General features: G+C 44.3%; 4 protein-coding genes and 1 long non-coding RNA gene across 8 annotated transcripts; 4 read left to right on the forward strand and 1 right to left on the reverse strand.

The window, feature by feature from the left end:
* The first annotated feature begins 1301 nt into the window (after positions 1–1301).
* MYL5 (myosin light chain 5) lies at positions 1302–6637 on the forward strand. Its single transcript, XM_083420811.1, has 7 exons — positions 1302–1455; positions 2018–2125; positions 2834–2909; positions 3450–3554; positions 4106–4184; positions 5723–5771; positions 6459–6637. Exons 1-7 carry the CDS (start codon positions 1453–1455, stop codon positions 6555–6557), a joined length of 519 nt encoding a protein of 172 aa, XP_083276937.1. The 5' UTR covers positions 1302–1452; the 3' UTR covers positions 6558–6637.
* A 2006-nt stretch (positions 6638–8643) lies between these two features.
* Positions 8644–23480, reverse strand: TMEM175 (transmembrane protein 175). The gene is made up of 10 exons (XM_083420108.1): positions 22645–23480; positions 20658–20696; positions 19811–19908; positions 18092–18143; positions 16551–16586; positions 14792–14875; positions 13808–13972; positions 13404–13482; positions 11333–11462; positions 8644–9601 (listed from the first exon to the last, which is right to left on the reverse strand). Exons 1-10 carry the CDS (start codon positions 23023–23025, stop codon positions 8938–8940), a joined length of 1728 nt encoding a protein of 575 aa, XP_083276234.1. The 5' UTR covers positions 23026–23480; the 3' UTR covers positions 8644–8937.
* A 2033-nt stretch (positions 23481–25513) lies between these two features.
* LOC310667916 lies at positions 25514–29610 on the forward strand. 2 transcript variants are annotated; one of them, XR_014506409.1, is made up of 4 exons: positions 25514–25817; positions 28385–28872; positions 28987–29055; positions 29133–29610. It is a non-coding gene; the product is annotated as an uncharacterized lncRNA (long non-coding RNA). The 2 variants fall into 2 exon arrangements; XR_014506410.1 differs by having other exon boundaries at positions 25518–25817; positions 28987–29610.
* Positions 29611–32838: 3228 nt separating this feature from the next.
* Positions 32839–46229, forward strand: LOC310667633 (S-adenosylmethionine synthase-like). Its single transcript, XM_083420418.1, has 9 exons — positions 32839–33057; positions 33757–33834; positions 37281–37403; positions 38784–38896; positions 39859–40002; positions 41404–41622; positions 43474–43656; positions 44963–45096; positions 45848–46229. The coding sequence occupies exons 1-9, from the start codon at positions 32985–32987 to the stop codon at positions 45948–45950; spliced, it is 1170 nt and encodes a 389-aa protein (XP_083276544.1). The 5' UTR covers positions 32839–32984; the 3' UTR covers positions 45951–46229.
* Positions 46230–49397: 3168 nt separating this feature from the next.
* GAK (cyclin G associated kinase) lies at positions 49398–121157 on the forward strand. 3 transcript variants are annotated; one of them, XM_083419467.1, is made up of 28 exons: positions 49398–49758; positions 64507–64568; positions 68092–68151; positions 68637–68751; positions 71957–72099; positions 73113–73238; positions 75312–75401; positions 78261–78396; positions 78992–79104; positions 80319–80430; positions 80695–80818; positions 90142–90191; positions 90293–90441; positions 91657–91779; positions 92708–92841; positions 94264–94458; positions 95156–95273; positions 95793–95872; positions 97509–97702; positions 97884–98039; positions 99197–99688; positions 103494–103664; positions 111703–111840; positions 112710–112829; positions 113931–114170; positions 114899–115047; positions 116558–116734; positions 120403–121157. In XM_083419467.1, the coding sequence occupies exons 1-28, from the start codon at positions 49617–49619 to the stop codon at positions 120502–120504; spliced, it is 4011 nt and encodes a 1336-aa protein (XP_083275593.1). In that variant the 5' UTR covers positions 49398–49616; the 3' UTR covers positions 120505–121157. The 3 variants fall into 3 exon arrangements, with proteins under 3 accessions (XP_083275593.1, XP_083275594.1, XP_083275595.1); XM_083419468.1 differs by lacking the exon at positions 111703–111840; XM_083419469.1 differs by lacking the exon at positions 103494–103664.
* The last annotated feature ends 19703 nt before the right edge of the window (positions 121158–140860 follow it).

Here is a 140860-nt window from a genome sequence, read left to right on the forward strand (position 1 = left end):
ATAACACAGTATAATTAGTGAATATTATTAGCATGAGCAGCTGCAAGCAAAAGATATGAATAGCAAGAAGCAACTGTGCAAGAATGTTAAAAGGGTAGAGTTAATGGATATTTCCAACATGGCTCATCATTTTAATTATCCAATCTATGGTGCAGCCAAGTTCCTTTTGGTGTTAATGGATCATGGAAACTAACATTACCAGATTAATTCCTGCAATGAGGATATTGCTGTCATTGACATTCAAACTGACACACTATTGTAATGCCCTCAGTAAAATCTAATGTAAATGCCATGCAATATTGGGTTCAGTGTTTGTAGCTTATGTAAATTATAAATAAATAAATAAATAAATAAGAAAAAGAGAGAGAAAATTATACAGATATTGATTGCCTGCATGCTGTTTTTTTAAACAATCCTACTGTGTTCACACACACAAACCTATTTAAATATAATATCCCTAGAAGCTTTTATGAATCAGAATGGTGTTTTATGAATCCTAATGCTTTTTGCTTTACTTTGTCCTAAGTAATGGGTATGATCCACCCAATTACACTTCTCAGTCCCACTTATGCCTATGGGAAAGCCACAGCTACCACCCTGAATTTTTTATCCCCGTTTACTTTTGTGCATTGGCAAAGCCAGAGGGTTTGTCATGAAATCTTCCAGAATCCCTTCCCATTCCTAGTCATGCTTTTAAAATAAAAGGCAGCCCAAGAATGAGCAAGTCCTCCCCTCCCTTGCTAGAGAGGGAAATGTTGTTAAATTTTGCAAAATTTAACAACATTTTGCATCTTCTTTTTTTTTACAGTATAGCAGTAATGGTTGAGTAATGGAAGACCCAACATTATTGCCAGGGAACACAATGAAACACCCCCCCTCCCTTTTGCAGTCCTACTCCAGTCACTGATCTGTTCCTAAGGGACCTGCAATCCGATGTTATTCAAGTGGGACTCTGTGCAAGTGAGACTCCACAGCTGGATATTATCCTAAAATATATATGTTTTAATTGATTTTGGATGGTGCATTTAATATTTGAGGGGGTTGGAATTGCACTACCTAATTAAAAATAAAAAAACCTTTGTGTATTGTCTGCAGTATTAACGCTTCTGGCAAGCCGTCAAACAGATAACTGAATCCAAATGTGGCACACACATTACAACGATCTCAGAGTTTTTCACTGTATGTACTCTTAGTTCTCTTTCAGTTAAAGCAAATGACTTACTAGGCAAGTTCATGTCTAAGGAACAGTTGCCCGGCCACTGGGGAACAGAAGGTATCTCGCAGTCCTAGCCATGTATGGAATAGCTCTTGCGAGCTCAGGGTTCTTAAGACGTTTGAGATCTCCTTTGGGAGATCTGAGCTGTAAAGACAAGATCCTCCCCTTCATATAAGAGGCAATTCATAAAGAAAAATTTGCCAGAGAAAGGTGGGCAGAGTAGCTTTCCACAAAAGATGGTGAGTTTCGCCTGCGTGGCAATATAATCTGTTTTGTTAAAAACCTACAGCAGCAACAACAACATATTCTGATTTAGGCAGTTTTAAGAGTACCTAAATTAAAATGTGCCTTCTGTGACTCACTGCAAATTTTGATGGCTGTTAATTGGAAAAAAGTCCAGATATGTATGGGATAGCTCAGTCCGTAAAGGGCCTTCTTGGTAGTGGCACCCTCCCATCCTATCTCAGATAAACAAGATATCTGAAGGCAGCCCTGTTCAGGGAAGTTTTTAATGGTTGATATTTTATTGTGTTTTTAACATTTTGTTAGGGACCATCCAAAGTGGCTGGGGCAACTCAAATGGAGGGCATATTATCCTTATCATTGTTATTATTGTTGTGATTTTGAGTCCCATGTAGGGTAAAAAGTCCCTGCATTGCAGGGGGTAGGACTAGATGACCCTTTGGGTCCCTTCCAACACTACAATTCTATGATAATGGTTCATGGGTTGCCATTGCTGCTGCTGAATTGTCATGCGGGGTCTATGCTGCACCGGCTGAGTTCATTTCCTGCTCTTTTCAGGCCAGCAGAAAAACCAAGAAGAAGGAAGGGGGAGCCAAACGTGCTCAGAGGGCTTCCTCTAATGTTTTCTCCAACTTTGAACAGACACAGATTCAAGAATTTAAGGAAGTAAGAAAATTTCCTGTCTATGGCTGGGAGGCTCTAAATTACAAATAGGCTTGCTATTCTGTATTTTTCTCTTAATATGAATCAGGGATGTGCAGCTACCGGAATCTTGAGATGTATGGAAATGTGAAATGGAAATAGGAGTGCACCCAGTCAGATGGATGGGGTACAATTATTATTATTATTATTATTATTATTATTATTATTATTATTATGCAGACCACACCTGTGACAGAACTTTGTAAATATTTGTTTTAATGGTTTTTTTCAGGTTAGAAATGGGGGTTATCTAAGGAATGAAGTATGTTTATTCTACAGATGAGCTGGGTGAATGCTCAATCCGTCTCCTCAAAGAACCTCTGGGGTCTGTAGTTCTTCTTGCAGGGTGAGGGAGATTCTCTTAACAACACCAAACTAAAACCCTATGGAGCCTTTGTGGGAAGCCATCACACTTAAACCGGTACAAGTAAAAAAAATGAATAAATAAAGTCCTGAACTCTTAGTAGTTTGAGGTTATCCCATTTCTGAGGACTTAAGTGCAGAAAAAGTTCATTTGGAGACTAATATCCCGCATGTTGAAATCACTGGGCTTAAACACAAAATGTTAAATCAGTAATTTATTCTAATCACAAGAATGTTTTATATTCCAATTCTCTCTCTCTCTCTCTCTCTCTCTCTCTCTCTCTCTCTCTCAATAAAAACTTTTTATAGGCTTTCACGTTAATTGATCAGAACAGAGATGGCTTCATTGATAAAGAAGACTTGAAAGATACCTATGCTTCTTTAGGCAAGTATTGCGAAATGGTCACATCCTATTTTAATCTCCATTTTGTAGTAACAATTGTGTTTTTTCCCATATAATGTCATTTAAATCTGTTCCTTAGAAAGCATATGTAAAATCATTTCTAAATGCATCCTGTTAACTCAAAGGCAGGACTGGGGTCTGAAATTCAGATTCATATTTTGCTATTGCTACTAATTTGAGCTCTCTGAGTTTTATACTGTATAGACTTTTTTTTTTTAAGCCTGGGAGATTAAATGGGAAACTGTTCAATGTTAAAAAAAAACAAAAATTGCTGGCACTTAAACAAATGATGGTGGCAGTGTCTCTTTACCAGGCTTCCTCAAACTTTGGCTTACAACTCCCATGATCCCTAGCTAGCAGGACCAGTGGTCAGGGATGATGGGAATTGTAGTCTCAAAAATATCTGGAGTGCCAAGTTTGAGGAAGCCTGCTCTATACCATCAAGCATATAGAGTAGAAGTAATTCTGGTACATGCATGCTCTGTTGATGCAATGGATCATTTATTTTCCACTTGATTTTAGGTAAAACAAATGTCAAAGATGAAGAGTTAGAATCTATGCTTAAAGAAGCCACTGGACCGATTAATTTTACCATGTTTTTGAACCTGTTTGGGGAAAAGTTAAGTGGTAAGTTTAACACTCTCTTATTAAAACTACATCCTCCCAGAAATTTGCACGTGAGGCTAATCATGACATTTCAGATGAATTTTTTTCTCTATGGCAGTAAAAGCAGTATTTAGCATTGGACAAAAGTTAAAATGAAAACGAAAGGCTGAAAGTTTTAAAGTAGCCAAACTGATTGCATTTGAGGTTTTCATCTTCTTCCTGGGGTTTTTGGTAACCTTATGGTAATCCAGAAAGTTACACAAGACAGCTCCCAATAAAACCAAAGCAACCTTAAAGCAGTCTTACCTTGGGCTGCTTTGACTCTTCATTCCCTCTTTTTATAGGGTATCTGCACAATAACATCATCAAATCATTGTCCCCTGTGGTTCTTTCATCTTTTCTGCAGTCCCCCCCCTCCCATTTGAAAGGAAGAGTAGGAAAATCCCCACAGACAAGAGATTCCTGTTAATACTTTTCTTTCTGGGGTATCCAGTTTAAAACGGGGTTCTCGATTGCTCAGAAGCAATAGGATGACCAGCCTAGCTTCAACTGTACCCCCTTATTTTCTGCAGGTACGGACACTGAAGAGACCATATTGAACGCATTTAAAATGTTTGACCCAGAGGGTAAAGGAAACCTTAACAAGGATTAGTAAGTATTAGCTACCTAAGCAGAACCCCTGTTGGCCGGTGGACAGCTCATATTGCCTGCTAAGGACCAAGTTGCGGTGACAGCGGCGGACTCTTGGCTTTAAAAACGGCTCTGCTCCAATCACCTGTAGAGTGCACAAGCATGCAAAAGGAGTTATGGGTAGGAGGCGACAACCCCTTTCCCCTGCAGACCCCTTTCCCCTACGTCAGGCCGTCCCCCAAAGGCATTTCGGCCCCCACCCAGGCTTTGAGTTGGAAATGAACCCAGCTCGGAGTAAAACGTTGCAGGAAAGGGCTGTGGGAATATGTGGCAGGTGGGGTGAGGGTTCAGAATGCCTTGACCATTTTGCAATTTGGAACGGCACCCCGTTTTCACTTTGCACCCTCGGGAGCAGAGCCACAGTGAAATGCTTAGATCCATTGCTGTTGCATGTAGTTTGGCCCTACCTTTCTACTCCTTAAGCCTGCCAACATTACACCACATACATTGGCCTGACTTCCATGTTATGGTTAAGGCAAAATTACAGTGGTGCCTCGCAAGACGAAATTAATTCGTTCTGCAAGTTTTTTCGTAGAGCGGGTTTTTTCGTCTTGCAAAGCACCACGGCGGGGAGGGGTGGAGAGAAGCAGGGCAGCTGCCGCAGCCGGTCCTTGGACTCACCCGCGCCTTGTGGACACCGCGCGACGTGGCTGCTGGAGGGCGGCGGGGCTCAGGAGCGCGACTCCGGCTGCAACGCTGGCTGCTGGCGGCAACGGCTCCTGAGGGGAGCGCGCGAGGGCGGTGGGCAGCGGCGCGAGGCAGCCGGAAGGTCGGCCGGAAGGTGGGAGGGAGCCGGAGGAGTCGTCAGCAGGAAGGTGGGAGGGAGCCGGAGGAGCAGGGAAGTGAGTGTGCGACCGTCGCTATGACAGGAGAGGCAGGGCTGTTTCGTCTAGCGAAGCAAGCCCTTAGAAAAATCTGTCTTGCGAAGCACCTCAGAAAACGAAAACCCCTTTCGTCTAGCGGGTTTTTCGTCTTCCGAGGCATTCGTCTTGCGGGGTACTACTGTACTTCGTGACCATACAAATAGGCTGTCTTCCAGAGAGGAGTTTGTGTATTGTCTAAATCAGCGTTGTCCAACCGTGGTCGATTGCGGGTTCCCTTCCGATCGCTGGTTTAAGGAAGCATTGTGTTAAAAGTCTCTGCCCCCCCCCCCCGTCCTCGCTCTGTCCGACTGTTATGTGCAATGGGCAGTCATTAGTGGCAAGAAACTTGCCTGTTTTGCTGCACCCACTTCTTACTGTGTTTTAAGACCTCACCCTCCTAAAGAAAGCTCAACAACTTTGTCCCCCCCCCCCAATGACAATGGGTAGATCACTGTCAGTTGTTTTAGCCAGTTGGTCTAAATCCACGATAGTTAAGGTCTTTCCTCCTTAATCACAACTTGTAACCATAGGGAAAGCCTCGGCTGCAGTTTCTGGTTAAAAAAGTGAGATCTTAACAATGACTCTTATGCCAGCCTTTTCATAAACAAGGTAATTTTCTCTGTGTCTCTTCTACAGTATTAAACGCTTAATGATGTCCCAAGGTGACAGGTTCAATGCTGAAGAGGTTTGTATGTTCTATTTACCCAAAATCATTTATACTTGGCTTTTTTGTTGTTTGTTGTTTAGTCGTGTTCGACTCTTCGTGACCCCATGGACCAGAGCACACCAGGCACCCCTGTCTTCCACTGCCTCCCGCAGTTAGGTCAAACTCATGTTCATAGCTTCGAGAACACTGCCCAACCATCTCATCCTCTGTTGTCCTCTTCTCCTTGTGCCCTCAATCTTTCCCAACATCAGGGTCTTTTTCAGGGAGTCTTCTCTTCTCCTGAGGTGGCCAAAGTATTGGAGCCTCAGCTTCACGATCTGTCCTTCCAGTGAGCACTCGGGGCTGATTTCCTTCAGAATGGAGAGGTTTGATCTTCTTGCAGTCCATGGGACTCTCAAGAGTCTCCTCCAGCACCATAATTCAAAAGCATCAATTCTTCGGCGATCAGCCTTCTTTATGGTCCGCTCTCACTTCCATACATCACTACTGGGAAAACCATGGCTTTAAGGTCCGTATAGTTATAGCAAGAAGATCAAACCTATCCATTCTCAAGGAAATCAGCCCTGAGTGCTTTTAGGATGCCTGTTTTCCAAAATGCAACCAAACTTTTCAAGATGTGGCCAGGATCACATTAGGTAGACTGGTGGCAGGTGTCTCTGTTGTCCCCAGTTCTAACTATATGTATTTCTACCTGTTGATGTGCAGATGGATCAGATGTTCCAGAGTTCTCCTATTGACGCAGCAGGAAACCTGGATTACAAAGCTCTCTGCTATACCATCACTCACGGAGATGAAAAAGAATAGTCTGCCTACTTTTGGAAACTGTCTCAACACCTATGCCCATGCAATAAGAATAAAACAAAATAAATGCATTACTTTCTCTATGACTGCAAGCACCGTGTATTTTATTTGAATTATCAACCCTACAGGAAAATGTAGAGTTGGAATGTTTCATTCTTCAACAAGCTACTTTATAAAATTTTGCCACTTAAAATCAATATTTTCAGAAAGGTATCAGTCTGGGGAGACTGCAAGTGGCATTTGCTCAAGAGCAAACTAGATGGGATCTGTGACTGGGATCTCCTGTGTGGTTTTGTTTCCTCCTAGTTTGCAGTTTCACACGGCTGCTGTAAGGATTGGTAAAATGGTATTCTGGTATTCTAATGTGGAAGAGAGATGATGAAGTGGAATAAAACTCCTGCCAGTTTCAATTGTAAATGCAGCATTTTATTCAATAAAAAAATGTTCCAACACATTTTAAAATTAAGGAATGTATAAAATAAGGGACCAAAGAGAATCATTAAGAGGACATATCTTAGATTGTAGGTTGACTCTCAACATACAATATAGTGCATTTCTCCAAAGCAAGTATTATGATGATCAGTCAGTCAGTCAATCAATCAATCAATCAATCAATCATGTAAAGGTAATGGTGCATCATAAGCCACTCAAAATATAAATACTATTTTACGTTTATAATAAAGTGCAATCAAGGGAAAAGTACAGAAGCTATTATCTAGCCTACGTAGGTGCACTTCAAGAAAAGAGACTGCTGTTTTTTTTCTGAATGGCATAATGCTGAGCATTTCATTAAGAAGTTGCATCAAACATTAGGTATAGAAAGTTCTTCCTTCCAGTTAAAGGCAACATTCAAGATAAACCGTCAGCTTAGTGGATTAGCCAAAGCTCAGATGACTTTATACCGGAAGTGTATCGGCTCAGCAGAACAACACTGAAGGAAAGAGACATTAAGCAAGAGCTGGAAAAAGACTTAATATCCGTAGGTGCTACCCTCAACTTTTTGCAGAAACCAGGATGAGCCCTGGTACAATTTTCACATTCCTAGACTCCAGATCCCTGAGAAATCGGAGGTCTTTAGATTTTTCTACCAGAGATGAACCACCTTGTCTATTGTCCATGAAAGCCATTTGTTTTGGAGATTCCCGGGCAGTTGTCCGACACTCTACATAATAATTTTCACTCATATTCCAGGCCAAATACATCCTGTATGTATTCCAGGAAGCAGATGTTGATTTACTGCAACAGGCGTACCATACAATATGTAACAACTTAACATTCAAATAATGCCCCCTGATAACATGAACATGACATTGTCAGGGAACTGCCATCAGTGCCGGAGGGAGAGAGCAAGATCCAGAGGGATTCCAGAGAGCGTCCCGGGATTGGGAGAGGCAGCCCATCTTCTGGGGAAGAGAAGCGTGGCACCAGTGGAGAAGGGGGGCAGATGGGGGAAGCGGCGAGGCGGTCCCATGACTCCTTGCCGGGGACCAGCGGGGAGAGTAGAGGTCCTCCGCTGCCTACACCCTCCTTGTGCAGAAGGCTTTTGCGCAGAGAGAGTAGGAGGAGACTAGGCGTCAAAGAGCTTCTTTGCTGGAAGAAGTTTAAGAAACGCCCACTGACGGATTCTGCCAGCGATTGAGACAGCCACGGGTGAGTGGCTGTCGGGACAGAAAAGGTTCACTCAGGCAGCCCAGCCAGGTGTTTGCTTACACACGAGCAACCCCTAGAACCACTACAGACATGAATACGAATCTTACTACTTTTACTAATTATGACAACTGAAACTTGACTTTGGGAACTAGGGAAAGCTACCTAATTCCAAGACCATGGATTGATCTACCTCGTATTATTAACAGTGACTGAAAACAGCTCTCCGGTTTCAGATGGCCTCTCCCAGCTCTACCTGGCAATCCTATGAACTGAATCTGGGACATTTTGCATGCAAAGCATGTGATTTAACACCAAGCCACAGTCCCGTCTCCTTATTCAACACCTCAAAAACAGAACCAATGCTATAATTCTCCCTTAATCTTTCTGTGCTCCTTCTGTCACCATGCTGGGGGAAACCAAGCCAGATGGACGGCGTATAGATAATAAATTATTATTTTTATTATTATGCAAAAAACTGACTACATTGGTGGTTAGATGCATCATCATAGCACTGACAAAAACGTCCAACCTGCAGCCAAAAATATGGCCAGTGGACTTTGCACGACTCCATTTCTGGGTTTGCAGCTGATATCTCTCTAATCAAAGCGTTTTATGTTCCATGAAGCAAAGCATCTAAACAGGTAAAATGCTGAATATACCCAGTTGTGGCTTGGACCAGGCACGTTCAAGTAGAAGCAATTCCACAGGAATTCCAAGGAAAGCAGCGGTAAAGCTATGACAAGGTCTCGGAAGGAGACAAACAGGCTTCCTCTTCTTCTGATACATTTTTCCGTGGCCTGAACAGAGACACCAGGAACTTCAGCGCCACCAAACCAACCCTGACGAAGATGCGCAAGACGAGGAAGGCAAAGGGGACGATGATCTGCATGAGGTGGAAGATTTCTGTACTCAGCTCGCTTACAGCGCAGGTCAGGAAGAAAGCTGCGAGGCTCGCGCAGGGGTAGAGAGCCAGCTTGGCAAACATGAAGGCGTGCTCTTTGCCGCCGTATCGTGCAAAAGGATGCAGCGTTTCCCTTTCGTGGAAGAGGGCCGCGGTCCAGATGCCAAACTGAAAGATGCTGGCGAAGAAAATGGTGACGCAGCTCACCTGGATGGCTTCGATTTCGTTGTGAGACTTCTCCGCAAACTCGCTGGTCAGCTGGTAGGCCAGAGGCAGGCCTCCGATGAAAGCCAGCGAGAGGGTGTTGAGGAGGCCCATCAGGCGCGTCGCTTTTGTCACGTGAAGGAAGAGCGAATGGTGGACAAACCAGAGAAGCCCGATAGTTACAAAAGACCCAAAGTAGGCAAGGAAATTTGGACCGTATTCACTCAATGCATTGATAAGATTCCCGCCGTATTTCTCTCGCACCTCTTTAGCGTCAGGAACGTTATCTTCACTGTTGGGGTGGGAAATAATCTTTCAGTTATACATGCACCGGCATCCATTTATATGGTGATATTCTATCATTTTCTGCATGTTACTTTAACACTTAGAAATATATAAATCCTTTTTAGTAAATGCTTTTCATAGTTAAACAATGGTACAGTGGTACCTCGGGTTAAGTACTTAATTTGTTCAGGAGGTCCGTACTTAACCTGAAACTGTTCTTAACCTGAAGCACCACTTTAGCTATTGGGGCCTCCTGCTGCCACTGCGTGATTTCTGTTCTCATCCTGAAGCAAAGTTCTTAACCTGAGGTAATATTTCTGGGTTAGTAGAGTCTGTAACCTGAAGCGTATGTAACCCGAGGTACCACTGTACATATAACAGCTCTGTTTTCTGTAAAGGAGGAGGATTAAAATGAACTGGTGGTTTTTGGTCAGTTAGTGGGATAACAGGAGATTGCAGATCTAGGTGACTTTTCTATTTTGGAGGCAACCGCTATGGACAAGCGCTATGTGATAGGCAGCGCTCATGCTACCATCTATGAACTACCAACATGAAGCAAAGGTGGAGATTTCATCATTTCACTTCATTATGCGTAGGTATTTTCCACTAGGATGTGCAAGGACTAATACAATTGCACAAGACACTGGTGGAAGGCCCATGCTTAAGAGAGATTAAAGGGAGGTCCACACTGTAAACCCCACCCCCCAAACTCTATGTGGGGATTCCCTTGTGCTTGATGCAGAAGCTGCAGTTAGTGCAGAATGCTGCAGAGCAATTGCTGATAGGAGTGAGGCTTTGTCAGCATATAGCACTTGTGCTCAGAGACCTGCTCTGGTTGCCAATTTGCTACTGGGCCAAGTTCCAGGCGTTACTATTAGTATATAAGGCCCTTAACAACTTGGGACCAGTTTACCTACAAGATTGCCTTACCCCATGTGTGGCCATTCGACTGCTTCGATTGGCAGAAGTGCACACTATTACAGGTGCCACATAATACCCGTTCCACATTGGTAAGAATTCGGCCGTTTAGTGTGGCACTTTGTAACTCCCTGCCTACTGAGATCAAGCAGACCCCTGCACTGTACAGCGCAACCTCGGGTTGCGGACGTGATCCATGACGGAGGCACGTCCACAACCCGCAGCGTTCATAACCTGCAGTGCCGCGTCTGCGCACGTGCGTGACATGATTTAGTGCTTCTGTGCATGCGCGAGCGGCAAAACCCGGAAGTAACCCTTTCCTGTACTTCTGGGTTTCCCGCGGTCCGCAACCTGAAAACACGTAACCTGAAGCGTTTGTGACTTGAGGTACCACTGTACTTTTTTCAGAGCCTGCTAAAAACACTCTTGTTTAGACAAGGCTACCCAGAATCCTGGTTTTCTTATTTAATCTTTTTGTAAGCTGCTTTGAGTTGTTTTTTTTTTTTTTAACAGTCAAGCAGTGTATGAATTTTATGAAATAAAACTCTATACAGTGGTACCTTGGTTCTCGAACTTAATCTGTTCTGGGAGTCCGAGTTCCTGCACTCAAGCTGCATCGGATGTTTGTCTTCTGAAAAATGTTTGCAAACTGGAACACTGACCTCCAGGTTTGCAGTGTTCGGGAGCTGAATTGTTTGGGAGCCAAGCCGTTCAAGAACCAAGGTACCACTGTACACACTTTTCCCTCCAAGCACTGTATTCTCATATGAAAAACAGTCAAGGGCAATACTGGATAGAACTAAGATTTCTGAAGACCTACCATATATCCAGAATCAATAGGGTTGCTACGATTGCATAAACTCCATCGCTGAATGCTTCCACTCGTTCCTTACTAAGGGGTTCTGTAAGGTAAGAAGTAAAAGACTCCAGAGGGACTTCGTCTTCTTGACCTGGAAGGCACAATAATAAGCATGCTGAATGAAAGCGCTAAGCTTTTCTTTTATATAGTTGACAAGCCTTTATTCATTTTGTCTCATCCTCTTTTGGATTCCAGATGCAAAGTGATCCCCAATGCCAGCTGCTCGAAAACTGAGCACTCAGTAACCTGTGTCGCCAACTGAGTGGAAACCAGAGTTACTAGGCCCCCCCTCGGTTGTCCCCTTCCAAGCGGTTTAGAGGCTTCATAGGTGTGGTAACCGTCGAGAACTATGTTGCACTGTGCAAAATATGAGCAAGCCAGGGCTGAACTGATATTATCCTTGCTGGTATCTTTCCCGGGAAAATCAGAGGCTCACTATGTCAGGTTCCTATTGGAAGACTGGACAAACGCTAGAACATTAGAGGTGGCAAAGTTTTTATCGGTGGTTGCAAGAACCAATGATCCCTATATTTTGAACAAAATGTTTGTTTAACCTGGAGGTAGGCTGTATGAATTGTGTATTGCTTTGTAACAATTTGTTGGGTCTCTGGACCGTAATAAAGATTAATGATGATGAAATCTCATCCTCTAGAAATAAATAAAAATACCTCCACCATGTTATTCCTGCCTACCTCCTCCCATAGATATGTTACTTATCCAAGGCTTGATAGGAGAACCTTGCCTGTACAGATTATTGTTGTGTGACTTTTGATCATGTGTTTATCCTTAGACTCCCAACTGGCTGGCTGCCTATCCTATTTCAAATATAATATTATATTAATTGATCTGCATTCCTCTCTTCTACCAGAAGTGCCCAGAGTGGCATACAACACAATCGTAAAACCATATCATATAAGCAATAAACATGCGAAGGCACTTTCTAAAAGCAACAGAAAGCAGAACATACCTAAAGCAAAACAAGACACAAAACATAGCAGCAGCAAGGGTAAAACATATTGTACATTAAAACAAGAAACAATAACACTAGGTATTACTTTTTAAATTAAAAAGTACTCAGTCACCCAAGGAGGAGATAAAGCAATCCCATGCAGAAGAATTAAGGCAGCGGTCCTTCTGCCTAGCTGTGTCTGAGGGAGAGGACAGATTGCAAAACCCTCTCCATTGAGTTGGCTGGGACCAGCTGCCATTTTGCTGCCTCCTAGGCCATTTCAGCTAGTCACTATGGTATCAATTACCGTATTTTTCCGTGTATAAGACACCCCCATGTATAAGACAACCCCTATTTTTTGAGCCCTAAATTAAGAAATAAGCAATTGCAACACTGCATGTATAAGACAACCTCCAATTTTAAACTTAAAACATTTGGAGGGAAATATAGTCTTATACACAGAAAAATACAGTATGTAACTAGGGCTAATGAAGGACTCCTGAACTTGCTTACTTTCGGTTCAGTTCCTTTCTCTTTTTGTACAGTGTCTATTAGATTTCCAATTTGGTGGCAAGAGCAGCCTGGTATTTTGTTTTTGTCAGGGAACTGCCATCGGAGCTGGAGGCGGAGAGGAGGCTCCAGAGGGATGGCGGAGAGGGTCCCAGTAGGGAGAGAGGTAGCCCATCTGCTGGGGAAGGAAATCAGCGTAACACCAGTGGAGAAGGGGGGCAGATGGGGGAATCGGAGAGGTGGCTCCAGGACTCCTCACCAGAGACCAGCGGAGAGGGCACGAGTACTCCGCTGCCCACACCCACTTTGCGCAGAAGACTTCCGCGCAGGCAGAGTAGGAGGAGACTGGGCGTCAAACAGCTTCTATGATGGAAGAGGTTCAAGAAACGCCCACTGACGGATTCTGCCAGCGACTGAGGCAGCCACGGAACTTGAGGCTGTCCAGACAAGAAGGGTTCAACCAGGCAACCTAGCCAGGAGTAACGGCAACTTACGCACGAGCAACCCCTAGAACCAATACAGTTTTTTTTAAAAAAAATATCTTTAAATAAATAAACATAAAAGGATACTCACCAAGGACCTTGCTTTTAAACCATTTAGTTAGGTGGCTGATGTGTGGGAAAAAAATAACGAGCCCAAGAAACACATAAGCCTGGAAGGAAATAAGAGCTTGTTTATTGCATGGGAACATGCTCAGACGAGTTCCAGGGTTTGCAGGAATACAAAAAACTCTTTAGGGGGAATAAACCCCCAAACCTAAAAACCAACCCCTCCCCACAACAGCCTGATGAAGACTGGACATGCTCAGCAGACACAAAATATAGGCTGATGGTTGGAAGCAGTCGGGAGAATGAGGAAAAGGAGTACCCCAAGTAGGGCATGGTTGGCTGGCATGCTGAAAAGCCCCCATTGTAGAACACAATCCTGCTCTTGCACACAGTTTGGTAATCGCTGTTTGAATGTAAAGGAGGCCTTACCAATGGGATGAAGAAAAAGGAGACGATGGCAGCAAAAAAGCTAAGCGTCGGCCCTCTTAGTATAATCTTCAGGATATGATTTTTGTAAAATGCCTGGTTTTCGGACTCTTGTATTTGATGGCGGAGTAAATATGGATGGTGGAAGCCATATGCTACGATGATTGCCTGCAGAGTGAAGAAAACACTGCATGAGTACAGGAGACTAAGGCCAACCCCAGACATAATGCCAAACCATGGTTTGGTGTTACAAGAACAAGCCTCAAGCTTCCACTTATTTCTCCAGCTCCCTCTTAGCCTTGCACACCAAAGAGTTAGCCAATTTCCAATCCCAATTTGCATCAAACCTTTGTTTACTAGTTCACGAGTGATTGTGAACAATTGTTGTCCGCTGTGGTTTGTGCTTGCCTGCAAATCTGAATAGCACAAAGCAATGCAATAATAAACTGGCCCTGTAAGTGCTTGCAACTTTTGCCACCTCTACTAGCTGCTGCAAGAAGGGAATCTACTCTTTCCTTTAGGGACTAAACAATTATGTTCTCATATAAGGTAAAGCTAAAGGGACCCCTGACCATTAGGTCCAGTCGTGGCTGACTCTGGGGTTGCGGCGCTCATCTCGCTTTACTGGCAGAGGGAGCATGACTAAGCCGCTTCTGGCGAACCAGAGCAGCGCACGAAAACGCCTTTTACCTTCCCGCCAGAGCGGTACCTATTTATCTACTTGCACTTTGACGTGCTTTCAAACTGCTAGGTTGGCAGGAGCTGGGACCGAGCAACAGGAGCTCACCCCGTCGCAGGGATTCGAACCGCCAACCTTCTGATCGGCAAGTCCTAGGCTCTGTGTTTTAATCCACAGCGCCACCCGCGTCCCATGTTCTCATATAAGGAGGATAAAACGTGCATCATCACCTTTTTCTGATTATAACCTATGGAATCTTTCCTGCTAATAATCTCTAATTTTAAATACTGAAATGAAAGCAACAAGACCTGGATAGTGCCGATTACAACACTGCAGCTACTAAACATGAAAATGCCAAATGGTACATCTGGAAATGAGGCCATCAAGGAGAACTGCAAGACAAAACAGGAGATCAGTGATATGCTGCAAAATACACTCACGGAAAGTAAAACCCTATAAATATGTATATATATTTGCTTGGATCAGCTTTTTTTAAAAATATAAAGTTATATACAGTGGTGCCCCGCAAGACGAATGCCTCGCAAGACGGAAAACCCGCTAGATGAAAGGGTTTTCCGTTTTGGAGGTGCTTTGCAGGACGAATTTCTCTATGGGCTTGCTTCGCAAGACGAACTGTCTTGCGATTCCTGGGGTTTTTTTTCCGCTCCCCACCCCCTTTTTCTAAGGCACTAAGCTGCTAATAGCCTTTTAGCAGCTAATCCGCTAATCCCTTAAGCCTTTAATAGCCACTAATAGCCGCTAAACCGCTAATAGCGCTAATCCGCTAATGGGCTTGCTTCGCAAGATGAAAAAACCGCTAGACGAAGAGACTCGCGGAACGGATTCTTTTCGTCTTGCGAGGCACCACTGTGTATATATATGCTTGGATCAGCTTTTAAAAAAATATAAAGTTATATATTTGCAAGCTCTGCTTTTCATACCCTTGACACTCAGTTGAATCAATAAACAAACTTGTAAGATCTGCAAGTTATTCTGAGAGAGGCCAAGAGCATATCCAGGCATATTGTATTAACTTGAAGAGGAAAGCAGTAAGAAGTGCTGAATTTCTGAATTTCACTCTTTCAGTGAACAGGTGCTTGAGTACAGAATTCTAGGATGGACTGAGAAGCTTGCAACTTGGGTTTATGAACCAGCATATTATGCCGAAAAGCTACTGGAAGGCATCGGTGCAAGCGCGGTGAAATTTCTATGCTAACTGGCAGAGCCCAGTTTCAAGTCTGGGTGAGAAAATTCTGGGACTGTCTGAACAATTCAGACCATTTAGTTAAAATAATTTACCTTCAAAGAAGATTAGGTTTAGAGCTGCAAGCCTCACCGCAGTCGCAGAGAACAAAATTCACTGTGACAAATACATAATAAGCTCACTCTGCATTTCCCCTTTGTGGTCTCCTTAATCCTGATTCTTAATAAATTCGCTTAAAATCAGCTTCTGGGTTTTTGACATGCATTTGTGACTGAACGGATTAGCAGCCGGAATCACTTTGGTTTCATGCTAACCCTAGTCTGGAGGCAAGGAGATCACAAGGAAAGGAAAGAGGTTCTGGTCTTGTGGTGGGAGGGTAGCTTTTACTGCTCACTTATACTCAAAGCCTGGGGATTTGCTCCTATGCAACACCAGAGGCAAAGAGGAGCTGGGGAGATTTTAGAGAGCCATGGTCTGCTAAGGCACACTGACCACTTTGTTCAAATGGCTTTCTATGCCTGTACAAAGTGTTCCATAATGAGACGTGCTTCAGAATAGATAAGAGTACATACACTTTGTTTGCCTTTCACTTTAGGTGTTATTTACTTGTAATAAGTGAAGTTTTGTGATAACTGGTTAAGCGATTAACCTTCAGCTGACCAACTGATATACCATACATAAATTAAAGTGAAAACACAAGAGTTTATTAATGTTACGCTTAATCTTTTTAAGCAAATAAGAGTTGTACTCATTTCAGGAAGATGTCAACTCTATTCCAACAGGTAGAGTCTTTAAGTTTTAAAAGTAGTTTAATCAAACAGAGGGGAAATGTTAGGCAGGAAAGAAGCAGAATGCTTACTTACTGTGTATGGCAAAAAAGTAATGAGCATCATACATGCCTAGGAGAGAAAGAATTCAACATGTGAGAAGACATGGCTCCTCGGAATGTAAATGCAAGTCAGTGCCCCTTCTCACATTATCTTCATGGTATGGATGATGCTGCAGTTTGGCTCCTTTCTGCTTAGCAATGAAATGTCAGCAGCCCAGGACTATACTCGGGGGCCTAAGCTGTAGCCTCTTCCCACTCTAATGTTGCCCCAGTTTTCGGGAGGAATGACACTAGCAAGGAAAGGGAGCCAGAGAACATCCAGGGACTTCATACTCAGCAGCAGCTCACACTGAATGGTTGTACAAAGAAGAACTCGTTGGAAGACATCAGTGGCTTCCCACAATCATCTGTTTGTAGCCTCAGCTCATTTTCCCAAGTTATGTTCAAATCTGTTTCTTGTGTTAGATCACAACAATTTTAGGGAACAATCAAGCAGGTTGTTCTCTCAGCACAAGGCATGCCAAAATGAATGGCAGCTTTATAGGGTTGCCGTATTTCAAGAAGTAAAAATCCAGACACAAAAAGTTGTTGTCAAACACCCGGACATTTTGCTAATTTCCCAAAATTCTTCCCAGACGCTAATTCCGTCATTGGAATCCCGGACCTGCCCAGGAAAATCCAGACGTATGGCAACCCTAGAAAGGCAGAAAGACTCCTGGATAGCTCCCATACATTTGAAGAAGACTTGGACAGAAGGTAAAAAGGTAAAGGACCCCGGATGGTTAAGTCCAATCAAAGGAGACTATGGGGTTGCGATGCTCATCTCGCTTTCAGGCCAAGGGAGCCGGTGTTTGTCCACAGACAGCTTTCTGGGTCATGTGGTCAGTATGACTTAACCGCTTCTGGTGCAATGGAACAGAGTGACGGAAACCAGAGCACACGGAGACACCGTTTACCTTCCTGCCGCAGCTCTACCTATTTATCTACTTGCACTGGCATGCTTTCAAACTGCTAGTTTGGCAGGAGCTGGGACAGAGCAATGGGAGCTCACCCTGTCGCACGGATTCAAACAGCCGACCTTTTGATCAGCAAACCCAAGAGGCTCAGTGGTTTAGACCACAGCGCCATCCACTCTGCTAAAGGCAGGACTCCTGGACAGCTCCCATACATTTGAAGAAGACTTGACAGAATGTCCCTCAAGATTACACAATTCTGTATGTTATGCACTGGGACAAGTTAAAACCTCCAACTGCTTTGGGTAATTATTAAACTATTCATATTTTGCATTTCACCGTCAACAAATGAAGCAAAAAGGATTACACTTATATCCCAGGTGCAGTTATGATGTGCTGGGTGACTGAGACACTAATATTAAACAGTGTGCAGTAAAATGCATAAAATGCATAATAGCCCATTGCTGTTCTATATAATTTTGTTTTTGAAACATTAGGATACTGAAATTTGTAAGCAGGAGATTCAAAATTGTTTCGTCTTGGTATTGATAATATTTAAGGCTGGGAATATCTTGATCTTTACACCAGCGTGTGTTTTTTAAAGGACCTTTATTTCACTCACCAAATTTAGAAGGGCAAGCACATCATCTATGAGTTCGATCACCTGAAAAAGTCTGAGAGGGAGGGAGAGAGAACAAAAGCCATTAATAATTTGGCCCTGGTAAAATACTCAGAAAGCTTTGACTGACAAGACACGTTCACTGAACAAGTCTTAATTTTGATGATAGTATCACTTGGGAAGAGTTATGCAGTGCACCTCCATTCTACGATGAGTCTACTCATATTCAGCAGTAAGGGAGAAATGAATGTGAAACTCAGAAACTTCCCTTTCTGAAACAGACAAAGATCAGGCAACCAGGCCTGACGAACCAGGCAAATCTGCTCACCAGCTTGCTAGACTCTTTGGTAAGTCAGCCAACAGGACGATTCCCTTCCCCATCCCTGAAGCTCTTACACCTACTGTGGCTTAAAGAAACTAAGAGATGGAAGATTTTCCTGCCATTTCTTATCTTATCAAATAAGCTCCCACCTCACCCTTGACACATACAAAGGGCTCAGCTTATTATCTCACTCAGGCTGGTCATAACTCTAGTGTGTTGAGGACTGGATAAGACAGGAAAAGAAAGGAGTTTCTCCCCACTGTTTCTTATCTTCTTTATACACTAGCAGAAAGGAGAAAGAACTATGCCTTCCCTGCGAGCCCTCTGTGAAAGTCACAGGACTTTTTTGGGGGGGGAGAAGGTAGGTAGGGGAAAAGGGTAATAAGCCAAACTACTTATTTGTAGATCCCTCACAAACCACCAATTAAATGGGATTTTGAGAACAGCCGTCAAACCCAAGCTTGTAAAGAGTAAGCGCTCCTGAGCCACTAACAATTGTACCCAGGAAATAACAACAATTTTATTATTTGTATACCTTGCCCATCTGACTAGGTTGCCTCAGCTATTCTGAGTGGCTTCCAACACATATAAAATCATAATAAAACATTAAGCATTAAAATACTTCCGCAAGATGCAGCAGCAGCTTATAAAAGTTGTTTCTTCTCCTAAGGCCACAAATGGCAAACAGATGTATGTGCAGACTGGTCAAAAGAAAGCGTCATATGGTGGTAACCTAATGAAATTGTCTGGCAGTAGATTCAGGACAAAAAAAGAAAAAAAGGACTTCTTTTAACCAAATGCAATTCATTTTTTTCCGATGTGGAAAATAGGGGGCTGGACTTGATTGACTGTTGGTTTGATTAATAGGTAAAGGAACCCCTGACCATTAGTTTCAGTCGTGATCAACTCTGGGGTTGTGGAGCTCATCTCGCTTTATTGGCCGAGGGAGCCGGCGTACAGCTTCCGGGTCATGTGGCCAGCAGGACTAAGCCGCTTCTGGTGAACTAGAGCAGCGCACGGAAATGTCGTTTACCTTCCCGCCGGAGTGGTATCTATTTATCTACTTGCACTGGCATGCTTTCAAACTGCTAGGTTGGAAGGAGCAGGGACCGAGCAACGGGAGCTCACCCCGTCGCGGGGATTCGAACCACCGACCTTCTGATCGGCAAGTCCTAGGCTCTGTGGTTTTAGAGGTCTTCTTATGTTCTCTTGAGGATTTGTTTTTCCAAGGCTAGTTTAATGTGTTCTTAGTGGCAGTTAATTCAACTGGCATGGCAGGGCTCAGCACAACCTGCAGGCTCTGTTACAGGATGCCTTCCCTCCTTGGACAAGCTACATGCTGCAATTCGCAAGAAGGGCTGATATTGTGTACCTTTTCCAACACATTCCTAAATGCATACCTGACATGAGCTGCCCAAGCAACTGTTACTATTAAAAAAGTCATCAGGTAAACGGCAATTTTGGTGGCTAGGAGCTGCTGAACACTTTCACCCAGTTTCTGAAATAAAACACAGCATTTGCCAAGTAAGTGCCTATTATTCATTACAGAAGTTAGTGAAACATGACATGGTGTACTTGTTTTTCACACAAGCAAAAGCACAAAGAGAAAGCGAGTTGCAAAACAAACCTCAAGGTGCAGACTGTGAATTTAAAACCAGAACAAAAAACAAATCTAATCCATTCTTCCCTCTGCTCTTTTATGAAGACACAAAACCTGAGAATGAAACTCTCTGAATAAAGACAAATAGCTGGCGGACACACTGAATTCTTTAAGGTGCCTGGTAGTTAATTAGGAAGCAGTATAGATGTCTTCTGCTCTTTGTAACCTGGAAGTGCTGCCCTGTGAACTAGTCAGGAAAGCAGTGCTGTTAGGTCAAAAGCAAAATATGGAGACTGTGCTGTTCCTAGCCTGGTGGATGCATGCAAAATAACAGGAAACACAAGAGGCCAGTCAAAAGAGACCCACTTGCCACCTGGGTGAAGGAAAGTGGGGTAGGGGAAGCTGAATTCGAGGGGGCTGGATGTGGTCTGTGGGGCACCTATTGACAGGAACTTTAAAATGAACCTGAAATGGATGTTGTAATTTTTTTTAGTACTCAGAGCTAAATGTCCTCTATACTGGAACAACTATGCTGGAGATTCAAAGTGCAATCTAAATTAGTAAACCGAAATACAATCAAAAGTACATTTAATATGAAATATACCGCCTAGAATTATTATTATTAGTAGTATTATTATACACAATACCTGATCTGGGTGTATCTTTGTATGGGCCACGGGCAAAATCTGCAAAAGAAGCAGCATTTGTAACAAGCAGTGAAGAAAAAACAAAACACCGAAGAGCATAAAAGGGACATTTGGGGAAGGAGGAAGTGATCTCTAAGGAGTTTCTGGATGCATAAACAAAATGGGTATTTCCCAACATGCATTCCTCACCCTGACCTTGCTCACAATCACAGTGATTAAAGCATGGTAGAAGGGGGGTTCCCCCCCCATCTTTTCAACCTATCCTTTATTTTACTATTAGAATCATACCACTTTACTGAGTGGTGCTTACGCCCAAGTAAATAAAGATGTTATTATGTAAAGGTATGCAGCCACAGTGAAGAGAGGGTTGTGGGTGCAAATCTCCTTTCAGCCACAGCGCTCATTGGTTGACCTCACTCACCTACCTCAGGAATGTTGTGAGCAGTGCTTTTTTTCTTAAAAAATGTTTGGGGGTATTCTCATTTTGACTCAAGAAAACCACCATTTTATAGTTCAAATCAGGAAAAATAAATACAGTAAATGGACAAAAGTACAAAGATTCGCAAAATGTTTAGGGGTATGCATACCCCGGTCTGCACCCCCCCCCCCCCGAAAAAAGCACTGGTTGTGAGACTAAAATGGGAAAACCCGCATTTTTTAATCTCTTGGAGGCAGAGCAGGTTCTCTGCCCCCCTGGAGCAGAAGGGAGAAACTGAAACTGAGGTCCTAATCTGATTTGAGGATTGTGAACACAGCATGAATGAAAGGTGACAAGTTCCTCCCCCCCCCCCCTCCCACAAATAAGCAGTTTTCCCAAGTGGTTAGAACTGACCAAGGCCTAGGGAACCCACAGTTCAGTCATTCTCTCTGGGGGCTCATCCACACTTCGGTTTTGTCCTGCCACTTTCTCCTTACAGCTGAATCAGAGCAAATGTTCTGTGTGTTGACATTTGCTCCGATTCAGATGTGTGTGCATTGTTGGGGTGTTGTTTTTATCTTGATGACATATTTTGTGCTTTCATATTCTGATTCTGTCTTGTGAACCGCCTTGAGACCTCCGGGTATAGGGCGGTATATAAATATAAATTCAATAGATACAATAAAATAAGCAAACAGTGGAGTTGTCCTGAGGAAAGCAGCAGGGCAAACGGCAAAAGGGCTCTCAAGACCCCTGGTTTCTAGGCACAGGTACGAGCAAAGTGTGGTCCAAGAGCCTTCGCAGGGTTGTTGTGTAGTCGAAACAGGAGAAGGGAAAAATCTCAAGAGGCTTGGGCAACCCAACAACATTGTTACTGCCATTTTCCTTAGACAGGGTAGAAACATAAGGAATAAAGCAAGATTATTACAGCCTATGTATTGCAGAGGTGGCTGCGTGATGAGATACTGAAAGAGCTCGTGACCCAGGTTCTAATCCAGCCGTGCTGCTTCACCTTCAAAAGGAAGAGGCATTTGGGGGTTTCCATACCTTTATTTTAGATCTGGTTACGTAGGAATTGTTCGGTCTTATTGTGTATTTTTGGGTGTTTCATTTATTGTTTATGATTGCTTTTGTTGCGCTGCAATTGTGCATTTTTCCCATATTGCATGGTCTGAACTGATACCATAGCTCATTCCGTAGAGCATGAGACTCTTAGTCCCAGGGTCGTGGGTTCGAGCCCCACTGGGTGAAGAATTTGTGCATCGCGGGGGTTGGGCTAGATGACCCTTGGGGTCCCTTTTATCTCTTTTATAAATCTAACTTTGGAAAAGTGGCATACCATAAAAATTATGTGTGTTGGTATGTTAAAAAATAAATAAAAAGGAAGAGGCGCTGCTGCAGAAACCTTGCCCCTTCCATGCGAAAGGGCAGCCCCGGGGTTGCGCCTCGTTCCTGCTCCCAGCCTGTCTCGCGCAGCAGGCGGGACTCCGACAGGTGCAGCTCCACCCGCCCTCCCACAGCAAGGGGCGCGCCTGACTGGGCTGCCCGGCCGCCCTCCGAGAGACTCACCATGACGGTGGCGATGATGGAGAGCAGGGCGTCGCTATAGGCCAGCAGGCGCTGCGAGGCCTGGGTGCCGCCGCCCAGCTCCCCGCCGCGAGGCCTGCCCGGGCCGGGGGGCGTCGACGGAGAGACCACGGCGACATAGTCCCCGGCTTCGGCCATCCCGCTCCTCGCATGCCGGGCGGGCCTCAAAGCAGAGCCCGCCTTCCCTCCCTCCTCGTCGCGGAGGCCGGCCGCCAACACCGCCCGCCTCCTCCGCCCAGGCCCGCCCCGCTCTCGGCGGCCTCGGCTTCGCGAGGAGGCGCTGCCCGGTTCCCTCCGGAGCGGGAAATTGGAAAGGGAAAGACGCAAAGCAAAAAAAACCCGCTCCTTGGATTCACTTGCCATTGGGTTTCATTATGAACGAGGATCCATGGGGATGCAGCTCACTAGACCCGAGTCTTCTCGTGTCGTTTCTTTTAAAACCATTAATTTGAGCGCGGGGGGGGGGGGATATAATTTTTTTTGAATTTTCTGTTTTACAATTCTGTGACATATAACCAGTCCCAGAACATTGGTACCAAACGCGTGTCACATTTAGTGCCACATGCACTTCATTGTAATTCAGTAATTTTGGAACTTTCTCAAAGAGGGGAATTACACGCACTAAAATAAATATTGGAAGAGGAAGTGTAAGTCATTGGTACTCCCATTCCTCAATATATATAATATATATGTCACCTGCTAACACTTGTTTGTTTTTCACACCGTGAACCTACCATTTCCTGAACACACACACACACACTTGAGGTGTGTCTCCACCCCATGCATGCTTCTGAGGCAAGCAAAACAAAAAATGCTTTCGTTTTCTCTTGATTTGCAGGGTATTGACACCTGAGGCATCCAACGTTTTCTGAATTAAAATTAGAGGCACACTTCACCAATGGGATTTACTTTTAGAGAGGCCCAATGTTCAAGAATATGAACAGGACCATACCAGCTGAGTCAGATTCCAGAGCTAGCAGCCACCCATTCTAGAACCAGGTCTAATTCTAGAACTAGGTCTAAAAACAAGCAGCCAACACTTAACCAGCAATCTAGTCTTACAAAAGATGGTGCCATAAATTCACTTGCATGACACCACAACATCCCCATTGCAATGGTTTTTATTTTATGGTTGAAAAGATGCTGAAGGTAGCTCAAGCTTTGTTGCCTCAAAGACAAACTCCATCTCTCTGTTGAGGCTGGGTTGGGGATGAACACTTGCCTCCGTATTCCAAGTCGTTCATTTCCTTGGCCTTTGGTGTTCTGTGGCTTTCAATACACCTCAAGGAAATGGGAGCAATAAAGGAACGCCATAAACAAGCCGCTAAGAATCAGATGCTGGTGGGCTTCCTTCCCTCCCCTGAGATGACCTTTTGGTGGCCAGAGCACAGATGCCTCCCAGGAAGGACATCTTTTCCACCCTCCCCCTTGCAAGCCCAGCATGCTCCAACCACCATCAACACACCATTGCATACGGAAATTTGCTTCTGCTGGGCAGTGGGGATGAATGGGCACCTGTACAAAGAAGGAAATCATGTGCTCATTCATGCATCAGTTGATGCTTTGATTTCCCTACCTGAGGACAAAAGGCTACATAGCTTGTAGGTTATGAAATAGACCCTGAAACTGACCCCAGAAACCCTTTACAAACTGCAGTGTCCAGAATCAATTGAGGGAAATAATGTGTTCTGAATGTCCTAGAATCAAACACATTATTTCCATCAATTGATTCTGGACACTGCAGTTTGTAAAGGGTTTCTGGGGTCAGTTTCAGGGTCTATTTCATAACCTACAAGCTATGTATATCCTGTAAGGGTATAGGGTGGGAGTCACCTCATGAGTCCTTTCAGCAAAAACCCTGCATATAGAGATTTGCTTGTGATTTTCTTCCTCCCTGCCCCCTGCCTGCGTGTTCCCCCAAAATGGCTCTGGGAGGATCAGGAGAACCCCCGGAAAAGCATGCTGGATGGAGTCTCAGGAGGGACTGCTCTATCTGGCAAGTTGAACCACTTGCGCTGACAGAACATTCAATAATAACACAATAGTGAATTGCTCCCATAGGGTGTAGACAATCTCAAGCAACACTTTTCACACAAAAGATGTGCAATAGCTCTACAGTCTAGACCGTGTCGATTACAGGCAACTGCCCGTTTGCATGGGGGTTGCGTTCCGGGTTTTCGCGTGTGTTGGCGGACCGTGCGTAAGCCCACCCTGTTCCGCCCCACCCTGCCCCCGTCTCGTTCCACCCCCTTTTCGGGCCACTTCCAGGTCCACAGAGATGAGTGTATGACGGTCACACCTCAATCATAAAACAGTCGCTGTCTGTACATTTAAAAACACACACCAGCACTTAGACTCCATTGATTCTAAACTAAAATGTGTGTATGCAGTCTCAAGTGCTGTACTGCTGTCCTTTTCAGCTGTGCCCCAGATTACAGCCTGTTTATTTTGTTCCATAGAATTCAATGGGGCCCACTGAGTCCCAAGCATGGGGGGGCAGGCTTTTGTTAGGGAAGGCAGAAACTCAGTTTGTTAAGTATTTTTATTGATTGAGGGGGGCACCTGCCCCCTGCTACCTTGGCTAGGCCCAGGGTCCAAAGCCAGCCCTTCTTCCCATAGCTTTTCCCTCAGCCCTTTTTCACGGTGGTCACTCGAGAGTGCGATGGGTTAATAAATGCCAAGAAGTGATGAGCATGCCCTCCCCAATCCAACATCTTCAGCTGCAATCCTAAAAACACAAAGGGGTAAGCCCCACAGAATATATCAGGACTAATTTCTGAGTAAACACACACCTGTTTGCAGGTTATTCAAGTGTGAGTCAAGATGAAATGGTGAAGGAGTTGCCTTCATAATAAGATGATGAAAGGAACAGTGTGAAACACACGTTATTTATTTCCAGAATGTATTAATGTGGGAAGAAAATACTAATTCCTCACCAAAGCCCTGCAATGATTGCATGCTGAAAATGAAGACATTTGCACCCACTGTATTAATGCTGCAAGGGACTTTTTTATGTGTCATGACCAACAGGTGGTGGAAGGAGCGAGCCAGAGTCTAGTGAGTGAGCCTGTCCCTGGCTATAGTACTGGTCAAAGCTGAAGGAGTTAAGGGGCGGAGGGATTAGGAAAGAGACCCAGATGGGGAAGATGAAACAGGTTTGTAAACACAACTGCTTAGATTTTTTAAGTAAACAAAGGGATTTTACTCTACTGTGATAGGAATTTTGAGGTCTTAGATATATGGTAATGTTCAGAACCGCACGTACATAGATCAGCACAGGAAGACCGACCTGAAGCCATTTTGATTCCTAAACTGAGCAAATGTTTTCTCTGCAAGGTCAAAGTTGAAAAGCCTCCCCATTGACTTTTCCTTCACAAATCCTGTCTTAAGGGTATGTGTGTGTTTGAATAGGGTGTGAGCCTGTGACCTGGCCCAAGAACTAAGTATTTATCATTACAAAAGATTGGACAGGCACCCCAGGAAATCCAATCAAGTAACCTGCCAGACAGGAGATAAACAACGACAGGAGAAAAACAACATTCAAATTTCTGTTTAGACCGCCTTTTTTGTGATGTAGGTATGATGTATCTGAGGGGTGGTCTTAGGTTACACCCCTTCTGTGATGTATGATGTTTCTGGGGGTGGTCTTGATCTAAAAGGTAAAGGGTAAAGGGACCCCTGACCACTAGGTCCAGTCGTGGCTGACTCTGGGGTTGCAGCGCTCATCTCGCTTTATTGGCCAAGGGAGCCGGCCTACTGCTTCCGGGTCATGTGGCTAGCATGACTAAGTTGCTTCTGGAGAACCAGAGCAGCACTCGGAAACACTGTTTACCTTCCCACCTATTGATCTACTTGCACTTCATGCTTTCGAACTGCTAGGTTGGCAGGAGCAGGGACCGAGCAATGGGAGCTCACACCGTCATGGGCATTCAAACTGCCGACCTTCTGATCGGCAAGTCCTAGGCTCTGTGGTTAAACCCAAAGCGTACAGGGTGGAAATTTCAAAAGTCTTTATAACGCCTTGCACACCATTTTTCTGGGTCCCTCCTCTCTCCTGCGGGTGAGGGGAGCACCCTGTTGCAACAGATCAATAAAGGCCAAGCCTACAGGCTGCTGTTTTGCTCCAAGTTATCCTAGTTGGTGTCTTTGTTTTTGTCCAAGGGAGCCCTCGGATTTTTCCGTTAACACTACTGAAACATTACTGTTTACAACTTCAAAAAGAGGTACAAGTAATTTTCACCTGTGAGCTGATATATATGTATTAATTAGGTATCTGTCTAAAAAGTGTTAGGAGAGGCAATAATTTTGAAATCAAACAGAAACGGAAAGAAAATAGAAGACCAAAGAAGAATTAATCCTAATCAAAGAGGGACAGTCATTTGTGGACAAAAGATGGACTTTGTGAAAGTCCCCAAAAGAAAGCTTAGCCGAGCAAAATGTAAACTGAAAACTCAAAAAAAAAACAAAAACAAAAAAAAAACCCAAGATGAAGATTTTAAGGATAATCGCCAAAACAAAAAAACCCATGTGAAAACTGGAGAAGGCAAGAGAAAATGATAGAATATGAAGGGGATAAATCAAGTTTTGCTTACTTTTCAAACTAACTAGTCTTTGGATGTAAAAAGGAGCACATGAAAGCACATAGATGGATATGAAGTTTGCTTAAAGCACAGTGAAAAATGGGTAGGAGAAATGGAAAGTTTTTCTTTTAAAAGGCAGCTGGAGAAGCCAACTGATGTTAGGGAAAGTGTGAGGTTTTCATTGCTGAAACTAGAAAAGTCAAGATTGGGAAGACTTTAGCATAGGAAAGACTTGGAAGCAAGAAATGTTGGTGGATCCAGGCTGATGAAGTGTAGCTGGTAACACAATAACTGAAAGCCCTCTGCAATGTTCTTAGTAATACTTTGATAATAAGTTTTTACTGAAGCCAGGAATAGGAGAGATGAGAAGGGGGGGATTTGGAGAGCATTGCAGGCATACTTACTTCTTGTTTCTTGCTAGAAAGTCTGGAAAGTCCTTGTGTGTACCACCTTCCTGAGGTTATAAGTTCTTTGTTTTTCATCTAGCCCTGAGAGTGGCATCTAGTAGCACCTGTAACCCTCCCTTAGAATGAGTGTGCCAAGATTTTGGTGGACAGCAAGTGCCGCAGGTAGCAGAAGCAGAAGCAAAATGCACTCATCACGGGTCAGAGCATTTTATCTACAGTGGTACCTCAGGTTACATACGCTTCAGGTTACATACACTTCAGGTTACAGACTCCGCTAACCCAGAAATAGTGCTTCAGGTTAAGAACAGTTTCAGGTTAAGTACGGACCTCTGGAACGAATTAAGTACTTAACCCGAGGTACCACTGTAATTTGAAGCTATGGGGGAATTGCAGAAGACGGGCACCAAAACATTGTTAAGTTTTTTTTGTTCCTGGAGATGTTTCTAAATCCAGAAGGTCCCAAACATGCCAGCATTTGAGGAAGATAAAAACCACAAGCAAAATGAAGGTGACTTTGCCAATTCCACTGTGGAAAAGCAAAGAAGGCATTTTGAGGATGAAGCTGCAGATGTCAATGATAAGAAAGAGGTGGCTTGTCCTTGGCTCCTGTGGAGGAGCAGATGCAGAGTGACTGCTCAGGGATGTAGCAACTCCAGGACCTTGTGTGAAAGTGTATTATTCCTCTTAGGAAAGTTCTTTAAGTCTGAATCTCATCTCTCTGCTGTGCCCCTCTAGATCAATGGATCATCCAGCTTCAAACAAAACTGGTGGTAAAAATGGTTTTCCACGATTGAAGGACATTTGGGTGAGTATCCCTTTCTTGGCTAGGGAGAAAATCTCTATGGCGTTCCGTCTGCAACTCAATGTGCTAAGACTCTTTCAGGTTGCGGTGACAGTGCTGTCAGAAGAGGCCCTGTTCCATGTCATCACAATGAGGCCCATCTGCAGGTAAGAGAAGACTTCTTCTTTTCTTCCAGCTCTTCTTTCCTTCAGGCTTCGCAGAGTTCAGTGTACGTGAAGTGAGAGTTGCCTACATTTGGACTGTGCTGCTTTAGGTAAGTTCACATTCCACCACTCAGTTGTCTTTTTTCAAGACAATGTTTTTTCTATTGGTCTCTCCTTTTTCTCATTTTCTTTTCTGCTGGTCTCTTCACAGGTCTCTTCAAAGATCCTACAACACCGAGATGAAGCCAGCTCTTTCACAAGAGTTGCAGAAAGCTGTAGTAAGAAAGCTGTTTTCTTTTTGTTTGTTTTTTAAATCTCATTTTCTGTAAGATTGGTGGAAGGTGACTGGGGGCAAACTAGTGATTCTAGATGTCTCTGTTCTGCCCCTGTAGATTAATGGCTCATCCAGCTTTAAATAAAATGGCAGTCAAAATGGTATTCCGTGACTGAAGGACATTTAGGTGAGTATCCTTGCTTGGCCAGGGAAGAAATCTCTGTTGTGTTCCATCTGCAACTCATTGGGCTAAGACTCTTTCAGGTTGGGGTGACTGAGTCATCAGAAGAGGCCCTATTCCATGTCATCACGATGAGGCTCACCTGCAGGTAGGAGAAGACTTCTTCTTTTGTTCCAGCCCTTCTCTCCTTTTGTTCCGGCTCGTCTTTCCTTCAGATTTCTCAGAGTATCCCTTGCATGGCTAGGGGGAAATCTCCATTGTGTTCCATCTGCAACTCATCGTGCTAAGACTTTTTCAGATTGCGGTGACGGAGTTGTCAGAAGAGGCCCTATTCCGTGTCATCACAATGAGGCTCACCTGCAGGTAGGAGAAGACTTCTCCTTTTGTTCCAGCTCTTCTTTCCTTCAGACTTCCCAGAGTTCATGTATCTGAAGTGAGAGTCGTCCTCATTTGGACTGTGCTGCTTTAGGTAAGTTCACATTCCATCACTCAGTTGTCTTTTTTCAAAACAATATTTTTTTGTATTGGTCACTTCTTTTTCCTATTTTCTTTTTTCTCTTCACACTTAACATCTTCAGGTTTTCTTTTTCCTGAGAGAACATTCACAGAATGTTCACAGAATGTTCTCTCAGGTTTTGCTTTTCCCCTTGTTGCATTGCTCAAAAAAAAAGCAAAAGACACTGGTGGTCGGCGCTCCTGGTTCCCAGGACGGGGTTCAAATCCCTGCGGTGTCCATGCTTACTTCCAATGCAGCTGCTATCTCTCTCCATCTCTCTATCCCTCTCTATCCCACACTGCCCAAATAACAATTGGCTCCCTTTCTCTTAAGTATGAGTGTGGGAGGGTGGTGCCTTCAGTGACTAGCATGGAGCTATTATAATGTTTTGTGTTTTTAACTACTTCCCCCTCTTTTACCAGCATAGACAATGAGGCCTATGAGGCACCGGCATATGAGGAGGTGGTGACTACTGGCTACTTATCGGGACCAACCATCTGGACCATCACCTCCAGCCCAGGGACAACCCCAGTGGAGCCGCCTCCGTACAGCGTGGTCATTGAGCCTCCTGCCCACGGAGAGACTGTGGTCGAGGCGTTCAGTGTTTCGGTGGCACCAGGCACACGGCGTGCCTCAGAGGCAGATCTTCAGTCCAGGTTCCGCCTCAGGTTGCTCATGCCGCCAAAACTGCAGTGATTTGTCTCGGATACCCATGAACTCAAAGGTGTTGAAGAGCGGGCAGAACGTCCGGAGCCCCTCACACCCCCTCCTGCTTATGAGAACGCGACTCTGGAGGAGGTCCTTGAAGAAGAATTTCAGCCCTCAAGGCTATGAGAACGGTGCACCGTGGTCATTTTTTCATCAGACTTTCTTCAGTGCCTGTCCTGTTGCAATCCATACGATATGAGAAACATGGCCTGTGTGCAAGATGTTAGCTGCTGTACCCACTTTTTAAGAACTCTCCTGAGAAATGTGCACATACAGGTCTGAATTTCTCATGGGAAATACAAATATACAGTATATAAAAAAACGAACTTGTGTTTTCTGGCGTTTCCAGAATGTTCTTGGACTTACAGCATAGACTGCTTAGAAGCTGGCTTTAAAGAAGGCTGGACTGATTGGTGAAATGATTGCTGCTCCTTTTTAAAAAAATAACCACATCTGAAACCAAATAAACTGAGATGGCAAATCTGGGATCAAAAATACAAACCACATCTTAATGATTTCCGAAACCTGTTTAAAAGCTTTGAGTCTGAGAGTTAGCAAACTGAGATTAATAAGGAATTCAGCTTCTGAAAATAGCACTTACTCAATCCATATTTCTTTATTGTGGAACAAACTGCATATTATGTGCAGAACAGTGAATTTGTAAATATGTAAAATCATAAACATTGATTGTGTACAATTGAATAACGTTACTGAGAAATGCAATTGTTTCCTGCCCTTTTAAGAAACATACTAGCTGATTACCAAGGAATGCTGTAATGAAAGAATTTATGAAATAATGTGATCACAGAAAATCTATCTGGAAATCTATTGCAGCCAGGATACCAACTGATGGAACTGATCTGTTGACCAAGTCTTTTCCTCAACATTGGAAACAGTATAACTTTAAGAAACTTGAAAACAGGACAATCTGTTTAACAGCTGTGTTTATTGTCCAACATATCATGTATGCTACTGGGTGTCAAAAACAGATGACAGGCCAAGGGACAGGAGAGTATGGAAGCCTGGAGATGGAATGGAAAATGGGTAAAGTGTTGCTGTATTTAGTCATCTGAAACTGGGTCCAGAATGGACGGACATAGGGCTGACCCAATCCAAAGGCAAACTGAGACTATTCTCCCAGGTTACAGGGTGCGGGTGAATCCACTTCCAGATGTGGAAGCAAATTCCATTGATATCCAAGGGATTTACTGTTGATTTTAATAATCTTTTAAATGTTTTTAACTCTCTGTTTTTAGCAATAATTTCAATATTTTATATTATATTTTTGTACACTGCTTAGAGATTTTCTTACGATAAGTGGTATGTAAATTTTATTAAATAAAGGATATTTTGTTCTACCAGCTTCACTCTGGCACCTTTAGCAGCTGATTGACATGCAGAAATTAAACATATGATGTTTTGCCCAGTAACAGATGGTAGCACCTATCTTTAGAATTAGGCAGCAATCCTTTGCGCAATTTCACACATTAAAATCAGTTGACTGCAGCCCTCTGTCTACTTAATCTGAGAACAAGCCTTGCTGAACTCAAATCAGATTTACTGCTGAACAGGCAAGTATGGGTTTGCACTGCAAATTTATCTATGGCTATAAGAAGAAAGAGGAGAATTGCTGGTAACTGAGAAACAGACAGGCAAGTCTCTTTAAAGAGAAATCTTCAAATGAGTGAAATCTAATGAATATGCACTCAGGACTGATTTCCTTAAGAATGGATCAGTTTGATCTTCTTGCATTCCATGGGACTCTCAAGAGTTTTCTCCAGCACTATAAATCAAAAGCATCAATGCTTCGGAGATCAGTCCTCTGCTCTTCCTCAGTAGCATGTTGGATGCCTTCCGACCTGAGGGGCTCATCTTCCAGTGTCATAACTTTTATATGCCTGTTGTCTTTGTCCATGGAGTTTTCTTGGCAGGGATACTGGAGAGGCTTGCCGGTTCCTGCTCCAGGTGGATCGCTTTTGGTCAAAACTCTCCATTATGACTTGCCCATCTTGGGTGGCCCTGCATGGCATAGCTCATAGCTTCTCTGAGTTATTCAAGCCCTTTTGTCATGGCAAGGCAGTGATCCATGAAGGGGTCTATTCAATATAGGTAAAGGTAAAGGGACCCCCTGACCATTAAGTCCAGTCATGACCGACTCTGGGGTTGCAGCGCTCATCTCGCTTTATTGGCTGAGGGAGCCGGCGTACAGCTTCCAGGTCATGTGGCCAGCATCACTAAGCCGCTTCTGGCGAACCAGAGCAGCGCACGGAAACGCCGTTTACCTTCCTGCCGGAGCGGTACCTATTTATCTACTTGCACTTTGACGTGCTTTCGAACTGCTAGGTGCTTAGGGGACATGGGATTTCTGGAAGGCATATGTCAGTATGGTGTAGCAATTTAATTTAGAAGGTGTGTCAGTATCATTTACAAGGGCTGGAAACTTACAGCCAAAACATGGCAGGCGATATTGATCACAGACAATTAGCTATTTACTATTAATTGGCTTGGAGCCAGATGGGCAAGGATCACAGAGGACTGCTTACAAAAAGCTTCTTAAGAGCCGTTATAACCCTTTGGACTTTGATTATTATGATAAATGGTTATTAAGGCAGCAGCTCAGGTACAGAGTCACTCTTTATAGTTCCCTTCCATGCATGCTAAGTGAAAACCAGCCCTTGCCGATTTCTTCCAAAGTTATTCTCTTCCTGAAAACAACTTTCTGTCAGGTAACATGTCACGTAACATCGCCCTGAAAGAGAAGAGATTCCTCTTCACGTCTGAGTCTGTTGCCGAGGGACATTCAGGTGAGTGAATGTGGCTTTCCTGTCTGGCAGCTAGGTGAATGCAAAATGTAACTTTCTAATAGCCGCTTCTGAGGCCTCCAATTTCCGAAGGAATGGAAGCGAGTAAGCTTCCAACCATGGATATTTTCAATTCTTGCTCCATCCCCACCTGACGGCTCAGGTGGTTTTCACTGGTCTTAATACAGCAGGTTTAGTGCTTGTTATGTTTGCTCAGTGATGAGTACGGTCTTTCTTTGAACTCTTTAAAAGCATAGCTGTCAACTTTTCCCTTTTCTTGCAAGGAATCCTATTCGGAATAAGAGAATAGGCTCAACAAGAATGACAGACACCGCTAACCCAGAAATAGTACCTTGGGTTAAGAACTTTGCTTCAGGATGAGAACAGAAATCGCAGTGGGAGGCAGTGGGAGGCCCCATTAGCTAAAGTGGTGCTTCAGGTTAAGAACAGTTTCAGGTTAAGAACGGACCTCTGGAACAAATTAAGTACTTAACCTGAGGTACCACTGTATTTTTAAAAATGCTTTTTTATATATATAAAAAAAGCAGTTTCAGAACATTTTTTATATGTGCATAGATTCCACCTGGATTGGCTTCCAGGCCAACTAGTGCAGCCTAGGCAGCCTGTTCTTATACAGTTGACAACTAAATGAATTATAGAAACCTGGCTTATTTTTGTTTTTTTCCCTTTCCACCCGTGTAGATAAACTGTGTGACCAGATCAGTGATGCTGTTCTTGATGCTCATATTAAGGTTGATCCAGATGCTAAGGTTGCTTGTGGTGAGTCTCATCTATGGCCTAGCAGAGCAATTTACAGAGGGTTTGTGTTTTGTTACATCTTTGCAGGGTGTGTTTTTTTAAAAAAAACGTGCAGTAAAAATGCAGGTGTTCGTTACTGAGGAAGAAATGGCCTTTCCCCAACGATAAGCTTTATTACTGGGAAAATAAATATTCCCTTTTCCCCTCTCAAGGTGATGCATCCACTTCAGCTTGAAGCACCTGGTGTACTGCAGCTGGGCAACTATTATTGGCACGTATTGGCCAATTCCTGTGTCATCACAACTCCTCTGGCCATTTCTGCATTATTTTGAACCCCCATAACATCTACTTTTCTGACTATTTTAGTAGGTGAGCAGCCAAAATGCTTATATTTATTTTTTAAACAATAAGGCAGGGGGAAGAAACTGAATGTGGAGAACATCAGCAAAACTCCTCGCTTCTGTACAGCAGACTACCACTATTATATATGTCTCCATTTGAGCAACCTTCATTCTAGAGCCTAAGCTATTCAACATTACCCAGAATTATAGTGCATTGTCTGCCTAGTTTAATTATAAAAGGGGGGAGTAGCAAAGATGTGTTCCCCCTGTGTTGCAATTGTATCCCAAGTGGTTGCAAAGAGTCATCATAACTTAAACATTTCAAGCCCAGTGTCGGCTAAATTCTAGACAAAGATTCCACAATGGACAGCAGGTCCTTAAAGCTAAGGCCTCCATGCTACTAGGAATTAGGTGTTGGAGACATACACAACAAAATGGCTAATGCTGAAATTATTTTACCAATTGGCAAACAAAAGCTTTATAGCACAATTCTATAAAAGGTAATGGGACCCCTGACCATTAGGTGCAGTCATGGCCGACTCTGGGGTTGCGGCGCTCATCTCGCTTTATTGGCCGAGGGAACTGGCGTACAGCTTCCGGGTCATGTGGCCAGGATGACTAAGCTGCTTCTGGCGAACCAGAGCAGTGCACGGAAACACCGCTTACCTTCCCGCCGGAGTGGTACCTATTTATCTACTTGCACTTTGACATGCTTTCGAACTGCTAGGTTGGCAGGAGCAGGGACTGAGCAATGGGAGCTCACCCCGTCGCAGGGATTTGAACCGCCGACCTTCTGATTGGCAAGTCCTAGGCTCTGTGCTTTAACCCACAGAGCCACCTGCGTCCCTTAATACATATCCATTAAAACAAAAACAAAATTGTATACTCCTGGGCAGTGCTGTTTTTCTCAAAAAAGAGGTGCCAGAACTCACCATGAACACCGCCCTCATTCTCTTCGAATGGCAATGGCGCCCACTTGTGAGATGCCAGAACTGAGCTCTGGCAAGTTTTGGCTGAAAAAATAGCCCTGCTCCTGGGTAAGGGGATATAGAATTATAGCTTTACAGTGGAATCCGAACCATGCCTGCTCAGAAGTAAATTCAGTGGGACATACTCCTACGACACTGGGATTATAGGGTTGCCATATTTCAAAAAGTTAAAAAAAGGACCCCATCAAAATTGTTGAAGACTTGGGAGTTCTTGATAATTTTTTCTTTTAATGCCGCCTTTCGGAAATTCCCCCCGGGCATCAATTCAACCTTTGAAATCCCGTTAATGTCCAGGAGAGACTGTTACAATACAAAGAAGACTGTTCCATTTGGACAAAGCCCTGCTCTGAGTGGATATGTGCCTAATTTCAGGTATCCAGGGTAAGGCCTTAACTAGATATCTTAAAGATACAAGCAGGGACATAAGTACACATTGTCTAAAAAGCATTGAAACCTACTGACCACTCTTCTCCCATTCACTGGAATTTCTGTGCTTAGGGGACATGGGAATTTTGGAAGGCATATGTCAGTATGGTGTAGCAATTTCATGTAGACGTTGTGTCAGTATCATTTACAAGGGCTGGAAACTTACAGCCAAGGGGGCATATCAAAACATGGCAGGCGATATTGACCACGGACTATTAGCTATTGATTATTAATTGGCTTGGAGCCAGACGGGCAAGGATCACAGAGGACTGCTTACAAAGAGCTTCTTAAGAGCCGTTATAACCCTTTGGACTTTGATTATTATGATAAATGGTTATTAAGGCAGCAGTTCAGGTACAGAGTCACTCTTTATAGTTCCCTTCCATGCATGCTAAGTGAAAACCAGCCCTTGCCGATTTCTTCCAAAGTTATTCTCTTCCTGAAAACAACTTTCTGTCAGGTAACATGTCACATAACGTTCCACCTTTGAAATCTTGTTAATCTCCCGGGAAATCAGGATGCATGACAGACCTATGATATTAGAAGGGCAACCTAAACTGTTTAATTATTGAACCAATTAAAATTTGCAGAACCTATGCCTTTCAAAAATTTGCAGAACCTATGCCCTTGCACTGGTCCCATCACCTCCTGGCAAATAGAAGGGGAAGAAATGGAAGCAGTGAGTGATTTTAATTTCTTGGGCTCCATGATCACTGCAGATGGTGACAGCAGCCACGAAATTAAAAGACGCCTGCTTCTTGGGAGAAAAGCAATGACAAACTGAGACAGCATCTTAAAAAACAGAGACATCACCTTGCCAACAAAGGTCCGTATAGTTAAAGCTATGGTTTTCCCAGTAGTGATGTATGGAAGTGAGAGCTGGACCATAAAGAAGGCTGATCGCCGAAGAATTGATGCTTTTGAATTATGGTGCTGGAGGAGACTCTTGAGAGTCCCATGGACTGCAAGAAGATCAAACCTATCCATTCTTAAGGAAATCAGTCCTGAGTGCTCACTGGAAGGACAGATCCTGAAGCTGAGGCTCCAATACTTTGGCCACCTCATGAGAAGAGAAGGCTCCCTGGAAAAGACCCTGATGTTGGGAAAGATGGAGGGCACAAGGAGAAGGAACGACAGAGGACGAGATGGTTGGACAGTGTTCTCGAAGCTACCAGCATGAGTTTGACTAAACTGCGGGAGGCAGTGGAAGACAGGAGGGCCTGGGGCGCTCTGGTCCATGGGGTCACGAAGAGTCGGACATGACTTAATGACTAAACAACAACAACATGTCCTTCAAAATGCAAATGCCCCCCAAAATTGAAAGGTCTTTAGTTGCAAGTCGTCACCATTACAAAGAAGAATGTTCCATTTGGACAAGGCCCTACTCTTGAGTAGATATGTGCCTAATTTCAGGTATCTAGGGCAAGGCCTTAACTAGATGCCTTAAAGATACAAGCAGGGACATAGGTACACACTGTCTATATTGGGGAAAATAAATATTTGGGGGGGGGGGTGTATACTGTTGTGTGTGTCTGTCTATCTATCTATCTATCTATCTATCTATCTATCTATCTATCTATATCATCTATCTATCTATCATCTATCTATCTATCTATCTATCTATCTATCTATCTATCTATCATCTATCTATCTATCTATATCTATCTATATCTCAGTATATAACTAGCTTTCTTGAATTATGTTTCTGCAGAATGTGTGGCCAAAACTGGGATGATCTTGCTATGTGGTGAAATTACCTCAAAAGCCATCATTGATTACCAGCAAGTAGTGAGAGACACCCTCCAGAAGATTGGTTATGATGACTCTTCCAAAGGTGGGTTGTGGTACTTGAATAAACCACTGGAGATAGACCAAGTATGGATTCTGTGTAAGAGGAAACAAGTACCGTAGGTGCTCATCAGAGCCTCTTGGTGACTATAATGTTATTTTAACCTAGAACCTACTCATTTAACAAGCTTCACTAACTGCTGTGAAAGGTGTTGTGTGAAATGAGAAGTTTGAAGCAGCTTCTACATGTTATAAGGAGCATCATCTCTTTGGAACAGGCATAGGCAAACTCCGCCCCGCTCCCAAATGTTTGGGACTACAATTCCCATCCCTAGCTGGGATGATGGGAATTGTAGTCCCAAACATCTGGAGGGCCAGAGTTTGCCTATGCCTGCTTTGGAACATGAATGCATTGGCTTGTTCCTCAAACTTTTTTTTGCATTCAGCGATGTGACAATAGTGGATGCAATCTAGAGGAAGGTATGCATTTCTGACATTTAAGATAGCAATAAAAAGGTACCGTCTTGTCTAGCAGAAACTTTGGAAAAAACCGATGACTGTTGAGATGTTTATGCTTTCTGATGTTTTAATTATATTTTATGGCTGTTGTAAGATTATTAGTATTAGTAATAGTTGTTTGGAGTCCTGCTTTCGGGTTAGAAATAAAGGGCACTTCCGATGTCCTGTTTATTGAGCATTCAACTTGATTTGTTTATATATAGCTTGGATGACGTTGGCTATTTAATGTGCATTTGTTCTGAATTGTTTCTGGGAAGATTCAACAAAGTTGTGTCGAAACAAGTGTTAGCCCACAGTTTCCAGTGCATTTAGTCATCATTTCCTTTTTTTGCAAAAAGTTAGATATTTTATGGTAGCAGGTTTGTTGCGCAAGACCTCACCATCAATTTAAATTACACAACCTGAATATATTGGAATGTGATTGAATCCCACTCAAAATTAGTGACAGCCTGTGCAGTACAATGTGTCTAAATGGTTAAAAGGAGAATGATTGCAACAATTGCTCCTTCTATGACTCAGTGAGTTTTATTTATTTTCCCAGCAATTATTGTGTTTAAGCTTAAACAGCAGCATCACTTTTCAGATAGGTGAAAATGGTAAATGCATTGGCCACCATCAAACACTGAGTTAAGTGTAATGAAATCCAGATGTAAAAGATACAGAGATGCTGAATTAGAATTAAAATTGAGTTGAAAACCATGCAAAACTCCACCACAAAAGGAATTTAATGTTCAGTTCACCTGGAAATCATACGAACTACTTGCAGGTGTCATTCAGAGATTTTTGGAATTAATTCCGTGATTAGTTAATTTGAATTAATTCATTCCAAGCACTGGTGTGATGTGCCAGCCAGGCCTCTGCGTCCAAGCCAGTTGCCCGTTATTGTGGCTTGCTATTCACTTTACAGGGTTGGATTACAAGACTTGCACTGTGCTGGTAGCCCTGGAGCAGCAGTGCCATGAGATCAAACAAGCCATCACCGAGGGGAAGACTGGGGATGATATTGGAGCTGGAGACCAGGTAACACGCTTTTGTTTGTGTTCCCACCCTCTTCTATGAAGCATTTCAGGCCCCTACATTTTCTGTCTGTGACCCCACCTGCATTATACATTTACGGCAGTATCATACTACATTAAGCAGTCATGGCTTCCCCCAAAGAATCCTGGGAACTGTCTTTTGTTAAGGGTGCTGAAACATAGCTGTCAACCATCCCTTATTTGGCAGAAAAGTCCCTTATCCCAGTGCTGTGTCCCGCTGCTGTCCCTTATTGATGATGTCCCTTAAAATTTCCTGGTTTTCAAAGGAAGCAGCTCCTCTCCCTCCCTCCCGGCCAGCCAGGGAGGAAGAAGGCTCCAACTGTGTTGCTTGGCTGCGTTGCTCACCCAATAAGGAGTCTAAGAACGACTGGGGGGTGGAGCTTGCACGCCTTGTGCCAATCAAATCGGCTGCGTTGCCTGGGGACTCGCCTTTGCTCAGCACTTCCCAGTGGAGAGGTGGCGGTGGTTTTCCTTGCTGCATCCCTTCTGCCGGGTTGCTGCGCTGTGGGAACCACTGCTTGAGGCTTCGTTTGGCTGCTGCCTGGGCTTTCTGCCTTTGCTTCAGAGGGGCTCAGAAGTTATTCTGGCTGCTGATCCCTTATTTTCGAGGCTGCTGGTTCCTTATTTTCAAATCTGTAAGTTGACAGCTATGTGCTGAAAGTTGTTAGGGGAACCCTCTATCCTCCTCACTGACCTCAAATTTCCAGAGTTCCCTGGAAGGGCGATTGATTCTTCAGCACTCTGGGAATTGTAGCACGGCGGCAGCAGGAGGCCCCATTAACTAAAGTGGTACTGCAGATTAAGAACAGTTTCAGGTTAAGTACAGACCTCCAGAACAAATTAAGTACTTAACCTGAGGTACCACTGTATTGCTGATCTGCACTCGAAGCTGTAGAAGAAGCCAATATGCTTATGGTAAATATAGCCATGTGATTTCTAACGCAGGGCTTGATGTTTGGTTATGCCACCGATGAAACTGAGGAGTGCATGCCCCTAACTATCCTTCTTGCACACAAACTTAACGGGAAGATTAAATCCCTGGAGAGAAATGGAGTTCTGCCCTGGCTTCGACCCGATGGGAAAACACAGGTTGGTATATACCGAGGACTGTCAAATATAATGAGCAGAGCTGAAATCTGAAATAAGTGAGACGTGCTTATGTCCCATTGAATTTATCCATTCGAATGCTCATGTGAACATGGTCAAAGCTATGTTGAAGCTAGAATATTGTAAACAATCAACATATGGATACAGTTCATCCCTGGCCCAGTGTAGACAACTGGCAGAGCCAAGAGGTATCAAGCTTTTGCTGGGCTCTACAGCTTCACCCAACAAACTGTTCGTCTGTTTGAATCATACCCTAGGAACATAAATCAAGCCCTTCTGGGTCAGGCCAGAGGCCCACCCTCCATGTCAGCATCCTGTTCTCAAAGCGGCCAAGGCAACTTCCTGTGTCCCAGTCCAGCTAAAGTCGCAGTGATCTGTGTGACTGCTGCTTTCTTTTCTGCAGGACAGAATGCTGATCTGATATTCTGTCCTGCAGATTGGATTGAATAAGCATTGCTTATCCTGTAGCTTTCACTGAAAAAGCAACAGCCCACCAATCCTGACTATTACTGTAGTAAGCTAGCTGGTTAGGTAAAGGTAAAGGACTCCAGTCAAAGGCGACTATGGGTTTGCAGCGCTCTTCTTGCTTCAGGCTGAGGGAGCCGGCGTTTGTCCATAGCCTGCTTTCCGGGTCATGTGGCCAGCATGACTAAACCGCTTCTGGCGCACAATGGAACATCGTGACGGGAGCCAGAGCACAAGGAAACATCGTTTACCTTCCCGCCACAGCGGTACCTATTCATCTACTTGCGCAGAGCAACGGGAGCTTACTCTGTTGCAGGGATTCAAACCGCTGCCCTTCTGATCGGAAAGCCGAAGAGGCTCAGTGGTTTAGACCACAGCGCCACCTGTGTCCCCTTTGCTAGCTGGTTAACAGCAGGTGGGTGAATCTTTCTTGATATACCAGGATAGCATTCTCTGCACAATATTCCAAGTAGTCGGTGGCTACTGACACTGATGGCTGTGTTCCTTCACTGCTGGAAGCAGTATTTTACTGAATATCAGTTTCTGGAAACTACAGGATGGGAGAGTGCTCTTGGTCCTCAGATCCTGCTTGCAGGAATTTGGTTATCGACTGTGAGAACAGGATGCTGGACCAGATAGGTCATTGGCTGGATCCAGACACTCTTATTATGTTCTTATTGTCTATACCGATTCATGTCTGCACTGCAGTAAAAGGAAAATTAAAGTGACTAATAGAAAGGTTCTATTGGGAGTTCAGTGAAACTTACTTTTTAGCATCAGGATGCAAGAAAATAATGCAACATAAGATAGCGGAAGATAAATGAAAAAGAAAGCAGTAGCTCAGGCTTGATCAGCAGAGTTGTATAAAGCGGCGGAAGCAAGAAATATAACTGTTTAAACCTACGGCCAATCTTGTAGGTCACGATGGAATACCGAGATGTCGGCGGTGCGCTGGAGCCCATCCGGGTGCACACCTTGGTCATTTCTGTACAACACGCTCCTGGGGTGCCATTGCAGAAAATACAGAAAGAGCTGATGGACAAAGTTGTGAAAGAAGTGGTTCCAGCGAAATACCTGGATGAAAACACAGTCTATCACCTCCTGCCGAGCAAGGCCTTTCTAGCAGGTGGTCCCAAGGTATTGTACCCCTAACCTCCAAACCTCTAGATATACAATAATGAGAGAGAGAGAGAGAGAGAGAGAGAGAGAGAGAGAGAGAGGGCATGAATCTGACTGGTTTTTCATTTGTCCTGCCTCTTTCTCTGGGGAAACTGCTGTTCACCATTGAATCAGAACAGATGTCAATCTGCGGGGGGTGGGGGGTGGGACACACGCATTTGCCAAAGCCAGTAAATGAGATAGAACGCCCCCCCCCCCCCGTATATATGCTGGTATATCTGGAGAGTATAAGTGATGGCCAAATAACGCTAGAAGGTTTTAAAAGAGCACTGTGAAAACGTGAGAGGTATTGTTAAAAGGAAATAGACGAAAAAGACTTCAATAATGACAATATTAAGAAAAGGAAATGCGTAAACTAATAATGACTATGAAAGATTTACGGAAAAGCTGAAGGAAGTCCAAAAAGAAAGATTTGGAAAAATTTGAATGTGAAAACAATGTATGTTTTGTTTTGTTGTAAAATTAATAAAAATTATTATATATATATAAAAAAGAGAGATAGAACACAACCCAGATGCAACAAAGTACAGCAAGGATACCAGGCTATTGCTTGACTTAAATCTTAAATTTCTACCCTTGTTTGAAGTTTCCTTTTAACCTGAGACTGCTTAAAAAATACATTTGTACTCCAAACAGTTTGTGCGTGTGTGATACATGTATGCTCTGCAGAAAACTCCTGTTTGACTATTGTTCCTTGAACTATATAACCCTTATAGGAATGGGTATATGGTCACCGTTAAAACAGGATACTGAAAAACAACAAACAAACAAACAAGCAATTTATTTATTTATACCATGCCCATCTGGCTGGGCCAAATATTATATATTTGTAATATGTCAAGCTGGTATAATGGGACAGGCAACAGCCATCCCTGATTAAAGTAGGTTTTTTAAAAATACAGTTACTATGGTTGAAGATGACCACCAGGCAGTAGCACTTTAAAAACATTACTTTGGGATTATTACCAAATTTGCCCCACCGCCAAATTTCTTCCTAGATTTTGGGGTTATTGGAAGGTACCACTTTGTGTGTGTGTGTGTGTGTGTGTATAATCTGCTTCCTTCGAGGACAAAAATGTTCTTCCTTGACATAAAGATTTACTTTGCCATTGTGCAATGTGACAGCAGGGGGCAAAAAATAATTAAAACAAATGCCCCCTCCCTTCCAGCATCCTGTTCTCACGGTGGCCAACCAGATGCCTGTGGGAAATTGACAAGCCGGACTTGAGCGCAAGAGCTCTCCTCCTGTTGGTTCCAGGAACTGGTATTCAAAAATAGCCTCTGCTTTCCTGGAAGATGAAACAATGTCCTTGTCATATCTGTATGTTGTAGCTCCTATGGCAAATAACAGCATTGGGGGTGGGATTTTTAGAGAGAGAAAGGACCGTGAGATGAAAACAAATCCACCCAGTACTGGGCTTTCAATGTATCGCTGGCATCTGCATTTGCCACCATGTAAAAACCACACTATCATAATATCTTGGACTCTGACTCCCACCAGCCCCAGCCAGCATGGTCAGGGATGATGGGATTTGTAGTCCAGTAACACCTGGAAGGGCACAGGCTCCCCATCCCTATTGTAGTGGAATCCTAGACATGCCTCCTCAAAAGTATGCCTGTTGATGTTTGTTTACACCCAGGTAAGTGGGCACGGGATTGCAGTCCCGGTGCCAGCTTTTTTACACTGCAGTGGCATATTGAAGTGGTAATGATCTTGAGAGATGAATTCAACACACTTATTGTTAGCAAAGTAAACATCCTGTTGATTTTTTAAATTTTATTTTAAAAAGGTATTTCTTTTCTTTTCAGGCTGATGCTGGCCTGACTGGCAGAAAGATCATTGTGGATACTTATGGAGGCTGGGGAGCTCATGGAGGGGGTGCTTTTTCTGGGAAAGATCCCTCCAAAGTGGATCGTTCAGGAGCCTATGCAGCTCGCTGGGTGGCAAAGTCCCTGGTGAAAGCAGGCCTCTGCAGGAGAGTATTGGTTCAGGTAAGAGGGGGCAAGTGGAGCCTTGGAACAAATGTGGGGGAATTGCACAACAGAGATGAAACCCAGTATGTTTGGAGGAAAGCCTTTAAACTGAGTGCTGCTTGATTAAAAACGGCTTGGGACAACTCTGCACCGTGGGTAACATTAGGTGGTGTACACACTGCTGTTTACTCTGCATCCAGTGAGCTCTCACCAGTCGTTTGGGAAGCTGTAAAAGGGACCCCTGACCATTAGGTCCAGTCGTGGCCGACTCTGGGGTTGCGGCGCTCATCTCGCTTTATTGGCTGAGGGAGCCGGCATACAGCTTCCGGGTCATGTGGCCAGCATGACTAAGCCGCTTCTGGCGAACCAGAGCAGTGCACGGCAACACCGTTTACCTTCCCGCCAGAGTGGTACCTATTTATCTACTTGCACTTTGATGTGCTTTCGAACTGCTAGGTTGGCAGGAGCAGGGACCGAGCAACGAGAGCTCACCCCGTTGCGGGGATTCAAACTGCCAACCTTCTGATCGGCAAGTCCTAGGCTCTGTGGTTTAACCCACATCGCCACCATTCATATCTATCCTGTTGTTTCTAACTAAGTGCTGCTTTTCTGATCTGTTGTTCCCAAAACCAAATTTGATCTGAGCTGAGAAAAAGCATGACTTAATGCTGTTTTAAGACAGCAATGTGTGCACAGCCTAAGTCTCGCTAGAGGAGATAGTGAAAAACTGTCCTAGGTTGTCTTTATTGAGTAGCACCAAATCTTTCCCTTGATAGAGTTGGCTTGAAACATTCGAAGAACTCTGTTTGCAACTTTCCTCCCCTTGGATTGTTCTATAGCTGTTACTGATTCTCTATTTGTGAATCATGGTTATCTTCCAGGCAGCATCCTTAGTCAATGGGAGCCATTGTGATGTTACAAGTGCTGCGTTTATTGTGGAAATCTTTTCAACTGGGTGATAAACAACAGGGGTTAATTGCATTCATAAAATGTATTAATTGTATGGGGGGTCTGGGTACCTAAGTACATAACTGCTGTGCCTCATGTTGGTATTATGGATAGCACAGATTATACCAGTGTTATCCTCAAATCCTCTAATTACTACGGGATCCCTTTTCTAAATGAAACTTGCGAGAGATGCTTCACACTTGCATTCAAAGTGGTTTAAAAAGAGTCAGTGTGGTGTGGTGGAGAGAAGGTGTTGGATGACCCCGGTTCAGGTATCCACTGATAAAGTAACCAGGAACAGAAACCAAGCTGTAATGCTATCAATTCATATGAACTCAAATACTCTTTAGCTACAGTGAACTTATATATCCTTCAGCTGTCTTACGCGATTGGATTGAGTCACCCACTGGCCATCTCAGTGTTCCATTACGGTACTTCGGACAGATCAGAAGATGAGCTGCTGGATATCATTCAGAAGAACTTTGACCTTCGCCTTGGGCCAATCATAAGGTTTGTCCTTTTAAAAATGGATCTTTGGATGCCTACGGTAAAGTTTTCCCTTCAGATGAGAGACCAAGAACGTGCCCTCGCCTTAAGAGTGCACCCAGTGGATTTCTCACTTTGAAGAGAGGTCAGGATTCAACCCGCCACAAGAGTTTGCTTGTGGACTCTTTAGATAGCGTTTGTTAGTCCCCTGCTACACCAGGTGGGCTCAGCCCAACTTAGGAGAGAGGACCCCTGAGAGCTCTAAACTAATCAGGAAAACCTTCTAGAGAACCTAAGTTCCATTCTTATCTCAGATGATTGGAATAAAATGGTCTGAAATGATGGAGCGCTTGTCCCTAACACCATCATCCATTTATCTGAATAGAACGGAACTCTCTTCTGTTTATTCTAGTCATATGTGAGGGAAAGGTAAAAGAGCTTGCCATCTGAAAACCCTTAAGGAAGAAGGTTAAAAGTAAAAAAACAAACACAAACCCTATTTGACCCATTCAAAATGTCTGCCTTCATTCCTCCCATCACATCCCAATCAGGACATCTGAAGCTTCAGCAATGAAACAGTTTAGACAGAGCTTACATAGAAGCTGGGGGTTCCACCTATTCCTAGCTCTCAGATAGGCCCTGATCTGAGCAGGTGCTTCCACACTGTTCCCCTTACTTCTGAGTAGCCTCATGTGAAGTGTGGTGGCTCTGAAGCCGCTTAGGATTTCTCTGCTAGTCTTGTGAGATAACAGAAATATGTTTTCTTTGCCTACAGAGAACTGAACTTGAAGAGTCCCATTTATCAACAGACTGCATGCTACGGGCATTTTGGAAGAGAAGAATTTACATGGGAACAACCTAAAAAGCTGGTTTACTAGTTATGGGTTGCTTCCAGATTGGCATTTATTGTGGAATACAACAAATTACTCACAGTATCCACACAACATTGTTGGCATCAAAATGCAGCCTGTATTGAATCTGGGTTTACCCTTTTCAGAAAAACCAGATTATGGTTTTAAAAAATGTTGACTCTCAAAAAGAAGGGGGGCAAGGTTTGAAAGAAGGCAATCAAATCTAAAGTGTCCGGAGGAATAAAATGTGAAGTTTCTGCAAATAAGCCATTTTATAATCTTTTAAATATAACTTCATTACTTTTCTGTGCCTCATTGATTTTTATTAGGGTAATTGTTTCAAAGCAGAACAGGTCCCGGGGTGCAGTATGGAAGAACAAGAGTTCATCACCTTACTGAAGCTAAGCAGGTCCGGGGGTGGTTTCTGTCTGGATAAGCGACTGCCTTGGTTTCCATGATGGAAGAAAGGTGGAATGGGAATGTAAGAAAATAAAATTATGTTTGTGTGTTTCTGTTTGTGTGTGGGTAGCAGTGGCGTAGCGTGGGTTGTCAGCACCCGGGGCAAGGCAAGTAATTTGTGCCCCCTAACCCGGGGCAAGGCAAGTAATCTGCGCCCCCCCCGCTGCACTGTCCCTCCCCCAGATAGTCCCTCGCTCTCTCTCCGCACCGCACCGCACGCCTGGCACCCTCCCCTCCACAGTGGGCGGCGACCCGGCGGCTCGGATCGGATTCGCACAGCCAGCACTGCAGTGAGAGAGAGTGAGTGAGCCAGGTAGGGGCAGAGAGCTGCGAGTGCGAGCGCCCCCCCCCAGATGTTGCGCCCGGTGCGGCCGGCCCCCCCCTGCACCCCCCACGCTACGCCACTGGTGGGTAGGTACAATGAGGCAAAGCAGTATGGATGCTTGTTTGAAGTGTATACTCATGAAAGAAAAAGCAGCTGGAGGAGGGCAAATTAAATCAGGAAAATTTACATGCACCCGCTCTTTCACCACCAGTTCTTCAGGCAAATCAACAGGCTTATGAAGAATAGGCAAACACAGTCCGTGCATCCCTTCTTTTCTGCAGCTGTAACTAGCAGAAGTATTTTGTCCAGAATTTTTAAAAGATAAGCCAAATCGTTTTTCCGATTCAGTTGTAGAGCAGGACTAACACGAAGTAGTCCTCTCTGTGGGTTGGGTTCAGGAGCCACAGATTCCCTATTTGTTTTACATCTGACACCAAGAGAAGTTTGCCTTGGAACACAGAATCATAGAACTGTAGAGCTGGGAGGGACCATGAGAATCATCTAGTCCAGAATTTGCTGCCAGGGAGTGTGGTGGAGTCTCCTTCTTTGGAGGTCTTTAAGCAGAGGCTTGACAATCATATGTCAGGAGTGCTCTGATGATGTTTCCTGCTTGGCAGGGGGTTGGACTCAATGGCCCTTGTGGTCTCTTCCAACTCTATGATTCTATGACGTTTTTGTCCTGCTTGTGAACATGCAGGGGTATCTAGCTGGCGGCTAGAACCAGAAAGACGAACCAGATGGGGCAATTCATCTGAACCAGCGAAACTATTCTTAGGGCTGCTATCCTATGCATGCTTACTGGGGGTGTAAACCTATTGAAATCAATAGGACTTCCTTCCGCGAAAAGCAAGCATAGTAGTGGGCTGCAGGTAAGGAAGCTTATGACGGGGTCCTTGAATATTACAGAAGCCCTCTGAGTACAGGAGTCAGCAAACTTTTTCAGCAGGGGGTCAGTCCACTGTCCCTCAGACCTTGTGGGGGGCCGGGCTATATTTTGGAAAAAAAATGAATGAATTCCTATGCCCACAATTAACCCAGAGGTGCATTTTAAACAAAAGCACACATCCTACTCATGTAAAAACACGCTGATTCCTGGACCACCCGCGGGCCGGATTTAGAATGCGATTGGGCCGGATCCGGCCCCCAGGCCTTAGTTTGCCTCCCCATGCTCTGAGTATATGCGATTGCATCATCAGAATTGCAGCACTTCGTCATCGGTTGCAGCAAGAGCTACAGGATACACCAAGCGTGGGCGCGGCAAATACCAGAGCAAGCCGGCAGCACAGATAGAAGCTTAATTCGAACTCTGGAAGGAGGCGGGGCGATGGGCGTGGCTAGGGCGCCAGAAGCCCGCTTGCGTTCTGGCGGAAGAGGCGCTTTTCGTGGCCTAGGGACCATAGACTCGAAAATCAAGAATGACAACTCCTTCGTGTACAGAGGGGACGACTTTTATTGTAATGCAATCCCGGCGTAATATAACACCTGGCTTGCCAGTAGTACATATGAAAGTGGTCTAGCGCCGGAGTCTTAGTATACCACAAGCTCCCCCCCCCCATTTTTTAATTAATTTTCCAAATTTACAACAGAAATAACATACAAAACACAAAAAACACATTAAAATACTAAAGAGAAAAACGCAAAACAAATAAAAACACTTATTACTTCTAACCTAATTTAACTTTCAGTGTTAACTGACTTCCTTTCATTGCATAGTATACCACTGAATTTCATTGTATAGTATACCACAAGTCTTGGGCTGTGGACTCCTTGGCAGGTTTGAATAAACATCCACAAATTTATTAGTTGAACACAGATAAGGCAAGGATATGTACAATTTTATAACGTGCAGAGAACAATATGTGCAAAGAAATCAGAGACGGGAGCTGAGGGAAGTCCTTGTTGGGGGTGAGAGAGAGGGATGGGGGGGGGGAAATAATGCAATTGATTATTTGGATTTTTAATTTGGTACGTTGAAAGTGTTTAATGTTTAATGTTGTTGTTCTTGAGTCGTTTAGTCGTGTCCGACCCCATGGACCAGAGCACGCCAGGCACTCCTGTCTTCCACTGCCTCCCGCAGTTTGGTCAAACTCATGCTGGTTGATAGCTTTGACAACACTGTCCCGCCATCTCGTCCTCTGTCGTCCCCTTCTCCTTGTGCCCTCCATCTTTCCCAACATCAGGGTCTTTTCCAGTGAGTCTTCTCTTCTCATGAGGTGGCCAAAGTATTGGAGTCTCAGCTTCAGGATCTGTCCTTCCAGTGAGCACTCAGGGCTGATTTCCTTAAGAATGGATAGGTTTGATCTTCTTGCAGTCCATGGGACTCTCAAGAGTCTCCTCCAGCACCATAATTCAAAATAATAATAATAATAATAATAATAATAATAATATCTTTATTGTCATCAATAAAGCATCAATTCTTCGGCGATCAGCCTTCTTTATAAAAATTATTAAAAAAGAAAAGTCTTGGGCCGGCCCTGCGTGAGGCTCGCTTTGCCCCCGAGGAGCCCTGGCAAACGGCGACGCGGCCCCCGTTCAACTCAGTGCCCGGAATCTTGTAGCGCGCCGACCGCTCTTCAACTTTCTCTCTCTATAACCCCTGCCCACGCGCGGAGGAGGGGAAATCTCCCCTGGAGCTGCGGGGCGGAGCTAGGAGGCGAATGTAGGCGGGGCGAGCGCGTTCGCCGCCCCTCCTCCTCCTCCTCCGAGCGTCGTTGGCGGAAACGGGTTTCGGCAATGGGCTGAGGGAGAGGAGGGAGGCGGGGGCGGCGGGGAGTACGGTGGCCGCGGAGGGTCAGGATTGGCGCTCGTGAAGCGGCAGGAGCGGGAGCGGCCGAAGGAACCGGCCTGGCGATCTGCTTGGTCCTGGGAGCGCCAGTCCCCGGCTGCTGCTGCGCCGGGCGGAGTTGGCCATGTCGCTGCTGCAGTCGGCGCTGGAGTTCCTGGCGGGGCCCGGCTCCCTGGGGGCCGCCAGCCGGGACCAGAACGACTTCGTGGGGCAGGTGGTGGAGATGGGCGAGATGAAGCTGCGGATCAAGAAGGTCATCGCCGAAGGTGGGCGGGCGAGGCGGGGCGGGGGGAGCCCTTCGGGGGCGCAGGGGGGCGATCTGGGGGGGCTGGGGGGGCAGAGTGAGGCGGTGACCCCCAGGTGCTTTCTCGGCACCCCCTTTCCCCCCACCCCTTTCCCTCTTCAACAGCCTCTGCCTCTTCTCTCTCTCCCCCCCCACTCCTCATTTTATTAATTGCAGTGAACGCCTTAGAAATACCCAACCTAAAGCAGGAAATCGGTGAAAAACAAACAATAAAATCAATAGTTTAAGAAGTAAGTCAACTCCCACACCTGCTTTGTTCCCTTTCTCTTCCTGTTTTTTTCTTCTTAATAATTATAAAGCTGCGAATCTAAAGTTTGGCAGGAATGGAAAGTAGAAGGGAAGGAGGGTCTTGCAGGTGCCGGAAGGTAGGGCTGGTAATCGCAGCTCACAAAAGCTCCAATGTTCAGTGGCCGAAACTCTTCCCAGCAGGGACATAAAATGGTGGGCAGAGTCTCATCTGGCTAGGATCAGGGCCCAGTAAGGAAGGTGGCAATTTTCTATCAGTTGTTTGGTGTCAACGTATTACAACTTAATTCCCTGACAACTTAATTATAACAGCTTAATTCTCTTCTGGAATTTGCCTTCCCATTTCCATTATTAAGGAGCTGTTACTGTTTTACAGAGCTCCATAAAGGTTTGCCAACTTCTTTTTTCTGGCCAGGACTCCTCTGTCTCCAGGAGCTGTTTGACAAGATCTGTATCTGGCGAAGCTTTTGCTGCATGGAGCTAAACACTGGGGGAAACTTGGCTATTTGTGTGCTTCATGTTGCTGTTGAAGACAGACTGAATCATACCAACTAGGATAGTTATGCGGTAGATCCCCCACCCCCGTTGAATGGTTGTGGGTAAAGTGAAGAGACGGCCCTAGATACTGGGGTTGGTTTAGCTTAGCTAACACAGAACATCACTGGTGCAATTTGGAGCTACCTTTATGTACAAGTCTCCATGTACAAGTGATGTGTTTGGGTTTGGAAGATACAACATTCAGAAGCTTCCATGCAATATGCACACAGGACAAGTGTCATGTCTACACGTCTGGAAGCTTCTGCTTGCTGGGACTTCCAAACCCAAATGAGTATAGTACGTAAAGCATATGAGTAACTTTGACACATACGTCAGATGTGTGTGTTTCCCTACACCTATAGAGGGGCAAAAGCTGCCTGTAAACCCTTCCTCTTATGTTTGTGGTGACATAGAGAACATTATGCAGCAGGGGTCAGCTAACGCTTTCAGCCGGGGGCTGGTCCACTGTCCCTCAGACCTTGTGGGGGGACAGACTATAATTTTTTTTTGGGGGGGGGATGACCCAAGAGTACCATGAGCCCCAGTGGCTGCTTACCTATGTCTTTGTGAGCAGCAGGGGCTAGTGGTGACAGGACGAAGGGCTCCGGAGAGGGGCTGCTTTAAATGGCAACCGCTCCAGCGCTCTGCTGCTGGTGCCAACAAAGTCCAGCCCCCTTCCTCCTCTAGGCAGGGCCGGGAGGAGGGAGGGAGGAGGTGCTGCCTCCGCCACTGTGTGAAGGAGAGGGAAAGAACGCACGCGTGCTGGCCGTCCGCGGGCCGTATCCAGAAGGCAATTGGGCCTGATCCGGCCCGCGGGCCTTAGTTTGCCGACCCATGTTATACAGTATCTGTGTCACCCCGTAGCATTGCTGTTTCTGTTTCAGCGTTGGTAGTAGCAACTGTGAACCTAGCTCTCTCTGAATTGGAGGTCTCCTGAATAATTAACTCAGTTTTGTGTTTGTCCCTGTGTAAATGTATATACAAGATGGTTAGCTGCAGACTTCTTCCCTGAAGAAGAGGTTGCAGAGATGTCATGGTTTCCTGAAGTGCTTTTATTCATGTTGGGGGAAACTGGATGTTTTGTTTCTTCCCACAAGCGTGATGGTTTTGATAGCGAATGCTGTGGGGCATGTTTGCATTGCAATTTCCTTCTGGATGACTGTGACATCATAAGTGACTCATGATACAACTCTTCTTCTTGCTGTGCCATGTTCTGCCAGTTTTGAAGTTAAAAATTTTGCATTTTAAAGGCTTGACTCTCGCTACTTAAATATGGCAGTGCCCTCCACTAAAAAGTACGCAAGCAAGGTTGGCATCTTTCACCGGTTCACGAATGATTCTTTTTTAATTAAGTTTTTCAGAAACTCTCTGCTCTCTCTTTCCAGTAGTGACACATCTGCCTCTTTCCTCCTGTCCTCTTCTGCTGCTTTTTTGGAAAAAAAAAATGACAAAGGTGATCCTCACCTCCATTATACCTGGAAGAGAACCTGCACTGTTACCTTTCTGCCAGCTTGAACAGAACAACCCAGCAAATATGTGGTTGGAGCAAGCTTTAAATATTTGGATAAACTCTACAGCGTATTCCTCGCTGCTGGTCAAGTTGCCTGCTTGTGCGTTTGGGCATAGATTTGTGAAGATAGCCCTTTAAAAGTGAACTGAGCCAAGTGTCTCGGACTCTTAAGCAGGAGAAGTGTCAGTTAACTATTAATGATGTTGAAGACGGCTGGTGCCACCTTGCAAGCATTCTAGCGCAAACCATATATTTTGGCCTTTGCACAGCAGAAGCAATGCTTCTGGTCGAGTTGTAGGCATAGGCAACATGGGATCTCTCTAGCTTCATGTGACTAGATGCAGGTTCTCATTCTCATTTGTGTCAAAATAGATCAAACCTGTTCAACAAGGATCCAGTGAGCATTCCAGTGCAGTCAGGGATATGCCTCCAGAAGTGCTTTTGGACACACATCTGCACTGTGTCTGTAGAAGACACTTCGTTCATGTGACCATCTCTCACTCTGCTGGGGGTGATTTATGTTTCATAAGTTTGGCAGTTTGCAGTTTTGAAGGTCAGTTTTGCTTTTGTTGATAGTAGGTATTTTTCCCGATCCGAATTAGACTGGACTAAAGCAGAAGTGAATAAATAAGAGTGGTGTCGGATTTCTAATCCGACATTGAAGTTCTTGCTCTCTTGTCTTTGATTTTTAACTAGGACACTAAAATCTGAGATGACCTTCTAATGTATACTTAAAGACATAACTGTATATGCCTTTCTGATTCACAGAAAGGAAAGCGTGGCTTTATACCGCAGTCACGCTAGTTCACATGATAGTCATATGTTAAGACATGCGCCTTTAGAATATTATTTTGTAGGTATTTGCCCAGCTTTTGGGTCCCTTTTCCTTTTGGCTTGCTCTTCCTGGAAAAGTTGCATAGCAGTTCTGTTAGAAGCTTCAGTCCTGTTCTGAGAAACCAGGCTCTACTACAGAAACAAACATAAATTGGGGAATGTCGGTTTCATGATTCAGTGGCTTCCAGGGAACTCAGGGGTTATCTTGTAAGTGTATGAGGGATTCATTGATGGGAAGATTCGTAATGGTAAACTGTCTCTCCCTCCACTACTGATCTTACCTTACAGTGCAAAGCCACAGGTGTGTGCTGGGTGTAGCTTGTGATGCCCTTTCAATTCATGCAGGTTATTATTGAAGTTCCATATGCCTGGCTGATTGCTCCACCAGAACTGTGTATATACACCTTGGAACAAGAATGGGCAGATGGCACCCTGGAGATTTGTAAGTCTCCCCCAAAGTGTCTATACCTGTTCACTTGCTCCGATTTTCACCCATATTATGATAAAATGTTCGTTTACTGTTTCGTTCATAACTTCTTTTCAGATTGCAAGAGATAAAGACACAAAAACAGAGACTCTGCTTCACAAAAGGCAACAGTCACACAAGATAGCTGTGCAAGTTAGTGTGATTTCCAGGGCGTTTAGAAAACTCTTTTTATAATGGAAGGAAATGCCTACATTTCTTAATAAAAAACCGCTTGGAACAAACTGTTGATTGTGGCACCCCAAAGCAAATGCAAAAATCTTATTTCAGGATCACCTTGCATTAAGCAGTGTAGACACTTTCCCTGTGATAAAGCATTTTTTTGAAATGTGTTGGAAATCATACCATTTTGCAGAGTTCTCTTTGTATTTTGTATAGCAGGTTAAGTCTGCATTTAACAATAGCATCACTTTAGGGATTGTAGGCAATTATGCAGATATGTCTGAGCAAGTGCAACAGGTTGGGTGGCACGTAGATGAGTGAAACATAGTGGAGTGAAATGGTACTCTCATCCTATAGTACAGCTTATTCATTGTAAAAGTGGGCACCTGGCCCCCTTTCTATAAGTGAAAAAGAAGGGTGTTACTGTGAGGAGGAACAGGGCTAGCTGAGAGCTCACTGATTTTCTTTAATAAAGAATTAAATGCAGAATATGGCTGGTGCAGCACAACATTTCTTGCAGTGTTTTGGTCTGTCTTAGTTTTCTGACATGCTCTTTGAATGATCTCCCACATAGAAACTGCTTGCATCCAATAAGATAGCACACGAGGGAGAGAGGCTTAGGATAGCTGTATCTCTGATATAATAATTTATTGAATGTAGGAAGCTTCACATGTGTATTTAGGTTCCTCTACCCACGGTATAAAGTGAAAACGCCCAGGATTCTGTGATTTTGTTGTGTGTCAGGTGTAGAGCCGTGCTAAAGTTATCGAAATAATGGTGAGTCATGAGCATAAAGGTTGGGTGTGAATGTCAGCTTGTCAGTGTCACTCTTCCAGATGTGACGTGACAAGAGAAGAAGACTGAAAGACATTGCTATTTCTTCTGGCAGAGCTTTTTGAGCTGCTGCTCCCCATCCTAGTATTGCAGCCAGAGGAAAAGTCATGCTTGCCATTTGGAAAATGGCTCATTTAGAGAAGTAACTGACACGATCCTCTTAACATTGCAGTTAGGAAATCTTAAAAAGTAGAATGCAAAATAGTGGAGTTTTTTTTTTTTTTTTTAAATACCCTTCCACAAAATTTCTCTAATTCATTCCTGAACTACAGATCTCAACTCTCACCATCCCTGACTATTGGCACTATCTATTATTATTGTCAGGGAACTGCCATCAGTGTCCGAGGGAGAGAGCAAGCTCCGAAGGGATCCCAGAGAGCGTCCCGGGAGTGGGAGAGGCAGCCCATCTTCTGGGGGAGAGAATCAGCGTAGCTCCAGTGGAGAAGGGGGGGAGATGGGGGAATCGGTGAGGCGATCCCATGACTCCTTGCCAGGGACCAGCGGGGAGAGGAAGGGTCCTCTGCTGCCTACGCCCTCCTTGCGCAGAAGGCTTTCGCGCAGAGAAAGTAGGAGGAGACTGGGCGTCAAAGAACTTCTTTGCTGGAAGAAGTTTAAGAAACGCCCACTGACGGATTCGGCCAGCGATTGAGACGGTCACGGGCGAGTGGCTGCCCGGACAGGAAAGGTTCACTCAGGCAACCCAGCCAGACGTTGGGACAAGCTTACGCACGAGCAACCCCTAGAACCATTACAATTATTTATTTATTTATTTATTTATTTATTTTTATTATTATTCCACCCTTCACCTGAAGTTCATAGGACCAAAAGTTTTCCCTACACTTAGGCTGTAACTTTAAACTTATCTCTGCTTTGAGTCCTCCCTCAAGCATTTCCACCACAAATTCCCAAGATTCTTTGGAGAAAAATTATTATCATTAACACTCTCCATACACACAGATGAGTCTTTAATGTGGTTATGCTCTTAGAAACTTAGATCTGACTGCTGCTGTCAGAATCTAGTAATTTTTCGAAGTTCTAAGAACTTTGGTTGCTCATTATCTCAGAAATCCTGAAGCTTGACCGAGTACCTGGTGTTCACATTGCAAGTGGATATTTTTCCAGTCTTAAAAGAGAAGAGGCAGGAAGTTGACTGGCAGAGAATTTTTAAGGCTCTGTCCAGGAGGAGGGAATTGATTCTTGATATGCAAATGCCCTAGTGGGCCAGGCTTCAAAGGATGTGACTCGGACAGTAAGGTGTGCCAGGAACACAGCAATTAGTGAAGTATGCCTAAATGACAGTGCATTTCATCCTTCTGGTGATGTATAAGATGTCAAGGAACAACAATGGAAGACACAGCAGAGTGGATTGCAATAGCAAGCCAGCGTGCCATAGAAATCTAGACCTTAATATGCCCTCTGGAATCTTTGGTTTGTTAGCAAGTGCTGGAGAATCCTTTTCTGCCGGTCAAAGTCCATTGAAGCATCAAGTTTGCAGCGATTTGCAGCCAGATGCTTTTGGGAAGCTCACAAATGGGGCAGTTGCTATCCAGTGTTGATTATTCAACTGCCTCTCATGTCCAGAGCTACACATTTCTCATCCTATAGCCCCCAATTAGCAGCCATGGTGGATATGTCTGTCACAGGCTTGTCTCTGTGAATTTGTATAATTTTTTAAACATATTTTTAATTGAAAATTTAATTCTACGCTAATGGTAGTTAGCAAATACTCTGGCTATAATTTCCACAAGCTAGTTACGAGTTGTGTAAAATAGGTTTAGGATCAACAAATATTTACAACATTCTTTTTTTTTAATGGGAGGTCCCAAATTCTAGCATTATATGAAGTAGAGAATTCAGATTGCGCTAACCATCTAGGAGCACTTAAACTTGACAAAAGCTCACAGTCTCTGCAGAATAGGGGTAAAGTTTTTTTTTAATTAAAAAAAAGAGCTGTCTTGGATTTGTGTATGTCTGGGACTTTTTGAAATTTGTACACTACAGTGGTACCTCGGGTTAAGTACTTAATTCGTTCTGGAGGTCCGTTCTTAACCTGAAACTGTTCTTAACCTGAAGCACCCCTTTAGCTAATGGGGCCTCCCGCTGCCGCTGCGCCGTCGTCACACAATGTCTGTTCTTATCCTGAAGCAAAGTTCTTAACCTGAAGCACTATTTCTGGGTTAGCGGAGTCTGTAACCTGAAGCATCTGTAACCTGAGGTACCACTGTATTATGGCTTCTTTTATGGACCCTAGAATCTTTGAGCTGTGATCCTGTCTCTACAATAGAGGATCTTTACAATAGCAATATGAATCTTTCTGTAACTGCATCCCAGCCCAATAGGTACTTGGGAAAGGAACTGGAATTATTCATTGTGGAGGAAGTTGCCGGCACAATAATTTAAATAGCATAGATCCCACGTTGCCGTGTTCATGGTGTTGGCTTGTTGCATTAGACCGAACTTGAAGGCTAGCTTGAATAAGAAGTATTAGTTTAAACTGTTTTACCTAAGCCTCTTTATATCTCCACATTCTTCGGTTTTAAGCTTCTTGGCATACTAAAAAAATGTTGGAATCTGAAGTGCCTTTGAATAACAGTGAGGAATAATGTAGTTTCTACATTCTGAGTTTCTAACACTGTCCTCACAAACCATTGCAATCTGTTTATGTGAACATTAGGGGACCAGAAAATTTGTCTTGCGGTGATGACATAAAATGCAGAGAAGAAGCCGTTAAAACAATGCTGTTCTGTGAGTAGATTTAAGGATATGTATGAAGTAACCTCTGAGCTGTTCTGAGCCCTGTTCAAGTAGTTGTTTTTTTCCGTGAGAATAATTTGTATTGTTTTGAAAAAAATAAATAAATTCTCCCACCCACCCACTTCCCCAAATTCCTGGGAAGATACACAATAATAGGTTTAAGTACCTTCTGATCTAACTAATTCTTAGCTGCCTGCTTTCCTTTTTGCAGGGCAGGTAGTGAAATGGAAGATAAACAAAAACGATAAAACTGCTCAGCCATTCGCAAGGGTGGTTTTTATGGAGGGCGTATAAAAATACCAAGCGGCAAGACAGTCTTAAGCAGAGGAGTCAATTATAAAGCTCACTGCAGTCTTGTCAAATTGGCCGGCTTAAAGCTTTAGAGCTTTTGTAGGGAATGGAACAGTAGTGCTTCTGAACACAAGACAACTTTCAGTATCTTTTGGCACGAATTGTTTAAGGGCTTTGTATGAGAACGGGAGGGACACTTGCATGTGGTTAACATTCCCACTTAATGATCAGCAGCCTTGGAAGTTCCAGGGTAGTAAATAATCCTGTGTTCATTCTCAGGATTTCGGCATTTTATTTTAAGGTGTCTCAAGGAGTAAAATTATAATTTCTCAGCTACAAGGGGGGAAATGCCAACAGTGGGTGTTTAGATTTAGATGCGTAGAGAGGTTTTGCTCCCTGAGAAATAATTTATGCCCAGATCTTAAAAGTCTCTGGATTTTAGCTAGACACAAGGGGACACTTTCAAACTAGAGAGCTTCTTTCTCACATCTGTTTTCAAGTCTTAAGATGGGTAACAGTTTCATCTCATTCATTTTTATAACTCTTCTGAGAGAGAGCTTACATTCTGTTACTTTATGGAAATGTTGTTGAATTGATTATTGTGACTACATTTTCCTTGCTTCTGTAACCTTGCAACAATCTAGTTTTCTGTGTTTTTGGCTTGGTGCCTGGGTGCTAAACCATAAATGCATACAAATGTACTCAGTTTTGTTAGGTTCCTGCCCCTGTCCATTGCATCAATAGCTACGTAAGGTCTTAAGTTTATTCTTAGTTCCAGTTCCTGTGAATGCCAGGATCATTCCTGCTTTTTAACTCCTTCCTGTTAACCAATGGGGGCAACAAATTAGGTGTTACATCCAAACTGGAGAGCATGGTTTGTTTTACTCCAAACAAACCATGATTAGCTGAGAACAAACCCTTAGTTTAATACCATGGTTATAAATTATAACTCTCTGAAGGCAGTTCTCTTGCATAACAGCTTCTATAGGCAGATTCACCTGAGAAACGTATTTGTGATGTGAAAAAACCTGTGAGTTGATGGATACACACACATGGAGTGTCTATTTTAGTTGATGCATGAATCGAGGATGCCCAATTTTTGGTAGACACTCTCTCCACACCTCTTCTGCATCCTGGTCAGTAATACAAGGAAAAGGTCATATTTTTCGGAATCATGCTAGTCCTTTCTCGGACTGCAAGCTGCCTTACTCCTTGAGCCAAAATTATGTGTGTATTAAACCTGAAAACCATGTCACTAGAACACCTCATAAACTAAATCCAAAGGTAGTTTGGATTCTTTAGTTTTAAATCTAGAGTTGTTATATTAGCCTGATTAAGGAACAACATTGCTATAGACTTTATAAATAAATAGATTTATTTATCTGATGGCTTTAAAACCCCGGCTGTTCAGTACAATTCCCAGAGTGCCTTTGTATGAGAGAGTGATATGGGCTCTTCCTCAGTTTTGCGTAGGTGTGAGAATGTCACAGAGCTACATTTTTTGAGGCTATTTGTGCCAGGTTTGTGCACTCTTTTAAATGCAAGTTTTGGCACCCTCTTTGTAAGGCTGTGGTTTAGCTGGTTTTACACCGAATGGCGTGGTTTTATCAAGGCCAGAAGGCTGAAGTACTGTATTGGTTGGTGATGTTTGTTCTCCTCCTCTCTGCTCAGGAAGCCCTGAAGCATTATGAAAATTACTAAGGCTGCATAAACACCATACCCTTTAAAGCACATTCTTTCCCTCAAAGAATTCTGGGAACTGTAGTTTACATCTCACAGAATTAGAAATCCCACCAGCCCTTTAACTCCAGTGCCCAGAATTCTTTGAGGGCGAAATTGTGCTTTGAAGGTGTATTGTGGGCACAGTCTAAGGACACGGGTGCCCAAACTTTTTTCAAAGAGGGCCAGATTTGATGCAGTGAACATGTGTGAGGGCCGACCAAAGTTGTTATGCTTTTTTTAGGATTGAAGTTGTTGATTTCGGACGGTGGATGTAAGATGCTCACATTTATAGTCATAGGACCTTTGTTTTGTGAGGTCTTCTCCAGAGGATGTTCTGTCTGGTTGAAACCTAGTCCCTCCTCTTATTCAGCAGAAAATAATATTCAGAGTCCACTGGACTCCAGCAAAACTCTACCAGAAGAAAATAACAAATTCAGACAACTGCAGGAGATGGGGGAGTAAAAATGTGAACTTAGTACATATGATGATTAACTGTCCGATGATAAGATCATTTTGGTGCGAGGTGAGGATATATATAGCAAGAGTAATAAAAAGAAATTGTTATTTAGGGGAATTGAATTTAATTCTAAATTATATACAGGAAACGTGGAAGATTACAAGGGTTCAAAAAAAATGGCTGTACCGTGCCATATTAGAAGCAAAAAAGCTTGTTTTGATGAATTGGAAGAGCCGCAAAAAGATTCCATTGAGCACATGGATTGACAATATGGACAGCCTAGCTACATACAAACAAATTGCATGTCGACACAAATTAAGAATGGATAAATATGAAGAAATCTGGAAGGAATATTTAAGTGATAAGGCGGACAGTGGTGGGAAGTAGGGGGAGGAGAGGAGGGGAAATATTGTTAAAAAGGTGGAGTTATAGGTATATCAGTACTCAAATCTGAATTGTTAAATTGTGTTAGTTACTGTGGTTTTTGTTGTATGTGTTTTTTGTGGTTGTTGTTTATTGAAAAAACAATTAAATACATTTAAAAAAGAAAAAGAAACCTAGTTCCTCCTCATCTAGATATCTCATTTTCGTCCAAAAGCAGCCTTATGGCCAGCCCTCCTTCAGATGTACAAAGGCAGTGATAGCGCTCAACTCGCAGGATTGTGGGGTAGGGCTGAGCAATACCTGGCTTTCAACATTGCATTATATCACTAGCTAAACATCGCACTATATCAATATATCACAATGTTTGAAATAAGGATGTAACTATGTAGAGGCATTGGCTTGCGTCACAGTTTTTCCCACATTGTGATTTTTGCTTAGCCCCAGGGTAGAAAAAAATCCGTGATTTTAAAAAAAATCAGATTTTTAAAATTTAAATCAGATTTTTAAAAATTTAAATCGATTTTTTTAAAATTTAAATTGTATTAGTAAAATAGAATGCTTTTGGAGGAAAAATCTTTCTACAGATACTTTTCTGTTTAAGTTACATTGTAGTCCAAAGGATTTGTTTTAAGTTTTTCATGTGTGCTGAAGTTTTTTTCAAAAAAAATGTAACCACATCAGTTAACAAACATGGATACACATGCTATAATGTTTTTGTTTTAGTTAAATAAATTGTTGTTAAGGAAATGATTATTTTTCTTGTTCCAATATAGTACAGCAGAAAAGTTGCCAAAAAGAAACAGTTAACTTAATTAAAACCTCCCAATAATTTTATAATTATCTATGTATTTCTAATAGCATAATCAAATCAGCAATTTTTGATATAACTGTAAAAACTACTCTGAAAATTTATTATTCCACAAATGAAACCTTCATCTGGTTGTAAATGTTAACATTATACCAGCAAGAATGAGTCTTTCTATAAAAAAAGAGATTTAAATCAAGTCATACTGACTAGTGAGTTAAATCGTGATTTAAATGGATTTGATTTAAATCAAACCCACCCTGCTTAGCCCACAAACACAAATCATGATTTGTGATATATTGCCAGGTCAGAAATTATGAAACTGAGATCACGATATGGATTTCAAACTGGTTTTGCGTGGTGGACAGGGAAAGCCTGTTTAACTTTTGTGCCAGTCTCTGAAATATTGTTTCTAGAAGGTTGAAGCAGGGCCTGTTTTAGCTAAAATGGTGTTGGTGGGAAGTTGAAGTCAGGTGGACCTTGTAAGATTTCAGTCAGTAATAACCCCCTGCACATTTTCACTAATAATTCAAGCCATCTTTGACAATTAATTCAACATAGTCGTTCTTCTATTCCATTTATGGGAATTTAATGCTTAGCAAAACCCCACTCATATATATATATATATATATATATATATATATATATATATATGAGAGACAGTTATATTTCTTAAGGCAGTGGAAGTATCAAGAGAACACATCTTTCTTCCTTCTTCCGGCCTTAAGTTATTTATTGTTGTGGTGTGGCAGGTTTTTGATTTATTTCCAGGCCCGGACTTCCTGTGCTCCTGAAGCATTAGGGACTTCAGGCCTTGAATTTTTTTGTAGGGTTTTTGCCCATGATCTCTTGAAACGCCAGCCAAACTGCAAGCAAGCTTTAACAAACAGAGGACACAGATCACGAGAGGACATATATTCTACATAATATTTGGGTTTTGTCCTAACCAGGTTTTGTATCACCGTGAAGCACACATTTCTACAAAACAAACAAACAAACATAAGGTACATTGAGGTACCCTGAGACAGACCCTAGAGAAAAGCAAAATAAATTTCTAAAAATTCTTAAGTTATAGAAGATAAAAGAATCAGGCACTAAAACAATATGTTAAGCAAATGTTAAGACAACAGTAAACTAATAAAAAATAAAAAATGGCCACCACAGTTTAAGTTGACTGCAGCAAGGTCTTCAGTAATTGCCTGAAAACAATTAACAAAATCTAGTTGAAGACTGTGCCATCTGTGAGAGTTTGAAACTTTCTTTATTTGTGTTTTTGCGTTGGTGTACAATAAACCAGTCTAAAACACACCAGGATTCCAGGAAGAGACTGCTGGAATTGCAAATGAAGCAGCACCGTGATTCAGGAACAAGATGCAATTTTGCAAAGAAACTTTTGACTGTGACTTAGTTGTACCTATGACTCAGCCAGGGAGTGTTTCCTGTTAACAGGGAACGTATTTCTGTTCAGAGCTCGTGTTTTGCAATCACCCACTCAGCAGCCTGAGAGTACAAATCATGTGCTTATGATGGCAAATTACAATACCTGGGCCCAGTTAATCATGTTCTTGAATCCTTTCTCAAATCATAGCCTCCTTGGTCTGTGAGTGATGTGCTTTTAAAGGGCAGGTTGTCAGCATTCAGGTTTTAAATAGTCCCACTTAAGGTTTTTGTCAAGCGTGACACAAATCGAGCTCTAGCTCGAAGAGAAGCTTGACAATCTGGTGTGTGCTGCAGTGCATATGCATTCCCAGGGACCCTTTAGTATTGGCCAGTGGCATAGGGTGGGTTGCCAGGGCCCGGGGCCATGCGGAGTGAGGTGGGAGGGAAATGGATGGAGTACACATGTGCATTCAGTTGCCTAATGGCATTTGCGTCACTCAGGAGATCACAGCCGTAGAGATAAGAAATGAAGAGCCGTTCTGTTGTCTGGAGAAGTCACTTCCTGGTTCGCAGGGAGAAGCCGTTTTCAGTGGAGCCCAGTGATGGAAGCGGACAGCTTTATTGAGGCTGCAATGGGTGTTGAAATTTTGCGCCCCTAAGAACCTTGTTCCTGGGGCAACCGCCTTGTACCTCCCCCACGCTTTGCCACTGGTATTGCTTGCAAGAGGGAGATGCAGACAGGAGGTCTTGCACGCTTGCTGATGGTGCCAGCTGAGCCAGTGGCTGATTATTCACCCTTCAAAGCAGGGGCAAAGAATCATGGCTCAGCAGTAACTTATGGGGTGTTGTTGTTGTTAGAAATGTCCCAAGACTGTAACATATAGTGTAAAAGAAGAGCAGAGCAATACAAGTACAGTTGTACCTTGAAAGTCGAACAGAATTTGGAAACCAAAGCTCGGCTTCTGGTTCTGGCTGGAGCTTCCTGCAGCCAGTTGGAAGCCACGGAAGCCCCATCGGACATTCGGCTTCCAAAAAAGCGTTCAAAGACCGGAACACTCACTTCCGGGTTTCGATTGTTCAGGAGCTGAAACGTTCAGCAACTAAGCCGTTCAAGATCCAAGGTACGACTGTATATTATATCTACTGTAATCTGTGAGTGAATTCACATACTTAAGTATGTGAGCGGATCACATACTTAAACATCAGCCTTAATAAACCACAATATCTCCCTTGGTACAGTTATATTATGAGCCTAAATGAATTCATATTAATTGTGATTTGTCTTCTTTCCTGGTCTGTAAACTCTGAGATACGCACTCTCTCTCGTGAGACACACACACACATCTCCACAGCTTCTATCCTTATTTTTTGAAATATATGACATTCCTTCAGCTTTTTATAATCTTCTGATTCAGGAGGTATCCTGCAGTTAGTACAAGCAATGCAGTGTATAGGCTGTTTTTCCTTTCTGACATCCAGTGTGGTGCTGGGGTTAGAGTGTTGGACTAGCACCTTGGGAAGGTACCCCTGCCCGTACGGGCCAGTCATGTCCGACTCTAGGGTTGTGCGCCCATCTCACTTAAGAGGCCGGGAGCCAGCGCTGTCCGCAGACACTTCCGGGTCACGTGGCCAGCGTGACGAAGCTGCTCTGGTGAGCCGGCACGGAAACGCCGTTTACCTTCCCGCTATACAACGGTACCTATTTATCTACTTGCACTTTGGCGTGCTTTCGAACTGCTAAGTGGGCAGGAGCTGGGACCGCCACAGGAGCTCACCCCGCCGCGGGGATTCGAACTGCCGACCATGCGATTGGCAAGCCCTAGGTGCTGAGGTTTTACCCACAGCACCACCCTAGCACCTTGGGAAACCAGAGTTCAAATCCCCAGTTGGCTATGAAGCTAACTGCCTTTCAGCCTAACCTACCTTGTAGGGTTGTTATGGGGATTAAATGGGTGTGTGTGTGTGTCTACCTTGAGCTCCTTGAGGAAAAAGGTGGGATGTAAATGCAAAAACAAAGCAAAACAAATCTGTTGGAATCTGTACTCTCCTGCTGAATCTGTACTCTCCTGCTGGTTCCTCTTTAATTCAGTTCCTAGGTATGAACAATACAAGCTTTAATGCTGGTGTGTTTGTTTATTTGTGTTGCTTGTCTTGAATTAAAGGTGTCATCTTGCACATGTTCAAGCCCTTCTGGCACAGTGTATCCAGCTTTCTCTCCTGGGCGATCCCTTCATGCTTGTGTTAGATTGCCTTAATTTACTAGAAACATTTAAGTTTCACCACCATCTCTCTTTTTCTCTCTCTCCTTAGGTGGCTTTGCTTTTGTATATGAAGCTCAGGATGTTGGAAGTGGCAAAGATTATGCTTTAAAGGTAAATATCCTCAGTTTCTTGGGACTCAACTCATGTCTTTACATTGTTGACATGGTTAACAGTTAGGCAGCAAACATGAAAATACCCGTAGCTTATAATGAATCAATTTGGAATCTTTCCCATAGAAAGTAATGCAAAATGGATTAATCCGTTCCAGACTTTTAAAAACAACCCCTGAAACAGCAATTTAACATGAGTTTTGCGATCTAACGAGACCATTGATCCATAAAATGAGAGCAATAAACAATGTACTGTAGTCACACAATCAGTCAATCAGTAGCTGAAGTGGGTTCCACACAGTCACAAAAACAAAACGAAAAGAGCCATAAAAACACAAAATAAATAGCAAAAACAGACAGACCTCAGCATAACACTCAAAACAGAAGTGTGGCACTCAAATTGGAAGCGTAACACTCAAATTGGAGCACATTCAGCTTCTGAAAAAAGTTCGCAAGCTTGAACACTTACTTCCGGGTTTGCAGTGTTTGGGTTCCAAGTTGTTTGAGTTCCAAGGCGTTTGAGAACCAAGGTACTGCTGTATGTCCTAGTTGGAAGGAAGCACGGCTCTTTCTTTGTATGTCTTTTTTTAAAAAAAAAAAAAATTCTAAGGGTGTGTATGGGACGTGGGTGGCGCTGTGGTCTAAACCACTGAGCCTTTTGGGCTTGCCGATCAGAAGGTCAGCGGTTCGAATCCCCATAACGGGGTGAGCTCCCATTGCTCGGTCCCAGTTCCTGCCCACCTAGCAGTTTGAAAGCACGCCAAAAAGTGCAAGTAGATAAATAGGTACCGCTCCAGCGGGAAGGTAAACAGTGTTTCCGTGCACTGCTCTGGTTTTGGTGTTCCGTTGCGCCAGAAGCAACTTAGTCATGCTGGCCACATGACCCGGAAAAATTATCTGCGGATGAACGCCGGCTCCCTCAGCCTGTAAAGCAAGATGGGTGCCGCAACCTTTACCTTTACCTTTTAAGGGCGTGTACGGAAGCTATCTTTGTTGTGATGATTTGTACAATTAGTAAAGTAGGAGGCTAACAGTAGGTGGTGCCAAAGCCAGTGATGGGCAGAGCCAATTAAGTCTAGTTTCTTCCTCATCCTTCTCCTTGTTAAGTTACACAAGGGCAACGCTGAGACTAAGGAAGAGGAAGATGACAGGCTTTGCCATCGCCTGGACTGTTCATAACTAATAAGGCAGACAGTGGGGGCTAGCTGAGGGCAGACTGAAGTTTGAGGGCAGTGCATCATTTGCCCTAAGTGGCTGACCTTTGCTGCGATTTAGTAGTTCATATACTTTCTTGCTGCATCTGAGAAGTAAACTATTGCTTTGCCAAATGCCGGCATTCCTGCTTCACGGTGTTTGTAGGCCACCTTCTTTTCTAGTGCATCGCTACTGTAGAGAATCATTGGGATCTTGCCATTTGAGATTTGAATGGTTTTGCAAACTCATCTGGAACAATAGCAGGAGGATAATGGTGTCCCTTTTTTCCAATTGGCTTTTGTTTCAGAACAACCTAGAATAGCTTTCAGTGTTAAACCTTTGTTTCAGGCTTTTGCTTATTGCTTTTCTGATATATATGAATTGCAAGCCCTTTAACTTGCACCAGATGCTTCCAGAGCGTTGAACAATGAAATACTTAGAGGGGTGCATTTGGATAGTTCTGGGGTTTAGTGTCATCGATGCTACGTAAAAAAGAATAAATAAGCCATAAAACCTTAGCCTGCCCCCTCCCCAGGACTAAAGTTGTCACTAGTGAATGTGTCAGAGCATCTTCAAGGTAAAGGTAAAGGTACCCCTGCCCGTACGGGCCAGTCTTGACAGACTCTAGGGTTGTGCGCCCATCTCACTCAAAGAGGCCAAGGGCCAGCGCTGTCCGGAGACACTTCTGGGTCACGTGGCCAGCGTGACATCGCTGCTCTGGCGAGCCAGAGCCGCACACGGAAACGCCGTTTACCTTCCCGCTAGTAAGCGGTCCCTATTTATCTACTTGCACCCGAGAGTGCTTTCGAACTGCTAGGTTGGCAGGCGCTGGGACCGAACAACGGGAGCGCACCCTGCCGCGGGCATTCGAACTGCCGACCTTTCGATCGGCAAGCCCTAGGCACTGAGGCTTTAACCCACAGCGCCACCCGCGTCCCGTATATATGGGTAGCAGTGACCAAAGTTTGGACCTTGTTATAAGTTAGCTATTACCATGAGACTGGTGTTCCTTCTGCCTGGGATACTTCTGCCCCAGAGCAGATTTGTTGAAAACATAATATTTGTTACATTTCTTAAAACATTCAAGCCTTTCTTCCTCTAAGGGGCTCTGAGTGATATTTTGGTTTCATAAATGACCTGTAAGGTAGATCAACCTGAGCAGCAGTGACTTGTCCAAGGGCACCCACTCAAGGTCATGGCTGAGTCAGAAGTTGAATGTGGGACGGGACACCATATCAGGCTGGCATTTGTAACCATATTTCTTCATAACGGGTAGCAAACTTCTGGTGGCCCAAAATTGGGGAGGTGTGAAGGAAAGCCCTCTTCTTAACTTGTAAAACAGACTCTGGTGTCATTATAAGAAGGTTGTAGAGACTCTAGAAGGACCTCAAAGACCTTCTCATAATGGTGCTGCACCAGAGGGAGAGAAATGGGTGTAGATGTGTGAAGCCTCTAGCCCACGTGTGCTCATGAGTGTATGTGTGTATGCCCTTTCTTCTCTGTGAAGGAGAAATGATTACGAATAGCACTGGGTGCTTAAGCTTTGCCTTCTGAAACAGTGTGCTTATAGAGGTTACTTGCATGTGTTCAACAGTTGGTCGTTAACCGTAACAATCTGAACAATCTGCAACAAGTGAAAATTAAGATTCCCGGGAATTTGCACTAGGCACTAAGCTTGCACAAGGTTTTAGGCCACAAGCAAAACCACAAGCATGTGGAAATTGCGGAAATCTGAAAGGTGTTTCCACGCAAAATGACTTTCCTCAATCGGATGCCCTTGGTATATTGTTGGACTACAACTCACATTGGCCATGCAGCTGGTGTCTGATGGGAGTCGTGATCTGACAAAATTTGAAGAGCGTTATGTTGAGGGAGACTGTTAGACTGGGCTAAGATTCTCCCCCCCCCCCCAATGTTGGAACTATTCTTGCAAGTGACTTCATAATGGTAACATAATTTGAACTTTAAGTGATGGGTCTCTGGTGCTGCCATGCTTCTTGTCACCAGTGCTTCACAATGGATGTTGAAGATGGCAAGGCAGGCTGTCCCTGATATTCGCGTGTGGGCTGTGAAATGTCTCTTTCATTATATAAATCATAAGAATATATGCTGTCATAAAAAAGACTGATATTAATTTATTGGAAAGATAATGCCATGTCTCTCTATGATCAGTGGATAGAAGATACGGCAACTCTAGCAACACACGAACAGATCGCTTTTCAACGCAGATTGTGTATGGATAAATGCAACAATATTTGGAATCCATTCATAAAAAGCATAATGCCTTGTTAACAATTTTACATTTCTGTAACATCTTTATTTCCTGACAGAGATTATTATCTAATGAAGAAGAAAAGAACAAAGCCATCATTCAAGAAGTTTGTTTTATGGTATCCTTTTAGAGACAACCTGAAACGCTTTGGGTAAAGCAGTCCTTAATTATACAGTTATGCATATCCGTCTTTGGTTGTCACAGGTTGTCTAAGGGATCATATCTGTGGAAGTTCAGAAATTTCATAGTTTGGTACAAATGATCCTTCTTTTTGTTTGTGGCACCAGGATTTCTTCTGACACGTTAAATGAAGGCATACAGATTAAAATTTTGGCTTGTCTTAATTTTCCCAATTCACATAGGCACTATAAAAAGAAATGTGCTGTGTGACCTGTTCTTATTTCTTAAAACATCGTTGGAAATGTTTCTGTAGCAGTAGATTTGCCCGCACGCTCCCTGCCTCCAGAGAAAGCTGGGAATTCCAATGGATTTGGGACTGTAATCTCTCAAGGAAACGAGCTGTTCTTTATTGTATAACCTGGCTGCAAAAGATGTGTTCCAAATCTAGCAATCTTTGAAACTTTAACAGATGAAATCCTCTAGAAAAAGCTATCTGGTCACCCGAACGTTGTCCAGTTCTGCTCTGCTGCATCAATTGGAAAAGAAGAATCTGATACTGGACAAGGGGAATTTCTTCTGCTAACTGAGCTTTGCAGAGGTAAAATGATAGTTTATGTGGGCTCTTTATTGTTTGGTGGACTAATCTAGCAGTTCAGCCAAGCCGGTCCTTCCTTCAGAGATGACTGTGGTGAGGCTGGTCAAAACAGCCTTCCAGCTTTGTAGATAAGCTGACCAATTTTACTTAGTCAGCAAAAACTTCTAGTGGCCAGCTGGGGTCTTGGCAGAGGAGGAAGAAGAGACCTCTGGTAGTACATTTCTATACCAGACACATTTCTATGCCTCCTGGCAGCCTACTTTGGTTTTGATGCTGGATGCTGAGAAGGAATGGAGCACCCCATTCCTGCATGGAACTCTTTGCTATGGCTACTGGGCTCATGCCCAGTAAGATAAGGCTGATTTCTTTTTCAATTATATTTTACCAAGTTTCAACATTTTTAACATACACAATCAAGATACAATTTTGTCTTTTCTCTTGATTTTGTTGATTTCCCACTTTGTTTTCCATGGAGTTGTTGCTTCTCCCCTTCTGCTGCCCCCTATCTTCTATCTATTAAATCAGGTTGAGGCTGTTTTCTTGTCACAAGGGGTTGCCGCTTACAGCCAGTGTCACAGATCTTGTCCACCAGGTAGGGTGGAGACACTACGCTAGCTTCCCGGAAGCTGGACCTTCCAGTTGTTGCTTCCCAGGAGGGAGAGGGGCAGGACGGTTGGTGCAGTGCAGATGCACGGGCAGAGCCAATCCAGCGCTCTTTCTGGTGCGTTCACACTGCACTGACATCTGGGCCACATCACATTTTGGTAAAGCAGCTGTGACCCACCTGCCTGGAAGCTAGCACAGCGGCTCTTCCCAACCCGGCGAGCTACTTCGCAAGTCACTCTCGCATCTATGGCTATGTAGTTCTATACTGGGGGTTCTTAGAGTACAGCCTCAGCACCCCAGCTCTGCATTTGCCCTGTGCCTGATGTCAGGACTTCTTTTTTAACAACCATGTGTTGCATGTGTTTGTCTAGAGCCAAGCTGTGTGCTCCCCCTCATTTACAGGTGCTCCTTCTGAGCTAGGCACCAACCAAAGCTGCCAACCGTCCCTTATTTGGCAGGAAACTCCCTTATTCCAGCGCCGTGTCCCACTGCTGCCCCTTATTGATGATGTCTCTTAAATTTCCTGGGTTTCAAAGGAAGCAGCTCCTCTCCCTCCCTGCTGGCCAGGGAGGAAGAAGGCTCCAACTGTGTTGCTTGGCTGCGTTGCTCACCCAATAAGGAGTCTAAGAATGACTGGGGGGTGGAGCTTGCATGCCTTGTGCCAATCAAATTGGCTGCGTTGCCTGGGGACTCGCTTTTGCTCAGCGCTTCCCAGCGGAGAGGTGACGGTGGTTTTCCTTGCTGCATCCCCTTTGCCGGGTTGCTGTGCTGTGGGAACCACCGCTTGAGGCTTCGTTTGGCTTCTGGCTGGGCTTTCTGCCTTTGGCTCGGAGGGGTTCAGAAGGCGAACATACCTGTGCCCAGAAAATCCATTATTTTGGCTGCTGATCCCTTATTTTCGAGGCTGCTGGTCCCTTATTTTCAAATCTGTAAGTTGACAGCTATGGCACCCACACAACCAGGAGTCCCGATTATGCAGAGCCCCTATGCCAGTGTTTCCTAATGTTGGGTCTCCAGCTGCTCACTGCCCTATATACAAAGTGAAGCTTGCTCGTTGGCCTTCTTATACAGACACTAGCATGCAACACAAGGTGGTTTGGATGCAGGTGACGCTGTGGTCTAAACCACTGAGCCTCTTGGGCTTGCCGATCAGAAGGTCAGCGGTTTGAATCCTCGCAAAAGAGTGAACTCCCGTTGCCCTCTCCCAGCTCCTGCCAACCTAGCAGTTTGAAAGCATGCCAGTGTAAGTAGATAAATAGGCGGGAAGGTCAACGGTGTTTCTGTGAGCTCTGGCACTCGTCACAGTATCCTGTTGTGCCAGAAGCCGTTTAGTCATGCTGGCCACATGACCCAGAAAGCTGTCTGTGGGCAAACGCTGGCTCCCTCGGCCTGAAAGTGGGATGAGCACCACAACCCCATAGTCACCCTTGACTGGACTTAATCATCATGGGGTCCTTTACTTTTACCTTTAGGAGGTGGTTGGCCCTCTCCCCTTTTTAAATAAAAACAGGAATATCCAATGTTCGCTTGTGTGCCTTACATGGAAGCAATCCATGCATTGGTCTCTCCTAACCCCTCTCTCATAACCTTCTTGTTTATTGAAAACCACATTGGGAAAGGCATTTTAAATTGACGTAGAAATGACTGACTCTTCTTTCCTCCCACACAGTTATTCTTTATCCCCCTTCTCTCTCCCCCCCCCCCCCCGAGACGGATATTAATTAGGACTGTGAGCTTTAATTGCCGATTAAAATTTGCTCTCTAATTAATTGGTGTGACCGGCACTGAAGGGCACCCTGCCGTGCAGGTCACACAGACACGATGGCTCCTTTGTCCTTGTGCCAAGTTGGAAGAGAAGAAACACTTGGAAGAGGTTTTTTTTCTAATGGCTTTCCCCTTTGGTCTGTATCCAGAGCTAGTAGATGTTTTGCATTTGAAGTTAGTCAGCTTTTTCTTCTTGCAGTGAGAACTGCAGGCAGCTGAGACTGACAGCGTTCAGTATTTGCTTTTGCTCACTCCTCCACCCCCCCTCCTGCTGCCCTTGGATCTTGGCCATGATTTGAGAATTGAGGGCTGGGGGATTAACATTTCACATACTCTGGAGTTCCTTGTTTTATATGTGCAGGAGCTACTGCTTAGGAATCTAATATTGTGTAGGAGGGCATGAGTGGTTTGCTGTTTGTGGGCTAATAACGGGGCAAGATGGCCGCCCATCTCATCCTGCTTTGAGGTGGCAGACTTCTGAGGGTGGAGACCTGGACCCCCATTTCGTGGTGTGTTCACTCACAAGAAGGGAAGAACTAAGGAAGGAAATTAATTGGCAAGTAGGGTGGGCTTTACCCTTTCTGGTCTGGGGTGGGGGCCAAATTCTCACTCAAATATAGAAGAAGCCATGTTGTTTGCTTCCTTGCTTGCTTGGTTTGTGTGTGTGGCGCCACATCTGCATGTTTAAAGTCTTATTATCCCACTTTATACAGTCACGGCTTCCCTAAATTGGTAGGGTACAGCTCCCCAGGGAATTGCAGTTTGTTAAGGGGTGCTGAGAGTTGTTAGGAAGCCCTCGTATTCCCCTCACAGAGTGTTATGAATTTTTCGTCCGCAGGGCAAGTGGTGGAATTTCTGAGGAAAGCTGAATCCAAAGGGCCCCTCTCGTGTGACACGGTGTTGAAGATCTTTTATCAGACCTGCCGTGCAGTGCAACACATGCATAAGCAGAAACCTCCTATTATTCATAGAGATTTAAAGGTACAGAATCCGAAACAAGCTGAACGGCTGATTTATGCAAAGGAGGAGTTTGTTATGAATCCGGAGCAGCAGCCAGGAGCAAGTTATTTAATCTTTTCATAAAATTTATATACTGCTTGAGGGTAGAGAACGAATGAACCTAAAAGCAGTTTATAATATTTAGACTGAGTGTGTTTTGAGTTTGTCATGTAGTAAATGGAAAAGCATTGCATCGGATAATAATAATAATAATAGTGGTAATAAAGTTATTATTTATACGCCACCCATCTGGGTGGGTTTCCCCAGCCACTCTTGGCGGCTTACAGCGTATAAAAACATAGTAAAACCTCAAATATTAAAAACCTCCCAATAGAGGGGTGTCTTCAGATGTTTTCTAAAAGTCAGAGAGTTGTCCATTTCCTTAGCATCTGATGGGAGGGCGTTCCACAGGGAGGGTGCCACTACCGAGAAGGCCCTCTGCCTGGTTGGCAAAAACATGCTACTAAATTATATTGGCTGAGAATAAAAAGGTGGGAGGATGTTAAGGATTGGTCGTACATGTACGCAGCCCCCACACTAAGTTAGTCGCAAGCTTAGCGGTGGGCACATATGGAAGTCCAAACCAAATGGTTCATAGAATGCTTTTATAACAGTCACTGCATTTTAGATCTCTTGGGGCTGGTTCATACAGCCAGCCATATGGAAACATTCTTGTAGTGCAATCCCTAATTAAAAGTAGTCTGGGAAATATTGATAGCTACATGATGTTTATCGCATCTTTCATTGTACTTTATTCCATTAGGCTAATCTAAGAAGCAGCGTTCGCTGCTCTCCAGAGGGAAGGCCTCTTCTAAAATAAACACACGTATTAGGGAGTGTGAACAGCGCAGCCAGTACAGAATTGATAAAGCTTGTGCGCTTTGATGCTGTGAACTTGGAGGATATATGCATGAAAAGCTGCCTTTTTTAAATATAAATGTAAGTGTGTCCGCTGAATGTGCACCCTTAAACTCCCCACTTGATTGTCCGTACAGATAGAAAATATGCTGATGAGTAACCAAGGAACAATTAAACTGTGTGACTTTGGCAGTGCAACAACCATAGCACATTACCCTGACTACAACTGGTCCGCGCAGAAAAGAGCAGCGGTTGAAGAGGAGGTGAGGAACCTGATACTCTGATTTATTTTCAACGCTTTGTAACTCTAGGCTTTTTGGTATCCCTTGAATACATTAGACCAAATTCTGTCGCAGTGGAAATCACTTGGAAATGTTATGGGGGGGGGGGCATTCTTTTCCTGGTCCTATACAAGACATTCTTAAACTACTGCTGTAATAAAATAGTAGCCTTCGGATGTGTATGGCTGCAAGCCTGTACACATTTAACCTGGGAATACCTCTGAATAGTCATGCATTAGATTGTGCTGTCTGCTAAGAAGCACCACATCAAGTGTCCTTTTTTCTCTGAACCACAGCACAAATACTACATCTCTGGGGTCCTTCGGTCTTCTCTGTTGGTTAAGGCTGAATGTATTTCATGCAAATAACGTGAAGGTCGTGTCCAAAAGTTCTGCATTCGGTTTCCAAAATGAATTGTGAGCCATGCTGCTTGTGTCGCCCTGATTTGTATAACATTACTTCTGAGAGCTGCTTTTCAGAGAACCTGGAACGCTTTTGGCAAGGGCTGGTAGAATAGCAACAGGAACCTGAATTTAGGGAGCAGCAGTCTTAGAAGAGGGACGCGGGTGGCGCTGTGGGTTAAACCACAGAGCCTAGGGCTTGCTGATCAGAAGGTCGGCGGTTCGGATCCCTGCAACGGGGTGAGCTTGGTCCCTGCTCCTGCCAACCTAGCAGTTCGAAAGCACATCAAAGTGCAAGTAGATAAATAGGTACCACTCCAGCGGGAAGGTAAACGGTGTTTCTGTGCACTGTTCTGGTTCGCCAGAAGTGGCTTAGTCATGCTGAAGACCCAGAAGCTGTACGCCGGCTCCCTTGGCCAATAAAGTGAGATGAGCACCGCAACCCCAGAGTCGGTCACGACTGGACCTAATGGTCAGGGGTCCCTTTACCTTTACCTTTAGTCTTAGAGAAAATCAGGGAGCCATGATCTAGGATGCTGCAATGCCCTCTCCTAGTCACCAGGGGCCACTGTATTTTGCTGGAACTTCATGATAGCTTTTAAGGCAGTGCTACATGAAGGAGTTTGCAGTGGTCAGTCGGCTGGCCATGTGGGAACAGGAGGATTGCAGATTTACTGGTCACAGGGTCATCAGGTTGTAAACCATGAGTGGTGGTGGTGGGGAACTCTCAAAAGGGTGGCCCATTGGCTACAGGCATCTGAAATCATTCCTGGAATAGCATAATGCTGCTTACAGGTTTTTGAAATATTGAGTGGTATATAAATGCATTTAATAAATGAATAAATAACCAAGGAACAGATCAAAGAAGATCCCCCTTCTTTGAGAGTTCCCTGCCACATCCCATGGCTTATGAGAGGAGGATATCGCTATCTACATAGATATCCAGTGTAACAGACTAGGTTGGCAGGAGCTGGGATAGAGCAATGGGAGCTCACCCTGTTGTGGGGATTTGAACAATTGACCTTCTGACTGGCAAGCCCTAGAGGCTCAGTGGTTTAGACCACAGCAGCACCCGCGTCCTAGCCAACCTAGCAGTTTGAAAGCACGCCAGTTCAAGTAGATAAATAGGTACCGCTGTGGCGGGAAGGTAAATGGCATTTCTGTGCACTCTGGTTTCCATCACGGTGTTCCGTTGCGCCAAAAGTGGTTTAGTCATGCTAGCCACATGACCCGGAAAGCTGTCTGTGGATAAATGCCAGCTCCCTCGGCCTGAAAGGGAGATAAGCGCCACAAATCCATAGTCGCCTTTGACTGGACTTAACCGCCCAGGGGTCCCTTACCTTTACACTTGACAGACTACTAATACTGTACTGTACTTAGAAACAAGAATTGACCTTCACATTGATTTTCTGAGTGTTAATCTTGATTTGCATGCCGCAAAAACAAAAAATCATTTTGTTTCTTTTTATTGGTTGCTGCTGCAGGAATTACAGAAACCCAAATTTGGCATACAGGTTGTTTTGATGAAAACCAAAGCATTTTGTGCTTGGGGTGTTCTAGGTTCCTTTTAAATTTTATTTTGTGTCTGACCTTCTGCTAAGTGCATAGAAGAAGAAAAGTGCTGAGGCAGTCTTTTTATTTTGTGTGTCTACAGATCACAAGGAACACAACACCAATGTATAGGACTCCTGAAATAATAGATCTATATTCAAACTTTCCAATTGATGAAAAACAAGATATTTGGGTAAGCATTTTCTTTATACGTAGATTAGACCTTGCGTGATACCTTGTTTCCGAATATTTTCTGGATTTTGTATTTGTTTAGGGATATTCTATCCCTCCATTTCATCCCAAGGTGGTTCACAGTAAACCAATAAAACATACACAATAACACCACTGCAATACAGACATTAAAACTTCAAAAATGTGGTAGCGGTTTAACACATATAATAAATAAACAAAACAAAACAACAAAACACCTTTTGCTCGTGATACTCTTTCCTGTGGTTAAATATTATTTATCAGTTATAAAGCACCTAACATTTCACTAAGCACCATACAGATTTAAAAACAAGGCAGTCCTTGCCCACAGGTTTTCAATCTAATAAAGCACACAACACACAAGGAAAAGGAATAGAGGGAAGAGGAAAACAGGCAAGCTTACATAGTTCTTAAAATGTGACCACCTTAAACAAACAATTCAGGAAAAGGAGGAGCCAAAGGAATCTAGAATTTCTCAGGTGAGTCAATGGAGTGTGTGCTGTTATCTCTTTCTCTGTTGGCTAGTGTCGTAGTCGTGAAAACCTCTCACTCCTTTATCAGGAATGGGTGAGTTCACTGTTAACACTTTCACCAAATCAGACCCAATAGCGTAAAGCCCTTGAAATCAATTGACCTAGGTTAACCTTGTCCATTTAATTTCTTCGGTTGGACTGCCCTGACATTGGAAGCAACCTGAAGTGCTTTAAGCTACCAAACACTGTGCATTGAATTAAAAATAGACAAGACTGTGCCAAATCATCTGGAAATTTACAAGGACAACGCAACACAATGAACTGGAGGAAAAGAGACATATAAGCAAGCACACGGATTTTTCAAGACCATTGGGAATGTTAAAGCCAAACAGGGATAGGAGGCTTGCATTTTTATTTAAGTGATTGGGGGGAGCCAGTGCAGTTTCTAAGGAAGTACAGCTAAAAGAAAAGAGGTATTTGGAAGTAATTTCTGGCTATGCTCTCCATTTTTCTAATTGAAGCTGGGAAGGAAGAGGGAGAGGCGGGAGAGAGAATAATTCTCTTGTTGATGGATTTGATAGAATGTACTGATAGGAATGCCTTTAGCACAGTGCAGTGAACAGCAGACAATGTTCCAGCCTTACTGGGGAATGCATGGTGAATACATTGTAGGGATGCGGGTGGCGCTGTGGTCTAAACCATTGAACCTCATGGGCTTGCCGATCAGAAGGTCGGCAGTTCAAATCCCCGCGACGAGGTGAGCTCCCGTTGCTCTGCCCCAGCTCCTGCCAACCTAACAGTTCAAAAGCACGCCAGTGCAAGTAGATAAACGGGTACCGCTGTGGCAGGAAGGTAAACGGCGTTTCTGTGTGCTCTGGCTTCCGTCACAGTGTTCCGTTGCACCAGAAGTGCTTTAGTCATGCTGACCCGGAAAGCTGTCTGTGGACAAACGCCGGCTCCCTCGGCCTGAAAGCAAGATGAGCGTCACAACCCCATAGTCACCTTTGACTGGACTTAACCCTCCAGGGGTCCTTTATCTTTTACATTGTGAATACATGGGAGCATGCGCAGTACAGATCTTGTCCTGAGGCACTCAGGATCAGTTTGTGGGGAAGGACAGTAGCTCACTTTGTAGAGCATCTGCCGTGAATACAATAAAGTCCCAGGTTCAGTACCTAGAAGTAGAAGAAGAGTTTGGATTTGATATCCTGCTTTATCACTACCTGAAGGAGTCTCAAAGTGGCTAACAATCTCCTTTCCCTTCCTCCCCCACAACAAACACTCTGTGAGGTGAGTGGGGCTGAGAGACTTCAAAGAAGTGTGACTGGCCCAAGGTCACCCAGCAGCTGCATGTGGAGGAGCGGGGAAGCGAACCCGGTTCCCCAGATTACGAGTCTACCGCTCTTAACCACTACACCACACTGACGCTCTGCCTAGTGACTCCCAAGTAGGGCTGGGAAAAGGTGCTGTCTGAAAGCCTGGGGAGCCGCTGCCACTCAGTGTAGACGATACTGAGCTAGATGGACCAATGGTTTGACTCCATATAGGGTGGTGAAAGCAGCAGGAGAATACGTAGAACTGATGGGCAGGCAGATTGTTCTGTATTGCTCTGCTGGGTGTCAAGCTTACCAAAACATATGTACTTGATGAGGAATCGATTCAGTGCTTATATGCACATCTTGCTCAGTTTTGACATGATCGCCTGCGTTTTCTGTCCTCATCATCTCTGAGAGAGCAGATTAAGATTCCTGGGTTAGAGAGCAGAATGTGGGAACTGCTGAAGTGTTACGATCATTGGTTACTTTTTTTGCTGCGGCAGCGACTTTCAATATTTTAAGCAAAAAAACAAACACATACGCACATTATAGCCAGTATATATATTTTTAATTGAACTGCGTTAAAGCATCTCAGACACACAAATAGGCCATAGATGGTGAAAGGCCTGATTGAAAAAGGCATGTTTTTGCCTGGCGCCTAAAGAGAGAGCAGGAGCCGCCATTGGAAAGTGTTGCCACTCTCTGTTGTGTTGTGGTCGAGATACAAACTTGGGATGGCAGCCAAGGCTCATTGGTATCCTCTTTCATTGGCAAGGCTCAATCTGGGAAGCCAAGCCATGGTTTCATGTGGGATTTTAGCCAGGATTAAGTCAACAAACTGTGGTTAGCACTCATTATGGCTGCATGGCTGCAGCAGATCATCCAATGCTGTAGTCTGCTCCGAAGTAATTGAATACCATAGGCTATTGGGTGAAATGAAATAATAGCTCCCATAGCTGATTCGATTTAAGCTTGAACAACTTAACTATTTAGGAATTTGGGGAGGTTTTGGTGTGTGTGTGTGTGTTTAACTTCTGCATTCTTCCCCTGCAGGCATTGGGTTGCATCCTCTACCTGTTGTGCTTCAGGCAACATCCATTCGAAGATGGAGCTAAGCTTCGAATAGTCAATGGAAAATATTCAATTCCTCAGAATGACACAAGATACACAGTGTTTCATGATCTCATTCGTAAGTTTAAGACTGTAATGCTGAATTCACTTAGGGCAAATGAAAGGGGAATGATCTGATAGTTTTGTATGAATTTAAGGTTCTTTTTGTTTGTTTCCTCTGCAAAAATGCACCTTTTTAAAAAAACAACCAACAGTTTCTGTTCATGTAATTAATGGGAAATGACAGTATACATGCAGGTTGAAGAGAAAATCCATGAATATAAGAAATTAGAAGTGGCAGTGAAGTTAACCGTTCCATCTTTTTATTATTTGAGTGTAGCGTTGACTTTATTCCAGTGTACAGGTAGGGGATTTATGGCCCACCAGATGATGTGTACTACAACTTCCATCAGCTCAAGCCAGCATGGCCAGTGATCAGAGAATTCTCAGCTATTCACAGTTCGAAGCCCTTGATCACTGAAACAATTAAAGCCACATTTTGTGGTATAACTGAAGTTATGCAAATATTCATTAGCCAGGTCTTTTACCCATTTTGAAAGTCTCTTTGGATGACTGGCAGGATAGAAATCTTAGGGCAGGGGAAACCAGAAATTTGTTTTTGAGGTCTGCAGATTAAACCCCTGTTTCAATAATCTGTTGTGTCATTTTATTAGGATCGAGTCTGAAAGTGAATCCGGAAGAGAGGCTGTCCATCACAGAGCTTGTGAATCAATTGCAGGAGATTGCAGCTGCTAGAAATGTGAACCCAAAGTCCCCTATCACAGAGGTATTTGGAGCTATTGAGCAAAGCCTTATGGTTTGGGGTCCTCTGCACTGAAACTCCAAATTGCCCATTGAAGATGCGCCAATGTTGGAATAAGGCAAATAGATTGGCGTGTTTCGTACAATTCTCCCAAAAGCAATGTTGTCAAATAAATTCTGTTCTGTTTCCCATCCTCCTGACTCTGATCTCAGAAGTCAGGGAATAAGGGGAATGAGTAGCAGGTATAGAGAAACCCCAACCTGGTGCCCCTCACCATTTTGGACTACAATTCCCATCATCCATGGCCATTGGCTATGGAGAATGAGGCTGATGGAGGCTGTTGGTGGGCATCAGTTTGGGGGAGGCTGGTAGAGAGCAAGATCTGCTTCATTTCTAGTCATCTTGGCATTTGCACGTGAATCATCTTTTTTATTATTTCAGGACTGCTTGAAATATAAGTGCTGATCAAACTTTGCAACATTCCCTTCCCGCAATCTACCAAACACATTTGGTGCTCCACATACAATGTGACGTTTGCATCCCTCTTGTAAAGTAGATGAGTTCTATCTCTGTATTGCAGAAGAAGCAATATGAGGTTGGGCCGATAGGAAATTGAGAGGGTGATAGTTTGCCTAAAGCTACCTAGCGAGCATTTACAGTGGTACCTCTGGATGCAAACGGGATCCGTTCCGGATCCTGTCATTTTGAGCATCTACACGTCATTTTGAGCATCTACACATGCGCGAGCGACGAAACCCAGAAGTAACGCACTCTGTTACTTCCGGGTCGCCACGGAGCGTAACTTGAAAACGCTCAACCTGAAGCATATTTAACCTGAGGTATGACTGTACTGTAAATATTGACTTTTCTCCAGCTTTGATGAGCTATCTTGGCAAGTATAGCTTGTCATTGCAGCGCTGCAGGAAGTGGTATGTGCTGAGATTTCCTCTTCCAGAGTAAAGGAGCATTATCCTTCGTACTTAATTGACCTCCGTATAAATATTTCTGGTTTTTTCACCTCAATTAATTTTTCTGCCAACTTCATTAAATGAAAAACTCAAATGAATAAAATAGAGAATAGTGGCGGAACCCATTTTATGGCCAGGATACAATTTGTTTGTGGACCCCACCTGGCAAGTGGCTTTAAGATGCTCTGTGTTGCTTGTACCTTTTGGTGGGGTGTGTGTTTGAAAGAGATCGAAGTGCTAATTCTGGAAATGGCTGATTTTTCTTTCCAGCTCCTTGAACAGAATGGAGGCTATGGAAATAATGCTCTGCCTAGGACATCTTCAGCTGTAGTAACACAGAACTCAAAGCCAGCAGGGCAGCTCAACAACATGTACAATGCAGGTATATTCCCAAATATTCCCTCCTCCACCCCCATGTTTTTTTATTATTATCAGAGCATCAAAATATGTGAGATCTCCCAGTACCATGTCTGGTTGTACTTCTTGGTAATCGCTTTTCCGACCAATTGTTTAATAATGGGACTAAACCTTTCTAAAGAAACGCAAAAATATAGGAGAGAGTTTAAGTGCACCACCAAATTGTTTGACGCTGAAGCTAATGGACTGCAATTGTGCTCAGTTACTTTTCTGTGCCCTTGGCTCTTAGGTCTGACGGTAGCCGAATGTGACCAGACTTACAGCGGATTCTTTGATATTCTTAGGGGCGGGACGGAGAGGTTTCTCACAAATATCAAGGACACATCTTCGAAAGTTATTCAGTCTGTGGCCAAGTAAGTAGAACTGTAACTGTGCTGATAAAGGGAATGCAGACCCACAAACATAATTCACCTCTCCCCCAGTGCATTGGGTATTTCATGTACTGTGTCTTTCCCGCCCCCACATGTGGTTTTTAAAAAGAGATGGCCTTCTCCAAAACTTGTGAAAAAGCAGGAAGGGGTGGGTTATGATAGGCTCAGTGGATGAGTCTGTGCTCTGGGCACTATCCTGTTTCAAGATATTGTGGTTATGTGGTTTTGGAACTTCCAAAACATTTGGAAACCAAGGCGTGGCTTCGGGAAGCTCCTGCAGCCAATCAGAAGCCACGTCGGACATTCGGGTTCCAAAGAACGTTCACAAACCGGAACACTCACTTCCAGGTTTGTGGCGTTCGGGAGCCAAAACTTTCGACTCACAAAGTGTTTGGGATCCAAGGTACGACTGGAAGAGGCACTGTATGTGTGCAAAGTTGTGTACATCACTAGAAAAAGCTGCTTTAAAATAATAATCCCTAACCTGGCTTATACTGCAAATGTTACATTATTGGAGAGGTTTGAGCTCTCATACTGAGAATATTGTACTGACACAACCACACGAGTTCAGGACAGAACTAGGTGCAATAGGGAGCATAAGGTCTGCTGCCCCACTCAGCAGCAAGGTTTCTGGTTTCACTCCTACCCTTCTGTTTCATGCAGTGCAACTTGGCACTGTAGCAACCTGCAATTCCATGCCATCTGGTCTACAGACCTCCTGCTAAAAGCAAGTGGCAACGTGGGATCCTAGCCAAGATAGGTTAAGAAATATGTAATATCCCAGTAGCTGAATGTTTAGAAGCATAGCAGTTTCTGATTGGCTTGACTCCCCCACCTGTAAAAATAAACATGTGAAAGGCACAGAAATCCCCATCTGCCGAGCCTGGCAAGCTCCAAATATTATGCCATGTTCCAAATTAGCTTGTTTATTTAGCTGTTTTTATATTGCCTTTCAGGACCGAAAAGGGGTGCCTCACAATTAAAAGCGTAACTATTTAAAACCTAAAACAGTAACTATGAAATGTAGCGCATAAATAAAGTGCAGTAATTAGAATCAGTAAGTTCATTCATTTTAAAAGCAGATTGGAATGGTGAAGTTTTTAAAGGCTCAAGTTCACAGCCAGACACACAGCTGGGTGGAATGTCCCAGGGACGGGGCTACCACTGAAAAGGCCCTGTCTCTTGTGACTGCCATACTTCAGTTTGTGGTGTAAAAGAAGGGAAAAGATGGTGCTTAACATATATATGGTTTGTTTGTTTCTTTAAGTAAAACATGAGCTTATTATAAATACAAAGAATAGTACAGCTCTAAATCCATAAGGATCAACAGTAAACCTGGCATTTAACATGCAATTGCCAGCTCATTTAAAGACTACCTGGAATAAAAAAAGGTAGGAACCGGTCCCTACAAACTAAAATTATGGAACAGATTAGCTACTTTTTGGGCGTGTGGGGAGAGAGGGAGCACACAAGCATGGGGCTACCATAGGAAAATTCTTGCTACTGGAAGCTGCCAGTCTAGCTTCGAGACAGCTGAGGAACTCAAGAGTGCGCCCCCCCCCCCGAATATAAGCCAGCCTAACCCATCCTCCGGTGCCCTCCTGGCGATGCCAGACTACAGCTACCCTCAACCTCAGCCAGCATGACCCACGTTCAGGTATGCTGGGAGTTGTGGTTCCAAATATCTGAAGAGCCTCAAGGTTAGTAGAAGGGATTCTCCAACACCCTGCTTCCCTGCAGTTTTAAATACAGTGGTGCCTCGCAAGACGAAATTAATTCGTTCCGCGAGTCTCTTCGTCTAGCGGTTTTTTCGTCTTGCGAAGCAACCCTATTAGCGGATTAGCGCTATTAGCGGTTTAGCGGCTATTAGCGGTATTAGCGGCTATTAAAGGCTTAGCGGATTAGCGGATTAGCTGCTAAAAGGCTATTAGCGGTTTAGCGGCTTAGAAAAAGGGGGTGGGGAGCGAAAAAAAATCTCAAGACTCGCAAGACATTTTCGTCTTGCAAAGCAAGCCCGTAGGGAAATTCGTCCTGCGAAGCGCATCGAAAAACGGAAAACCCTTTCGTCTAGCGGGTTTTCCGTCTTGTGAGGCATTCGTCTTGCGGGGCACCACTGTATAAGAACTGGTATAGTTAATCACGTACAGAAGTTTACCAGTACCCAGTGGAACTCTTGAAACATGGGTGCCCCATGGTGAAGGTCGCGTCTATAATCACAGTGCAGTTTTGGGTGTCTGCAGTGTGCTTGTGTTCTGGGTTCGCCAGCCTTTATTTACCTTTCCTGTTCGGATGATTGGCAGCCACTGCAGCTGGAAGGCATCACTGGGGTTTGGGCGCACAATTTCCCAGCTGAATGCAGAGGCATAGCATAGGGGGGGTGGGGGGGCACATTGCCCCAGGCACTGTTTTTGGAGGGGCGCATGAGCTGTTGCGTCCTTCTCATGCCACTCTCCAGCTGGAGGGTGGCTTGGGAAGGACGCAGCAGGCATGCACACTGCCAACCCTGTGCCGCTTTTGCGAGTCCCAGAAAGCGGTGCTGGGCTCCCAGGGTGATGTCGTCCAGAATTGGTTGTCTGGGCTCCGCACTGCACAGCTGGGCAGGTGGAGCAGCGCAGCCCTGCTTAGCTCCAGTGGGTGGGGGTCACTCCAGTGGCATGCCCCACCCTCATGGTGCACTGCATGCACCCACCCCAGGCGCTACCAAAAAATGCTCCGCCACGGCTGAATGGTTATTTATAGCATGGATTCCCCATAGTACTCTACCTACATATACTTCTATGGGAGATGGCAACTTGGGAGAACTGGCAGAAAATGTTGATTTTGTGGGTAGGGCATTCCTCTTGCCCCTGGCACCCATCAGCCAAGCCTCTGTAGACAGAGACTATGGAGAGGGAAAGCCCTTGTCATAAGGCACTTAGCTAATGTACCGTGTTTTTCTGTGTATAAGACACCCCCATGTATAAGACGTCCCCTATTCTTGGGGACTCTAAATTAAGAAAACACCCCGCAGCACTACCCGTTTATAAGATGAGCCCATAGCTGTCAACCTTCTCTTTTTTTGTGGGAAATTCCCTTATTCCAGTGCCGTTTCCCACTGCTTCCCGCTGCTATCCCGGATTGTTAGATATCCCGTAGACTGTCCCCGGGACAGGTGAGGCTGCTGATCCCTTATTTTCGAGGCTGCTGATCTCTTATTTTCAAATCTGAAAGTTGCCAGCTATGGACAAGCCCCAATTCTAAACCTAATTTTTTGGTAAAGAAGAAGAAGAAGAAGAGTTTGGATTTGATATCCCGCCTTTCACTCCCTTTAAGGAGTCTCAAAGCGGCTAACATTCTCCTTTCCCTTCCTCCCCCACAACAAACACTCTGTGAGGTGAGTGGGGCTGAGAGACTTCAGAGAAGTGTGACTGGCCCAAGGTCACCCAGCAGCTGCATGTGGAGGAGCGGAGACGCGAACCCGGTTCACCAGATTACGAGACTACCGCTCTTAACCACTACACCACACTGGCTAGGTATAAGAAACCTAGTCTTATACACGGAAAAATACGGTACATTAAACTTACAGAGAGGCTTGAGGCTTATTACTGTGGAGTGATTATGACCTCAAGGTTAAGGTAACCAATGGTAAGCCATCTTCCATTCACCTTTTTCATGATGCAGTTTTTGTTGGTTGCCCAAGGGCAGAGGCCTCATAGGCCCAAGGGTAGATCAGCCGGCCCTCCTCCCATCTCTCTGCTCTCTCCCAAGTGTGGCACTCGAATGCTAGCCGCCGTCTTCTGCCAGAGAGAAACCCCTCTGGGATGGACTGGAACCGTCTCTTTCAAGCAGGGCCTTTCCTGGGCAAGGTGAAAAAGCTGACACTTCAGTAAAGGTCTTTTGAGGGCCCAGGTGTGGATGGACTTGACCATGGGGAACTGGTTAGTGATGCTAGGGAGAATTGTATAGCACCTGAGTCGAAGAGACCCAAACCGAAAGCAAAACCCCACGGCAGCCTTTGTGCTTGGTTAGTTCTTAATGAGCCAAGTTGTATTGCTAGTATCCTCCATGCTGTGCAATAAATCAAAGGCTCTTATATGTACGTATTATGAACGTAAATAGTAAAAAACTACATTTTCCCACTGCAAAATGGTGAGCTATTGTGGTAATCTATGAAACCAAAGCAAAGGGTTTGGCATGAATTTTATGTCCTTGCTGTTAAAGCTGATACCATATTTAGCTTCTAGATAGATACCTGCTTGCTCCCCAAAAGAAATAATTTGCATGAGCAGCATAAAGGTTTATTTATGTTTTTAGTATTGGCTTTCTTAACACACACCCCTTCACCACAAGGCCCCTGGGCAGGTTACAACAACATAGCACATTGCAGCTCATATCTTTTTAGCCAAATATGTTTTATCTCTACTGAGGCCCAGATCCGAAGAACTGTGCATGAGCTACACACTTGGAAAGGGGTCTGGTAGCTGGTGTTTGCTTGTTGCTCTTCCTTTGTAACATGGCGCTGAAAGGAGTTTTGAATAGCAGACTTGCTTCCACCCTCACCCCCCGTATTGCTCTAAAGAGCAGACAGAATGCCTTCCAAGGAAAAACAGGAATAAATGGAAATCCCAATGCCTTTTGGGTTCGCTAACAATAATTTTTGGAACCCATTTTAAGTAATATGGGACACCGTAGATGATGAAAGGTCTTATGTCTGAGGTTTGTAATTTTGAAACTGCATTTTCCATATTGTTAGTATGAGATAATTTCCAAACTGTAAGAATTGCCACTTGCACCATAACCATATGTGTGTTTACTTGGAAGCAAACTGGTTTGAGACTGATGGTCTGCCAAGTAAACATGATATTGGGGGTAGGTAGGCGGGGAGATCCACTGTCTCTGTGCAACTGGCACATATCACTGAAGTGCAAGATGACTAACCAGCCTCAGCGGGGTATGAGGAACATTCATGCAAATCTCTTTTGGGCTAAATGAAATGCCATTCCCTTGACTCCCAATGAGGTTTCTATGTTCTATGTCATTGTTGCACTTGCTTAATGCTCCTTTCACTTATGATATGAATTGGTTGGATGGATGGATGTATAGTATCACTTGAAGCTCAAACCTTATTTTCTTTATATATCTTGCCATTAAATGCTTTTCAAAGCGATGCAAACAAATGAAACTGCAATGGCTGGTGCTCTTTTTATTTATTTTTTTAGGTTCCTAGCATTAATGGTTTTCATTACCTATAGTAGTGTTTTCCTAATGTGACTTAAGACATTCGTTAAGGAGGGAAAGCAAGATTTGTTTTTCAGAGGGTTATGAGATGGCTGTTTTGGAGAGGGCTTTCTCTCGTTCTCTTTTTATTTTGCATCTTGATTTTGCGTGTGACGCTTATTTCCTTGCCCATTTTTCCCCCCTCCTTCAACTTTCATCAATCCATGCCCACGTTCTTAGCAGTCCAAGGTAAATATGCCTCAATTGTCTGTGTTCTCTGTGTTGCATGCTAACAGGATTGTTCTGGTCTTAACCTGCTAACGTTAACTATGTCATACTGAGAAGTTTCTGAACTCTCAAGTTATACATAAGAGATGACACGCTAATCGTGGTCAGTGCATTGGCCCCTACACATTGGTAGACCTACAACAATATGAATAAAGGAATTGCCCTGTAGCTGCCGGATTTCATTCTACTTAAGTATCTTTTGATAGTCTTAATACATGTATAACTTCAGAGCTTCTGGTTTTGTTTTTTGTTTTTTTTAAAAATCTGCCAAATTTCTACATCTTTTTTTTCTCTTTATGCTCTAGGAAGCTTAGTTTGGTCAGAGTTGAGTATGCACTTCTGGAGTTAACTCTGAAAGTATTACTTCTGGTAAATGAGTCACCATAGCCACTAGAGGGCCAAGAAAAATTGTGTCCCGGGCTTTTTAGACTCGTCTACCCATCTGAAACCAAAGGGACACATTGGTTGCCAGATGTGAAATGTATTGGCATTGTTTTTAGCTGTCGTGCCCCACTACAGAAGCAGTTTAGAAGGGGGTGCTCTGGGGCAAGGGGAAAAGTCCCATTGCACTAGCAGACGTCTTTCCGCAACCACAATAACTTAGCTGAATCCTGCCCTACATCTCTTGGTCCAGTTCAGTGCCAGATTTACGTGCACTGGTACCCCGCAAGACGAATGCCTCGGAAGACGAAAAACTCGCAAGACGAAAGAGTTTTCCATTTTCTGAGGTGCTTCGCAAGGCGGATTTCCCTATGGGCTTGCTTTGCAAGACAAAACGTCTTGCGCCTTTTTTTTTTTAAACCGCCAATGCATTCCTATGGGAAACCGTCAATACACAGCGGTGCTTTGCAAGACGAAAAAACTTGCAGAACGAATTAATTTCGTCTTGTGGGGCACCACTGTATAAGCTAAACAAGCTACAGCTTAGGGCCCCTATCTCTTGGGGGCCCCCCAAAAGATTAAAGGAAAAAACCCCTGGATGTACATTTCCAAAATATAAGATAAAAAACAAATAAAATAAAACCTACATACAGCAACAGCGTTTTGTGTTGTATAGGCTCCTATGATGTAAGTGATGGGCCCCACATATGGCATATATTCAACACAAAAAAAACAGTGACAATTTGTTGTTGACAAAGGAGAGCTACACATATAAAGGACCCCATTATCTTCAGTAGTTTTGGGCCTCATCAAACCTAAATCCGGCCCTGGTCCAGATAGCAGCTAAGGAATGATTGGGAGACCAGTTTTAGCTGGTCTTAATATGCAAGGCAGGTTTCGGTGCATATTGAAGAAATGGAAGCAAAATGTTGCAGGGCAGGGCACACAGGGTGGTGGAACTAAAGAGAATAAAACTTCAACGAAGCATTTCATATGGACTTGGACCACAAGTGTGAGTGCTTAAAAGAAAGTTGGTGTTCTTTTCTAAAAGCACCTGTGTGTTTGACTGACGGTACAGTCAAACCTCTGTTGTCGAACGTAATCCAATCCGGAATTGGGAACGTTCGACTTCCGAAACATTCAGCAACCGAGGCGCGGCTTGTTCGAGTTCCGAAAAATGTTAAAAAACCAGAGCATTTTCTTCCGGGTTTTCAGCATTCAGGAACTGAGGTTTGACTGTACCAGCTGGCAACGCATAAACCTATTCTAGTTCAGGAATATTCCTTCATGTTGAGTGGAGACACACACATCTGATTAAAAAGTAGTGAAATAGAAGACTGGACTGACCAGCTGACCTAAACATTCAGCAAAATGGACTCCATCCAGGGACTGTACCACACTGGACTGTAAATGAAGGGGTGGGAAATAATTGTATTTTTTTAAAGTGCTCTCTCTGTGTGCTCACATATGTGCAAACACAACATCGTGAAAAAGGACTAGACTACAACTGCCATCCCCAATGTGCAAATTTTCTACTTGCTGGGAGTTTTCCTAACATAAACAGGGATATTTTAAAAATGAAACTTACCCCCAAGCCCCCACCCTGCCCAGCAATCTTCAATGGCTTTTGTTAAAAGAAGGAAACTTGTGCCTTCCTGGAGTGTGTGTGGGAAGTTTTTGTATCTTAAGGTTACCTGTTTGGAGAGTGGGCATGGGTTGTGCTTGCTCTGTAGTATTTTGCCTCCACAATATTTCTTTAACAGTGCCAATCCTCTATTTCAAATTATAAACACACTTATCTCTGTTAAGGAGTCTAAAGGATACCTGTGGTTCTGACCTAGGTTAACCTGCTTCTGTTCAATTCTTCTTATTTCTGTTCACTTGTTTGCTTGCGACTGATACACCTTTATGCTGGTTTATCAAATAGTATTTTGTGTATTTCCACTTAAAGTGCTAATCCATCTCTCTTAGTTCAGTTCTCTTTTAAGGGAGACTCTTTCTGTGCGCTCATGAATTAATAACGTCTTTGTTTTTTGCTTAACCATAGAGCAGGGCAAGGGAACCTGGTGCCCTCCAACTGCTGTTGGACTCCAAATCCCACAGCCTCAGCCAGACAGGCCAGCGGTCAGGAATAATGGGAGTTGTAGTCCAATATTTTGAGGGCCACAGGTTCTAAAGCTCTGCTGTAGAGACCTTCCTAAATCTTTTCCCCTCTGTGTAAAACCATAGACTTAACTAGTTATTAGTGGCCAAGTGAAGCATAAACTGGGTTAGGTGAGTCAGTGTTGTGGAAACCTAGAAAAGCCCCAGAAATCATATTTTGTCTGAACCCTCTCCAAAAGTGGTAGAAGAATGAGAGAGGTCATCAAAATTGTATTGCTTTGTATAGTCCTGATTTTATATTTTTTAGTAAGGCATGTACACACGCCTACATCTAACCCCATCAGCTCATTGCCAGATCCTCAAGATGCTACTCAGCAGATCTGAGAGGCGGGAAGCAGCTTGTCAATTTCATATTGGTGGTGAATCTTGGCCTCAGCATTGCGACATCTGTAGCTGTTGGCTCAGTGGCACCAATAATGTGCTCCTTGGCCTGTGGATTGCAGAAGGACCATACATGGGGCATATCTGAGTCAAGGCTAGCAGAGAGCTTTAATTTTGCCCATGAGCCTCCTGCACAACATAGTATATGAACTTTCCCTGTTAGCTCCGGAGGTGGGAACGATGATTCAGTCGTTTGCCACTATTCATTGCAGTAAGAAGGGGAAGGAGAGCAGGGTGTATCTGCCCACTTCACCAAGTCAAGGGAGCTTCTACAGCCGCTGTGGCTTGAAGTTAGTGCTGCAGTAGCCATGGGAATAATGGGATATTAACCTCACAAACCTTTCATGCAGATCAGTCTTGCCCATCCAAGTTCCCTCCAGGCATGGGGACTACAACTCCCATCATCTTTGACTATTGGCCATGTTGGCCTGTAGCTGAGTTGACCTGTAGTCCCATACATCTTGAGGGCATGAAGTTGGGGAAAGCTGATGTAGATCACTGGGAATAGTCTTATCTCTCTCGCCCTGCCCGCCCTCCATAAGAATTTTCGTAAGTCTGTTGCCTTAAGTATTCAAAACATTCCGTTTCAGGATGTTTGATATGTCTCATATTCTGCCCAGGAGACAGAGAGTTTCATGAATGGGACGGTGCCATCTGCTTACTAACTTACGCTGCTGTGCTAGATTCTTTAGATACCTTCTATAATTCAGAGATTTGTGACAGATGTAGGAGAGACTCTCCAAAGGTGGGTGGGAGGTGTTGGTATTCCGGCTTGAAGGGCAAGGAAGCTGGCATAGAGAACCTAGTAAGGTAGCTCCCATCCTGAAAACTCCATTTTCGAAGCAGCCTAGAGATTCTGTAGTTTTAACTTGAGTATTCCTCTCTTTACATTTCAGTTATGCCAAGGGGGATTTGGATTTATCATACATCACTTCCAGAATTGCTGGTATGATAAGATCATCCTTTATCAAATTGCATATTCTAGCTGCTTTTATGAAAACAAAGGCTTGAGCCTCTGCTATCGTTTTATTTCTTCTTCCTTCCCAGTGATGTCCTTTCCGGCAGAAGGTGTTGAGTCTGCAATAAAAAATAACATAGAAGACGTGCGGTTGTTCTTAGACTCGAAACATCCCGGACGCTATGCTGTCTACAATCTGTCTCCGAGAACGTACAGACCCTCCAGATTTCACAATAGGGTTTGTAAGCCAGTGCTGCTTTGCCACTGTTCCTTTTGCCATCGCAATGTCTTCTTCTTTTCCATTAGAAACTCGTAACCCGGTGCTTCCTTGACATGTGGGAAGCTGTAAGGGTTGCTAGGATGTCCTCTACCTGCTTGGCGTCCCTGTACAAATGAGAGAATATTTTTGGAATGGTTTGGACTGTTTCCAGAATGCTTTAAAAATGTTTTTGGTATTGATGTGTTTAGTGCCCTGGGCTCCTTCAGAAGGAAGGGCAGGATATAAGTTTAATATATAACAACAGCAACAACAACAACAACAACAACAACTATTATTATTATTATTATTATTATTATTATTATTATTATTATTTCTGGCCTTTGGCCATGTTGGCTGGAGACTGGCTGAGACTGATGTAAGTTGTAGTCCGAAACATCTGGAAGCCACCAGGTTAGCGCAATTGTGTGTTCATATTTCACTTCTTTGTGCTTGACTGGTAGCCTCTGGATTTAGATGGGGAAACCTGGGCAGAAAGCATTGCTGTGATAGTTCCTCAGTGGCCTTAGGCGAGTCACAAATCCCTTACCCTTCTTGCAGCATTGTAGTAAAATGAAACATCATGCTTATACGCTGAGCTGCTTGGCTGAAATAAATGATAAAACATGTGAGAGAGACATATTTTGTCACACCTTTCTTTCTTATGACAGGGATGTTAACTCCTTTCAGAAAATGGGGAAAGGGCGATGTGCAGGTTCTGGTTTCCGAAAAAGCGTGGAAATGGGTTTAGAGCAGCAGTAGAAACAGATGCCATGAGCCCAAAAGAAGACCTTAAAAAAAATATACCTATACCTATATCAGTGCAACACTTTAATCTAAATTGTGTTATGTTGCTAAATCATGAGGACGATTGGAAATGTGCAGAAATTCAGCAAGGTTAGCCTAGCATCTTTCTGTAGTACGTTCTTAACATCATGAAGAAACAGATGGCAGGTCGTCCCATGCCTGCTAAGCTGCTGAGCTTCCTTTTATGAAATTTGCAAAATATAATTGAGGGTTCAGAGTCTTGAAATAGCACGTCTTGGCTTTGGTCATCTTGTCTGTTTCTGGAGATCTTTTTTGGGGTGGGAGGAGTTGAATATTTATTTCATTTGTTATATAGCAGGCTTGAAAGCTATACAAGTTTCTGATTATAATTCGTTAAATGCACCCCACCCTGCACTGTCTCTAAAACAGGTGTCTGAATGTGGCTGGCCAGCAAGGCGTTCGCCAAACCTTCAAAACCTTTATAGCATTTGCAAGAACATGCATTTATGGCTGAAGCAAGACCCCAAGAACGTTTGCATTGTGCACTGCCTTGTAAGTAGCAACAGGTCCTGAAATGCCCCTGTAGCTCCAACAATACAGTGGTGCCTCGCAAGACGAAAAGAATCCGTTCCGTGAGTCTCTTTGTCTAGCGGTTTTTTCGTCTTGCGAAGCAAGCCCATTAGCGGATTAGCGCTATTAGCGGTTTAGCGGCTATTTGCGGCTATTTGCGGCTATTAAAGGCTTAAGGGATTAGCAGATTAGCTGCTAAAAGGCTATTAGCAGCTTAGTGCCTTAGAAAAAGGGGGTGGGGAGCGGAAAAAAACCCCCAGGAATCGCAAGACATTTTCGTCTTGCGAAGCAAGCCCATAGCAAATTCGTTTTGCGAAGCACCTCCAAAACGGAAAACCCTTTCGTCTAGCGGGTTTTCCGTCTTGCGAGGCATTCGTCTTGCGGGGCACCACTGTACAAGAAAGTTGGAAAGAAATGTTGACTCAAAATCCTCCACAAATGGATAGGTTGAGTGGGTTGGGGGGGGGGCAAATAGAATGGTTTTAAAAACTAAGGGTTGTAGATTTCAAAGAGAAGAGAGATACCATAACTTAAGAGTCAACATTTGAAGGTGATAGGATAGGATTGGAGGAGAAACCACAGAGCAGCTGATCCACTTGGAATTTCAACTCCATCACCCCCAAACCCAGTTAAACGTATACAGAAAATGGGGGATTTGAAGTAATATGGAAGTTGGGACTTAACCAAACTGCATCAAAATGTCTAAGGAGTATCTGTACTCTGGAACAAAGAGAGCTTTCTTCCTCCCTCACAGACCAGAGCTTGTGCCTAATTGCTCGTGAATTCAGTAGTGGACTTGTGACATTTCTTTGATTGAAAACATTATCCAAGAGCTGGTATATAATAAATGACATTTTCCCATCAATAGCTACTGTTCCTACCCTTGTATCTTTTTTTTTTTTTTTGGTAGGATGGGAGAGCCGCATCAGCCGTCGTTGTGTGTTCGTTCTTATGTTTCTGCCGTCTGTTCACTACGGCTGAAGCCGCTGTTTATATGTTTAGCATGAAGCGCTGCCCGCCAGGCATTTGGCCATCCCATAAGAGGTGAGCAATTGTTCAGCTGTTCAATGAAGCTGTGTTCTCCTTTTTTCTTTTTTGCAGAAGCCCTGATATATGTTATGAAAATGGAGATAGATGGAAGATTAAAAACAGAAAGCCGGGGGGGGGGGGCGGAGTGGTGCATCTCATGCAGACATTACACACTACATTTATTTATTTTTAATTGCATCAAAGGGCTCTACCTCTCCCACCTCTGGCTAAGCCTAAATACAGTGGTACCTCGGGTTAAGTACTTAATTCGTTCTGGAGGTCCGTTCTTAACCTGAAACTGTTCTTAACCTGAAACACCACTTTAGCCAATGGGCCACCTGCTGCCGCTGCGCCGCCAGAGCACGATTTCTGTTCTCATCCTGAAGCAAAGTTCTTAACCTGAAGCACTATTTCTGGGTTAGCAGAGTCTGTAACCTAAAGCGTATGTAACCTGAAGCGAATGTAACCCAAGGTACCACTGTATATTGTTGGCCCTATTATAGATGTGAATGGCATCTGGGGCACTGTGAGGGTCAGAGTCCAGCTGCCATGGCCCTCATTGCCCCTTCCATTGATAGGACTTGAATATCTGTGTAGTGCTTACTTGAAAGCACTTCACAGACCAGCTGCATGATCCGGTGTGGTTTGTTCATTCTTTAGTGAGCAGGAAACAAGTGCCACTCACCTGTTTGCCTGGAATAATTGCTGTTTGCCCCAAGCAAGTAGCAAACTATGCAGAGGTTGCAAAATATGGCACTTTTCTGTAAAGGGTGAATAATTATTTGTGTGAGCTTTAACTGTGCCCTATTAGATAGGCATTCAGTAAGGTACCCTTGTAAATAGCCACTTGTTTGACTAACCATGACATGTAAAATCTCAACAATTTTATTTCCCCAAGTTAAAACCATGCTCAAGGTGGCTTACAATATATAAAAAAATTATGTAACTGCAAACATAACAGAAGTAGTCATAAACAAAACATTGAAAAGCACACACACAAAGTGAATGATTTCCACATAAACCATAAGAGTAAAAATATAAAGATACACAAAATTAAAATCAACAACAGTACCTCAGCCCAAGAGTCTGTTCAGCTGCCTCAGTTTTTGTGGCTGGAGCCCCATTCTTCAAAGCTAGGTGGAAAAACGGCCTGCAAGGCACAGAACGTCTTCTAGGACTCATTTCCCTGGGCAGGGAAGCGTTAAAAAAATTGAAGGGAACTGCCCTTTTATTGTTTTCAGATAATCTGTGGGCCTCAAATGTTGGCATGTAACACACATGGCTAGAGGGAGCAGGGAAGTATTCCTGTGGACTAGAAACTTTTTGTGGACTTGCAAAGCTGTGAACGACGGACCAGGGTGTGCAGTGTTGAGTTCATAGTTTCACCGACTCGAAGCATTGCATTGTTTAACTTTTCCTGCTTCCTTGTTTCCACAGGTATATAGAGTACATGTGCGACATGATGGCTGAAGAGCCCATCATCCCTCACAGCAAGCCAATCCTCATCAAGTCTATTGTCATGACTCCAGTCCCTCAGTTCAACAAGCAGCGCAATGGCTGCAGGCCTTTCTGTGAAGTTTATGTTGGGGACGAAAGAGCAGCCACTACCTCACAAGAATATGATAAAATGAAGTAAGTGGGTATTGAGGCCTGAGTTTCTCGGGGATCCGTGTTAATGTCATCTACAGTCCAGGCAGAAACTTCCCACTTAGCTTTTTCACCCTTAGCTTTCTTGTGTAGCAACTTGTGAGTAGCCCAGCTTCCTTTAAAACGTTCCTGCGAGAAGGAATAGGAGCCCTGTGTGCGTAGCTTGATGCAAGTTGCGTAGCCTTGTTGCCGCAACCCACCGTCTCGCACCCTCTGGGCTCCTTGGGGGTTGAAGAAACCAAATTGTAACCAGTTACCGTGGTACCGCGGTTCTCAAACGTAATCCATTCCATAAGACCGTTCGGCTTCCAAAATGTTCGAAAACAGAGGTACAAAGGGCAGTCTGCAAATTGCGTTGGGAAATTGGAAAAACACGCAGTTGTTCGACTTCCGAGGCGCATTCAAAAACGGAAGCATTTACTTCTGGGTTTTCGGCGTTTGGGTTCCAAAACATTCGTCAACGGAGATGTTCGAGAACCGAGCCTGGCACCCCCCAGATATTGCTGGACTACAGTTCCCATCATCCTGACCTCTGGCCATGGTGGCAGGGGATGATCGAAGTTGGAGACCGACAACTTCTGAGGGAGCGGGTCTGCGCATTCCTCCACCTGTGCCGTAATGTTTCTAAATTGCACTGCTGCATATTGACGTGCGATGCCTGGTTTTTCTCCCTCTCCTTTAGGGATTTTAAGATGGAAGACGGCAAAGCTTTGATCCCGTTAGGCATAACAGTCCAAGGAGATGTTCTCATTGTTATCTATCATGCCAGGTCCACTTTGGGTGGGAGACTCCAAGCCAAGGTAAGCTGAAAAGATAGAACTGTATTTTATTTTAATTTTGGTACGGAACTCTGCTGGGGTTCTTGAGGGATATTTTTACTTGCCATAGCACCCAATTCCTATTTCGGGCAATGCATTTGCCCACATGGCTGGACAAGACTGATTATAGCTGCCCTACATCTGGAAAAGCAGAAGAGGAGACAATGCTGCACATGCTTTTAATAAATTATAGAAGTAACAAAGGGATTTCACTGGCCAAAGTCACTAATATCAGCAGGCAGGGAATATCTCTGATGCAGTGCATGATACTGCATGACATTAATTGCTTCATTTCACATTATTTCTCTTATATCTTATTTGTTTAATTAATTTTAGATATTTAGATACCGCTCAATGTTCAGAATTTGTATGTGGTGTTCATAAAATGTTGTGGTTTTTTTTATTAAAAAACATACAGAGAATGAGAACAACTTAAAATTCATCACAAAGACAGAAATCATGTCCTGTCCTTTTCTTTCTTTCTTTGTATTGCTTTGCAAGATGGCATCAATGAAGATGTTCCAGATCCAGTTTCATACAGGATTTGTCCCGCGGAATGCCACTACTGTGAAATTTGCAAAGTACGTTGATAACCTGTTTGGTGATAACTTTCCCCAGCGTAATGACAACAAGTACTCCCACTTTAACTGTAGAAGTAGTTTTGCAGTCGTGTGTGTGTGTGTGTGTGTGTGTGTGTTTTAAACTGTAGTTTTCTCTTTAACACTCTTCTTTAGCTGTGTATGGTAGTACCTCTGGCTACAAACTTAATTCGTTCCGGAGGTCCGTTCTTAACCTGAAACTGTTCTTAACCTGAGGTACCACTTTAGCTAATGGGGCCTCCTGCTGCCGCCATGCCACCGCCATGCGATTTCTGTTCTCATCCTGAGGTAAAGTTCCAAAGTGTTTGTAACCTGAGGTGTTTGTAAGCTGAGGTACCACTGTACTTTGTCTCTGAGCTATCACAGCATTGTAATGTGAACTGGAATGAAGGGTTCAGCCTCAGGCCGCAGATTGCATGGCTCAGCCCTTTTCCATCCTGTGTGCAGAGTCTCTCCACCAGAGCTGTTTGTTGCTTCTGACAACTCCAAACATGGGTTAAGTGGGTAAACCTGTGGAAACTCTGCATTTGGGGCTCTACAAATTATTCATGAGCTGCTACAAGTTGGCACTGACCCACGTTGATGATTGTCGAGCATAATAACCAAACGCATGGGTGGGTAAGGCGAGTTTGTATCAGTCCATGTGACCTAAGAAATTGGATCTTTGATCAGGACAACCAAGATAGAGCATCCATTATGGCTGCCTGTTATTCTATTTAGTACCCCCAAATCAAGATGAACCGCTCAAGGCCCCATTACCTTGAGACACTGACTCCCCTGCAGCTGCCTAGGGCATTTGTTGGACTAAGGTTCCAACAGGTACCCTCAGCGTATTTAGAGGGGAGATACCTGGGAATTCCCCCTATAGAACGCAGGTGCATTTATGGATGCAATCAGGTTGAGGGTGTCATGCATAACCTGCTGCTTTGTCAATGCCAGAGAAATTTTTTTATCATCTGATTTTGACTGTCTCTCAGACCAGTCCCCCAGGAGGTGACAGTTGAGTTCCTAGCCGATAAAAATATCCAGATGACAAATCTGGTAGCCAAGTTAGCTCTGGCAGCTAAGAAGCTCCGCTCTAGATATGTTAAAAAAGGTAAAGGACCCCTGAAAGTTAAGTCCAGTTGTGAATGACTCTGGGGTTGCAGTGCTCATCTCGCTTTACTGGCCGAGGGAGCCGACGTTTGTCCGCAGACAGTTTTTCTGGGTCATGTGGCCAGCATGACTAAGCCGCTTCTGGCAAAACCAGAGCAGTGCACGGAAACACCGTTTACCTTCCTACTGAAGCAGTACCTATTTATATACTTGCACTTTGACGTTATTTCGAACTGCTAGGTTGGCAGCAGCTGGGACCGAGCAACAGGAGCTCACCCTGTCGCAGGGATTCGAACCGCTGACCTTCCGATCGGCAAGCCCTAGGTTCAGTCGTTTAGACCACAGCGCTACCCGAGTCCCCTAGATATTATCATTTGCTGTACATTGTAAAGGCCTTTGACTTTATACAATTGATTGATTGAATTTGTATCGCATTGGCTTCACTGTGGCTTTCACAGAATACCTTCCCTGTGGATTGTGGTCTAATTCATTGCCATCGTCAACTTGTGTAAAATTGCTGCAGGTACGATCTGGATGCATGTGACATTCAAGAGAAATATCCGGACTTGTTCCAAGTGAATCTGGAAGTTGAAGTAGAGCCTCGGGACAGGCCCAGCACTGAGCGAGCCCCCTGGGATAACTTGAACACCAAGGGTCTAAATCCCAAGATCCTTTTCTCCAGCCGGGAAGAGCAGCAAGAAATATTAACAAAATTTGGTAATGAGAAAAATGCGTCCGGTTTTGTGTTTGAGCAATTTCAAAGGCTTCCGTTTCATATTGTGGGGGGATTTATCTGCCTGCCCCACCCCATTGCTTTGTTTTTACCACAAGCTTTCATTTCTTCCATCTCCTTAACAGGTGGCAGGTTCTAATGCATTTGAACTTTTTTGCCTGTTAGGTAAGCCTGAGCTACCTAGACAACCGGGGTCAACTGCCCAGTATGAAGCAGAAGCCTCCAAGTCAGAATCATCTCCAGAAGGTGCTCCCATGGAGTCGGACTCCCCACCGAGCGGCAGTGCAGAGGCAGATTTCTTCCACACACTGGACTGGCAAGGTAGGGCAAACCAGTGGCTTCATAGCACTTCTCTGGTTGCTCCTGTGCTGTCTGTTGCTTGCCACCAGCCTTGCTCTAGGCCTGCTTCCTACAGTAGTCATCTTGACATCAGTGTGTTCAACCTCTGTGTACTCAAGTCCCACAAAAGTAAAATAAAAAAAAAAAATTCTGGGCTGAGAAAAGCTGAAGTCTGCAATGCTGACCAGCTACCAAGTAAGAGGTTGTCCCCAAGGACCCTATGTTGATATAGGGGTCTCAGGGTGGTGGTGTTGTCCACCTGTGTTCCTTTCTCCTTTCTGGATGGACCTCAATTCCCTCCCCCCCCCCCAAGCGGAAGGGTCCTTCTGTGTGAAATTGTCCAAATCCCACAAAAAAGCCCTGCTCCTTCAGAATTGCAGCGTTCAGACAGGTCCAATTTGTGGGCAGCTCAGTCTTCCATCATTTCTATGCAAAGGATCTGGAATGATAGTGATTAAAATCCCTCCATCCTACCGTGAAATTTGAGTGTTTGTAGGAGGACTCGGGAGCGGGGGGAGTTTCAAAGGAATATTCCCCAGCAAATAAAAGTCAGGATTTCTCTTAGCTTCCTTCACTAGAGAGTAACAATTTCGCTTTCTGGGGTTCCTGTGGGTTTTGGTGGATAACGGGCTTCCAGAGCTGCTGTCTTGCCATTAGGCCCGTGTCCTGAAACAATGTGTTCCTGCGCCATAAATGCCAGCGATTAGAGGCCCTGTGTGATAGCCAGTCTCCTCTCCCCATCATGGTTGCCAATGCAGAAGCAAAAGGAGAGCTATGGAGTGACTGAGGTCCACAGCACTAGGGTTTGGCATCAAGCCCATTTGAGGAATGCGGGTTGGGACCTTGGCTGCCCATGCCTTTGGCACTTGGCTGAATTTTACGTGGTCCTTGGCTTTATGGCACACTTATGGCAAGGAAGGGAAAATGGCCTTACCAGATTTTGACTCTTGCTCTTCCCACCACCATCATGTAGCCTTTGATGGGTTAGCCCCAAAGGAACATGTCCATTGGTGGAGCAAAGGTTTCTCATCCCCGCCTTACTCCATTCATGCAATAAAAGTTGTTGCAGACTGGTGGAATAGCACCGTTACAGTAAACCTGTTGCAAGTAGGTGTCATGTCCTTCTCTTCACCCAACAGAAGGCAAAAGTCCCGAAGTGGCGCCTGAGGGACCCTTCCCCAAAGAGAGACCTCGGTTGGTGGAGGAAAGGGACGACAGCGAACCTTCCGACGAGGAATTTGCTGCCTTTCCCAGTGAGGTCAGACCAGTTGAGGAAATGGTGAAACACGCCCTGGAAAAAGAAGACGGCGAGCCGCTGTTTGAAGCTGATTTTGACACTCCCACTGGTCAGCCGGAAGAGACTCCCACAGAAGACAGCGTTGACTTGCTTGGGCTGGATTCAGAAGCTCCCCCAGAGCTGCTGCAGCCTCCTTCAGAGATGAAGAGCTCCTCCAGCAACGCAGACTTGCTGAGCGAACTGTTTGTTGGCGGTGCCCCAGAGAGTTCGGAAGACTCTACCGCGGACCTTCTAGGAGGAGGAGCAGAATTCTTCTTTGGTGGCCAACCACAGCCCTCCACGCATCCCCACCAGAGTAGTGCCCCCTCAACGGGAGCCACCTCTTCTTCTGCAGGTACGTAACTGGGCCTTTCCTTTCACTGAAATTCTGATGAGCGGCTGGGTCCACTGCCATCCTAGAAGTGTCCACAGTAAGTCCGCAGACACGGACTGTTGAGAACTGTAGAGCACTTTTACTTTAATTTTTAGATAGGTTTCCAGGTGGCTCTGGTGGGTTTCCGGCTGGCACTCTTGTCAAAGCCCTAGCTGAGCTCTGGAACATTTGAGTGGCTTGGGCTTTCATCAGCTCCGGCTGGTGACCCAGCTGCGCCTTGGTGTCATCAGGGATAGCCTAGCTTGTGTCGTCTATGCTCTGGTAATCTCTAGGTTAGATTACTACAGTGCATTCATTACACGTGGGGTTGCCTCTGAAGACGGTTCGGAAACTTCAGATGGTGCAAAATCCTGTGGCTGGGTTGCTCTATGGGGCAAGACAGTTTGAGCATATTACACTGATCTTGGCCCAGCTGCAGTGGCTGCCATTCAGTTTCCAGGCCCAATTCAAAGTGCTGGTTTTGACCTATAAAGCCTTAAACAGCTCAGAACTGCAAACTAAGCCTCTCCATATGAACCTGCCCGGACCCTGAGATCATCCTCTGAGGCCCTTCTTCATGTGCCTCCTCCGCGAGAGGCCCAGAGGGTGGCAGCATGAGAATGGGCCTTTTCTGCCGTGGCTTCCCACTTGTGAAATGCTTTCCCTCTTCATTATCTATTTTTAGGTGCCAGACAAAAACATTCCTCTTCAACCAGGCCTTTGGCTGACTAAAATCTTATACCGCTTTTAAAGATATTTGTGGGGGGGGGGGGGGGAGAGGATTATTGGTTTGTGGGTTTTTTTTGTTCTTGTTTTTATCATGTCCTTTGTGTTTTTTATATTGTATTTTTATGTTGTGAACTGTCCTGAGATCTATGGATAAAGGGCAGTATGCACATTTAATTAATAATGATAATAATCTTGCAGATGCCATGATCTGTCTCCAAAGGAGAAGGGCGAATTACAGGATCGAGGCAATCTCACGTGCCAGTAAACCACAGTGCAGTCTGATTCAGCTGTTGCCTTCTTCGCAGAGTAATGGGCATTGGGGAAGGTGCTTGTGAGCCTCAAAGTTCCTCCCATAGGAAACACAGAAAGAGCCTTCTGGATCAGGCCAGTCAAGCCTGCCAGCCCATGAGGCAGGGTGAGGCGGTCATCTCAAGCCGTACCCCAAAGGGTGCTGGTCTCCCTGTAGTCTCCCTGGCCTTATGGAGTTTGCCCTCGCAAAGGGGAGCAGCAGAATGTTTTGCTCAGGTGTCAAAACCCCCCAGGAAGCCCCTGAGGCCAGTGGTCAAGTCTTATTCAGCATCGTCTTCTCAAAGTGGCCAACCAGGTGCCTCTGGGAAGCCCACAAAGCAGGACCTGAGTGCAGAAGCAATTTCCAGCAACTAGTATTTAGAAGCAGATTGCATCTGACATTAGAGTGTACCAATTAGGGGTATAAGCCCCACTGGTAGTCTTTTCCTCTCATTTCTTCAATGAAGATTAAAGGTAAAGGTAAAGGTACCCCTGCCCGTACGGGCCAGTCTTGACAGACTCTAGGGTTGTGCGCCCATCTCACTCAAAGAGGCCAAGGGCCAGCGCTGTCCGAAGATACTTCTGGGTCACGTGGCCAGCGTGACATCGCTGCTCTGGCGAGCCAGAGCCGCACACGGAAACGCCGTTTACCTTCCCGCTAGTAAGCGGTCCCTATTTATCTACTTGCACTTAAGAGTGCTTTCGAACTGCTAGGTCGGCAGGCGCTGGGACCGAGCAACGGGAGCGCATCCCGCCGCGGGGATTCGAACCGCCGACCTTTCGATCGGCAAGCCCTAGGCACTGAGGCTCTAACCCACAGCGCCACCCGCGTCCCAATGAAGATTAAAAAGTTACAAATCAGAACTTTGCAGCAGAATGGCTCTTAGCTGGCCGTAGTGTAAAATGAGTACAAAATCAGCACACACTTTTTGCTAGGCAGTCTCTCCGGTGGAGTTAAATAATTTGTTTGGGACTGGCCACACTTCCAGAGGCTCCCAAAACTCAGCAGTGAGCTGTGACTTGCAGTTTGGCTGTTGGCCATCTAATAAGCTGATCTGCTTTCTGGATTCTGAATGATTCCTTGAAACAAGAAGCATCCACTTGGATTAAATGCCTAGAGCAGGCACGGCCAAACTCGGCCCTCCAGATGTTTTGGGACTACAGTTCCTATCATCCCTGACCACTGGTCCTGTTACCTAGGGATGATGGGAGTTGTAGTCCCAAAACATCTGGAGGGCCGAGTTTGGCCATGCCTGGCATAGAGGTTGTGCGCTGGGAGGAAGCGGGGGGGAATGGACCCCCTACTTTAGAATGATTTATTTTCATGCGGAATTTAATATGTGGTGTATTCTGTTCAAGAGACCATTTACTTTTTTAAAAGTAGAGCATTTGGTAGAGCATGAGACTCTTAATCTCAGAGTCGTGGGTTTGAGCCCCATGCTGGGCAAAAGTATTTCTGCATTGCAGAGGGGTGGACTTGATGACTTTCATGGTCTCTTCCAGCTCTCTGATTCTGTGATCATAAATGTTAATTATTGGGTCTTCCAATTGCTGGAAACGCAGTTGTAACATTGAAATACTTCCTTAACACTAGGGCGTGGAGGCAGGTTGTGGAAGGCAAGAGCAGCATGGTTTTGTCATATGACCACTCCCAGAGGAGGACAAAAAAACCCACTTTGGGAAAGCATCTTGTTCCATTGCTTGTTAATATACATCTTGACGTCGCAGGAGAGAGCAACAGTGCTGTGATTGTTTTGAGTGCTTCCAGATAGGGGATTGCACGCGGGGCCTCAGCTGGCTCTGAGAATTCGCTTGCTCATTATTGAATTCCTGTTGAAGCGTGATGAAAACTAGCGGTGCCAGGGGCGGTAGCTTTAACTACCTGCTTGCATCGGAAATAAAGAGCTGGTGGGATGGGGAGGTGTTCCCTAAAACGGGCAGATTCCTTTTCCGTGGTCGCATTCAGAATGGACTCTGTTGAGCTCTAGCTTCGACGGGTGGGTGTGTCAGAACCGGCCGGGCTCTAAAAGTGTCTTGGCCTGTGAATACAGCCCTGTGGCAAGGTAAGAGTGTCAGCCAGGCTCCCTGCTGGCCATTGCTTGCCACTCCCTGATAACTATAAATACTGTCCTCTGAGCAGCTCCAATTAGCTGCTGCTTGACAGTGCTCAGTGAAAGACCTTCCGGCTGGAGGCTGCCTTTTTGGCATCCTTCCGTTTATTTCACAGCCTTTGCAGTCACTGCTCTTTAAAAAAAAAAATTAAAAGGAAAGGGGAAAAAAAGATCAGCAATGCCTTCCATTGTGCAGACTGGTACAGTATGGCTTTTTAAATGTTCCTATTAGGGGTAGCAAGTCCACTTGGGTAACTGTTTCTGCTAGGGGAATCTGCCAGCTTGAAAAACTTTCCACTAACTTCAGTTTGCAACTTGATTTGCTTGGGTGGAATTGTTACTGGGCTTGCGTGGTTGACTTGACGTCGTAGGGTTTGCTTTGTTTTTTCTTCATAGGGAGAAAAGGGGGGACTTTACAGGCAGCAGATTGTCGTTCTTCCTGTTGGTGATTGGCAGAAATCCTTGTGTTGTGCAATAGCGTCTAAACCCCAGTGACGGGGTGGGTGGCAGAGGGCAGAGTTGTGCCAGTGTGCTTGGAAGCAAGATACCCTAAATAGTTTTGTGTGCCGCCTTCTCATATTGCCCATGACTTCTTCTTTTTCATCGGATGCCTTGGAAGTATCTCAAGTAACGCCAATAATGCTGTGTTTTGTCTCCAGCTGACCCGTTTGACCCATTCACAGTCTCCTCGGGTTCTGACAATCCGACTCTTAGTGGCCCCGATCTATTTGGTGACTTCCTTAGTCCGAATGAACCAACCGCACCTGGTACATTTCCTTCCACACACAGCGCACCACCACCTTCCTCTAGCACAGACTTCCTTAATTTAGGTAAGTGCATGTTTGATGTGGCTTCCTCAATCCCCCGCTTCCCCCGACAGTCCCATAGCCTGTTGAGTGACATGCTCCACTCAGATTAGTCAAGGTGGATTAATGTCTAACGGATCGACTCGGTGGTGTTGCTATTTTAACAAGCTTTGTGTCGCAGGTGTATGTTTATCTTTTCCCCTGTAACATAGCTAAAGTTTTGCTGATTTACCTTTTTACAAGCTCCTTTTGGGTGAAGATAGTTGAAATTGGGTTCCCAGCACATCGCATTTCAAAATTACTAAACCCCCATAAGTATTCCACCTGCCACTGTACTCCAGCCAATATTCTGGGAGTTAACAGTGTATGTTGCTATACAAACTGTCACACACTTAACTGTGAAATTGTGGCCAAACTTATTCCATGCTTTGAGTTAACATTAAGGCATGAAAATGGCCACTAGCTGCAGAAGTTCATTTCAGCTTCTAGAATGATATAACAAATCGGCTTGTTGATTTTCAACACTCTCTATGTGCTGCCATCCTTAACCATTTGTGTCTTGTAACAACATTTTGTACTGCCTGGGACTTACAGATTGCATATCCCTTTAACTAGGAGCTAATAATTTAAGTACTATCTTCTGTATGGTGTAGGAAGTCTGATAGCACTTTTTTCAGTTTAAATAAAGCAAGCTAGAAGATAATGGCTGGGTCCCGACTAACAGCGCAGCCCCAACCATATCTACTCAGAAGTAAGGCCTATTGAATTCAGCAGGATTTACTCCCAGGAATTGGGATTACAGCCTAAATTAGTTGACTTGGACCTGGAACTTAAGTTCAGCTAACTTAGATTTGAAATCAAATACTTGAGAACTAGCAGTGGTAATTATTACAGTGGTACCTCGGGTTACATACGCTTCAGGTTACATATGCTTCAGGTTACAGAGTCCGCTAACCCAGAAATAGTGCTTCAGGTTAAGAACTTTGCTTCAGGATGAGAACAGAAATTGTGCTCCGGCAGCGCAGTGGCAGCAGGAGACCCCATTAGCTAAAGTGGTGCTTCAGGTTAAGAACAGTTTCAGGTTAAGAACGGACCTCCGGAATGAATTAAGTACTTAACCTGAGGTACCACTGTAATTGTTTGGCAAAACAGTTCCTTTAGGCTGAAAAAGGGAAAGGAGGTGGAGATACATAAATGCAGAGCTTTAGAGCTCTGAAATCATAAAGGCAAACATAAATAACTATGCCGTAATATTAAAAAACCAATTGTCTGCAGACTTGTACCTGTTTGCATCCCATTTTGAATTCCTCTGTCTTCTTTTCATTCTGATTAAAAGACAACCCCGAAGAATTGAATGCAGACACCTGTGGCAATTATGGCATAGGCACTTGGTTTTAATCAAATCAGCAAGAATGCTATGAATTCAGTGCACTGTACACAGATCTGATCAAATGCCCGCTGCACACAGGAGGACTTTCATTTTCTTCTGTGCTAAGAAAATGCATCCCCCCCCCAGCTCATTTAAGGAAAGTGGAGAAAACTGCAAGTTGGAGCCACTGGGCCGACTTTGCAATTGCTTTTTACTATACGCATGTGTGTTTCCACCATAGGCACAGGGAAATGAGAGACCAGGTTGCAGCTATTTCCACCCCTTTCCTTACTGATTTATCAGAATCCTGTTGTGTGCGAAAATGATGTGGGATAGTGTCTCTGTGTTGGAGCACAACATCAATGCCGCTCAACACACAAAAAAAGCCCTAGCTGAAGGCTTGCATGTGTGGGTGTTAACAGGATGTGTAAAATAACCCTGATCTCCTATTTGTAACAACTCTGAACTCTTAGAAGAAGTACGCGCACATTTGTTGTTCAGGCTTCTCTCCTGATTAAACCTAAAAATAGCTGCTTGTGGAATCAGGAAGAGAGCTCTCTGTCGACTTAATGGCACACAAATAGCATCCGCTTTTGTAACTTAGATAAAGATGCACAGAGGCTTTCTAAAATTATCAGCTGTGGGTCACCGAATGAGATTTGCTGGCACGTTGGGCAGTGACCTCTGTGGTTGTCGTGAGCATCGTTGGGATCATGCTTAGGTTGACAGGCGCCGACACAGGAAGAGGAAAAAATTGGGGGGGGAGGGGGGAAACCTGGCTTGGAGGAGGAGAGGATCTCCTCCTTCTGTCACTTTGGAAGCAGGAGTAGGGATGCCAGTTCTCCTCCCCACAACCTCCTTGTGGAGACTTGAGGCTGGAGAGCTTTGATCAACCAAATGAGGAAGCTGGAGGCAGCTTTGGTCGAGGGCAGTGCCAGATTTACGTACATAGCTGCCAACGTTTCACTTTTTTAAAGGGAAATTCCCTTATTCCGAATAGGATTCCTTGCAAGAAAAGGGAAAAGTTGACAGCTATGTTTATGTATAAGCTAAACAAACTATAGCTTAGGGCCCCACTCTCTTGGGCCCCCCCAAAAAATTTAAAGGAAAAAAAAACTGGATGTACATTTCCAAAATATAAGATAAAAAACCCCTGACATACAGCAACAGCATTTTGTGTTGTGTAGGTTCCCATTTGTTATGTGCAAATGGCTTTAGATTCCTGTTAGGTCCATAACTTACCATATAGCATATATTCAACACAAAAAAACAGCGACAGTTTGTTGTTGCAAAAGACAGCTGGACGTATAAAGGGACCCATTACCTTCAGTAGCTTAATGGCCTCATCAAACCTAAATCCAGCCCTGGTCCAGGGTGCAGCCTTGTTGCGTAAAACCAGATGTCACCTTTGCAGAAGACCCAAGCATTACAAGAGTGCCCACTTGCAACCTCAACATTCCCGCAAGGCGTGAGAAACTTGAGAGGGAGCGCACCCCTTTTCAGCTTTGAAAGCATGGAACAGGGAATTGTTGGGACATAGGTTGCTTCTGTCTGGTTCTGAACTTAACAACAACAACAACAATTTATTATTTGTAAACCCCCCCCCCCCCATCTGACTGGGTTGCCCTCGCCACTCTGGGCAGCTTCCAACATATATAAAAACATAGTAAAACATTAAACATTAAAAAGCTTCCTTATACAGGGCTGCCCTCAGATGTCTTACCAGCGAGAAGGCCTCAAGAGCACAACATTGGCAGTCCCTGAGCTAGATGGGCAAGTTGTTCAATTTGACGTAAGCCGGGTTTCTGTTTCATGGGCCATTCTGACGGGACCAAGGCAATGCATGAATTAAGCAAACTTAAAAAGCCATTACTGAAGCGGTCATCTATTCATGCCTCAGTGCACCATTCCAGCACAAGTTATCTCCTTGGCTGATAGTGAAACCAAGGTTTTCACATTGTCAAGTTGCTCTTATGATCTTGTTTCAAGACCTACATGTTTTCCATTCCCAGCTTCTGAAAATAACTTACTGTGGTTTTCTGTGAAATTGTTCTGGCGACTGTTTTTGTTTAGTCTGTTTGGTGTTGTTGTATTATGATTTACTAGTACTGTTGTCCTTTTTAAATCACAAAATATGTGATTAATAGGAGTTGCAGTGTGAAGTGTGCGCGTTATAATGGAAATTCTCATTGACTGGGCAATGCATGAAATCCCTAAACTGAATTAGCATTTCTTTAATACCATTTGGAGACTTATACATATTGCCCAATCTACAAGATTCTCTGCATATGTTGTCAAGTGCATTTACATTCTCTGTTGTGTTGGCCTACATGCATACTGAATGGTCATGTACAGAATTCTTCCCCATTCATTTCTTATTAATTCATATATCTACAGTTGCCTTATGTTGAGACAGACCCTTATTCCATCTACCTCAATATTGTCTTTTCCAAAGTTGGAACAGTCCCAGACTCCTCAGTGTTGCGTTCTCTAGAAAGACTAGCCACCAAATTTGTGGTCCTGCATAAGAGGTCCTAAGGTGGTGAACACAAGGAGACAAATCTTAAATGGAACCATCATACCTCTTCTAGATGGCGGTGGCTGAATTGCAAAGCGATAGTATGTGTATCAGTCTTAGACAGGCTTAAATCTTATGTCATGCTGAACCCGTGTCTTCCTCCTCAGGACATCCTGGTTGTCGTCTTTAATTAGAGAATTAAAAGATCTTCTGAGCACAGTTGTCTTAAGGCTTTGCTGGAGATCTGTTAGTACAGCGGCGACAGAGATTTCTGTTATTGGGGCTTACAGCATAAATGTAATGCTCAGTGTCTTTTCTTAAATGATCTCTGTATACATACCCATTTTAACAGTGAACAGTAGTTGTGATATCCGTGCTCCAAATAAATACTTGACATAAGCTTAATAAGTTTTGGGTGCAAGTTACAGTGGTACCTTGGGTTACATACGTTTCAGGTTACATACGCTTCAGGTTACAGACTCCGCTAACCCAGAAATAGTGCTTCAGGTTAAGAACTTTGCTTCAGGATGAGAACAGAAATCGTGCTCTGGCGGCACGGCAGCAGCAGGAGGCCCCATTAGCTAAAGTGGTGCTTCAGGTTAAGAACAGTTTCAGGTTAAGTACGGACTTCCAGAACGAATTAAGTACTTAACCTGAGGTACCACTGTACTAAACATTTCATCACGAGCAGGAGTAAGCAACATGTTGAATTGTGTTCTGTAAAGCCTGATGTGTGCCCACCTTGCCCAGTGTTCGAAATTAGCCAGGTGCCAGGCACATTTTGTACCTTGCGACCGACCACTTGTGACCAAGTGAGGATTCATGGATGCCAGGATGGTGCCTGACATCTCTGCCATCTGGAGGTGCATGTCTTGGGATCATTGGCTCTGGACTGTTTTCACACACAAGTGCCCCATCCTGTAGAATTCTATCAGTTATATTTTATCTGCACAGTTGGAATGGATTTCAGGAGCCAAAATGCTTTTTCTGTGCAGCCTGAGCAATTGCCATTAAGAAAAAGAAGTTGGAATAGCAATATGCCAATACAGTGGTACCTCGGGTTAAGTACTTAATTCATTCCAGAGGTCCGTTCTTAATCTGAAACTGTTCTTAATCTGAAGCACCACTTCACTAATGGGGCCTCCCGCCGCTGCCACACCGCCAGAGCGCAATTTCTGTTCTCATCCTGAAGCAAAGTTCTTAACCCGAGGTACTATTTCTGGGTTAGCGGAGTCTGTAACCTGAAGCGTGTGTAACCTGAGGTACGACTGTAAAAGTTATTCAACTCTGATAATAGAAAGTGGAACTCAATTAGCTGTTTAATATAGGATTGTATCCAATATTAGTCATACTCTGAGTAAACTCAAGAGTATATGTAACCTGAAGCGTATGTAACCCGAGGTACCACTGTATATATGTGGACTGTCCCTAGATAAGGTGACTGTTCTTCTTTAAGTTCTCAAAGCTCTTCACCTAGCTCAAGGTTATCATCTGAACTAGCCAGATGTTTAACTGAGAATCACAGTCCGCCCATCATTTGAAAAATAAGACTTTAGAGCCATCTTACCCAAAATGGCAACTAGACATTCCATTTTGGTGACTGCAACCTTGCTTTAAGGAGCCATTTGGCCCTTAGCTTATATACCTGAGTTTCTATAACTGCCCCTGCTATAAAGCAGGTTAAAGCCTTCTACCTGAGATGCCTCCCTCCTTGGCTACAGACAACTCTAACTTTTAGTGGCTAAGTGCTACTCTTGTGATCACTTTAGGACTCAATGTAATCTTTAGTCGCCGGCAGAGAAGGGACCGCAGCAAATTGCTGGCACATCTGCCTTGCGTGCTGAAGTTTCCAGGTTCAGTCTCTGGTGTCTCCAGTTCCTGCCTGAAGCTAGAGCCACCACCAGTCAGTCTAGACAGTACTGAGCTTCATGGACCAAAGCTCTGACTAGGTGTAAGGCAAATTCCTATGTTAAGCACAATCTCCTGTAGTGGCATGGATAAGGTAAAGGTAAACGGACCCCTGACCATTGGGTCCAGTTGTGGCCGGCTCTGGGGTTGCGGCGCTCATCTCGCTTTATTGGCCGAAGGAGCCGGCATACAGCTTCCGGGTCATGTGGCCAGCATGACTAAGCCGCTTCTGGCGAACCAGAGCAGTGCACGGAAACATCGTTTACCTTCCCGCCGGAGCAGTACCTATTGATCTACTTGCACTTTGACGTGCTTTTGAACTGCTAGGTTGGCAGGAGCAGGGACCGAGCAACGGGAGCTCACCCTGTCGCGAGTATTCGAACCGCCGACCTTCTGATTGGCAAGTCCTAGGCTCTGTGGTTTAACCCACAGCGCCACCTGCATAAGCTCCTTGCTGATCAGAGCTGTGACACTCTAGCCTGTGTCTTGGTTGTCCAGAGATAATTTTTAGCTGGACACACAGAGCAACAAGGCCTCTGGGACACCTGCTTAGCTACACCAATGACCTGTGTTAATAGCTTTCATTTCTTGCAATGATAGAGATGTGCAGGGAAGAGGAAGTTTGTTAGTTATGGGATCTAGATCTATAGCCCTGTAGGCTATGCTTTAGTGCTTCTGTATCAGATGAATGTCCAGTAAATAATTTTAGAACGGAGCCACAATCAACGTACCGATTTAGCTAGTACTATTTTGAGTGCAGCTATGGACTCAGCTGCAGCTGCAATTCAATTATTTGAAAAGTGCAACAAATTATTTTGATTAGGTGATCGCAGATGGTAGCTGAAATTTGGATAAATATTTCGCATTGCAAAGCAAATCTTCTGTAGGTGAGACTTTTTTAAATTAAAGAAAGAAAGCATATGTTAACATTAACGGCTAGTCTGTTTTCAGCTGGGTGCCAGCTACTATAGCTTATAGTTCTGTTTCCATACTATCAGATTCTGGAGAAGAATAAATATCTGGTTGTATGTAATCTCCTTGAGTTATATGACAAAATGTTTGTGCTAGAATGGCCGGTTTACAGCTCATGTTGCATTTCAGAGCGCAATATAAGATCCTTTTGAGCTGGATCAGCTCAAACCTTCATCTAAACCAGGGTTTCCCAAACTTGGGTCTCCAGCTGTTTTTGGACTACAAGTCCCACCATCCCCAGCTGGCAGGACCAATGGTCAGGGATGATGGGACCTGTAGTCCAAAAACAGCAAGAGACCCAAGTTTGGAAAACCCTGGTCTAGACAAATGGTGGACAACCACATTTCTTCCAGGTTTGAGAGCTTATTGGTTACTCAGTGGCATATTGCTTCTCTGCAGACAGGGTCTCTTTGGGTTCTATGGCCAAATAGCAGGTAACAGACAAATTGATGAATGAGAAGTTTGTTTTTAGTCATCTAAGCTAGTGGTGGGGTTCTTCACCTTGAAGTACAGTGGTATCTTGGTTCCGGAAGTCCGTTCCACCTTGAAGTACAGTGGTACCTTGGTTCCGGAAGTCCGTTCCAAAACCAAAGTGTTCCAAAACCAAGGCGTGCTTTCCCATAGAAAGTAATGCAAAATGGATTAATCCGTTCCAGACTTTTAAAAACAACCCCTAAAACACCAGTTTAACATGAATTTTACTATCTAACGAGACCACTGATCCACAAAATGAAAGCAATAAGCAATGCACTGCAGTCACATAATCAATCAATCAGTAGCTGAACTGGGTTCCACACAGACACAGACACAAAACAAAAGAGCTGCAAAAGCAAAACCGCAAAATAAATAGTAAAAACAGACAGACCTCAACGTAACACTTGAAACGGTAGTGTGGCACTCAAATCAGAAGCGTAACACTCAAAAAGGAGCATGTTGGGCTTCCAAAAAAAGTTCACAAACCAGAACACTTGCTTCCGGGTTTGCAGTGTTTGGGTTCCACTGTACTGAATTCCATAAGTTAAGTTACACATGTGAAGAAGACCTGTATTTTATCTGCTCTGAAGCTGTTGCCAAGCCATTTGGGTGACCCCAAGTTATTGTTTATAATGTCATAAAAAGAGCTCTGCTGGAACAGACTGTGTGTGTTAACAAACTCTAATTGATTTCTAAGAGATAATAATAATAAAAAAATCCAGTATAATTGCTGCATTTGAATCTGTATTCCTTGTTAAGATTATGCAGCGTTACCTGCCTGCTTTTACCTTACCCCTGAATTTTGGTTTGCATCCCTCTAGGGAATTTGACACCAGACCCACCTAAAATGGCTTCCTCCACAAGCCAGCCTGACCTTCTCGGCGGCTGGGATTCCTGGGCAGATGCCCCGGCAATTAGCACTGCGGCGCCCGCACCACCGAAGAAGTCCACTTTGGAAGGTATCGTGCAAGGGAGTTGCTTCCTTTTATTTGGCAGCTGGCGGTATACGCAGAGCTTCCGAAACATTGTGTGTATGTGAAACACTCGGTCACGGAATAGTCTTGGATTTTTATCAAATAACATAGGAAGCTGCTTTATACCAAGCCCATTACACAGAGTAGCAGGGGCTGTCAGCCAGGAGTCTCTCCCAGCTCACACTGCAAGGCAGATTATTATTATTATTATTATTATTATTATTATTATTATTATTATTATTTATTCAATTTATATTTCCCCCCCTTTATCAAAAGTTCCCAGGGCGGTGTACAACATTAAAAACACATTGCAGAACATCAGTGATAGAAATGTAATATAAGCATAATAAAAAGCATACTGACAGACAGCCTAATAACTGTGGTTAGCAATGCAGCTGTCCCTGCCTTATTCCTTCTAAAGCATTAACTGAATGTTGACAGCATTCACAAGGCACAGCCTAGCATTCTTTTTTAGCAGTCATATTCACCTGGGACTGGAGATTGTTTTAGGTGAGTGTGTGAATTGATGTAAAAAGCACAATTATAACAATCAACAGCAAAATGTAAACTTTCTTAATTTGATAAAGATTAGAGCAGGCAAGATCAAAATTCCCAAGCCCTTCTGCATTGTTAAATAAAAAGCCATATATATATGTATGTATGTGTGTATGTATGCATGTATGTATATACACACATATACAGATCATAGCATGCGAAAGTGTCAGTCGTAAGGAATGAACAGAAGCATATTTCATCCATTGATTGAGAAGAATGCTGAATAGTGCGGCACAGCAGTATTTGCAGCCACCCATGTGATATTTTGTAGAGAGTAATAATTGTGTCTTATTACATAGGCCCGGCTTTTACGGCAGGAGGACCCACAAATGCCACTTCAGGCCTTTCATTCAGTCAAGCAAAATCACAGAACTTTGACCCTTTTGCTGACCTTGCTAACCTGAGAACCGGCCTTCCAGGTAAGTGTTTAAGTGACCAATAAAAGGAAGAACAGAGTTGCAGTAGAGTGTGTTTTATCCTGTACATTCAGGGTGGATAATGTAGTTAAAATGCTGGAGCAGGTCTGTAAAATAAAAATGTAGTCATTTCAATACAAGAGTCCTTGCTTACTTTGTTTGGTGTTTGGTTTTTGTTCAGTTTACATGGGCACCTCTGCGGGATACCCCTCTATGCTGTGGGGCTTTCCCTCTCATCGCTCCTCAAACCAGCTATGCAGATAACAAGTTCAGATCTGAGTGTTAGCTGTCACGTTTGGTGTTTGTAGGCTTTTTGTACAAGGCACCCAAAGCCCTTTAAACTTGTGACGTTTTTAGTTCGTGCCATTTTTAAAAGTAAAGGTGAAGGGACCCCTGACCATTAGGTCCTGTCGTGACCGACACTGGGGTTGCGGCACTCATCTCGCTTTATTGACCGAGGGAGCCAGCATACAGCTTCCGGGTCATGTGGCCAGCATGACTAAGCCGCTTCTGGCGAACCAGAGCAGCGCACGGAAACGCCATTTACCTTCCCGCCGGAGCGGTACCTATTTATCTACTTGCACTTTGACGTGTTTTCGAACTGCTAGGTTGGCAGGAACAGGGACCAAGCAATGGGAGCTCACCCTGTCGCGGGGATTCGAACCGCCGACCTTCTGATCGGCAAGTCCTAGGCTCTGTGGTTTAACCCACAGCGCCACCCATGAATCTGAGAGATCTAGGCAGAAAGCTGAAACCAAGCAGCATCATGCCATAAGATTTGCATCCTGGCATCTGAATTTGGTTGCTTGTAAATAAGTTATGGCCATCTTTGGGAGTAATGCTGGGGAGCGAGGGATGCATTCAGGAACCACTCCATGACTAGCTACAAGGCAAGGTTGGGGAACTTGCGGCCTTCCAAATATTGTTGGGCTTCAGTTTCCACGGTCAATGCTGAGGGATGATGGGAGTTGTAGTCCAACGTTGCGAGGACCACAGGCTCCCCGTCCTTTCCACAGAAGATGCTGGTGTGCTTGTTTTCATAGGTTTAAACAAATGGAATATCTTTTTAAATTAAAAAGCAAAAAACTGATCCTTGCTTTCCAGGGGCTTCCAGCGGCGGATTCTCAACCGGCAGTTTTGCTCCAAAGTCCACTCCCTCTCAGAAAGCAGGGAACCAATGGCAGGCAAGCAAAACGCAACCTGCTAGCACATCATGGCAACCCCAGGCACAGCCAAAGGCGCCAGAACAAGCTAAGCCGAGCGCGCAGCCGAAAGCCAACTACACTGTGAATTTCAGTGTCATTGGAGGACGAGAAGAGAGAGGCATCAGGGCGCCTGGCTTTGGTATGTTCCTCTACCCGATGATGATGATTTTTTGCATGTACCGTATTTTTTGCTCTATAAGACTCACTTTTCCCCTCCTAAAAAGTAAGGGGAAATGTGTGTGCGTCTTATGGGGCGAATGCAGGCTGCGCAGCTATCACAGAAGCCAGAACAGCAAGAGGGATTGCTGCTTTCACTGCGCAGCGATCCCTCTTGCTGTTCTGGCTTCTGAGATTCAGAATATTTTTTTTCTTGTTTTCCTCCTCCAAAAACTAGGTGCGTCTTGTGGTCTGGTGCGTCTTATAGAGCGAAAAATGCGGTATTAGTTGCTTGGCATACAAGAGTCTCCAAAGTGACATACAAAATCTGAAACCATAAAGTGTGGCATGAATCAGAAAAAAAGAACAGTGCATTACAACAGAAGCCATACAATAGCCTAGATAGCAAACCCAAATTAAACAGCAGCAAAAATATACCATCAGTGTGCAGCAAAATCATCATAATCCATTATATACCTTGGAGAAAAGATAATTTTATTGATCTAACCGCTTCTTTGGTCTGTAAAGCCCCTTTGCAGAAGATTACATTTGCTTCTGAGTAACAGTGTGATCCCACACTTTCCCAGGTGATAGGGTTTGGATGAAATTTAAGCATGATGCATGTGGCTTCTTGTACATATATATGATTTACGACTTCTGTGCCACTTACCAGTGAACTGGGAGCCTAATCCTTTTTATCTCATTTGCTAGGACAAAAACCCAAAGTTTCAGAAAACGATTTTGAGGATCTTTTGTCGAATCAAGGGTTTGCAGCTAAAACCGACAGAAAAGGACCAAAGACCATTGCTGAGATGAGAAAGCAAGAAATGTCTAAAGATATGGACCCTCTGAAACTAAAGGTTGGCTGTTCTTATACCAAATAGTTCTCATCCTGCAACTTCCGGTGTTTGGAAAAACAGCGGTGGGCCATCTAAGTGGGGGAAGTTGAAGCATAAATCTGGAGGAGGGCCGTCCCTGGAGGATGCATGGCTGTTGGTTGAGAGGGGAAAGTGCGGGCCAGGCCCTCCCGGAAGCCCCTAGCCCATGATAAAAATAAAAAATGAGGATCTGTGAAAACAAAATAAGGCACCAAACAAGGGTGGGGTTGTTTATATAATTAGCAGACCAGAGAGGCTGCAGTCTGATCTTGTGCCATCAGAACTGGCATACTTTTTAATAATATTTGTGAAAATTGTAAACTCTTTAATGCAACAAAATACATTAACACGTAATCAAAATAATAATAATGATGATGATGATGATGTGCCTTTTACCAAGTCATGCATTTGACTAGCCTGATTTTGCAGCTGTAAGCCAAGTGTGCGTGTCACGTTTTGGTCTGGTGCGCATAAAAGTGAGTCGCAAAGTTTATCAAATGCCAAGTGGCTAAAACCTGAGGCCTCCTTTGAGCTTGGGATGCAAATCAAATGAGCCTCCTGGATTTGGCCCTAAGTGGGGCTGTGGCAGAGCGTACATGCTTGGCTTTCAAAAGGTCCCTGGAATCTCCCGTTAAAAAGAGTTTTTTAAAAGGTCTTTAAAAGACCTTAAGGTGCGAAAGACACCTTACAGTGGGAGAGAGAGCATCTGTACTGGACCTGGTGAAGCAGTGGTTTGGAGGCATATCACTTGGCTTCAGAAGTTTTCCACAACTTGGTTTTGAGTTTGAGGCAACTTGGGTTTGAGTTTGAGGCAACAAGCAAGATGATACGGAGCAGGGATGTACAAGACCTCCTGCGCTTTAGGGAGTAGCAGGACTGATAGAAGATGCATGCATGCGTACCTGTATACATACATACACACATAATTCCACCCCCATACACATCCAGGGCTGCTGCTAGAGAGGGCTTCTTCATTTGTGCTTTATTGAGGGTTTTCTTTTAGGGGAAGGGACAGAAATTTCTGTGGCTGCATTCCTCTGCATGAATAGACCCCTCTCTTCTGTTGGAAGTGAACAGGTAGAGGAGTTTGGGATGGCTTGTTTGAGCCAAAGTCCTATACTACTTGTTCATTTCATTTCACTTTTAATTTGTACACTGCCTTTCTATTTTACTATACGCAAGGCAGTTTACAAGCCGAAGAAACAACAAAGATCACACACCTTATAACAACCTGATGCGATACAGAAATGTCATACTAAAAACGTAACTTTAAACGATTTATATCAGATAAAGTAGTATTCAGCGATCCATTAGAATACCGTGGTACACAATAAAATTAAATATCATCAAGTAAAAATTAAACTGAAATTCACTCTTAACAGTTACAATAAATAATTTCTAAACTGGAATCAAATCAAAATAACAGCGAGTCACTGTGCATAAAATAACACAATACTTGTGTTTGAACTTCTCTCTCTCTCTCTCTCTCCAGATTCTAGATTGGATTGATGGAAAAGAGAGGAATATAAGAGCTTTATTATCTACTCTTCACACTGTGCTTTGGGAAGGCGAGACCAAATGGAAGCAGGTCGGCATGGCTGACCTGGTTACCCCAGATCAAGTAAAGAAGTACTATAGGAAGGCCGTGCTTGTTGTACATCCAGATAAGGTACGTGCTTCTTGACAAACTGCTAGTGCCAGATTACTGCTATATTCCTAAGGGTAAATTCCAGGTGCTGGGTGCTCCCTGCACAAGCTGCGTAGCTCAGTTGCCTAGAGCGTGGTGCTGATAATGCCAAGGTCGCAGGTTCGATCCCCATAAGGGACAGCTGCATATTCCTTCAGTGCAGGGGGTTGGATGAGATGATCTTCAGGGTCCCTTCCAACTCTCTGATTCTGTGATCCACTAGGTAGGTACTTCCTACCTAGAACAGCTCAACCAGAGCCTGTAGGAGGCATTGCAGAGGTCCAAAGAAATACACAATGGAACATACAGCACAACAAACATTTCAGGACCTGAGCCAGCCATGGGTCTTAGAACTGGCGGCCAGAGGGATGCTAAATGTGCTGCTGTTGCCATCTCTTAGCCAGAGCGGGGAACTGCAGGGAGATGGGCCTTACCAGCAAGGAAGGCTCTGAGCCTGAGTAAGTTAGGTACTTCCCTCCAACTCCTACAAGGGTATCCGGGTTACCTGCTTTCAGCTTGTGGAATGCTGCCCTCATGGAACCTCATCTGGCACCATAATTACTTGCCTGCAGATGCCAGACAAAAACATTTCCTTTCTGCCAGGCGTTTTGGCATATAATTATCTGTGACTCCCTTCAGTGGGTGGAATGTTTTGGTACCGCCTTTTTAAAAATATGAATGATTTTTAGAGTTTCCTCTGTTTTGATTTATACCAGTTTTAATATGTATTGTTTATTGTTGTAAGTCATTTTGAGGGACTTTGTTCTAATAAGTTTATTAAATAGCAGCAACAAAAGCTTCCTTAAGGAAGCTGTGATCTAATAATGTGCAGTCTTTCTAGGAATTGCTTTTACCTTCTTCTTCTTCTTCTTCTTCTTCTTCTTCTTCTTCTTCTTCTTCTTCTTCTTCTTCTGGCACTGTCCATATCTGTTTCCTGTTCTCTGTAAGCTTCATAGAGGTTTCATTTACCTCTCTGCAGTTTATGAAAAGTGGTATGTAACATTTTAAAAAAATAAATAAACTCAGAAATAGGAATTGGCCTCTGTGTGTGTCGCTTGTAACACACGTGAGACGGCCTTTGCACAGCGTCCATTATAGCTGGGCACAATTCCTGAATCCGCTCTGTGGCAGCACACTCAGCAGCTTACAGAAGCTTTGTGGATAAGCCACTAACTTGGTTTCCCAACTGTTGTTGGACTACAAATCCCATCATCCTTAACTAGCAGGACCAGTGATCCCGAGGATGTTGGGAGTTGCAGTCCAGCAACAGCTGGGATGTCACGAAATTCTGCTCAATATTGAACCAGAGCAGATTCCAAGGTATCGTTAGCAGAGTAAAAACTTAAACACGTTGCAGGATTCCCAAAAATAGACCAGAGGCAATTGTATTTCATCAGTAAATCTTTACTGCTGCTGAAGGCAAATGAGCATAATGGTCACAAATCCAATACGTTCAGGATTGGCAATGTCCATAAGAAATCCAGTTGCAGCAGACTTAACTTAAACTTACAATAACGTATAAGACTAAACCTTATATAGCATGCTATGTACAGAACACCACACCAGAAAGTAAAGAGATAGAAAGAGAAAGTGAAACCCAGGCTCTTTCTGGCCTTTCTTTTATAGTTAGCATGACCTTGTCAGAAGAGATAAGAGAACCAGTTAAAGCCAGCTGTGCTCAGCTTCTCTGAAGGACTAACCCAAACATCATGAACCTCCTGCTTGTTTCTTTCATGCAGAGAAGCTTCCAGAACCCTCTTGGATTAAGTAGAATAGGAAAGATCTCTACACATCAGATCAATACCTTCTACACTAAGAAATGCAAACTGACATGGGAAGCCAAGTTTGAGAAACACTGCCCTAAACATTACCAGCCTGCAAGTAAATAGATATAAGCCTGCAAGGGGGCTTGTAGCAGCAGCTAGCTGCATCCCTATGCTGGATTTAGAGGAGAGTCCCCTCCTCCTGGCTGCCTGGCTTCTTGTTGTGCCGGGCACAAGAGAAGGACTGGAGAGCGCTGTTCCTCCTCCGCCAGCCTGCCTTGGAACTGCATGGCATTTCTGGTTGCCTATGGCGACAGTGCAAGTGCTTAAACATGAGGCTGGCATATTGTCTCCACAACATCTCTACCTCATAGCAAGCAACAGCTTGAGCTGGTTAGATAAGGTGTGTTATTGTTTCCCTCTGTAATGTTGTTGTTGTTGTTGTTTATTGAGTTTATATACTGCCCTATAAGGGACGCGGGTGGCGCTGTGGGTTAAACCACAGAGCCTAGGACTTGCCAATCAGAAGGTCGGCAGTTCGAATCCCCACGATGGGGTGAGCTCCCGTTGCTCGGTCCCTGCTCCTGCCCACCTAGCAGTTCGAAAGCACCTCAAAGTGCAAGTAGATAAATAGGTACCACTCCAGCGGGAAGGTAAACGGGGTTTCTGTGCTCTGCTCTGGTTCGCTAGAGGGGGCTTAGACATGCTGGCCACATGACCTGGAAGCCGTACGCCGGCTCCCTCGGTCAATAAAGCGAGATGAGCACCACAACCCCAGAGTCGCTCACAACTGGACCTAATGGTCAGGGGTCCCTTTACCTTTATACTGCCCTATACCCGGAGGTCTCAGGGCGGTTCGCAGAAAAACCCACAACTTATATAATCAGAATAAAAACAAAAACCCAATAACAACCCCCCCCTTGCAAAGGAGCCACATTTTTAAAGGGCATAGGATGTCAAACAGATCAACCCAAGGCCTGGTTTAAAAGGAACGTTTTTGCCTGGCGCCTAAAGGTGTATAATGAAGGCGCCAGGCGAACTTCCCTGGGGAGAGCATTCCACAGACAGGGAGCCACTGCAGAGAAGGCCCCTTTTGGTGTTGCCACCTTCCGGACCTCTCAAGGAGGGAGGCACACGAAGGAGGGCCTCAGAAGATGATCTCAGGGTCTAGGTAGTTTCATATGGGAAGCTGCGGTCCTTGAGGTATTGCGGTCCTGGGCTGTTTAAGGCTTTATAGGTCAAAACCAGCACTTTGAATGGGGCTCGGAAACTAATTGGTAACCAGTGCAGTTGGACCAGGATTGGTGTAATATGCTCAAACCGTGTTCCTTCAGTGAGCAACCTGGCCGCTGAATTCTGCACCAGCTGAAGTTTCCAAACTGTCTTCAGAGGCAGCCCTTTTCCGGCGGGGGGGGGCAGGGGGGGTCTGCTTTCCTTTACTGCAGCTGTTACAGGCAACTGTCACTTGACTCTTGAGAATGTTCAGTTGGAGGTGGAAGGATTACGTGGAGCCTTTCTGTTGGGATAGCTCACTCTGTAGCTCATTCTTAGGGTTGTGGGTTCGAGCCCCATGTTGGGCAACAGATTCCTGCCTTGCAGGGGGTTGGACTAGATGACCCCGCAGTCCCTTCTTTACAATTTCATAACTCTATGATTCTAAGCCTAGCAATTGATGCAGAAGAGGCAGGCAAGGTGTTTTGCTATCTTCCATGCCAAGACTTCTGACCAGACACTCCCAAGTCTGGGAAGGGGTGGACTGTTCGTACATTTGCATCCTGGCTGCAGAATTGCTGTGTTGGCAGCAACACAGGATTCTTGCTCAGCTCATGTTTGGAGTGAAAACACCCACGTTTCTTGTAACTCCTGCTCTGTTTTGCTTCCTTGCAGGCCACGGGGCAACCTTACGAACAATACGCCAAAATGATCTTCATGGAACTGAGCGACGCGTGGTCAGAATTTGAAAACCAAGGATCAAAATCACTTTTCTAAGATGCTCCCTTTTTGAAAGCGGGGGTGGATTTCAAAATGTATTTGCAGCAAAAACCGAATCTTCCGAGTGCTGTTCTAGTGTCGCCTCCTTGGATCGAGGAGGGGAGGGGGGCAGGGAACGCTTCCCGGTTCTTGCACACTTTGAATCTATACACTCTCACAAACGGGGTGTGTCTTGTAGGACACAGCGCACAGATGGCACTTTGGGTCCATCAACACTCGGAAGGTGGTGCCCTGAGAGTGGAAAGTTCCAAGCCATCTGAGAGAGGGTTTGAACACACGTGTAATTTTAATGATGGCGGCTAGCGTGGGCAAGATTTTCTGTGGGAAGCATCATCCATTTCAAATCCCTTTTGTGTGTGTGTGTTTTTGTGTTCCCTTCGTTTGAGGAAACACCCAACCTCAGTTTGCATTTCTCTTCCCCCCTCTATGTAGTCTTTATGATTTGTCTTGGTTGTTTTTTTGTTTTTGTTTTCCCCTTTTTAAATTTACATGTTTGCCTTATTCAAAGTGCTTTAGTTTACCTTATCAGCTGTGAGTTTGCTCAGCATCTCTTTTCTGGTTTCTGTGCGAGGTGTACATTTTTCTTTGGTATTTCATGTAATCATTCCGGTAATCATTCTGTAAATAATTAAAACATTTTTTTCTGACAACACCTGCGTTCCTTACACTGCATCAACAGTAGCTTAGCCAAAACGGTCGCATTGGTGGGGAAGAAAAGACACGAATGAATCTTTGATGTGTTTGTGGTCCCCCCCCCCCAAAAAAAAATAATATATATGTAAAGATGGAAGCAGAGTTTGGCTTTAATTTAAGGATTGCATGGTCTTGTCTTATTTATTATGATCTCCTTTGAGGCAAGACTGTTTAAATATTTATTCCAAAATGTTTGTTTGAAATTATATATATTTGAATTGTCTTCTGCTCTCCTTGATGGTATATGTGCCTTTTGTTGGCATAATTGAATTGTTAAGTTGGTAGGTTGACGCATAGGCTGAGACTTGAAATGTGAGCCCAGTGGTTTCCTTTTTTTGCTTTTGATAGGCTGAACAGAGTATGTGTTGCATCACGTAGCTGCATTGGAAAGGTGTGTGTGCACTTTTTGCCAACCTGGGACAACTTCCCTTCCCGTGTTTGGAAGCCTGTTGATTCTGCAATTTCATGCGTGTGGATCAAACATCAGGATGATGATCTACGTACTGTCTTGAAGCCTTGACATATCCCTGAATATACTGGCTAGTTCTATGGTAAAGGAAAATAAGCTATTTGCCCGGTGATTGGTCTCGCCTATAAAATGAAGAATTGAGCACAATATCCTCTGCTGAGCATCAAGACCAGCTCTGTATTCAATCAGCAATATGGTGTCTAGGTTGTGGTGGCATCTTTTCAATATACCGTGTAGCTTTCAGGTGGATTCCACTTTAAATCTGTCTGCGAGCCATCAAGATTTATTCAGTCTGGTTCTGCCACAGAGGAGAATTCTGGCATTGTTGTGGAGTAGTTCTTTTTCTGGCAAGCAGCTTTCTGATCAAAGTTGGTACAGAGTTAGACCTCTCCTTCCATCCTTCCACCCACGCTGCAGCAAACAGAGACCTGCCAGATGACTTGCTAATTCTATAGTATACTCAGTCAGGGCTGCTCTATTCTGTAGAAAGTGGACTTGGAGGAGGCAGGGAAGAAATGTACTTTGGGATGCAACCTGAGCGATCAAACTCAGTCACGCAACGTGTCTGTCAGCCTGAGGAAGATGCCCAAGCCCAAAGAGATAAATCTTGAAGCAGAGAATGTGTATGAGTTACAACTTTTTGAAAAGAATTTCCTCCCCCCCCCCCTTGGGTGTGAAACTGCAGGTATTTTTTCCTTGTGCTTTATAAGGCCATGGAAAGGCTGATCAAGTGTGTGGCCATTTCTTGGCTATCTCCAAAATAGCATGTGTAAGCTAAACTCCTCTTTATTGACTCATAGTTCACACCTACACACTTAGGTAGGCCTAAGTGAATCAAGCAGGCGATTCAGCCTGTAACTGGTAATCATACGTGATGTAGGTGTGGAAAATAAATGGGATTGCGCTTCACTTGGGGGTAGTGAGACACTGATTATCTGCTTTGTATGCACAAGGGACATCGTTGCTGAATAGGCTCTGAGCTTAGCTATGGGCCTGTCTATTACGTGCAGCTGAAGCAACATGGGAGTTGTGGAAGACAGGCTACAGTAAGCTGCTGGGGTGGAGGGAGAGAGTAGGCCCAGTAGAAGATTCCATGCAACTTCAGTTTTGTGGCCCTTCATTGTTTAAGCACCCCTCAACAGAGTTTCTGTTCTTAACCTTGATCAGACCAAATTTTTATCTTGGGAGGCGTTTGAAACCACACTTCCTAGATTCAGTCCACAGGGTTGCTAACACAGCTTTTTGGATATAAACCTGGATCTTGAGTCATGCAATTTCTGAAGAAACCGAGCGGCAGAATTGGTCATGTGGCGGAGAGATAATTAAGAAGGGGGCAGAAAAGTTGTACGTCGATGGCGGCCCAGCCCTTTACGTTAGCAGTGGCGGCAGCAACAAGGAGAAAACATCCCGATATCTTATACTTATCCAATTTGGCAGAACAAATTCAGAGGGCACCGCAGTTCATGTCACACTCCGCTTTCCCCAATTAGATAGATGCCCTTCTGTTTCTCCTTTCGCGAGAGAATTCTGCTTTGGGTGATTGGACTGAAGAACAGCGTTTCATCTGTCGTATTTGGATGTGCCTGCTGTCCAAACCCCAGTCTCCCTGTCATCTCTGCTGTGGACGTGGGCATAAGTCTTGTGTGCAGTCAGCATCGCATACAGATGTGCTTTTTTAATGTGTTCCTTGCGTCTGGTGCTTTGTGATCAATCCACCTCAGTAGTCTCTAAGCGGCTACATTCACTCAAGAGGCTGGTTCCTTCGATAATGACTCCAGTTATGGACACAGACTTCAAGCCTGTCGTATGGGACCAGTGTCTATTTTTTTAATTGTTTGTCTCTCTCAGAATGATGGGAGAAGCGGTGTGTTTGTGCATGTGTGAACTAGACATTTCAATAAACACAGGTTTGTTGTTGAAAAGGCAGCCCTGTGCTAGGTTCCTCCCCTTCTGTAATCAGGAGCAGAATGATTTCCTCTTGTCTTTCTGTGTGTTTCCTCACCAGCCAATGATGTGGGAGAGAGAAGTACACAGTGTGATGTCAAAATATTGGCAAGTTTCTAACAACACAATATTAGGAACTTGATGCTTCCAGTTTCAATGGCTGGTCCTTCTTCAAAGAGTGACTTCCATGTTACTCCTTGCCATCTTGGTTCCTCTCAAAGAAAAAAACAGTTATGGTGACACCTGTGTGAACCATCTTAAATTAAGGACAGAATTTCCAGGATATTTTTAGGAGGATCTCAACAACAGTGAGGACTACAGATTTCTCTCCACAACCTGCCCCTGTTCCAGTCTCAGCCCTCAACTCAGAACTCTGCAGAATGTTGTAGAAGCAATTGATATTCTCTCCCACTCAAAGAGCTTTTGTAAATGTTATAGAATGGGTGTGTTTTGTAAGAGTTCCACAGCAGTTCAGAGTTTCGTGGCTGCGTGAAAGGAGCATAGATTATGCCATTTGGGTGAGGGAGAACACATTTCTCTTTTAAAGGAAAATCCATTGTTTGAGATGCTGCAGCTCCAGTGTATTGCTTTATTTTGATAAAGTGGTTGGGCTGCTAGACCAGATTTGAAGAGTTGTTTTGCACCTTTGGTGGTGGGTGGAAATATATAGTGCAATCTGCATTGAGCACTTGGGAAAGAAGTACTTTAATTGAGATGAATATTGCTCCGTTCGTGTTAATGGTTCTTTTACAAAGCAATGTGAAATGAAAGGCAGGTTCTTGCCCTAAGATGTCTGCAGTCTGAATTTCAGTAGTAAGAGAGGCATTAGGAGAATGGAGAAAGGGAAGGGTAATAAGTGGGAGTACAGTCTTTAATTTTGAAAGATGGCACACTCCAGTTTTGAAGGCTATTTGGCTCTGGTATATTATTGTAACACGGTATAAAAATAAAATATGCTTTGAAACAATGGGCAAGGAGTGAAATTTTCAGTTTAAGTTTTAAGCAGTTTTATACTTCTCTGACTATTTTATTTTAAGGCTGCCTATATTGTGGCTTTGGTAAAATACAAATCTATTTAAATGTTACCAACTGGTGTAAAGGATGTTTATTTTAAACAACCCCAGTGTTACAAGGGATGGAAGAAAGGTGGATTTTATATAAGGGAGTTAGAAGTGGAGGTGTGCATCTTCGCTTAAGTATCCCCAGTGTCAACAGACTGTTTTCGGATGCTTGGCGTGCCTACAGGGTCTTCCCTGGAGCCAGAAGCGGTTCTGAACTTCTAGGCTACGTTAATGCCTCTTTGAATTAAGAGCCAGTTGTCGCAACTCCTCCCTGTTGTCTAAAGGAAAGTTCATTTCTAATATGGCTACTGAGGACCCTTGATGCAGCCGTTGAGACTCCCACTCGCTCCTATGATTTCTGTGGGATGTACGTGCTGTGGGTACTGTATGTGTTTGGAGGTCACAGCTTAGCATAAGACATTGCCATGACACCAAGACTCTTGGTCCATCTTGTCCAGTGTTGTCTCCTCTGTCTGGTAGCACCTCCCCTGGGGCTGTTCCATCACCTTCTCCCTGACTCTTTCTTAACTGGATTGAACGTTAGACCTCCTGCATGCTAAACCTGTGGTTTACCACTGAGCTACGGTTTCCCTGCCCACTGGCTGAATCGCAGTCACTGCGGCCTAGCAAGTCAGCTCCAGCTGTACAAGAATAGCTTTCTCACTGTGGACTCGCAGAGATCAGTGGGGCTCTGGGCAATCTGTGAAATGGACGGATTGGGTGTGAGAAACCACACTTTCTCTACAGGTCATGGGAGGAACATAGAATTGTAGCGTTCAAAGGCAACCCATGGATCATCTAGTCCAGGCATAAGCGAACTCCGGCCCTCCAGATGTTTGGGACTACAATTCCCACCATCCCTAGCTAATAGGACCAGTGGTCAGGGATGATGGGAACTGTAGTCCCAAACATCTGGAGGGCTGGAGTTTGCCTATGCCTGATCTAGTCCAACCCCCTGCAATGCAGGACTATGCAGCTGTCCCATACAGGGCTTGAACCTGCAACCTTGGCGTTATCTGCCTCGCTCTAACCAGCTGAGCTATCCAGGCTCTTCATGTCAAGTGTTCAGTGAAGACTGCTATGTTTTTCTCTCCCAGCGGCAGTGTGGCATCAAAAGGAATCACTCAGACCACAAAGCCCCAAAATGGTATTTCAGACTATAATGTTAATACCTGATATCTCTAGCTTTTTGTCTGATTTCAGAGCTGCTCCCCCCCCCCTTTTAAATCCATTTCTTCCTAACGTTCTTTTGGATTAAGAAAGGGAAAGGGGGAGAGAAAGCTGTCCAACATGTTGATCATTGGTCCAATCCTGCAAAACACTTCCAGTTTTGCTTTCCCCATGGCATTATCCACTTTTCACCACATGGGGGTGTTTCATAGGAACAAGTAACCACAGACATATAGATTGAGTTCGATGCAGTGTTAGTGCATACCTGATTTTTAAAAATTATCTTGGCTTTCTTTTCTTTAGCAAGCAGGGAGTCTTGCTTCTATGTAGCTGGCGTGAATACATACAGATGAACCAAGGCTGGGCCAAGCCTAGGGTGGTCATACCTGGAGCCCGTCTGGAATGGGTTTGTCCAGCCAAGAGTCCTTCAAGCCTCCTTGTATTTAAATATGGTTTGACCAATCCAGAGCCCCTCCAATGCTGCCTGCCCTTCTCTATTCCCCCTGCCTGAAGAAGGCTGTAGAGCATTGGTTCCCCATTAGCTAAGTACTGCAGACCCCTTTCCCCCCCAAAAGCCAAGCCAGGGAATCCCTACTTTTGAAAACATTGATAGCTCTTTGGTAGTTTTTGTTATGTGAAAGGTGCCACGGACCCCCTGGGTGGGTTACGTTGACTCTCGGGGGTCCATGGACCACCAAGCAGGAACCGCTGCTGTAGAACATACAAACCTGTAGATCTGGGTAACTCCACTTAGGGCCACCCATAGGCTGAAGGTCCTGCTACAAGCACTGGAATGATTGGCACAGTTAGACACCCTGTAATTCCTTTTTTTCTTTTTAGCTACTCCACTAAGCAATCCGAAGCAAAAGATGAATAAATCACTATTTCTTGGGTTGATTTTTGCTATGCTTTTATGGCTTTGAAGTGAATTCTTTGGAATATCCACAGTGGCCACCTGCCACTTAGGATTGCTTCGTTGACCCAGTGCAGTAAGTGCAAAATATTAAGCAATGGGTATAAAATGCTTTTTAAGATCAACTATATTAAGGCAATAAAAAGGGGATCTATTACACTCGTATGGGGAGGGGTGTGTGTGCCTGATTTCAGCATACCTGATTTCTCGTTTTTGGCTCTTATTTCCAAATGGCTCTTGTGTTTCAGAATCAAACTTCACATTATTAATGCAACTGTTTTTATGAAGGATGCATGTATTTAAACTTTTTTTAAAAATCAAAACAGGAGCATTGTGGACACTTTTGGCAATCTTATCTTTTGGTGAATGTACTGTACATTGTTTCATGAAACTGAGGAACAATGAATGAGGAATTTATTTACTCCATGACATGCCAGCATTTCATGTCCTTGTCTTATAGGTAGTCTGTCTGTTTTGGGTTTTTTTTTGGGGGGGGGGGAGGGTTGGGGTTGGTAATCGGATGGGCAAAGGGAAACCTAAATCTTATTTTTCCTCGCTTCATGGGAATTGTTATGTGCTGAGTAATTTTGGTAACAGTCAAATGAAAAAAAAATGTATAAATGTGTGTGTATATAAAATGAGCATTGTCTGAGGTTGCACCTTGTAAACAATTGCAGATAATCTGTTCGAATGTTTGGCACATAATGTGCTCAATCAAAGTACTTTACTTTGAAATTATCATGATTCAATCATTAAAAAACAAAACAAAAGCAGAACATTGCTTTCCTTATTCATACTTATAAAAAGGAGGAGATTGTTAATTGGTTGTGTACAGTTTGGTAATGTGTGGTGTGTGGATTATGGTGGGTGAACACACTGCCCTGTTTTGTTTTGCTTTAAACTGTGTACATAAACTGATATATGAAACACAGCTGTGTTGAACTGACTCAAGGCTAGCCCAAGACCTCTTGCCGCCTGAGGCAAAGGACACAATCAGCCATCTTGTTGGCTACTGTGATAACAGGATTTTGGACCAGACGGGCCTTGGCTTGATCCAGCAGAGCACTTCTTGTGTTCTTATAGCATCCTAAAGGTAAAGGTACCCCTGCCCGTACGGGCCAGTCGTATCCGACTCTAGGGTTGCGTGCTCATCTCGCTCTATAGGCCGTGAGCCGGCGCCGTCCGAAGACACTTCCGGGTCACGTGGCCAGCGTGACGAAGCTGCAGCTGGCGAGCCAGCACAAGCGCAGCACACGGAAACGCCGTTTACCTTCCCGCTATAAAGCGATACCTATTTATCTACTTGCACTTAAGAGTGCTTTCGAGCTGCTAGGTGGGCAGGAGCAGGGACCGAACGACGGGAGCTCACCGCGCCGCGGGGATTCGAACCGCCGACCATACGATCGGCAAGTCCTAGGCACTGAGGTCTTACCCACAGCGCCACCCGCGTCCCGCCTATAGCATCCTACCCCGCATTTATTGTGTTGAAGGCCAACCAAAGTAGCAGCTGAAACCTTTTCTTCAGCGCTATCCTGTTGACCCCAGTGCAGTCCAGGAACTGTGCAAACCTAAATTTCCAGTATGCTTTGGAGTCTATCCTAAAAGTCTGGAGGTGACCCACATTATAAAGGAAGCTTATCTTCCAGCTTGCATTGTGTGTGTTGGCAGCAGAGATAGCTGGTGCCCATTTCGACTGGTTGGGCAGCAGGCAGGGAGGTCAACAGCAGGTGGCGCCAGAGCCAATGAATTCTTTTTTTATATATAATATTTTTATTATGATTTTTACATAAAAAGAGAAAAAACAACAGAAACATACAAAAATACAAAACGATAAAAAGAACAACAGAAAAAGAAAAAATGAAAAAAGAGAAACAGATAAAAACAATTCCATTTCATAATAATTCTTGCATTTACTTATTTCCCTGACTTCCCCACACCTCCCTTCACTGTATTCCAATTCATATATTTAATCAGCAAATCCATTCCCTCTATCTTACCTAATTTTTATCTTCATCTTAATATCTTAATTTATCTTCATCTCCTTAATATCTTAACAAATTAAAGCCTTTTAATTTTACATCTTTTAATCTTTAAATTTTCTGTACTCCTTCACCACTTTATTACTAATAACCTTTTACGTTCAATCCGATGTCATTCTAACATTCATTAATCTTATAATATTTCTGTAGATAGTCTTTAAATTTCTTCCAGTCTTCTTCCACCGTCTCTTCTCCCTGGTCTCTGATTCTGCCAGAGCCAATGAATTCTTAGGTTTGTTTCCATCGTCCTCCCTGCTGCATTCCACAAGGGGCAACACTGAGACTGGGGTAACTGACAGGTATTTCCACTCCCTTGGCTGGTTGTAAACAGGAGGGAAGGCAGGGTTGGACCGGCTGAGACTGCTGGGATAGGGCCTTATTCTCCCTAGAATGGATCGGCCTCCATTGCTTGAGTCCCTTCTTCCTCATTGTCCTTCACTCATTGCTCTCTTCTTCTGCTGGCAATCTAACCACAACTTCCTATAAGCTTAAATGCTCCTTTCTTTTCCCTCCATTTTCCTACCACTAAACACACCATCACATGACAAGAAAGCTGGAGGTTCTTGCTTTGAAGGGCCTCCATCCTCATGAGGATTCAGTTTGCATGCATGGGCTCTGTAGTAGTTTCTCATTTCCCTCGACTCATGAGCGTCCGGCTTTTGCCAATGAAGATGCTTCCCTCACCTCTCCCCATCTCCCCAGCCACACAGGAAAGTATGCCATTATCACATTCATTTGGGTGTACATCATCAGTACAGCATCTAGTATTGCCCGTTTTCCCATCTAGAATAATAACATTCAAGCCCAGTCCTTCCGCTCCTGCCAGCCTCCCATTCCTAGTTCATTTGACGGTGCCTTGACGTGATTCCAATACCCATTGTGATTTCGAATCTTAATGGCCATTAGTTGAATCCCGTCAATTTCACTATGACTGTCTATAACACTAAGTGATGTTGGCGTCCTTTCTGACAGCTGTTAATGGAATACTTGACCTCTCGTCCCTTGTTGATGGCTGCTGCTTCTATCGGTGAATCTCCGCTTCTTCATTTTAATGACTACAGTCAGGAGGGAGAAATCCTTGGGAATGCATTTGTGATTCTCCACTGCGAAACTTGACTTTTAAGGACAGAGGGGGAAAGGGGATATATAATCCTGCTGAATCAGACCAACCAACCGTGTAATTCAATCGTCTGGTCCAGTCAGCGGCCATTTTCAGAGGCGTACCTGGGGGTTGGCAAAACTGTTTTCCGCCAGGGGCACAGGCCCAGGGAGAGGGGCACAACAAATTCCTACCGAACGATGGAGTACATGATGCGTATGTGTGTGGCAATGTGCCACTGTTGTCACAGCGAGATCAAACGTGGGAGAAGCTCGCTATCCTTGCACCGTGGGCCAAAGGTATGTGATTTTTTTCACTGAACAATTTTGAGTACTCGGGTCGTGTAAAACGTAGTCATTTCCAATGTGGTTATTGCGGTGAAGCGATATTTTTTCCTTGAGGGGGTGCCAATGCAGCTCCTTCGCAAGGGAACAAGGGAGCCTAGGCGTGACCTTGGGTTATTTTATTTATTAATGAATGAATAAAGTTAGCTCCAGGGGTTGTCTGTGCCTCTGGGCCACAAGTTTCCCCCCCGCTGATAAGACAAAACCAACCATGAAAAATATCACTAGGCCTCCCTCTCTCACCTTTGGTGGTATGGGACTTGATTCGAGAGAAGGGGGAGTGTCACGGTTAATTCCTTCATGTCCAGCCTCTCCTGTTGCATCCGACAGATCTTAACATTCATTAAAATGTTGTGTACGGTAAACACAATTAGCCCCGCTTTAGAAACTCATTCTGCTGGTGTCAAGTGTAATGCGAGTGCTCTGGTTGATAGATGATGAACGCAAGTGCTTTTTTTTTTTTTATTTCAGCACGGTGCAAATGCTATTACTCAGAGTTCTCAAGGGCGCCCAAGTTCTCAGCAGGTCAAAGAGCATGTAACTATCAGACATTAATGGCCTCTGGGCACATTGCAACGACAATAGAGCTCTGAGAGAAAATTGCAGTATTGGAGCGCTTTAATATAATGTTGCAGGCTGGGTGTGTGTGTGGAGGCATCCGTCTGACAATAGGGGAAGACGGTGATGCGACCAGGCGGTGAGGGATATTGCTGGTTATTTATTGCTGTAACGCTACAAGGCTCAAACCTTGGGCTGCACGCTGTGGCCATGAGAAAACAGACAGAGAAATTAAGATAGTAGTTCAAGGGGCCTATGAGCCTAAAATGTACATCCTGTCGGTCTCAGGAGTGACAGCTCTAATGCTGCCTTTTTCCAGTCAACCCCCATTGTGGGTTGGTAGTTCTGGTGCATCTCTACATGGGTACGTGTTTGAATCATTTAATCGCATCTACTGCGTGGTGCTCCAGAGAAAATAAATGCTGTAAAATTCCTCTCGGCTGTTTATAATGAGGGGGGCTGACACACCTCATCAGAAAGGGCCTTCCACAAATGGGAAACTGACTTCAGGTGGGAAAGGCCTGTCCGAGTAGACCCTGCTACACTGGGTAGACCCAGGGATGGAGAAACTTCAGGAGCCAACTTGGACACACGGGGAAATTGCTTTGCAAAAAACGAGTATGTGAGACAAAATTGTAAACAAGAACGTGTATACCAAGAGAATTCACACTAAAAGGCTGGTGGGTTTTCATTAGGACTTAATAATAATGCAGAAACAGGTGCAGGAATCTGGGGAACTGAACTTAAGATTGGAAATATTAGAAATCAGAAGGAAGGAATTTGTCCATCCCTTATAAGAGGAGGGCAAAAAGTAGACTGGGGCCTACGGATAGGTCTTTGAACTCTCAAGCATTTAACAACTCTCTTTCACCCCTGAAACAATACTTGGGGGGAAACGGGAGTATATTTTTTGTGAGGGAAAGTCTTGGACTTCACATTTAATTCTGGTAATGACAACAGACCCTGGGCTGACTGTGTGCTTGAAGATAACACTTTACATCCCTTTAAAGGTTTCAGCCTTATTCCTGGAAGTAAGCTGTGTTGATTTCAGTAAGACCCATTTTTCAACTGACTTCTATAGGATTGTGCTGCCATTCTAAAATGTGCTGTAATTCTAAGCCCCACCGATCCACTATGCAAATACTTTCCTTTGGATCTTGTAGATCTGGGGTGGGGTGGGGTGGCAACATAGATCCCATACCCCTTAAGCCTCCCCACTTCTGTTTTGCATGGTTGCTTTCCTCATAATGGGACACGGGTGGCGCTGTGGGTTAAACCACAGTGCCTAGGACTTGCCGATCAGAAGGTTGGCAGTTCGAATTCCCGCCACAGGGTGAGCTCCCGTTGCTCGGTCCCTGCTCCTGCCCACCTAGCAGTTTGAAAGCACGTCAAAGTGCAAGTAGATAAATAGGTACCGCTCCAGCGGGAAGGTAAACGGCGTTTCCGTGCGCTGCTCTGGTTTGCCAGAAGCGGCTTAATCATACTGGCCACATGACCCGGAAGCTGTACACCGGCTCCCTCGGCCAATAAAGCGAGATGAGTGCCGCAACCCCAGAGTCGGCCACGACTGGACCTAATTGTCAGGGGTCCCTTTCCCTTTCCCTTTCCTCATAATCGAATCCACCCCCCAAAAAAGAGAGAGATGTGTCGTATCAGTTTTTAAGGTGAGCGACTTTGGTGTCGAGACCAGGCTCCGTTAATGCACTTTTCCCAGGAGTGCACACTGCCTCTGTCCTTTTCATAAACAGCTCCCACTCCCTGGAGCCGCGGAGGATAATTTTGCTGACAGCCTTGTCAAGATATGCAGGGTGTGTGGCTTCATAACGCTGCTAGCTGCTATCGCTCAAAGGGCTTCTATTGTTTCAGAAATTGGTAATTGTAGCTTATCTCCGTTACCATCTGTGGACAAACTAAAGCCCGGGGGCGGGAGAGGGGCGCTTGTTCTGCATTACATCTCCTCATAATGCTGGAATTTGCTGTCAAACAGCTCACAAAATAATGGGTTTGCAAGCGTGTCCGCTATTTCAATAGAAACTGGAAATGGCAAAATGATTGTGTGTGTGTGTGTGGCATCTTTTGGAATATGATACATCTTTATTGAGACAGCTGGGCAGATATTTTTATCCTTGGACTGAAATAATCACATATTCAATGCTGGAATGGGAGCGTTTTGAAATCCTAAAGCACAACTGGGAAGAGCGGATATTTCTGCAGCACAGATTTATGTTGTTTTAATAGTTTCTCTCCAGGAGTCCCTGGGAATTGCAGTTCTGGAAGGGTTAGCAAAGGTCTTTCAACAGAGAATTCTCACTGTGGTACAATTCCCAGGATGCCGTGGCATTTATTTATAGAAAACTGATAGAAATTTATACCTAGCACTATCTACAAGCCCCCTCCAGGCTGTCAATAATGAAAGTTGATGAGTGAGGTGCCATATGCTAGATTAGCTGATGGTTGCAATGAAGGTCAGATTTAAATACATTTGCATGTTGCCAAAGCTTCAACTTTGGTGCCTTTTGTAACTTAAAAATAAAACAGTAAATATGGTCTTTCCTTTTAACACTTGCTCTGGTAGTTTACCAGAACCAAAGAATAAACAAGTGTGTCCTTTACTCAGCGATACCAGTTGTGATATAGCTACAGTGGTACCTCGGGTTACATACGCTTCAGGTTACATACGCTTCAGGTTACAGACTCCGCTAACCCAGAAATATTACTTCAGGTTAAGAACTTTACTTCAGTATGAGAACAGAAATTGTGCTCTGGCGGCGTGGCGGCAGCAGGAGGCCCCATTAGCTAAAGTGGTGCTTCAGGTTAAGAACTGTTTCAGGTTAAGAACAGACCTCCAGAACGAATTAAGTACTTAACCCGAGGTACCACTGTATATTACTTTTTGGGATGAAACGGTTGTGTGTCTGCCACCTCCGGCCCTGTAGTCTGGCAACATCTGAAGGGCACAATTGTCCCTTACCATTTGCTATTTGGACCACATGACAACACATCAGTGGCTGCTGCTGGCCTAAACACATGCTTCTCTGCCACATTTTATTCTTTTGCACCCCCTTTTAGCATAAATTGAAATACTTTATTGTCACTTGTACAACTTGTATACAGTGAGATTACACGAGCACCCCCCACTCAGCTAAATGGCAAGATAGGAAGAATAAGGCTACAGGCAATTTAATGCTAAACGCATGAACCTGGGAGTAAGTCCCTGAGGAGCCATGTGCAGGATTGCAGCATGTGTGAAAACAAGTTAGAGTCCCCATTTAGAGTAAGCGTCCCAGGCCTTCTTGCCAAATGAAGAACCCAAACTTGGGTTTCTGCTTCTGCCAAATTATTAGATAGTGATAGTAGTTTGGATTTGATATCCCGCTTTATCACTACCCGAAGGAGTCTCAAAGCGGCTAACATTCTCCTTTCCCTTCCTCCCCCACAACAAACACTCTGTGAGGTGAGTGGGGCTGAGAGACTTCAAAGAAGTGTGACTGGCCCAAGGTCACCCAGCAGCTGAATGTGGAGGAACGTGGAATCGAACCCGGTTCACCAGATTACGAGTCCACTGCTCTTAACCACTATACCATACTGGCTCTCACCATTTCTCCAAAGAAAACAGGGACGTCCTAAGGAAAAGCGGGACATTCCAGGTTCATGACAGTGAGTTACATCTAAACCTCTTGGGAACTAACTTCACTCTTCTTGGTTGCCATGACTCTTCTTTGCAGTAGGGCTAATTTGTTTGGAGAGGTGGGAACAGGACTTCTGTACACAGCTAACAGCAATGGCTGCATCAGGAGCTCCTTTGAAATGAGGCTGATTTAAGCCTCATTTGTGAAAATGTTTGTAGTGGTTGCTTCTGTGAAAAGCAAAGGCTTTGAGGAACCAGTACAGTGGTACCTCGGGTTACAGACGCTTCAGGTTACAGACTCCGCTAACCCAGAAACAATACCTCGGGTTAAGAACTTTGCTTCAGGATGAGAACAGAAATCGCACAGCAGCGGCGTGGCGCCAGCAGGAGGCCCCATTAGCTAAAGTGGTGCCTCAGGTTAAGAACAGTTTCAGGTTTAGAACGGACCTCCAGAACGAATTAAGTACGTAACCAGAGGTACCCCTATAGTTTGTTTGGGGCAGGCATAGGCAAACTCGGCCCTCCAGACATTTTGGGACTACAACTGCCATCATCCCTAGCTAACAGGACCAGTGGTCAGGGATGATGGGAGTTGTAGCCCCAAAACATCTGGAAGGCCGAGTTTGCCTATGCCTGGTTTGGGGCATTTAAAGAACTGGACCTAGTTTTCCAGAAAACGGAATGACATGCCAGATGATCCTTGCACATTCCTCCTTGATGGTTTTCTTTGGCATCTGGTCCCTTCTAGTTTCACAGTCCCAGATGAATTGTCATCTCACTTCACTGTGCTTCCCACAGAGACAACATTTCATGTCCCTGGGCTAGCTATGTTATGTAGTACCGAGGAACCTGACGACTGCTGACATTAATAATCTATTGACGCTTGCAAGTACTTCAGATACCATTTCAAGGTAAGCTCTGTGCTATGCCTGCGCTCTGTGTTCTCCAGGAGACCATGTCCTCCCAGGTAATTGCTGCGTCCCCATTCCAGGAGGAGAGTTATTGTTATACCAAGTGCTCCAGGTGTGTCACAAATGGTGGCATTTGAAAATGGCAAAGCGACAGCATCCTGTGCCTTGAGATGTTGATAGGCAAAGTGCTCTGATTTGCTTTGGCTGTACTTGGCCTGAAAAGCACCAACGAAAGCTATTCAGAAACTCAATAAAAGAGAATTAGCTGAATGGCAGATTCTTCCTTGCAACCAGCTAAACAATTATTTCATTCTTGTTGCTTCGAGACGATGCTTTGATCAAGCTATAAATTTTTCTGTCTCGCTCTGAGAATGCACAAGGGGCCAGAGTGTCTCTTTCAGTGGAGGAGGAAGAGAAATGTATGTGGCAAATGGTGCCTCTCATATATGCTGAAGGGTTTCCTCTGCTTTTTCAGCTGTGTGTACAACAGAGAGAGAGAGAGAAATAGTTTGCTTTAGTGGTTAGAGTGTGGCTAGATTGACTGATGGATTGATGGGTATGTTTGCAAGCGGAGTATGTTTGGGAACTCCAGGTGCTAAGGCCAGATTATGCACTAGAATGAGGTTGGTAAAAGCCCTGCTTTTCTTCTGCTGTCCATCATAACGCTATTTGGATAAATGTATATGACTATTCCTCAGCACAAGCTAGAGCCCAGATCTGGACCTTATAAGTAATGCGATTGGTAGGAACATTTTTTCCCCTTCCTTCCTTCCTTCCTTCCTTCCTTCCTTCCTTTTTTACATGCAGAAGACCCCAGAGTCCATCGCCTGTCTCCCCATTTACAAGGATCAGGCAGTAAGTAATATGAAAGGCTATCTCCTTGAGCTGCTGCTGTCAGTCAACTGGCCTAGATGGACAAATAGTCTGATGTGGTATAAAGTAGTTTCCTGTGTTTCCACTTCTTATCAGATCCCTCATACCCTCCATCAGGGTGAGCTCCTGTTGCTTGGTCCCTGTTCCTGCCAACCTAGCAGTTCGAAAGCACGTCAGTGCAAGTAGATAAATAGGTACCGCTCTGGCGGGAAGGTAAACAGCATTTCTGTGTGCTGCTCTGGTTTGCCAGAAGTGTCTTAGTCATGCTGGCCACATGACCCGGAAGCTATACGCCAGCTCCCTTGGCCAGTAAAGCGAGATGAGCGCCGCAGCCGCAGAGTCGGCCACGACTGGACCTAATGGTCAGGGGTCCCTTTACCTTTACCTTTATTCCACAATAGTGATAATGATGGTATTATTTATACCCTGCCCATCTGACTGGGTTATCCCAGCCACTCTGGGCGGCTTCCAACACACACACACACACTATAAAACATTAAGCATTAAGCAACTTTCCTATACAGGGCTGCCTTCAGACATCTTCTCGTAGAGTTACTTATCTCATTGGCTTGGGGGGGGGGGGTTGCATACTTCCATACCCTCCAACGTTTGTCTGATGAAAATAGGGACGTCCTAAGGCAAGGCGGGACATTCTGGGATCAAATCAGAAACTGGGATAGCTTCTGTAAATCTGGGACTACCCCTGGAAAATAGGCACACTTGGAGGGTCTGTCCCCTTGATGTGGTTCATTGGAAGAAGTTTGATCTATGTGATGCTATGTGATGTGAGGGAGAGGTGATGATAAACATGTTTTACCTCCACCCTTCCCTTGTGCCCTATATGTATTGGGAGTGGTGTCACAATACAAGCAAAACATCTATGTGGTGTTAAGAGGAATAGGAGTGTGAGGGGTGTCTGAGAAGGGAGCCACTTAGCTGAACGCTGGCATTATCTTTGTGCTCTGCAGGGATCTTGTTGCTGGGCTACCACTGGATTTTTTTTATTATAATGTGCTGCACGGTGTAACTTGTGAAAAATCCTTGATGCTAAAAAAAAAAATGAGTTTATTAATATTTTTGTGGCCAGTCGTAGAGGTGGTTCAGTCCCTAATGAGAGTGACTTGAACAGAAAGCTTCCCCCTACCTGTTAGAAGTAACGACCAACTTTCTGTTTTAAAAGCTTCACAGTTTGGTGCATATCCCAAGCTCCAACTTCAAAGAAAACTGATTTCCTCATAGTCACCTCTTCAGTCACAGCTGAATTTAAAAGAAAGGCAGTGGGGGGAGCAAAGAGCTTTGCAGTGCCAGCAGCCAAGAGTTTTGACAGAGGCCTTTTTTTTTTCTTTGAAAGGTAACTGAAGAGAGATTTTGTAGAAATTAAAACAAACTTTGAAGCCAAGGAAAGCTAAAAAGGATTGTCAGGCTTGTCACTTTGTAAATTAGCCGAAGAAAAGTGTCGTGGGGAGATGAAAAGGAGGGGAGGGGAAGGGACCTTTTGTAATGATCTCTTTTAACATGGGAGAAAATGTGATTTCCCTCCCGCCCCCACTTTTTTGTCCAAAGCTGAACTGAAAGTCACTGAGGGTCCAAACCTGCAGACAGTCAGAGCCAGATTTACATATAAGCTAAACAAGCTATAGCTTAGGGCCCCACTCTCTTGGGTGCCCTAAAAAAATTTAAAGGAAAAAACACCTGGATGTACATTTCCAAAGTATAAGATAAAAAACAAATAAAATAAAACCTACATACAGCAACAGTGTTTTTGTGTTGTTTAGGCTCCAATGATGTAAATAATGGGCTCTGCCTGCTAGCCCGCTCCCTAAAATATCACTGGTTTGCTCATTTCTATATATAGGGTGCCTACATTCGGCATGGACTGGTTGCATGGCATATATTCAATACTAAAAACAGCGACAATTTGTTGTTGACAAAGGACAGCTGGACATATAAAGGGCCCCGTTACGTGCAGTAGTTTAGAGCCTCATCACACCTAAATCTGGCCTTGCAGACAGTTACTGTTTCTTGAAATTAAAATGATGAGAAGCGTGGATGGTGTCAACCGATGAGCGTTGTTTGCATGTAATCGAAGCCCTGGCCAAGCTCTGGAACATCCGAATGGCTCGGGCTATTGACACGATCGCCCCTGAGCGCCCTCTCCCACTTTGTGGAGCCTTTTTGGCCCCCTGGTATACTCCAGAGCTTAGGGCGAGGAAACAAGCTGGGAGATGGCTTGAACGTAAGTGGAGGAAAGAGCCGAATGAGTGCAACCAAACACTGGTAAGGGCTCATTCCCAAGCCTACCTAGTGGCAGTGAAGGCAGCAAAGAAGGCATACTTTGCTGCCTCCATGGTATCCTTGATATATCATCCGGCAGAGCTTTTCCTGGTTGTACGGGGCCTTTTACAGACTGGCCCAAAGGAGGTGGTAGAACCAATGGTAGCTTCCTGTGATGTGACTGGTTTGCAAAGCATTCTGAGGATAAAATCGCGTGCATCCACCAAGACCTTGACTGCTGTTATGGCAGATGAATCTCATGAGGTGTCCAGGGCACAGTCTAGTCCCGTGGTGTTGGATGAGTTTCAGTTGGTAAGGCTCGAGGATGTGGACAAGGTGCTCGGATTGGTCAGGGTGACCACTTGCGCTCTAGCCCCTTGCCTTTCTTGGCTGATAAAACCAGCAGGGAAGGAATAGCTGGTTAGGCCAGGGAAGTGGTCAATGCCTCTTTATGAGAGGGGGTGTCCCTGCCTGTTTGAAGGAGGCAGTGGTAAAACCACTCCTTAAGAAACCTTCCCTGGACTCAGAAAACCTAATTCCGGCCAGTTACTAATCTCCCTTTCCTGAGCAAGGTTCTGGAGTGAGTGGTTGCAGACCAGATCCAGGTGCTTTTGGAAGAAACTGTATCTGGATCGATTTCAATCGGTGTTTAGGCCTGGTTTTGGCACAGAAACTGCTTTGGTCACCTTGTACGATGACCTCTGTAAAGAGAGAGACAAGGGAAACATCTCCCTGTTAATTCTTCTTGACCTCTCAGTGGGTTTTGATACCATCAACCATGGTATCCTTCTGGAGCGACTGTCCGAACTAGGAGTGGGTGGCACTGCTTTGCGGTGGTTCAAGTCTTACTTGGATGGTCGTTCCCTGAGGGCATTGCTTGGGGAATGCTTTTCAGCCCCGTGGAACCTTCAATGTGGGGTTCTGCAGGGCTCATTCCTATCCCCTACATTGTTTAACATCTACATGAAACCGCTGGATGGGGTTATCCAGAGGTTTTGGAGTATGTTGTAAGCAGTATGCTGATGACACTAAGCTCTATTTTTCCTTTACACCTGTAGGTGAGGCGGTAGAAGAGCTGGACCAGTGTCTTGCCTCGGAAATGGACTGGATGAGAGCCAACAAACTGAAACCCAATCCAGATAAGACTGAGACACTGTTAGTGGGTGGTTCCCTAGACCAGATGGGTGGGAGATCACCAGCTCTTGATAAGGTTACACATCCTCTGAAGGAGCAGGTTCGTAGCTTGGGAGTACTCCTAGATCCTTTGCTGTTGGCTCAAGGCTCAGGTGGCCTTAGTGGCCCGGAGTGCCTTCTATCAGCTTCGGCTGGTGGCCCAGCTACGCCCCTAGGGACTAACTACTGTTGTCTATGCTCTGGTAACCTCAGGATTAGATTATTGCAATGAGTTATACATAGGGCTGCCTCTGAAGACGGTTCAGAAACTTCAGCTAGTGCAGAATTCAGCAGTCATGTTGCTCACTGGAGCAAGATGGTTTGAGCATATTATACCAATCCTGGTCTGACTGCACTGGCTACCAATTAGTTTCCGGGCCCAATTCAAAGTGCTGGTTTTGACCTATAAAGCCTTAAATGGCTCAGGACTGCAATACCTCAAGGACTGTCTCTTTCCATATGAATCTACCCGGATCCTGAGATCATCTTCTGAGGCCCTCCTTCATGTGCCTTCTCAAGAGGTCCGGAGGGTGGCAACACGAGAAGGGGCCTTCTCTGCAGTGGCTCCCTGTCTGTGGAATGCTCTCCCCAGGAAACTTTGCCTGGTGCCTTCATTATACACCTTTAGGCACCAGGCAAAAATGTTATTTTTTTTAACCATGCCTTTGGTTTATTTTATTGACATCCTATGCCCTTTAAAATGTGGTTTTTTGGGAGGAGACTATTGGGCTGTTGACCCATTTTCTGTCAGTCTTGTCATGTTTTGTTTGTACAAGAATGCTGGCAATGGGCCATTGAAAGCACAAGCTCCATCTATCTCCAATCAAGTTAATGCATAAGAAGAACATGATTTTCTCTGCTTCCTTGTACGTAAAGTATTTGTTTTCTGTTTGGTTTTAAACTGCTGAGAATGGCATTTCTCCTTCCTTACACTTCCTGGGAGCCAGAGCAGAATCTGTGAACATTTCTGGATGATTTATTTAATAACAAATATACTGTTATTTGTTCCCCTCCTCAGTCTCCCAAGTGTTGAGCAGTTTCAGGGGTCCCGTGATACCCGTAATACCGCTCCCTCACAAGAGGGAGCAAAGTCAGGCTCTGTTTACAAATCTGCTTGTGTATTCATTTTGTTTAAATCAATAAAGCTACTGATGCTGTTATTTGCGTATTTAATTATTATTCAATTACGCATATTGTGTAGGTT

Source organism: Podarcis tiliguerta (assembly GCF_965153285.1).
Source record: "Podarcis tiliguerta genome assembly, chromosome: 17".
NCBI lineage: Eukaryota > Metazoa > Chordata > Lepidosauria > Squamata > Lacertidae > Podarcis > Podarcis tiliguerta.

Bases quoted from the DNA above. Each gene is read 5' to 3' on its own strand.
- MYL5 (XM_083420811.1), top strand. The intron at 2,126-2,833 runs GTAAGAAAATTT...AACTTTTTATAG, and splicing joins AGATTCAAGAATTTAAGGAA to GCTTTCACGTTAATTGATCA. The intron at 5,772-6,458 runs GTTTGTATGTTC...GTTGATGTGCAG, and splicing joins ACAGGTTCAATGCTGAAGAG to ATGGATCAGATGTTCCAGAG.
- GAK (XM_083419467.1), top strand. From the start codon at position 49,617: ATGTCGCTGCTGCAGTCGGCGCTGGAGTTCCTGGCGGGGCCCGGCTCC. The intron at 92,842-94,263 runs GTGAGCAATTGT...TTGTTTCCACAG, and splicing joins ATTTGGCCATCCCATAAGAG to GTATATAGAGTACATGTGCG. The intron at 95,274-95,792 runs GTAAGCTGAAAA...TTGCTTTGCAAG, and splicing joins GTGGGAGACTCCAAGCCAAG to ATGGCATCAATGAAGATGTT.
- LOC310667633 (XM_083420418.1), top strand. From the start codon at position 32,985: ATGTCACGTAACATCGCCCTGAAAGAGAAGAGATTCCTCTTCACGTCT. The intron at 33,835-37,280 runs GTGAGTCTCATC...ATGTTTCTGCAG, and splicing joins AGATGCTAAGGTTGCTTGTG to AATGTGTGGCCAAAACTGGG. The intron at 37,404-38,783 runs GTGGGTTGTGGT...TTCACTTTACAG, and splicing joins TTATGATGACTCTTCCAAAG to GGTTGGATTACAAGACTTGC.
- TMEM175 (XM_083420108.1), bottom strand. From the start codon at position 23,025: ATGGCAAGTGAATCCAAGGAGCGGGTTTTTTTTGCTTTGCGTCTTTCC. The intron at 20,697-22,644 runs GTGAGTCTCTCG...CTTCTTTTGCAG, and splicing joins CCATCATCGCCACCGTCATG to ATTTTGCCCGTGGCCCATAC. The intron at 13,483-13,807 runs GTAAGGCCTCCT...ATTTCCTTCCAG, and splicing joins CCTTTTTCTTCATCCCATTG to GCTTATGTGTTTCTTGGGCT.